At 41.1% G+C, this 121,545-nt stretch overlaps 2 protein-coding genes and 1 pseudogene across 5 annotated transcripts; all 3 read right to left on the bottom strand.

Moving 5' to 3' along the window:
- Positions 1–1,327: 1,327 nt before the first annotated feature.
- LOC309806611 (actin-related protein 3-like) lies at positions 1,328–2,627 on the bottom strand (annotated as a pseudogene). Its single transcript has one exon. The product of its transcript is annotated as an actin-related protein 3-like (transcript).
- A 6,767-nt stretch (positions 2,628–9,394) lies between these two features.
- On the bottom strand, positions 9,395–80,591 carry MCCC1 (methylcrotonyl-CoA carboxylase subunit 1). Its single transcript, XM_082625839.1, has 19 exons — positions 79,438–80,591; positions 77,014–77,060; positions 73,900–74,036; positions 70,756–70,851; positions 58,023–58,144; positions 57,458–57,605; positions 57,248–57,369; positions 41,448–41,559; positions 39,791–39,872; positions 32,106–32,233; positions 28,885–29,068; positions 26,539–26,648; positions 24,880–25,096; positions 22,512–22,598; positions 17,756–17,805; positions 14,514–14,651; positions 13,108–13,215; positions 10,736–10,807; positions 9,395–9,948 (listed from the first exon to the last, which is right to left on the bottom strand). Exons 1-19 carry the CDS (start codon positions 79,524–79,526, stop codon positions 9,820–9,822), a joined length of 2,178 nt encoding a protein of 725 aa, XP_082481965.1. The 5' UTR covers positions 79,527–80,591; the 3' UTR covers positions 9,395–9,819.
- A 5,711-nt stretch (positions 80,592–86,302) lies between these two features.
- On the bottom strand, positions 86,303–121,105 carry LAMP3 (lysosomal associated membrane protein 3). Of its 3 annotated transcripts, none has more exons than XM_082625824.1 (6): positions 120,925–121,105; positions 113,507–114,237; positions 112,495–112,623; positions 102,945–103,002; positions 99,350–99,520; positions 86,303–88,029 (listed from the first exon to the last, which is right to left on the bottom strand). In XM_082625824.1, exons 1-6 carry the CDS (start codon positions 120,971–120,973, stop codon positions 87,896–87,898), a joined length of 1,272 nt encoding a protein of 423 aa, XP_082481950.1. In that variant the 5' UTR covers positions 120,974–121,105; the 3' UTR covers positions 86,303–87,895. The 3 variants fall into 3 exon arrangements, with proteins under 3 accessions (XP_082481950.1, XP_082481949.1, XP_082481951.1); XM_082625823.1 differs by lacking the exon at positions 86,303–88,029 and adding an exon at positions 88,041–96,965; XM_082625825.1 differs by lacking the exons at positions 86,303–88,029; positions 99,350–99,520; positions 102,945–103,002 and adding an exon at positions 110,403–112,288.
- Between the last annotated feature and the right edge of the window lie 440 nt (positions 121,106–121,545).

The following is a 121,545-nucleotide window of genomic DNA, read 5'->3' as shown; positions in this document are numbered from 1 at the left end:
TAACTTATAAAGAGATTAAAGAGCTTGAAACAAGTATTGAAAAGAAATTCATGGGCTTCCCTGACGGCGTAGTGGTTAAGAATCCGCCTGCCAATGCAGGGGACATGGGTTCGAGCCCTCGTCCGCGAAGATCCCACATGCTGCAGAGCAACTAAGCCCACGAGCCACAACTACTGAGCCTGAGCTCTAGAGCCCGTGAACCACAACTACTGAAGTCCTCATGCCTAGAGTCAGTGCTCCGCAACAAGAGAAGCCATCACAATAAGCCCGCACACCGCAACGAAGAGTAGCCCCCACTCGCCGCAACTAGAGAGAGCCCGTGCGCAGCAACGAAGACCCAACTCAGCCAAAAATAAATAAATAAATTAATTAATTAATAAAAAAAGAAATTTGTGCCTTTATTAGAATGGTGTTAGGCTTTAAATATACCAATTTGGGTAATCAAACTATTCATTTTTTAATAAGAAATGACACAGCAGAACTGCAATACTGGTCCAACAGTCTTGTCTTTACTGTTCCTTTAAAGTGAGAAACAGAATGCGAGGAATCAGGAAGCACTAGCAGGCATCAGTTAATCCAAGATACTAGCTTCTTAGTTCCAAAAGCCCTTGCAAAGAAAACCATTGGGGGCACAGGGTATGGAAGCACTTCATAATAACTGGAATCCCATGATTGTGTGTGTAAGCCAAGTCTCATAGGCTATTTTTTGTATTTATCCTTTACTTGGTCACTTTTTTTTCCCTCAAATACTAGTTTTTCTTTGACTTTTTTTCCTCAAAGTATAAAAAGTATGAAATATAAACAAGCTCTTGCATTGCACACTTCAGAGTGTACAATTCAAGCATTATAGAGCTATCTACCTACTGATAAATCCCATCAAATCTTGGATAATTCAATAATATACAAAATACCAGGGAACAGAAAGAACTAAAACGCACTTCTTTTTGTTACACATAAGATTCAAATATTCAATCTAAAGAAAATCACTTAATCATTTTGGCTCTTCTCTACATTTGCATGTTGATATACTTATTAAAATATTCTGTATAATTATGTTTGGTCTTATTATTTCATGTCAGGTTTACAACCTCAAAACCAGCCATCCAGGGCCTCCCTGGTGGCGCAGTGGTTGAGAGTCCGCCTGCCGATGCAGGGGATGCGGGTTCGTGCCCCGGTCTGGGAGGATCCCATATGCCGCGGAGCGGCTGGGCCCGTGAGCCATGGCCGCTGGGCCTGCGCGTCCGGAGCCTGTGCTCCGCAACGGGAGAGGCCACAACAGTGAGAGGCCCGCCTACCGCAAAAAGAAAAAAAAAAAAAAACCAGCCATCCAGACAAAACAGGTAATAAGATTATTTCTTCCCCACCTCCCTAACCCCAATAACTATGAAGCCAATTTTATAACATGACTCCAAACACTGGATTGTGACAACAAATGCTAGGTCCAATTTCTTCATAATCCTTTTTGGTGTGGCATACTTGGTAGAACTCAGGTGTGGAAGCCAGCATGGATCCTCCAAACCAAACTGCATATCGCTGCATGTGGTATGTAATGACTTATACATCAGTAGGTTTTGCCTTCAATCTACCACCACTCAATTCTCACTTAATTTCAGCCTGGCATCTATAGTTCTTTTCAAATCTCTTTGCAAGCGACATCTGAAGACCCTGAACATGGTTGAACCTCCAGGGAGGACAATATTCTTGTAGAGAGGATGTCTGACATCAATAGGACAATTCTGAATTACTTCATCTACAACTTCTGAGATAGGCTGAGTAAAGTCTGGATTAGCAAACTCTGGATGAAAAAAAATTTCAGGTCCCAAGAATCTCTCATATCCAACATCAATGGAAAATTCTTTCTTTGAGATAGCATTGACTCCAATATACTGTTTAATCCACTTTGATCCATCTGTATCATACTTGTTAATCTGGGCAGACATAACTATAGCGCTCCTTTACTGCCTTAGCAGTTTCCAAGGATTGCTGTGGAGGAATTCCTACTTCTCGGTCTCTCAGCAATTGCTGAATAAAATATGTTATATCTCGTCCTGCAATTGGAATGTGCTTAATACAGCTGCCAATCACATACCCTTCAGCCACAGGGATGACACAAGTGACACCATCTCCACTCTCTATTACTGTACCGGTCAACATCCGTTCTCCTACTTGTCTGGCAGTCCAGGATGCAGTTAAGGCAAGAACAGCCTGTACAGCAATGTCCAAGCCTGGAACATTGAAGGACTCAAACATTATTTCAGCAGTATATTCCCTGTTTTCTGAAGTATTCAGTGGAGGTTCAGTCAAAAGAAAATAATGGTCTTCAGGTTTCGCCCTTAAATATAAACCTTTCCATGAAGTGCCAGTCTTCAACTATACCATGGTGGATTGGCCACTTTGTTGCATATGTAGATTTTTCTATTGCTTCATCATCATTGAAGAAGTCTAGGTCATCAACACCTTTCATCATCCTCCTTTGAGTTTGATCACCCACTTTTGCTGACTCCTTAATAGCAATACAGGAAGGATGATAAACTGTGGTTCCGTATTTCCAGCATATCTTAGTTTTGTATACCCCATGCCACAGTCCCCCACACAGGCCGGCAGCCGTCCCACCATCTTCCTCTTCACCTACTGCTCTGTGCTGGTTGGGGCCAGGGGTGGGCGGCGAGAGGTAGAAGCTATCTGACCATCTACAGCTGGGCCGCCCTCTCCATCGGGGGTTGGGGGGAGCCGGGAAGCCAAAGAAGTAGTGAGAGAGCAGCAGGCTCGGTCAGCGGCTTAGCTTAATTTTTCAATACTTTATAATTGGTCTTTGACCCAGCAATTCACTTCTATGAATTTATCCTAACAGATATAACTGAGTATGTGCAAAATAAGGTATTGTCAAGTTATTCACTGCAGCATTTTTTTTATAATACCAAAATGTTAAAAACAGTCCAGATATCTACCAATAAGGGTCTGATTGAATAAATTATATCCATTTGGTGGAACAAATGGAATACCATGCAGCTGTGAAACAGAATAAGGAAACTCCCTATATATTGTTATGGAAGGATCTCTAACACACATTATTAAATAAAAAAGCAAAGTGCAGAGCTTGACTTTTACTGTAGAAGGGAGAAACAAAGGAAAAGCAGTCAAGAAACAAGAGTCAACAGAGTGCTCTTCAAGGGATATACCTAACAATCTGATACAAATCTTTGAGTTGTTTGCAGGAACTCAGATCCCCACACAGGTGTTAACTACAAGCTAAAATCCTAGACTGGTCAGAATTTGGGGAATGATGATGTTGACCTTTTCTGACCCACGTGACTTCAATCAACTAAAGCTTGGACTCTGCCAACCTTTGCTCCACTTCTACACTGAATTCTCCTCCGCTCCAGCCCCTTCATGAATATGCATTAACCACCCAAGTCCCTTTATGAATATGCACATACCCTTAGCTTAAAAGGTCCCCAGTTTTGCTGTTTGGGGAGACATGGCTTTGGGAAAGATCCCGGTGTTCTTACCTGCTGCGAGTAATAAACCCTTCCTTCTCCCAATCTTTGGCTTAGTTGTGTCTTTCGGCCCACCGAGGCGAGCTCAGTTTTTGGGTAACAGAAAGATACACAACAAACAATAGTGGTCAAATAGGGAATTCCCTGGTGGTCCAATGGTTAGAACTCCACGCTTTCACTGCCGAGGGCGCGGGTAAAGTCCCGCAAGCCGTGCAGTGCGGCCAAAAAAAAAAAAAAAGTGGTTAACTACTGGCAGAGGTGAGGGGGCTATGTGGGTGGGAGGGAGATTTTCACTGTGTATCTTTTAATGTACATTTTTGGATTTTGAACCACGGGAATATATTACCTATTCCAAAATTAAGTTAATACTTATTTGAGAAGAGACTAATAATATTTATGTGGCTAAGGAACTAAATAAAGATCTATGGTTTATCTTGTGTGTAAGAGCTCTTCAATAATTATTTGATGTGTTGTATTAGGGTGGACTGACTCCAGCGTTAAGGTGTGTGATGGGTCAGGCCTGGGAGAGGAGCAGGGAAGGTCGAGGGCAATTGAGGATGAGTCTGTTTAGACGGGCACTTCAAAAAGCAAAGCTCCGCATGGGGCCAGATGGGTAACGGGCCAGATGGGTAACGGGAACAAACTTAGGCGGGTGCCGGTCTGCATTTTAATTAACATGAAGCCTGCTTTCAGGAATGGAGAAAACCATGTGCTTTTTTTTTTTTTTTTTTGCGGTATACGGGCCTCTCACTGTTGTGGCCTCTCCCGTTGCGGAGCACAGGCTCCGGACGCGCAGGCTCAGCGGCCATGACTCACAGGCCCAGCCGCTCCGCGGCATGTGGGATCTTCCCGGACCGGGGGACGGACCGGGGGACGAACCCGTATACTCCGCATGGCAGGCAGACTCTCAACCACTGCGCCACCAGGGAAGCCCAACCATGTGATTTTATAATCTAGGTGGTAATGAGAAAGGAGTAAGAATAACTGGGAACACAGAGAAGTAACAGGTTACCTTTCTTTGTTGTTGTTAGCGTTTTTTAAAAATCTTTTTCTGGGGTGGGAGTGGTGTATTTGGAATGAGAGTTATTTCAGATCTCATCAAAGCGTTTAGCAAAATACTAACCAGCGGTGGTATGAACAGAGAATGTTAGCCATCTTAGGAGGGAGGGAGTTACATCCAGGCTGTGCTTGGAGGTTTAAGGGGAGCGCAGCTCACTGCGGAAGACTGAGCCAGTTAGAGGCACAAAGACATTCTGATTCCTAGGATCCAGCAGATGGGAGACAAATGTCAGGGTGACAGGGTCATCACTGGTATCAGGGCTATGATCTGCTAGTGGCCCAGGCACCCCCTGGTCCAGAAGAAATGGTGTCCCCAGGGTTACTCACAGGGAGTGGGGGTGGGTAGGCAAGACTTCTCCTACCCAGCTGGAGACTTGGAGAGAGCCCGGGCGGGGCTTCCTCGGACGCCCTATACTCAGAGTCTGGTGGAGAAGAACTGCTAACCCCACGGCTGCAACTCCCTGGGGCCAGCCCTCAGGGAGCAGTGTGTCATTAGCAGGAAGAGACTAATGACCCAAGACTCCCTGCTCTGGGCTTGGAGCAAAGCATTTGGGGACATCCATCTCCTCCCCTCTCACCACACAGTTTAAAATCACATTTTCCTCTTCCTGGGTATTTTGAAGCTTAGTGTGAATATCTAGGAGTGCTTTTTGAGATCCTCTGATGAAAGGTGCAACAGAAGTGCAAAGTATTACTATCAACACTGTAAATATTTTAACGACAACAGCAGAAGTGCCATGTGTAGGCAGAACACAGACGCACATTCCAACGTCCAATATTCCTAAGAGAACTACTGGAGAGTTAAGAATGGTACATGTGCAAGAGAAGCCAGTCACAGAAGAAAAAAAAGAGATAGTTGAGCTAAGTAAGAGACTTCCCTACAATGCTGCCCAGCGGAACGGTAATGCCCACTCGAACAGGCTTCAGCCAGATACCAAGGTCTCCCCTCCAAGTACCAGCTACACACATGCATGACAACTGATGTGGAAGATGGAGCAAGCCCAGGCCCAGCCTTTGTGCAAGAGGCGAGCTGCTGCTGGGAGTGCTTCTGTCCCATGTGCAGGCAGGCTCTGGAACATGCCAGCCTGGCAGCTGACTGTGGCTGACGGGGGGTGGGGGTGGGGGGGCTGATGGAGGCTTCCCCTGGCAGCACCACAGTCTGCCTGTGGTGGACAGGTGCCTGGCTGGCCCTGGAGCAGGCTAGAGCTGAGGGAGGGAGTGAAGAGAGGGGACAGGGTGATGCATGACCAGGCAGGATTTTTCACCCCCATGGGACCTGGGAATTTGGCTGACAAGGATGATCAGCTGGGCTTAATTTAGAGCAGTTTCTCAATTGCTCTCAAGCAATAACTGAAGTTAAGAAATTAATAACTATCAGGTGAGTATAAATGATGTTTCAAGCACAGTGCTAAAGTCAGCCTCTGCATTTTCTCATTTAATCTCCACAACAACTCTGTGAGGTAGTGCTACTACCCTCGTTCAGATAGAGCTCAGAGGAAGTAAAGGACGTGCCCAAGACACCACAGTAAGTGGCAAGGCTCAGATCTGCACGCAAGAATTGTAATTCCAAAGCTGTTTTGTCTACAATGCTATGTGGCTTCCTCAATGACTAAAAAGCAACCATCAGGGCTCTTAGATTTTGTTTTCTTGGTTATTACAGACCTAAACACACTGTATCCAGAATGCTATTTTCAAAGATAAGGTAACAAACGACTTTCTTCCAACAATATGGCTCAGGTTTTGATCCATGCCTATAAATGGATCTTATCCAAAAGAAGAGCTACTTTTAAGTCAAGGAGATGTATACCGAGGCCTGTCTTCTGGACCTGGGCCACCCAGGCCAGGCTTCCATATTTGGTGCCTCTTTTGGACACACTGTCTCCAGTCTCCCTCCACTTTCCAATCTGTATTCCAGACTGTGGACAGAAATAACTTTGAAAAACCTGTTTGCAAATCTGCAGGGCTCCCAACTGCCTCCAGAATAAAGTCCTTCCCCGGCTAGGCAGCCACGTCCCCCAGAATAAAGTCCTTCCCCGGCTAGGCAGCCGTGTCCCAGCCCTGCTCGGCCACACCCCGTGGTCCAGCCTCTGCTGGATCCCTCTGTGTCCCGAACAGTGTGCATTTTCACACCTCACTGTTATTATTAGCCCCGCTAGTCCCTCTCCCTGCAATGGCCTGGTCTTACCTTCTTTCTCCCTCTGGCAAATGGCTCTCTTCCAAAGCCCAGTTCAAATGTCACTGCGCTCCCTCAGCTTCCTGACCCAAAGTAGAATTTATTACTCCACTCATTTGAGCCCCTCCGTGGCACCTGGTGCCCAAGCATATTATACTACTTACCGTCAATTACAGTACTTTATTCTATACAGCTGGATCCTCTTTCCCTTTAATTGAGGCAAGGGCAAAAACCACTTCTTACCATCTTTATTTCCAGAGGCCCTGCTATACAGCAAATGCCCTGAATGTTTTAGAAGAAACAGATGCAGTCATGTGCAAAGGAACTCTGCTCACACAGTACCACAGCGATGATCTCAAAGAATTTCGCCAATATGTGGGTAACTGGGATGGCTGGCTTCAAATTCCTTCTCTACACATTATTACCTGTGATCTACATAGCCCCTTAACAATGAAATAGAGAGTAACTATCTTGTTCCCCTGAAGGATACGAAAGGGGGCACACAGCAACCCCAAATTTCCACCAGAGCACCTTTGCTTTTCCTCTTGTCAGCAGAGGGAGTTTAGTTTGGGCAGGACAGAAGGCTGTGCTGCTACAACATCACATTGGTTTAGGGAATTCCCTGGCGGTCCAGTGGTTAGGACTCCGTGCTTTCATTGCCCAGGGCCTCGTGGCGTGGCCAAAAAGGAAAAAAAAAGCACTGGTGTAGATGGCCTCTTCCTTTACTACCTCATGCCCAAATATCTATCTGTAAGCACCTCTTCCTAACTGGTTTTCAAGCCTCTAGTCTTCTCCATTCAACTTGCAAGTTACCGCCAGACGAAATTTTCTAAAACATTATTCGAATCATATGTAACATGTTAGTTTTGTAACATAATTGCATAATAAATATAACCAACCACTCAGCCCCACAACTAGAACATTAACAGTAACTTGCATCTACCTGTACATGCTTCACGCATGTCAACCCGTTGCTTAATACCTGCAGCTAATCACTGTCTTTAATTTTAAATTGTTTATTCTACTTTGTAAAGACTGTAGTTTTATTAAAGGGGAGAGGGAGGGGGTAGGGGTAAATTAGGAGTATGGGATTAACAGATACAAACTACTATGCATAAAATAGCAACAAGGGATTACTGTATAGCATAGGGGACTCTATTCAATATCTTGTAATAACCTATAATGGAAAAGAATCTGAAAAAGGATATATAAGTGAATCACTTTGCTGTACACCTGAAACTGACACCATATTGTAAATCAACCATACCTCAATCAAAAAAAAGAAAGAATATGGCTTTATTTTACATATATGAATATAACTGATTTTGCTGATTTTGGAAGACTGTAAAGATAGTACCATACTGTGTATATCTCCTGGTACATGCTATTTCACTACTATGAATCCAAGAGTCATCCACATTGATGCTCCTGTTTAGTTTGCTGTTACATAGTATTCCACCGTGCACCATACCAGTTATTTACTCCTCCTGCCAGCCAACTCTGGACTGTTTCCAGTGCTTTGCTATTATGGGTAATGTGGCTATCAACATTCTTGGTGCACAAGTGCATTTGTGCATTTCTGAACTGGGACGTTAAGTCATAGGGTATACAAATGTTCAACCTTGTGAAATAATGTCAAAGTTGTTTTTAAAGGGGCACTAACAGCCAGATAATTTTTTTTCAAAATCACTGCTTTCCCTGTTGAAAAATAAGTCAGTGTAACCACAACTTGCAAGATAAATCCAAACCTGCCATTCCATGCCAGTTAAAATCTGGTCCCAACCTAAATTTCCCACCTTTTCTCTTATTGTCCCTCCCTAACCCCCAAGCACCTCCCACTCCAAACTGGCAGATCTGTTCCCAGATATAGAACACAACTTACTCATTTTCAACAGCTCCTTCCTTTCTAGTCTGCAACCCCCCTGCACCCCTGCTACTGCCCTTGGGTTCTCCTTCCTAATGAAACCTACCCTGAGCACACCTGCCCACAGGACTCTCTTCCCCCCAGCTCCTAGAAGACATGTCCTGCCCCAGTCATATGCCATCAGCCTTCATCCCCATCCACGTCTTAGTGTGCTAGGTTTCATGATGCCTTGTTGGAAAAATAGACATTCTAACTAAGCTGTGTGATCAGATTTACTTGAGAACTCAGCGTTTCCAAATTTAGTATTTGGTACCTTTCTCACCACTCTTTGGACAATGCAATTGCTTAATTGTGGATCTGATTGTTTTCCCACATAACTTTCGACATGATTATGTCTTATTTTCCCAATTAAATCATCAGTATCTTAAAAGTACAGAGACCGTATTTTAAAATTTCTTTGTATTCCCTACAACATTTAACATAATCTCATGTGTGCAGTAAGAACTCAGTTCAACAAATATTTAACACTTCAGTGGATACCTGAAAATGCAGGGGACTGAAAGTGCATTTCTAGAAAAAATATGTTCTAGCATACAATTTAAATATATAATATGTAGGTGTATAAAATACATATACACAAAAGCATAAGTGTGTGTATATATATTTATACAAGCTTAGAAAGTACAATAAAGACAGAGGCAGTCTAGACAGAAATTTTCCAATCACAAAAACAAGAAAAAAATAGCATCCATGTGTTTAAACTACCTAAGAAGTTACTCTTTGGCAAAAAAACTCTTAGGTTTAGTGCTATGGCATCTGTCTCAGAAATACATTACTGTCCATTTTCGTCATGACTGTGACTAGGAAATAATTCATTTAGTTAAATGACCTTTTCTCTTTCAGTTGTTCTCCTTTGATCAAGTTGCTGCTCACCTTCCTAAAAACACTACACTGTATAAAATTTGAGGCAGAAACAAACTATATTGTCTCCCAATAAAAAAGTATAATTTAATTTTATTAGTATGAAATATTTTGAGATAATTTATTATATTTGTGACCCGAGTACATGATTCTTAAATACGAAACGGTTTTAAGCGCAATCATACAATCATTTAGTAAAAGTGCTGGTCATCAGACCCCTAGAAAAGCAGGAAGGCACTTTCCCATTTTGGTGTAGAGATACTACACTTAAGAGGCTGCTTAATTGGCTGCTTATTTAATGGAGTTTATTCTGCTTCCCTTTTGTCAGATTCTTCCTCCTCAAACTCGACTAAAGGAGCGTGTCTGTTGGCCTGAGAACCTTCTTTGTAGAACACTTTCTTGATAGTGCCATCCTTTGGAGCCTTTATGGTATGCTGCAAAGACAAAAGGCATGACAAACAATGGCTGTGACGCTAATGAGGGTTGAGCACACACCAAGTCAAGAAACACGAAAAGTGAAAAATGAAGCCAATTATTTTGATGTTTTGTCATGTATCAGTGCTTCCTGACCTTTCTCATATCACAGCACACAGAGAAAATAATAACAGTTTTATGGTGCGCTTGGGGATTGAGAGGAATCACTACCTTGATGCACCTGGTCAGTAATTGGGAAGCTCTGAATTAGCGAGTAATTCTCAGCTCAAGCTTCACAGTAGACACTCACCTGGGAAGCTTTTAAAAACTACTGATCCTTGGGCTCCCCTACAGGAAATCCCAGTTCAACTGGTCTGGGAGGTACTTTTGCAAAAAGCTTCCCCAGTGCAATTTGTGACCAGGGCTCAGAACCAATGGCCTACAATTTCTAACCATCTAAAAATCTAAACAGCTAATTTAACTTGACTGAGGTTTTCACTTTGATACTGATATTTGGCATCCTAGTTATGGCCTTAGAAAATACCAGTAGCTAATATTCTGTTGGGTCACTGCCTGAATCTAAGCTATTGATAATTTCAGAATCACAAATGACAGGTACGATCTCACAAAATTAAAATGAAAATGTAAGAGAAGGATGGTTTGGTTTTGTTTCCTACAGTTAATGCTTCATCAATCCATGGTTCTTAATATTTAAAATGGTCTTAATTTACAAAATAAGACAAAAGAATGATTGGGACTGATAGCTCCCAAAGTTTATTTGGCAAGTGAACACGTGATTTCACTTACCTCCATCTTCATGGCGATCATAACCATCAAAGAATCTCCAGCTTTTACTTCGTCTCCAGCTTTCACAAACACCTAGAGAGTCAGAGTGACAGGTTAATATTTAAACACAGAGGTTCTTTGTGGTCCACAGAGTTGGTATATAAATGTACACAGCAGAAGTATGTGTCTATGTGGTTGTCTTGTCCGCCAAAGACAAACATACTGGCACAAATCAGAGACCCATAGATCAGTCTGGCATTGCGGGCACTGTTGTCAGTGGGGGGCACTCCTAAGCTACCCATCCCTGCCCCCCAACCCATTGAGTTTTCCTTGAATCAGATGAATACACTTAATGTATTTCAAGATCCTTTTGTGTTTTCATGAATATACAGACAAGACATATCACCAATGGGGAAGGACTGACTACAGGCACACCTCGTTTTATTGCTCTTCACTTTTATTGTGCCTCACAGATATTGCTCTTTTTTTTTCTTTTTAAGAAATTGAAGGTTTGTGGCAACTCTTCATCAAGCAAGTCTATGGGCGCCATTTTTCCAACAGCATTTGCTCACTTTGTGCCTCTGTGTCACATTTTGGTAATTCTTGCAAAATTTCAAGCCCTTTACCAGTAAAAAGATTATGACTCACTGAGGGTTCTGATGATGGTTAGCATTTCTTAGCAATACAGTTTTGTTTTTAATTTTTATTTTATATTGGAGTATAGTTGATTACAATGTTGTGTTAGTTTCAGGCGTACAGCAAAGTGATTCGGTTATACATATATCTAAGTATTTTTTAATCAAGGTATGTCCATTTTTTTAAAGACATACTGCTATTGCACACTTAACAGGCTACAGTGTAGTATAAACATAACTTCTGTATGCACTGGGAAACCAAGAAATTCATGTGACTTGCTGTACTGTGGTAGTCTGGAACCAAACCTGCAATCTCTCTGCTGTATGCCTGTACTACACTTAAATGTTTTCACGACAGGCAGGGTGGAGGGTCTTGCCCAGTTTTCTAGTTTTTAGGTTATTTAGGATAGTGTTTCGAGTTTTTAGGACCTTGTGTAGTAAATGCATAGACAATCTTCGTGTGAAAGAATTAAACTTACTGGCAACACAGAAAAATATCTCTGTTTTCCTTTTTTCAAGTATAAATGAACACATATATCCCATATGGTTTTACTGTCTTCTTGGTTAACATGGTTATCAAGTAGTTTTCAGAAACATCACACAGTAGAGTTAGGTTCTGAAGTCAATGTGTACAGTCAAAACTGTGAAAAATGAGAAACATGTCTGAGAGCCCCACAATCACCCAATGCTGGGTGATAACTTTAGTAGCATTCAATGAAATCAATGATCTGGGTTTAGGTCAGTTATGGGGGAAAAAAGTGCATGTTTAAAAGTACACCCTGAGTAGGGATGCCCATATTACAAGAGGCCTGTGGGAACTGAGACTGAATGAGCAAAAGGCAGGTCCAAGTCCCTCAAGTCTATTGCCCTTCTGGGACAAACATTTCCAGACAGGAATGGTGGGTGAAATCCCTCACACTATTTAAATAGTTGTTTTCTTCTTTTATTTATGGGTACCAAGAACATACAGTTGAACATCAGTATGGATCTCAACTCTGAATATATGTGGCATTCAACACCAAACCACATTGTTCTTCACCAATACCTTTCAAATTTTGGATAATGCTTGGTGAATGTGTCATTTTAATCATATAAAGACAACCTTGATTATCTGTACTTTGATGGAAATTCCCACTTCAAAGAAGAGTCTTTACCATAAATTAGGTAAATGGAGACTTCCCTTGTGGCGCAGTGGTTAAGAATCCGCCTGCCAATGCAGGGGACACGGTTAGATCCCTGGTCCGGGAAGATCCCACTTGCCGCGGAGCAACTAAGCCTGTGCGCCACAACTACTGAGCCTGCGCTCTACAGCCCGGGAGTCACAACTACCAAGCCCGCGGGCATCATCTAGTGAAGCCCGCACGCTCTAGGGCCCGCATGCCGCAACTACTGAGCCCTTGTGCTGCAACTACTGAAGCCCACGTGTCTAGAGCCTGTGCTCTGTAACAAGAGAAGCCACTGCAATGAGAAGCCCACGCACCGCAACAAACAGTAGCCCCTGCTCGCTGCAACTAGAGAAAGCCTGCGTGCAGCAACAAAGACACGACATAGCCATTAAAAAAAAAAAAAATTAGGTAAATGGTATTTTCACTGTAATATAGAACTTGAACCTATAATAGATCCTCTTGTTTTCTTGAAATGCATGTTTTCCTATGAGCAAGATTTAGAGAGGGGGAAAAAGAATATATACAACAAAGTTCAACAAAGACATTTATTAGGACTTATTGTACATCATTCTACATACGTTCACATCATTACCTTTTCAACAGTTCCAGTCATAGGAGCTATGGCACCTCCTTGGGTTCCTTCTGAGCTCACTGAAGACAAGTATCTGGGGACTGGAATGCCAATCTGGATACTTCCATCCTATAAATAGAAATGATATTTATGGGATATATATTTATAACATAAATCAGAAATGAAATTAAGATCACTGTAGTTTTACTAATAGACCTGAGGTGATGATTATTTTCAAACTATTTGTTAACTATCAGTCATCTTTAATACCAGGGTTCTAATTTAGCTTTGTACCTTGAGCAAATTACGAAACCCCTCAGTCTTGGTTTCCCACTGTAAAGAAGTAATGGCATACATAACTCACAGGGGATTAAAAGAATTAAAGTATATAACTGTTGGTAAAAGACAGCCACTGTCTGGAAGCCATTTTTAGTAGCAACCCCACTATAAGGTGCTTAGTCTACGCCAGGAACTCTTCTTAACAACTATATGAATATATAATGTCATTGATGGTCCCAACAACCTTATGAGTTGGGTACTGTTATTTATTTATTTCTGTTCATAGATGGGAGAACTGAAGCCTAGAGAGTTTAACTTGCTCAAGGTCGAGCAGATGCTGGTAGGGCCAGGATTTGAACTCAAGTAGCTTCATACTCCAGAACTCATGCTCTTCACCACTCCACTCTATGGCCTCTGCCATCATATTGTTCTAGCACATTGACTATGGCAAGAAATGACTGGTAAAATGAGATCAACCTTGACTCCAAATATGTAGTTTAATTACTGGAATACTAAAGGCATCTCATCACAAAGGACTGTGGTCTGGAAGATGGTTCCCAAATGTGAGAAGACTCTGAAGAGGCCACAGTATATTTGATAATCCATTCCCTTTCTTCGCCCATGCAGAACACCAAGGTCTCCTAACAAGCTCCTAACCAAATCCATGCCAAGCCTACCCCAACCATCCTTTGACTGCCACGAGACCACCACTAACCCCACCCACCTCCCCCATAAGGAGTATCCGGTCCACAGACTCCTCCCGCAATGGTCACCCTCCCAAGTCCCCAGGATTCCCAGTGCTAGGAGGATGGTGATTGGGGGAAGTTTTCAGGCCTCAAATCCCTGAGAGTACACTGCCCCCTAAGCAGGGAGATTCACTCTGACAAGAAGGGGGTAAGGGTGTTTGAGAATTAAAGGAAGAAATGGATATGTGTCTGTCAGTGAGAATCTGTGAGAACAAAAGGGATGAATGGAGAAATACAGAAGGTGGAAATGTGACAAAGAAAGAGACTGAAAGGGAGACAGAGCAAAGGTCACAGCGGTGAGAGAAGGAAGCAGGATCTTTCTACTATCTCAGTGGAATACCTCTGGTCAAGCAATTTTCTCCTAAACTCCACAACAGTGTTATTATAAAGAAAAGACACTACCATGGAAAATAGGTAAATAGTGTTTTCCAGGATAATCAGCTTAGTTTTACTAGCAACTCCATTAACAGAAGATTTCAGGTAAGTGCAGTCTCCCTCACTGCAAAGATCACCAAGGACATGGAAAGTTTCATCTTCAATCTGAAAAAACAGAAAAATAAGATCCTTAAAATAAAATAAATGAACAACCCAACAGAATTAAAATCAAAATCAATTCTTTACTAGTAAGTTTCAAAAGGTAATAGGTAAAATGTTTTTTTTAAAAGTCATGTAGGAAATTTCCTCCTAAGATTCATAAACAAAATACTCTAGAAAGAAACAGCAGTAAGATAATTAAAAGGAAAAAAAAAGTTATAGAACATATCTATAGCACGATACTGCTACAGATAAAGGTTCATTTAAGAATAGCAATAAAAAAGTGAAATAGGGGCTTCCCTGGTGGTGCAGTGGTTGAGAGTCCACCTGCCGATGCAGGGGACATGGGTTTGTGCCCTGGTCGGGGAGGATCCCACATGCTGCGGAGCGGCTGGGTCCGTGAGCCATGGCCGCTGAGCCTGCACGTCCGGAGCCTGTGCTCCGCAATGGGAGAGGCCACAACAGTGAGAGGCCCGTGTACCGCAAAAAAAAAAAAAAAAGTGAAATAGAAATACAGATCAAAGTAAGCAAAATTATTAAAATTCAGTTGAGTATATTACATGTTAGTACTCATTTCTGAGTACCCAAAGTCAATTTTAGTTTTACTGTGCCAAAGTTAGTAACGAAAAAAGCCAGAACCCCATAATTAGATAGATTTCACCAACATGTAGATCCAATTCATGGGTTTCAGTTATGATTTAAGAAGATAAATTAGCTGGAGATTGACCACAATTTTCTTACTCTGAGAGAGAGAGTACCGAAGAACAGATTTCACACTTAATCTTCCAAGGAAGCTGACAAAAGGACATGAAACCTTTCTGTTTAAAAGGACGTTTTCTCCTATACACACTCAAGAAAAAGATTTCCCTTACACACAGAAAATTCATTTAAATCTTCTTTCTTTATTTTTCATTTCAATTCCCATGTTAGTGTCAGAGTCCTGTGGCTATTCTTTTCAAAAATATTATGTAGACTAAAGTGAAATAGGTCACACTGCAGTATTTACACATGGTTCTCATCTATCCTAAGTTAAAAAATATGACATTTTACTCTGTTTTGTAACCTACTTAAACAGCCATTTGAATGTTTGTGGAATTCTCAGGACATAAAGGTTAGATTGGGAACAGTTTTGTTTAAAGATCTACAGAAGCACATTCTAAGTTCGTGAATGTAGTTCCATGAGCAGATTAGAACAAATCTGCAATTTAATTTACCATTTACCAAGGGATAAGAAGAGGTTCCTAAACCAGAGGTACCAATATGAATTGCAACTCTCACATACTAAAGTAAGTAGATTTCCCATCATTTGTCTGAATCTCAGAGAAAGAAAACCAATGTGCCTCAAAGCGTTGGGTAATCTAAAGCGCATCATTGATAAATTCATTTTGCAGGATTTGAAATCTCTTAGCTCGTACTAAAAATGATTTATTCTATTCTCTGAATATGTACTTACTATAGGAATTTGGTTGAGTTCTCATATTGTTTTTTAACCCTTTTAGCATTTCATTTTGCCAGTATAATGGACTTTTAAAAATTGAGGTCTATCATAAAAATTTTGACTAGAGATTCTGAAAGTATGACCTGTGGATCCCTTGGGGTCCCCCAAACCCCTTTAGGAGTTCCACAAAGTCAAACAATTTCATAATAACATAATGTTATTTGTCTTTTTTTACCCTCATTCTCTCAAGTAAACAGTGGAATTTTCTAGAGATTGCAGGACACGTGATAATGTTATTGCTCTGATGTCTAATGGAATGTGTGCTTGTAATAATCTTTTCTCCATTTATCCTGCAACTCAACAAAAAACAAATCAGCATATGAAAAGATGCTTAACATCATTAGTCATTATGGAAATGCAAATCAAAACCACAGTCAAATACTACTTCCACACCTGAGGATGGTTTCTTTAATAAAAAGAAAAACAACAACAAAACAAAAAAACCCACCAGAATATAACTGTTGGCAAGGAAGGATGTGGAGAAATTGGATCCTTTGTGCACTGTTGGTGGGAATGTAAAATGGTACAGACACTATGGAAAAGAGTATGGTAGTCCCCCCCCAAAATTAAAAAGAGAATTAGCATATGACCCAGCAATTCTACTTCTTTGGGTATACGCCTAAAAGAATTGAAATCAGGGTCTCGAAGAGATATTTGTATACCGATGTTCATAGCAGCATTATTCACGATAGGCAAAAGGTGGAAGCAACCCAAGTGTCCACTGAAATACGATAAATAAAGTGTGGTATATACATACAATGGAATATTATTCAGCCTTAAAAAGGAAGGGAATTTGGACATATGCTACAACAACAGAAGGACCTCAAAGACATGCTAAGTGAAATAAGCCAATTACAAAAGGAGGAATGCTGAATGATTCCACTTATATGAGGTACCTAGAGTAGTTAAATCCACAGAGACAGAAAGTAGAATGGTGACTGCTAGAGGAGGGGTGGGTGGAGAAGTGGGAGTGGGCTCTTACTGTTTAATGGGTACAGAGTTTCAGTTTTGGAAGAGGAGAAAAGTTCTGCAGATGGATGGTGGTGATGGTTGCACAACAATGTAAATGTATTTAATGCCACTAAACTGTACACTTAAAAATGGTTAAAATGGTAAATTATATATTATATATATGTTAAAAACATACATTAAAAGAATAATAATTTTTTTCTCAGTGTAATTTTCTAAATGGTAAATATTAATAGATGTAACTAATACAAACAAAAGCTCTTAGGGGAGTCTCAATAACTTTTAAGAGTGTACAGAGGTCTTGAGACCAAAAAATTTGAGTACTAGTACTTTAGATATAAATATATTCACATAATTTAGGGGCTTGTTATGTGTCTGATTCAAAACTATCATTATTATTATATATTTTTTTACCAATCGTTTATTCTTAAGGAACCCCACAGCCAAACTGAATAAATAATCAGAAACTGTATAGGGGGTAATTTCTCCAAATTAGTCTGAAATAAAAGCTCATGACATTCTCCTAATTATAGTCATAATAATCAATGGCTTTAGAGAAAGTAGAGAGTTAAAAAATACTCTACTTAGTATGACAGAGATCAGATTCAGCTCTGAGCTGTAGAACAAAACCAAAAAGGCTTACCTGCATGCTATGTGACCCATCACGGTTATATGTTACAGCTATGGCTACATCTTTATGGAGAAAGGGGGGAAATGGAAGAAAAATTAGAATACATTCATTTATTCAGTAACTGAGATTCTGAAAACCTCACTTTCAGCCTAAGGATAACTAGTTGTTAGGGATATCAACATCTTTTAACTCCCTGACAATAAAGATTTAAAAATTTTAAAAATCAGACAGATTTCAATAAAGGTGAATTTCAAACTTTTCTTTTTTAAAACTGGAGTTTTAGCTCTTTTAAATTTATAGGATATTTCAGATACTTTCCCCTCAACAAGAAAGGCTGTAGTGTCATAGTAGAAAATGTAAGTAATTGGGAAAGAGAAGTTCTGGCTTAAGACCCAAATCTGCCATCTGTGGCATGATCACCTCTGTGATCTTGACCAAGTCATTTAAAATCTTGCTTTTCTGATCCATTCTGACCCATCAACTGGGTATGAGAATGTAAATGATTAAATAAATGTGAGGGCTTCCCTGGTGGCTCAGTGGTTGGGAGTCCGCCTGCCGATGCAGGGGACACGGGTTCGTGCCCCGGTCCGGGAAGATCCCATATGCCGCGGAGCGGCTAGGCCCCTGAGCCATGGCTGCTGAGCGTGCGCGTCCGGAGCCTGTGCTCCGCAACAGGAGAGGCCACAGCGGTGAGAGGCCAGTGTACCGCAAAATAAATAAATAAATAAATAAATAAATAAATGTGAAAGTGCAGACTATACAAATATAATATACAATATATTTATATCATTATGTGAATACAGAATAGGTTAAAGACTATCCTAGGAGATGGAAATTTTGTGGGGTAGAGAATGCAGACCAAAGTCATTTCATCTACTCCTGACAACATCAACCAGCATCTTGATGCTGCCAGCTCAAATCTGTTTCCAGCCTTGACCTTCCTTCTCCAGAACTCTAGTTAGTCACTCCTAGCAGGATCCTCCATTGGCACTTTAAAATAAACATGGTGGAGCCAACAAATCACCTCCTCACTCCGCCTGCCTTCCCTCTTGACCTGTGAGCTCTATGACTGACACCATTTTCCTTGTCATCCAGGTTTATAACCTATCATTCTTGCCTTCTCCTTCTCCTTTGCTTTCCACCTCCAAGAGTCACCACAAAGCTGCCAAATTCTTCCCCTGGAGGAAGCCTGGAGCCCGTGCTCCGCAACAAGAGAAGTCACCGCAATGAGAAGCCCACTCACCACAAGTAGAGAAAAGCTCGTGTGCAGCAATGAAGACCCAATGCAGCCAAAAATAATAAATAAAATATAAAATATTTTTTAAAAATTGCAAAAATAAAAATATTCACAAAAGTTAAATACTGAAGTTCATAAACTAAAAAGTCCCCTCTACTGCCCAGATGTATTACTATTAAACATTTAATGTGTGAATCCTTTTAGATTTTTTCAAATGCACAAATTTATATTTTTCTTTTATAAAAATAGGATATTGTTATAATATTGTTCTGCAACCAACTTTTAAAAATTAACATGTGACATACATATCTATTTTGTTCTTTTCATAGTAGCAAGGGGATAATTTAATAATAATGATGATGATGATGATAGCTACTGTTTATTGACTGCTTGCTGTAGGTCATTCAATGAGCTAAATGCTAATGAGCTAAATGCTTTATAGGTGTTGCCGCATTTAATACACTCAAAAACCCAAGGAAGTAACTGCCATCACCGTCCCCATTTACGGCTGAGGACACTAGATGCTTAGAGAGTGTGACTTGCCCAAGGGTCACAGACAAGAGGGGAGCGGAATTCAACCCATACAGTCTGACTCCAGGGCCTGCATTATTAACCACTACACCATCCGTCTTGCCAACATATACACTTCTCCTTTGCCAAATGGTAAATTTCTTACACCTTTTTTTCTCTTCTTTACTTTACTCAGAATATCTGTTTTTTCAAAAACTTTGTACTGAATGTATGAATGAATGAAACTTTCCCCATATATCTTACCAATATCTTTAAACTTTCTTATAAGAAAATAAATCCAATTATGCCAGATCAGTTTTCTTTCAATTTATAAGATATGAAAAGTATTTAACTGACATGAATGCCAAATGAATCATAGTAAAGGACTTCCCTGGTGGCTCAGTGGTTAAGAATCCGCCTGCCAATGCAGGGGACACGGGTTTGATTGCTGGTCCGGGAAGATCCCACATGCTGAGGAGCACCTAAGCCTGTGCGCCACAACTACTGAGCCTGTGCTCTAGAGCCCAGGAGCCACAATTACTGAGCCCACGCACCGTAAAGTCTGCGTGCTGCAACTACTGAGTCCACGCACCACAACTACCGAAGCCTCTGCGCTCTAGGGCCCAAGTGCCGCAAATACTGAGTCCACATGCTGCAACTACTGAAGCCCGCGCACCTAGGGCCCATGCTCTGCAACAAGAGAAGTCACCGCAATGAGAAGCCCACGCACCACAACGAAGAGTAGCCCCTGCTCGCCGCAACTAGAGAAAGCCTGTGTGTAGCAACAAAGACCCAATGCAGCCAAAAATAAAAAAATAAAATAAATAAAAATTTTGAAAATTAAAAAAAAGAATCATAGTAAAGACATTGCCAGGAAAACTCTAAATTCTTTTATATATTATAGTGTAACTGAATTTGTTCCTCCTTCCTCTAGGTATCTCTTGACCCCCACAAAAGAACCTTAAACATCCTCTTATAAATTTAATATATGTTTAATATCCTCTTACATACTTAATAAAGTATATAAGTTTAGCATGGTGCAGTGTTAGGTAAGCACATGTACCCTGGAGCATGGGTTCAAATTCTGCTCCACCAATTAGTTTTGGTGCGACTTCAAGAAAACTATTAATCTCTCTAAGACTTGGTTCTCAAGTTATAAAGTTGACACTAATAATATTCTGAAAATGCAAGTGAAATAATCCATGGAACGTGCTTAACAAAGTGTCTGATATATACCAAACACTCAATAAATCTTAGCCATTATTATTGAGGGTAGGGCAGGGTTCTGTGAAACATGGCCATAGTAACAAAGGAAGATTATTTTTCAAGCCCTGAATATTTAAAATGTTGGGTCGTTCTTACTGAGATCATTAGGATTTGGTTCTACTTTAGATTCACAAATGCTTCTGGGCCCTTAGACTTCCTGTTTGGAGCACTCTCTTATTCAACCATGGTCACTACTGATTATATTAGAGACTCACCATAACATTCTGAAAGCTATTATATTCAGACCTGGATTATTGTTGAAAAATACTACCAAAAGGATGTAGTGAACAGCATGCATATTGGCTTTTCAGTTATATATTTATTTACTTTAAAAATTAAAAAAACAAAATCCCAAAAAATGCAGCATAATTCAAAACACTGCTCAGAGCCTTAGTGAAGATCCATGCCAAATAACACAGCTGGCTCATCTGAATTACAATCACACGTGTGATTTTTCTGTTTAATTTAGATTGAAGAGGTCACTGAAACTTTGCTGCTGATACTTGTGTTCAGCATATAGGAGTCTAGAGTAAGATATTCCCAGATTTTGGAGGCTGTTTTTTAGGACGAAATGAATAAATACACCAGTATAAAATAGATAGGTTAACCATTTGCAGAATGCTACTTTATAAGGGATGTTTGCAAACTTTCCATGTACTCAAGGCACTTAGGGCAATGACCATCTAGGTTCAGAATGAAAAACTAGCTAAAGAGCTATAACCCAATCAACTTCTGTGAACAAGGAATCTTTTAGTAAGTGACTGGATATCTCCACAGAGTTGAGGTACAGAAAATCCCACTCTGTCTGGGGCAGAGGGTGCTTTGATGAACTGGCAGGAGCATTCTGTTCTACCTGGTAGGCACATTCTGATAATGGAGTTATCACAGTTCATCGACACCTCACATTTAAGGTCATCCAGTCCTCCCAGCCCTGACTCTGCACATCTGGCTTGCCAGGCAAACTGTCCTGCAGCAAGAGGGATACAGCCACCTGCTATCACAGGATTCTGGTTCCTCTGGTACATTGTTCCAGCCATAAGTTTATAAATCACCTTCTGGCTTAGGTGTCAGCCCTTCCTGACTTAAGTTACCATAAATCAGGCCCCCTCCTGAGCCTATTCAAATTAGTTTGCAATCAAAACTCAATTTTCCACTGGAAAAGTGGTGGAAATAGCACAGGGGCCAAGGTCAGAAAGACTGGGTATCAATCTTGGCTCTGCCACTTACTAGCCTTGAGTAAGTTTTACTGCACCTCCCACGCCTAAGTTTCACCACCAATAGGTGGGTAAAACAGTGACTCCCCTTCATTAATGCTGCCTGAGCACTGGGCAATCCTTCTTCCCTGGAGTAGCTTTGGTTATTGTTTTTCTTCTTTAAAAGTCATACATGCTCACTGAAGAAAAACTTCAAAGCAAAGAAAGTACAAAGAAGAGGCGGAAAAAAGACTGCTTCAAATCCCACCATCCAACAGTAATCTCACTAATGTTTTGTCATATTTCATTTGTCATTCTGCTATGTACATTTTATGACATATTTTAAAAGTATTTACCAAATATAGAAAAAGTGTAAAAAAAAAATCATTAACTCTACTACCCAGAGCCAATCAATTCTATTATTTTAGCATGCTTCCTTCCAATGTTTAGGCTAGGGATCTTAAAAAATGTAATTGATAGTGGCCAGACTGAATCCTTTTTTTCAGGTAAATATGCTATATTTCTATGAAGCACATTCCTCTTTTAATAAAATATTACTTACTGTTTTTACCATCCCTAAGAGTCATGCTTCTGGTATAACAGATATTCAGTCTTCTTCCACTGCTGGATACAAAAGGAGAGTATTGATCTAGAAAAAATTTAAAATTCAACAACAAATTAATGAACATCAAGCTTACTAACAAAAGAAAACATAAGAGGTCCTATATTGGCAGCTCAAATGTGTTTTCTTTGTTCTATTCATTGCTTCAAATTTATTTAAAAAAAATTTTTAAAGCTATTTTTTTCTTTTTTTAATATTTATTTATTTATTTTTGCCTGCCTTGGGTCTTAGTGGTGGCACGTGGGATCCTTCGTTGTGGCACGCGGGCTTTTCTCTAGCTGTGGCATGTGGGCTCCAGAGCGCACGGGCTCAGTATTTGTGGCTCGTGGGCTCCAGAGTGCTTAGGTTCTGTAGTTGTAGTATGCGGGCTCTCTAGTTGTGGAACGTGGGCTCAGTAGTTGCAGCGCGTGGGCTTAGTTGCCCTGTGGCATGTGGGATCTTAGTCCCCTGACCAGGGATCGAACCCACGTCCCCGAATTGGAAGGCAGATTCTTAACCACTGGACCACCAGGGAAGCCCCCTCATTGCTTTAAATTTAAATTAGACACTTTCATTTACGATTCAGGAAATTTTATATGAAAAAAATCCCAGTTTCTCTTGAAAATCAGAATATTTGCAGCCTCAACTCTCATTCTCTGGTGATGTAAACTGCACAGTGGTCACCTTTCTGAAAGGACAAATGCATTCCAGGTCACCCAAATCCTCACCACTCGCTATCTTTCTTTTACCTGGCCTCTTTTACTCTTCTCTGTTACTGGTCCGCCCCAGACATCTGTGTGTTCACTCTCTGTTAGACAATATCCAGGAGCTACAGAGTAGCTAAATTGAAGCAATTTATTCTGAAACTCCTCACTGTGCTGGTTATAAATTTTAAAAAGGAAAGTGAGAGTAAGAGGACACTCCATTCTAAAAATGCTAAGTCCAGGCTTAGGAATACCAGATGGGGGTATAGTTAGCTGCATTTATTTAATGTAAAAGGACCAAATGAGGACAGAGCACAAATCTCCAAATATAGTTATTATATATTATAAGCTTTCAGTGTAACTTTCTTAAGTGAATCTAGAAATTAAAGATCCCAATAACAGGATCCTATGATAATATAATAATCCTAATAATAATGAAGGGATAAATGGATTCAAATTTTTTTTCTGTTTGCTCCAAAGATCAGAGATAGCCTGAGGAAACATTATGGAGCAAATTTGGGAGAGCTCAGATTTTGCCAATTTAGAGGGAAGAACTTCTTAACGGAGAACTGACTGAAACTGTAATTAACTAATGAATTTTCATTATGAATTTCCAGCTTCCTGACGTGTTAGGAGGCTGGGCAACAACTCAGCAGGGATGCTGAAGCAGGGATGCACGCGTGTGGCAGCCAGGATGAATCGGTCATAGTCCCCCCCCGTGCCCAGATTCTATGATACAATGAAGTACCTAGGTGTCTGGCTAGTCAGAAATTTGATCACAGAATAGAAAAAGAGAGGAGGAACTAACTCAACAATAAATCATGGGTAACCCAAGGGAATCTGAGCATCTCTGGCGCTCTGTCTTTAGTCTCCAGGACCAAGGAAGTTGCTGCAGGTACGGAGGATACAACAAAGTAGGCCACAAGGAGTGGTGAATAAAAGAAGTTGGAAAAAAAAAAAAAAAAAGAAGTTGGAAGGAAATGAAAAAAAAAAAAAAAAGGTTGGAAGGGATATCAGCATGGGATGCGGGGAGAACTGGTGTTTGCTTGAAAATAATTCCTTCTTTACATTACGCTGTTAGGTGATGAGTTAAGTTATACTTAATGGGTTAAAGAGTGTTGATGGGGGCTTCCCTGGTGGCGCAGTGGTTGGGAGTCCGCCTGCCGATGCAGGGGACACGGGTTCGTGCCCCGATCCCGGAAGATCCCACATGCCGTGGAGCAGCTGGGCCCGCGAGCCATGGCCGCAGGGCCTGTGTGTCCGGAGCCTGTGCTCCGCAACGGGAGAGGCCACAGCAGTGAGAGGCCCGCGTACAGCAAAAAAAAAAAAAAAAAAAAAAGAGTGTTGATGGACGCATCCATGTTATGTGAGGAGCTCTACTTCACACTAAAAAACACTTTAGCAGAGGAAGGTGTCAATCACTGACAGAAGAAAAGGGAGGTAGGAGTGGCATAAAGAAAGAAAGGTGGGAGTTCCCTGGTGGCCTAGTGGTTAGGATTCTGGGCGTTCACTACTGTGGCCTGGGTTCAATCCCTGGTTGGGAACTGAGATCCCATAAGCAGAAGAAAGAGAAAAGCATTCCATACCTTCTTGATAAGCAGAAGAAAGAGAAAAGCATTCCATACCTTGTGTCTGGATTTTGAAAACATCAGTCATAGCTTTCTCCTTGAGGATGAGCCCCAGAGCTGCCTGGCATAAAAATTCTTTGGCTGTGGGCTTCCGATGGGGAAACAGTTCTTTGCGGTGCTGAGGGATGAAATCAGTGTGCACGTTCCCAGCTTCAAACTCTGGGTGGCCAGACAGTTTGAGGAGGAAGTCAATGTTGGTGTTCAGCCCAACAATCTAGGGGGAAAAAAAGCCGATGTCCCCAGTGAGTGGGGAAAACAACATATTCAGAAAAACATTTCTATGGCATCTGCTCTTTCTACTAAGTATTTTCTACTATGAATAACCCTCAGGAAAAACAAAAAAAAAATGAAAAAACCCACTTCACCATGACTATACATCTGCACACAACACTATGTAATTTACTATGATAAAGACAATGTAGGAAATGGTGTTGGGTAGGTAGTGTGGAGACGTTTAATTGACTCAGGTTAGAAAAGCAAGTAAACGTTAAGGAACTTAAATGAGATTTACTTGCAAGATTGCTGCTCAGAACACACCCACGAAATAGGAAAACCGCAAACAGAGTAAGATTGCTGCACTGGGGATGGGTAGGATTATACGACCTGAAAAGAGCTTCCTTCCAACACTAAAATCCAACTTTGACACAATGATATAAAAATTTAAAAAGGTATAAAATTAACCCAAATCCACCCAATAAATGGGATCCCGGGCAAAACTGCTATCTGAGCCTTGGGTTCATTCATTCATTCACTCATTCATCCATTCATTCATTTATTTTATAGCCATTTACTAAGTGCCTTTTAGGTGCCAGGCCCTGACCTGGATACTGTGGACACAGTGAGGAACAAAACACAGTCCTTGCCTCCACAGAGCTTACATTCAAGGGACAGATGACAGCAATATCTATAAACAAATATCTAATATAATGTCAGGTGATATGAAGAAAAAGAAGGCTGGCTAAAGGAAGAGAGAACAGCAAAGGGTTCTGTGGGGTGGCCTGGAAGGACTCTGAGGGTCACAGTGAGCAGGGCTCAGGATGGTGAGGAGGGAGTCATGTGGGGGAAGAATATTCTGGAAGGGAGAACGGGAACACATGGCTCCATGCTGGGTGTGTCTAAGGAGTAGCAAAGAGGCCAGTGTGGGTGGAGCCACAGAAAAAGGAGGTTTGATCAAATTCACGATATATAATAATTTGAATATCACGGGTTAATAAGAAGTCCTTCCATGAAGCTAAATCAATGTGGTATGGGACTTACTGCACCAAGGAAATGAATGGCTACAGAAAAGCAACAAACTCTTTCAAATGGATAAGACTGAACATAATTATCTTCCTTCACAGAAAATAACGCCAGACTATAGGCCACACGCATGTCGTGGCCTCATCTACAGGATGAATAGAAATTTCATACTGAGGTTAACACTGATGCTAATAGTTTTAGTCTTGCAATCTTTCTTTTCTAGCTGAAATTAAGAAGTCCTCAAACTCTATTCTGACCTATGGGAAATTCTCCCATGTGAAATTATTCTGTTCCTGACATATGGGTAATTGGGGGAAATAAGTTGACAAGGACAAAGTTGACCAATCGTGACAGTCACACTTGGCTGTAGAGATGCAGAGAACAACAGGGCCACTGACACAGCCCCAGGTCACTCACACTGTACTGTCGAAGGCTGTACCTCAGTTTCGTCAAGGCTGCCTGGCGATCTGCAGCCCACACAACCAGCTTTGCAATCATGGGGTCATAATGCACTGAAACTTCATCTCCTGAAATTGAAAAACCACAGTAACCAAAGTTAAAACTTAAAGAGAGAAAATATGATAAGTAAGACATTCTCCTGGGGCTTTATGTACATTTCACACTGAATCCTCACAAACTCCTGCACCACAGATATCCTTACCACCATTTTATTCATTAGGAACTGAGGCTCATGGGGGTTTAAAAACAGAAGTTGTTAAGGAGGGTGTGGCCATCCAAGAGCATCACGCCCCAAATAGTCATTCAATGACACACAGGCTGGTTTTCCTCATCTTATCTTCGTCTGAACCTTCTTTTCCCTTCTCATTTTAGGAAGTCAGTACAAACTCCCTCCACCCTCTCATATCACAATCACTTCTGTCCTTGACATTCCCTTCCCTCCACCCCCTCAGTTTCCTCATCAGAAAAAAAAGGACAATAATTCCTCTATCCTATATGCTTCTTGGGAGGATTGACAATCAAGTGCCAAATGCCATACCTGGCAGAGCTGATAAACAAATAGCAGCTGTCATTACTGTGACCAGAGTCTCAGAGAACAAGAATGTGAACCATGCACATCTTACTGGTTAGAATGGTTCAAGACAAAAGGATGTGGTGTATTACATAGAATACTGTTCTAGGACCATTCTGTGATTTTGACAGGCCACTGGACCCCTCTGAACCCCAGTCTTCATCTGTAGAATCAAGGGGTTAGAGCACACTCCCTTATCCACTCATCTATCCACCCACCCACCTACCAACACATATTGAACACCTTCTAGGCCTAGGCTTGAGCAAAGTCCTGCAAATATAACATAGAAGACATAGTCCCTCTCTTAAGACTCTTATAGTCTAATGGAGAAGCTAGACAACAAGTAAAAGATCATCATCAGATAATATAAAAGGGCAATGCCCAAGGAATACACAAGGGACTCAGGGAACACAAAAGAGGAGGGTTGGGGGAAGCTTTATAGACTAGATTATCCTCCTCAGTGCCAGGATGTGAATCTGGGAGTCTGTTTTAGAATTATATCTCTGTTATCCTTTGAGCACCTTTATTAAAGTGTATTGCAAGCTTTGCTTGCCTCACAGATTCCTTTTTTTTCTATTGCAAGTTCCCTCTTCTCTCTATGATGTGCCGCTGATATGAAAAAATTTACTGACTACCAAATCTTGCTGTGGGTTAGCCAGAACTCTCAAAATGCTGCCAGTTTATCATTAAGAAGTCCTCATTCATTTTGGCTTTATAGACCCTATACAATTTGCTTTCATTCTGTATCTCCAGCCATATCTCCAACTACTCACTGTCCTGAACCCTTTTCTCCAGCCACATATTTTCTCACAGTTCTTCAAACACATCTTTAGTTAAATCCTCTTTTCTTTACTTTTCTGTATGCTGTTAAATCTGCCTATTCAAATCCACTCCAGACTTCCTCTTAGAAACATGTCCTGATTATACCAGCCTAACATAACCTGTTATACCTGAGAATTGCTGTATTTTATCACTCACCATCTGTATAACTTCTCTGGCAACTAAAGTTAAGGTGGCAGTAGACAGTGGTGGCTCAGAGCATAAAACCTGGAGCCAGAATGCCTAGGTCTGAATCTTGGCTCCAAGGGTGACCTTGGACAAGTCACTTCTCTGTGCCCTGGCTTCCTCATCTGGAAAATGGGAGTGATAATAACATCTATTCATAGGGTAGTTCTCATAGTTAAAGGAGCCCAGGTAGAAAAATCACCTAGAACAGTGCCTGTACATAGTAAGTGCTAAATAACTGTCATGACCATAGTTACTAATCATACGTGAATCATGATAGTTCTTGCACTGTCATTTTTTAAACTTTTCTTTCTTTTATTTATTACTGTTTAGCTTGCACTAAATTTATTTATTAATTTTTCAGCTTGACTTTCAGTACCTCGAAGGCAGAGTGCCTTGGACATAGCAGTTATCAGTCACCTCAAATTATATTTGGAACTAGGCAAAGTAAAAAATATAAAACAGTACCTACAAAATATTTGTTGCTTAGGCTTGACCAAGTGCTGCTGCATTTCAAAAAAGAGAGTAGTACTGCTTGAAAATACTAGTTATTCTTTAAAAATGACTATTCCAGAAGGAAAAGTAAAGATTACAGAGAAATCAATTAAATCCTTTATTTTAAAGCACACTAGATATATCCACAAGACATAGGGAAAAGACCTCATACAAAACCAATAATGCACTAACAATTTTTAAACACTGAGACTTTTTGCTTTATTTCACTTTACCTTGCCGTACTCCAGTTTCAATCCTAGTGGCAAGGTCTGCTCGAGGGGTGGAGAGATGCACTAACGGTCCAGCCCCTGGCATGAAGTTATTGTTAGGATCTTCTGCATATATTCTAGCTTCAAAGGCATGGCCCCGCAGAGTTATCTCTTCCTGGCTCAAAGGAATCTTCTCTCCTGCTGCAATCTGGTAAAAGAAGAGTATGTGCTTCTTATGAATATCCACCTTCTAGCAGCTATGAGACTTAGTCGATGGTCTTATCCTTTTCTACGTAAGATGTACATCAGGACTTTATAATGAAGCCAAATAAAGACTCTTATTTTATCCACCCACTCGAGTATTGGGCAAAAGCAAAAGTAGATTAAAAAACAGATGCAGCTTGAAAATACTGTACTAATTACAATGGGTATCTAGAATTTTTAAACAGAGAAAACAGGCAAACCAGTGACTAAATCACAAATATAAATATCAGTGCTTTTTCAATATAATGAACACTGAAATTTCTTACTGGCAAGATATTCTGTTTTCATTTAAAACATTAGCACTCAGTTACCAAGTCAAGCTTTTTTATAGTAAATTATTAGTTGGTGTTTAGGACTATTTTCACAGCTATGCCTAAAGCGTGGCATTAGTCATCTTTGTCATCTTCATCACCAAGTGATCAAGCAAAACAAACAGGGGAACATGATGTTTTTAAAATTTTGTTATGTTTATTGCAAGATACCAGATTATAAACAGGATGATCAGCACTGTTTATCACTACTGTAATTATTATTATTTTGTTGATTTTTTTTTTTTTTGCGGTACGCGGGCCTCTCACTGCTGCAGCCTCTCCCGTTGCGGAGCACAGGCTCCGGACACGCAGGCTCAGCGGCCATGGCTCACGGGCCCAGCCGCTCCGCAGCATTTGGGATCTTCCCGGACTGGGGCACGAACCCGTGTCCCCTGCATCGGCAGGTGGACTCTCAACCACTGCACCACCAAGGGAAGCCCTATTATTTTGGCTCTTATATACTAATACAACAAATCTCTCTCTTTAACTAATATAACTTGGAAAAGGCTATTGGAGGGCACACTGTCACTCTCTTCTCTCTCCCCTTAAGCTTTCCTCCAAGATGAGAAAATGACAAACTGAGATGGCAAAAGATACAGGGAAAAACTCTAACTTAGCAGCACACTGAACTAGACAGGTAAGTGTAAAATAAGCAAAGGTTTCATCTCTTTAAATCTGTATATAAGAAAAATCAGGAACCACAACAGTGAAAATGAAAGGAAAATGGACTAAATTGAATGGCTTTATGCCATGGTGTTTGGAACCAAAGACTCTGTAGCCGTATTGCCTGGGTTCAAATTCTGTCTCTATACTTATTCTGTTCTGGGCATACTCATATTCTGGGTAAGTTTCTGTAACCTCTTAATGCTCCAGAGAAAAATGCCTGGCATAAAGTAAGCACTATGTAAGTGTTAGCTATTATCATTTCATTCTTATCCTTTATAATAAAACACTCTTTAATGTTCTAATAAAGAATTCTATTTCCAAAAAAAAATTCTATTTGTTTTAGTATAAAAAAGGAAAAGAATGACCATATGTCCATATTCTAAGATGTGATCTTATTGCTGACTATATAGCGCAATTTCAACCTGGCTATCTTTGCCTATCTGTTTTCCTCGGAAGTTGGCTTCTATCTGGGCCCAGAGGAGACTGACCCAACCATGCCTCTGGGTACTTAGAAATTTGTACCATCTGAGTTCTCTGGGGCTTAGACATTGACTCTTTGGAAGCCCTGGACCTTGGATATTTCACCAGCCTCTCCTGAAACCACTAACCATCTGAACCTGCAGCCTGGGTGCTCACATCATTGCACCCTTGCTCTAGGAAGCTGGTGACTCCAGAGACAGGTCCTGGAGCTTGAACTCTTGCCTCACCACATGGAGAGACCCCTTGTTTTACCCCTGTTTGGAAGCCAGACTCCAAAGTACCTTGAACACTGTAAACAAGGTCCAATGGCATCCCTAAGTTCTAGAAACCTTCCCCAGATGATAAAAGCCTATTTCTCTTTCTAAAGCTCTTACAGTTTCTTGACTTGCAGAAATAAATGTCTGCTGGTCCCTCTAATGCCCAAAAGCTTTCTCCTCTTTAATCCTTGGAAACCCTTTATCCTTCATGATTTCAAAATTCTGGACTCTTGTGGTTACCGCTTCAGAAAAAAATATTCTTTTCCTTGAATTCTGGAAACATAAGCACTCTTTCCAAAAGTTTCTAAACCCGCTACAATTTTCCTGACACTTACTAACACTTACTAGCCTGATGTGCCTGGTTTTCATTAGCTCCCAATGCCCAGAAGGCCCAGAAGAATCTTATGGCTCAATTAAAACCACCAATCATCCCCAAGGAACCAGCAAAAGGAATGTTATATTATTGTCCACAGAAGTTCTGCAAAGACAAAATTATCAAAATAATCAAGACTTTAGCATCACAACGTGAAAAAAATAATTTCGTTTCAGGATATATAAAGAACCAAGAATCCTACAGAGATCAAGAATATTCATACTACTTAAAAACATTTTTTATATTAAACAACAGGTTGTAAAAATCTACCGTTTTCAATAAAGAGAACAAAACAGACTAAGTTATTATCATTAATATTTGAAGGAATAAGCTTGTAGGACTCAGATTCAGGCCAGTGAAGAACAGCTGTAGACTTAAGACTTCAGTAAAATTCAGTAGGTGTGTCACAGAAATGTTAAAGTGCTTTAAAATTTCCTAAACATTTACTCTGAATGGCTACATTTATCCCTTCATGGGCCATCAACAGTCTGTCAGCACTTGCACGTGGACCCCTGTTAATCTAGACCCTTCCCTTGGCTCTTCATTCCCATCTTTTCCTTAGCTTATTTCACCTTGGCTAGCATCTGTCCTGCCTCTAAAATCTCATGATGGCCTGGACCTGAGTGATGTGGTCTCAGAGCACAAGGCTTTGTGTTGAGACAGTGTGGTCTGATGGCTGCCCCATGTCTAAGGGGGAAAGATGGTAAGTGACAGGTTAGGGATCTGAGTCCATAAAGTGCATCAAATGTAATGCCACCTTTAACCTCCCATTTTCCTATCCTCATGACAGCCACTAAGAATTGAACCCTTGTCCAAAGCGATGCCTCCTTTTAAGAGGTTTTAAGAAGGGAATGTATTCTCGACACTGATTTTTAACAGAAAAAATACTCCCACCCTAAGCTGCCATTCCACCAAGTCAGTTCCTGTGATCATCTCAGTAACAGGATGTTCCACTTGCAGCCTTGTATTCATCTCCATGAAGTAGAAATTGTGCTTTGAGTCCATAATAAACTCCACGGTTCCTAAATAAAAAATACAGTGGTCACACTTCAACAGTATATAATCAGTAGGAATCAAAATCTTTCTTGATAGATCATATCAAGTTTTACAGCTGCCTTCATTCAACGGTAAACATTTTGCATTTCATGAAGAAAACATCTCATATTTTGCAGCAGCAAATGATTCTCAATCAAAAATACGAAGCCACATGAAATTTAACAATAGAAAAGTATATGTGGGGTTTCAAGCAAATGGTAAGCCCAAGTTATAAATCAGTCTCAGCTGTTGTAGCAGTTAGAACATGGTTGGACCATGTGTTACTGCTTCTGTGTACCAAGATCCCTGGAAACCTCACTGTGACATCCCATCTCACTCTAACTCTGTGGAGGAAAACACAACATTTTTTTCTCCTGACTGTGCGCTTTGGAAGTGTCTTTAAAAGTCCTTTTGCTAGTGACCCACTGGGAGATTACTTAGTAACTAAACACTATGTTAATGTCTTATCTACTGACATTCTATTAAGTACTACACTTCCCCCAACTTTATTAAGGTATCATTTCAGACAGTAAAATTTATCTATTTTAAATATAGTGTGCTGAGTTTCAGCAACTGAATACAGTCATATAACCACCACCACAATGAAAATACAACATACTTCCATCATTCAAAACATTCCCTTGTTCCCTTTGCAGTCAATCCCTTCCCCAGGCCCCAGCTCCAGGCAATCACCGGTCTGCTTTCTATCACAGTTTTTTTCTAGAATGTCATATAAATGAAATCATATAGTATACAGTATTTTGTGTTTGAATTTTTTTCACTTAGCCTAAGGCTAATTCCATATAATTTAAAACTTGCTTTTCAAACTGTGGATCACAACCTGTTAGTGGATTGTAAAAATTTAGTGAAGACTTCCAGTTTTTGGCCAAGCATGGAAGGAACTTAGAAGTTGCCATTCCATTCTGACAATAAGAAAAAGCTGAATAAGATGAAAAATCAACAAGTCTTCTTAGATGCATCACAGACATGAGGTTACAAGGCAAACCGCTGCTCCCCAAATTAGAGAGACAGAAAGGTGAAAACAGAGATTCACAACTTATTGGAACAGAAACCCATGAGCAAAAACCTCTGTGGGAACAAGTACTGGAGAAGGAAAACCTGGACTGTAATTGACAAATTGCTGGAGGCTCAGTGTGGACAGTTCCAAGAGTTAAAAACCCCAGTGGGGACCAAGTTATAGGGAGCTCCCAACACTTTTACAAGTTTTACCTCCAGAAGCTCTACCAGGTCCTCACAGTGAACACTGGAGAAAAAAACCCCTTGAGTTTCTAGCAGTGGGAGGGGAAAACGAACCATATGAAGTATGCCAGAGTTCTGTTCTTCTGAACAAGATCTGTCCTTAAGAGAAACTATTTTATTAGAGCCTAAACTATTGGGATTTTATCAGGGCCTACTATGTAATTGAGGGAAGAGAAATACACAACTCCAGCCATTCTGTCCCACATAAGGGAATAAATAAAAAACAAATAAACAAAAACCAACTGAAAAACACTGATGAAGTTCACAGTTCAGAGCGCAAGCTCACCAAAAGACTTAGACTGAATCATAGGCTCATAGAACATTTCACCTCCCCTGTACCTAACCACTACACTACTAAAGACCTATTTACCACAGTTCCTTTTACCAGGTACATCAACATCTGGCTATCAAGAACAAATTACATGGCATTCTAAGAGGCAAAAAACACAGTTTAGAGAGACTGAAAAAGCATCATAACCAGACTCAGATATGATAGAATTATAATTATCATAATTATCTGATAGAATTATCAGAACAAGAACTTAAAAACCCTTTAATTAATATGTTAAGGGTTTTAATGGAAAAAGTACACAACATGTAAGAACAGTTAAATATAAGTAGACACGGAAATTTTAAGAAAGAAAAAAAAATTCTAAAGATCAAACATACCATAAGAGAAGTGAAGAATGCCTTTGATGGACTTATCAGTAGACTGCACACAGCCAAGGAAAGAATCTCTGAGCTTGAGGATATGACAACAGAAACTTCCAAAATTAAAATCAAAGAGAAAAAAGACTGAAAAAAACAGAACATAATATCCAAGAACTGTGGAGAACTAGAAAAGGTGTAACATATGCATAATGGGAATACCATAAGATAAATAAAGGAACAAAAGCAGTATCTGAAGCAATAATGACTAAAAATTAATGTTGGACACTGAATCACTGATCCAGGGAGGTCAGAGAACACAAAGCAGGATAAATGCCAGAAAAACTACACCTAGGCAAACTATACCTACAGTATCATTTTCAAAGTACAGAAAATCAAAAATCCTGAAAGAACCCAAGGAAAAAAAACACACCTTACTTATAAAGGAGAAAAGATAAGAATTACATCTGACTTCTCCTCAGAAACCATGCAACCAAGAACAGCAGAGTGAACTATTTAAAGTGTTGTCTAAAAAAATCATCAAGGGCTTTCCTGGTGGCGCAGTGGTTAAGAATCCACCTGCCAATGCAGGGGACAGAGATTCGAGCCCTGGTCCGGGAAGATCCCACATGCTGTGGAGCAACTAAGTCCATGCACCACAACTACTGAGTCTGCACTCTAGAGCCCGCAAGCCACAACTACTGAAGCCTGCGTGCTTAGAGCCCGTGCTCTGCAACGAGAAGCCACCACAGTGAGAAGCCTGCGCACTGCAACGAAGAGTAGCCCCTGCTCGCTGCAACTAGAGAAAGCCCATGTGCAGCAACGAAGACCTAACGCAGCCAAAAATAAATAAATAAATAAATAAATTTCAAAAATCTATAAAGAAAGTTAGCCAAGTATTAAAAAAAAACCCATCAACCTAGAATTCTGTACCTTGTTAAGTTATCCTTCCAAAGTGAAGGAGAAATAAAGACTATCTTAGATAAACAAAAATTGAGAGAATTTATTGGTAGTAGACTTGCCCTGCAAGAGATGTTAAAATAAGTTCTTCATAGAGAAGGAAATGAAATAGGGTCAATAATCCAAGACGTAACAATCTTTAATGCTTACGCATCTGAAAACAGGGTGTCAAAATACATCAGGTAAAAACTGAGAACTGCAAGAATAAATAGATGAATCCACTAATCAATTGGAGACTTTAATACCCTTCTATTAGAAATGGATAAACTCAGCAGGCAGAATATTAGTAAGGACATAGATGAACTCAATAGCACAGTCAATAAAATGGAATAGTTGACACCTATAGACTAATTCATATGACAACAGCAGATTACATATTGTCATACTTGCATGGAACAATCACCATGACAGACCACATTCAGGGTCATAAAAAAAGACCTTAACAAATTTAAAAGAATAGATAACATATAATGTCTGCTCTCAGACCACAATTAAACTAAAAATCAATAAATTGAACTAGAAATCATAACAGAAAGATAGCTGGAAAAAAATCCCCAAATACTTGCAGATTAAACAACACACTACTAAATAACACATGTGTCAAAGAAGAAATCTCAAAAGAAATCTAAAAATTGTTTAAACTAGATGAAAATGAGGATACAACTTTTCAAAATTTGTGAGATGCATAGAAAGCAGTACTTAGATGGCAAATTATAGCATTGAATCCATATATTTGAAGAGAAGAAAGATCTAAAATTAATCTAAGCTTCTATTTTAGGAAACTAAAAAAGGAAAAGCAAATTAATTCCAAGGTAAACAGAAGAAAAGAAATAATAGAGTAGAAATTCATGAAACTGAAGACAGAAAATAGAAAAAAAATCAACAAAACCAAAAGTTAGTTCTTTGAAAAGATCAATAAAAGTGATAAGCCTCTAGACAGGCTATCTAAGGAAAAAAGAGGACAGGGATTACTCATATCAGACATGAAGGAAGGAACATCACTACAGACCTTATGAACATTAAAAGGATAATAAAAGAATATTGTTAACAACATTATGCTCACAAATTTAATAACCTAGATGAAATGGGCCAATTCCTTGAAAGTCACAATCTGCCAAAACTCACACAAGCAAAAAACAGACAATTTAAATAGGCCTATATCTATTAAAGAAACTGAAACAATCATTAATAACCTTCAAAACAGAAAGCAGCAGGCCCAGATTGGTTCACTGGTAAATTCTACCAAACACTGAATGCAGAATTTATACCAATTTTCTACAGTCTCTTCCAGAAGACAGAATTTTTCCTAACTCGTTCTATGAAGCCAGCATTACCTTAATACCAAAACCAAAGATGTTACAAGAAAACTACAGACCAATATCTCTTAAGAACACTGATGAAGTAATCCTCAAGAAAATATTAGCAAATCAAATCCAACAATGTATAAAAATCCCACCATGACCAGGTAGGATTTATCCCAGGTATGCAAGGCTGGTTCAACATTAGAAAATCAATTAATGCAATCTATCACATCAACAGGCTAAAGAAAAACCATGTGATCATATCAATAAATGCAGAAAAAGCATTTGATGAAATCTAGTACCCAATTATAATAAAATCGCTCAACAAACTAGGAACAGAGGGGAACTTCCTCAATTTGATAAAGAAGATTTACAAAACCCTATAGCTACCATCATACTTAATGGTGAGAAACTAGAAGCCTTCCTACTAAGATCAGAAATAAGGCAAGGATGTCCACTCTCACCACTTCTTTTCAACATCATACCAGAAGTCCTATCTAATACAGTAAGACAAGAAAAGGAAATAAATGGTATATAGATTGGGAAAGAAGAAATAAAACTGACTGTTCACAGATGACTTGATCATCTTTATAAAAAAATCAAAAAAGTTGACAAAAAAACCTCCTGGAACTAATAAGTGACCATATCATGGTTGCAGGATACAAGGTTAATATACAAAAGTCAATTGTTTTCCAACATACAAGCAAACAAGTTGAATTTGAAATTAAAAACACAATACTATTTACATTAGCACCCTCCCCCATGAAATAGGTATAAACCTAACAGAATATGTATAAGATGTATATGAGGAAACTATAAAATTCTGGTAAAAGAAGTCAAAGAAGAATTAACTAAATGGAGAAATATTCCATGCTCATGGGTAGGAAGACTCAACATTGTCAAGACGTCAGTTCTTCCCAACTTGTTATGTAGAGTCAATGCAACCCCAATCAAAATCCCGGCAAGTTATTTTGTGGATATCAAAAAATTGATTCTAACAGTTATACGGAGATGCAAAAGACCCGAATAACCAACTCAGTCTGACAAAATGACAAAATGGGAAGACTGACACTATCTGAATTCAAGACTTACTATAAAGCTACAGTAATCAAAACAGTGAAGTACCGGTGAGAGAACAAATAGATCAGTGGAAAAGAATAGAGAGTCCAGAAATAGACCCACAGAAATATAGACAACTGAGCTTTGACAAAGGAGCAAAGGCAATACAATGGAGAAAAAACAGTCTTTTCAAGAAACGGTGCTGGAACAACTGGGCAACTACATGTAAAAAAAAAAAAAAGGAATCTCAACACAGACCTTACAAAAATTAACTCAAAATGGTTCAAAGACCTAAATGTAAAACACAAAACCATAAAACTCCTAGAAGACAACACAGGAAAAAACCTAGTTGACCTTGAGCATGGTGATGTCCTTCTAGATACAACAGCAAAGGCATGATCCATGAAAAAAATAACTGATAAACTGGACTTCACTAAAATTAAAAACTTCTGCTTGGCGAAAGACAATGTCAACAGAATGCAAAAACTAGCCACAGACTGAAAGAAAATATTTGCAAAAGGTACATCTGATGAAGGACTGTTATCTAATATATAAAGAACCCTTAAAGCTCAACAATAAGAAAGCAAACAACCCAATTAAAAAATGCGCAGGGCTTCCCTGGTGGCACAGTGGTTGAGAATCTGCCTGCCAATGCAGGGGACACGGGTTTGAGCCCTGGTCTGGGAAGATCCCACATGCCGCAGAGCAACTAGGCCCGTAAGCCACAACTACTGAGTCTGCACATCTGGAGCCTGTGCTCCACAACAAGAGAGGCCGTGACAATGAGAGGCCAGTGCACCGCGATGAAGAGTGGCCCCCGCTCGCCACAACTAGAGAAAGCCTTCGCACAGAAACAAAGACCCAACACAGCCAAAAAATAAATAAATAAATAAATAAATTTTTAAAAAATGGGCAAAAGACCTGAAGATACCTGAGATACACGTATTAGAATACCCATAATCTGGAACACTGACAATACCAAATGCTGGTGAGGATGTGGAGCAACAGGAACTCTCATACTCTGCTGGTGGAAATGCAAAATGGTACAGCCACTTTGGAACACTTCGGCAGTTTCTTATAAAACTAAACATACTCTTACCATGTGATCCAGCAATCATACTTCTTGGTATTTACCCAAATGAATTGAAGCTGTGTCTACACAAAACCCTGTACACAGATGTTTACAGTAGCTTTATTTATAATTACCAAACTTGGAGGCCCTTCAGTAGGTCAGAAGATAAGTAAACTGTGGTACATCCAGATAATGGAATATCATTCAACACTAAACAGAAATGAACTATCAAGCCATGAAAAGATATGGAGGAAACTTAAATACATATTACTAAGTGAAAGAAGCCATCCTGAAAAGGCTACATACTGTATGATTCCAACTATGTAACATTTTAGAAAAGACAAAACTAGAGAAGCAATAAAAAGATCAGTGGTTGTCAGGGGTTAGAGGCAGGGAGGAATGAAGAGCATATTTAGGGCACTGAGACTATTCTGTAAGATATTACAATGGTGGATATATGTTGGACACGTGTCATTATATATTTCTCCAAACTCACAGAATGTACAACATCAAGAGCGAACCCTAATGTAAACTATGGACTCTGGGTGATAATGATGTGTCCGTGTAGGTTCATCAGTTGTAACAAAAGCACTGCTCTGGTGCAGGATGTTGACAGTGGGGGAGGCTATGTTGCGGGGGGACAGGGGGTGTGAGAACTCTTTGAACTTGCTGCTCAGTTGTGCTGTGAACCTAAAACTGCTCTAAAACATTGAAGTTTACTAGTTTTGAAAAATGCAAAAAAATAATTTTAGCAATTTTATTTCAAAATAAGATAGAAAATATCAAATAGCATTATACAGAATTAGGCTAAGTACTGTTTAGTGACATTTTCCCCCCAATATACATGTATATAAACATAAACACGTTTACATACTGGTTCTCAACGTAAAATGTACTTCTTCTTTTTTTTTTTTTTTTTCCTGTACGCGGGCCTCTCACTGCTGTGGCCTCTCCCATTGCGGACCACAGGCTACGGATGTGCAGGCTCAGCGGCCATGGCTCACGGGCCCAGCCGTTCCGTGGCATGTGGGATCTTCCCGGACCGGGGCACGAACCCGTGTCCCCTGCATCAGCAGGCGGACTCTCAAACACCACGCCACCAGGGAAGCCCAAAATGTACTTCTTAATGTGGATATAGTCAAAAAAGTTTGAAAGCCAATGATTTCAAAGCTGTATGTTTCGTTTGCCTTTCAAAACACAAATGAATTTTCCTCTTTCTCTGTTAGAAGCCAATCTTGACATACCTGCGCCAACATAATTTACAGCTTTAGCAGCTCTGACTGCAGCTTCTCCAAGCTTTTTTCTTACTTCAGGTTTAATACCAGGCTATGAAAAAATATTTGAAATAAATTTCCATTAGTACTTTGTTCTACTAGAAGTTTCCATTAAGATTCAATAGTACATTTCTATGTATCAAATATTGCATTAAAGAGATAATAAGGATAAATATCTAATGTTATACATTTCATCATGAAATACTGTCTTATACCACAGTTCAACTGTCCCTATACCAAAGTTTAATGATTCTGTTAGTAATTTCTATGAATTGCAGATATTACTTAGCATAATGACATATCTCTGTCCCTTGTACCTACAAAATAGCTATCTTTTCTTTTGGTTTTTTTTTTTTGGCCATACTGTGCGGCTTGCAGGATCTTAGATTCCCAACCAGAGATGGAACCCAGGCCCACAACAGTGAAAGCACTTAGTCCTAACCACTGGACCACCACAGAATTCCCCAAAATAACTTTCATGATCATATGCCCACTTAAAATTACATATATTAATACAAAAACTTTGAATAACCTCTATTTGTTTCAAGATGATAAAGCAATCTGGGTCATATGCCCAATAATTATCTTGGAATAATGGTAAACGTTGAGATTGCAAGTTAATAAGAAAGGTCCAGGGACTTCCCTGGCGGTCCAGTGGTTAAGATTTCACACTTCCACTGCAGGGGGCGCAGGGAAATAGATCCTGCGTGCCGTGCATGGCACGGCCAAAAAAAAAAAAAAGTTCATAAAATGTATATCAATAAGTAGACAAAGCCTTTTAACATTGTTGAATGGCGCTCTACAGATTTTTATTTAAGCAATCGCTGCTTGAAAATAAGGCTTTATTGAAATTATTGTTGACATTTACTTCAGACGGTATAATATACTCTGCAACAGAAATTGAATTTTGAATACAGTATGAGAATAACTAACTGATTAATCAGAAACCTTAGATCTCTGATCTTTTAGAAATACATACTGAAAAAAACATGAATATAACTTTGGACAAGAGGCCTACGGCAGTAGCAGATTCCAAAGAAATGTAAATCTGAAAATAGGTAATCCTAGGAGTAGGCCTTGACCCGGGTGACAACCTGAGTCAATCAAGAGGTAGACTCAGAGGTAAACAATTATAAGGGGGCAAAAGGGGCCAAATAAGAGCAAATCCAAATCTCTCCTCTATACAACATAACCTTTAAGTTGGGAAGATGACTAATATATTTTAGGAACATCTGAAACACCAGTTAAAAGAATGTTCTTCATAAAAAAATACATTCAATTAACAAGACCATTCCATTTTTCAAACACGCTAGTTAATTACAATTTAAAATCTGCATGGAAACGGTAGCTGTTCACTGTAAGTCAGATACTACTTGGATCAGAGCAGATTTTCCCAGATACCATCCAGAAGGATCATGGTCTTAGTGCGCCCTCAGTATGGTAGCCCCAGAATATCAACCCTTCCTCATCCCCAACACTGCAGTGAGGCTGTATTACTACTGGGGAATGGTTGTTCAGCAGGACTTTGGGGGAATACTAGCTTCACAGATTTCTGACCCAAAAGTCAGAATTTAAACTGAGATTTACAATATAGAGAAGTTGACAAATTTCTTTACAAGATCCTTACCCCTGGGGCCTCCTCAATGATCTTCTGATGTCTCCTCTGTACACTACAGTCTCTTTCAAACAAGTACACAGCATTGCCATGGTGGTCACCAAACACCTGGACTTCCACATGCCTATTTAAAAACCCAACAAGAAGTTTCCATTTGTAGGTTGAACATTCAAGAAAAAAAATTATATATATGAAATGAGTGAGAGATAAGAAAAGACAGAAAACACTGGAGACCATATTTATGACCTCACAGTAGGGGCAAGTCACAAGTACAAACTGCCAAGGAAAAGACTGACAAATCTGAATACATCAGAATTACAAGTTATAGTCACAATTCATGTATCCTCAAAAAGTCAATGAAAACATATTTTTATGATCAGGGGATTTTAAAAAAGCAACTCTTACAGTCAGATTTGATAAACTAAGGCAGACTGGAAATTATAATGGCTCATCCATAGAAAAGTTAAGAAATAAATTTATATGGATCATTCATTTTTAAAGAATATACCAACATTAAATCATAAAAAACAAAATAAGGAACTTTAATGTTGAGTATAAAATAGTAAAATTATCAGAAATCATATTAAGAGTAAAGGCAGGACTTCCCTGGTGGCGCAGTGGTTAAGAATCCGCCTGCCAATGCAGGGGACATAGGTTCGAGCCCTGGTCCAGGAAGATCCCACATGCCGCGGAGCAACTAAGCCCGTTTGCCACAACTACTGAGCCTGCGCTCTAGAGCCCGTGCGCCACAACTACTGAGCCCTCACGCCACAACTACTGAAGCCTGCGTGCCTAGAGCCCGTGCTCCACAACAAGAGAAGCCACCGCAATGAGAAGCCTGCTCACTGCAACTAGAGAAAAGCCCGTGTGCAGCAACGAAGACCCAACACAGCCAAAATAAATAAATAAATAACTTTATTTTAAAAAAAGAGAGAAAAAGAGTAAATGCACGTAACACTTAAGAAAATAAGGGTAACACAGACCATTTGGTGAATATGAAAGCACTCTTCTCAGGAGATTCATTTTGATATGTTCACACTGTACTTCACCTCACACATTCACCACCATAATACAGAAATGAGTGACCAGCAAACATTTTTTTCTGTTGCGTTTAAAATAAAAATTGTCAAACATAGAAGAAATTTTTTAAAAACCCAGAAAGTCTTATAAACGTACTATTTCAGCACAGTGGCTCATTTCTCTTCCTTTCTGTTTACCTCATGAAACACTTCATTAAACCACTTGGAAGAATTTTTTTTCTTGATATATCATTTCTACTGAATGTTCCATTTAAAAATTTCCCAACTTGTCCAACATATTCTCTTGACAAAATAATAGGAGCTGATTTCTTCCTTTTGGATGTGCTTCCTTGATCTTTCCTCCTATTTTTATTTACCCTTAAGCTACTAACACCAAACACATTCTTGCTATTATTATTTTGAATAAACTTATCTGTGAGATCAATTAAGAATAAAAAACCAACAGATTTTATTTTGCCTTTGTTTATTCTTTCTCTATCACTCTTCCTTTCTTTGAAGAGATCCAAGTTTCTGACTTGCATCATTTTCCTTCTCCCTGAAGAACTTAACCATTTCTTGTAAAACAAGTCTACCAGTGACAAATTCCCTCAATTTTTGCTTGTCTTAGAAAGTCCTTATTTCTCCTTCAAGTGTGAAGGATAATTGCACTGGACACAGAATTTATAGGTTGATTTTTTTTCTTTCAACCCTTTATAAATATTTTACTCCACTCTATTCTTTTTTTTTCTTGAAAATATGTAGTGTTTATTTTAACAGTCCACTCTATTCTTAAGTCTGATGTGTTATTTTTTTAAATTTGTTCACGACCCACTATTCTTCTGTTTTTTTTTAACTTCTTTATTGGAGTATAATTGCTTTACAATGGTGTGTAGGTTTCTGTTGTATAACAAAGTGAATCAGCTATACATATACATATATCCCCATATCTCCTCCCTCTTGCTTCTCTGTCCCATGCTCCCTATCCCACCCCTCTAGGTGGTCACAAAGCACTGAGCTGATCTCCCTGTGCTATGTGGCTGCTTCCTACTAGCTATGTCTGATGTACTTCTTATCCTTGCTCCTCTGTAGATAAGGTGTTTTTCCTTTGTAGCTTTTTTCAAGACTTTTTTTGTCTTTGGTTTCCTGCAGTTTTAATATGATTCAAAAAATTTTTGACATTTATCCTGCTTTTGGTATACCCTGAACTTCCTGGTTCTATAATTTGGTGTATGTCATTAATTTTGGAAATATCTTGGCCATTATTACTTCAAATATTTCTCCCGCCTCTTTCTTTCTTCCCCTTGTAGTATTCAAATGATGCATATATTACACCTTTTAAAATTGTCCCACAATTCTCAGATATTCTGTTCTGTTTGTTTGTTTTCATTATTTCTCTTTGCATTTCAATTTGGGAAATTTCCACTGACATAAGTTCAAGGTCACTATTTCTTTTCTCAGCTGTGTCCAGTCTACGCTGAGTCCATCAAATGCATTCCTCCTTTCTGTTACAATGTTTTTGATTTCTGGCATTTTCTTTTGATTTTTTTTCTTAGAGTTTCCATCTCTCTGCTTACATTACCCATATGTTCTTGCATGTCACCTACTGCTCCATTAGGGCCCTTAACATATTAGTTACTTTAAATTCTACACCTGATAATTCCAAAATCTGTGTCATATTTCAGTCCAGTTCTGATGCTTGCTTTTTCTCTTCAGACCATGCTTTTCTTGTCTTTTAGCACGCCCTGTAATATTTTTTGGTTAAATGCCAGGCATAATATGTCACAGAACAGGAACTGAGGTGAATAAAACTTTCATGTGAGATTTTATGTTAGCCTGGCTAGGAGGCAGGCTGTGTTTAATGTCTGCAGTAGCTACAGGTGCCAGAGGCTTCAGTTCCCTCTAGTGTCCTTGTTTTGTTTTTTCTCCTTTTGTCCTTTTGTCTAAGAACTCCTTAATCAGAGTCTGTGTCTTGCAGCTCTTTTGGTTGTAATCTGGTTATTATACAGAGGCCCTGGTGACATGGCAGTAGGGTGTGGGCGAGGGAAAGCACTCTATAATCTTAGGATTAAATCTCGGTCTTTCAGTGGGTCTGTGTCCCTGTGTGCCTCAGAAGTGTTTCTTAGCTTTTTTTTTTTTTCTTCCCTTACGTGAAACAGGAAGACTAGAGTTGGCTAACTGCCCTTCCCCTGGGACAGAAAAGGCTCTGGCAAAGTTTCCCTTAGAGTGCTGGCCTTTGGTAGGGAGAACAGACAGCTCTGGGCCTATTTCAGAATGGTTTCTTTTTTCCTCCTCCTGCCCCAAAATGTGAGGGATTTTTTCTTGGATTTTCACTTTGAGAACTTGGTGGTGTCCTTGGAAGAAAAACCTATGAAAATTTGGGGTTCCCCCTAAAACTGGGCCCTCACCATCAAGCTAGTCCACACGCAGCCTCTAGTAATTTGTCAAAATTCCCATGTAAGTGTCCCTATCAGTTTATGGCTCCCGCAGCTTCTGCTCCAGGTTAGCTGATCTTGGTTGTGATTTGCTGTCTTCACTTGCTTGCCCAGATTTCAGGGTGGTGGTTTGCCTTGTGGCCTCAGTTCTCTGATGGGTCTAAAATTCATTGATTTTTATTTTGTTCAGATTTTTACTTGCTTTTTGGGTGTGAGTAACAACTTCTATGCTCTTTGCATGTTGGAGCTGAGCTGTTTGTTTTTCAAATTCCAATTGTAAAACTTTACCATGTCCACTGACTCTCCCTTATCCTTTAGCTGCTCCAGGGAAGGAGGCACTAGAGCAGGAACTCTAGGTTCTGAAGTGAACATACGGGGACCACACCAGGAGCACAACATAGCTCTTTTCTGACTTCTCAGAAGTTGGAAACACTTTTCCTTTGGTTGTTTACAAGGGAAGTTCATTGAGGATCTGTGCTCTGTTAGGATTTCTGCGGTTGTCAAATCACTCTTGTTATTTTCCTTTTTCTGATGATCCTTTTCTGTGTTGCTTTACCTAACTTAGAGATTCTGGAGCACAGTGTCTGAGAACCAAGAAGTACATCAAATCCCAGTCACTCCAATTCAGCCACTGCTGGGGTCTGGCTAGATAGACAGATGCAGCTGGTTTCTAGTAGGAATGCCTTGATATTTTCTAAGACTTCTAAAGTTTTTATTTTCCTATTCACAGTTTTTTTTAATAGATTTTATTTATTTATTTATTTATTTATTGGCTGCATTGGGTCTTCGTTGCTGTGCATGGGCTTTTCTCTAGTTGCGGTGAGCGGGGGCTACCATTTGTTGAGGTGCGTGGGCTTCTCATTGTGGTGGCTTCTCTTGTTGTGGAGCACGGGCTCTAGGCGTGCAGGCTTCAGTAGTTGTGGCACGTGGGCTCAGTAGTTGTGGCTCGTGGGCTCTAGAGTGCAGGCTCAGTAGTTGTGGCACACGGGCTTAGTTGCTCCGCGGCATGTGGGATCTTCCCGGACCAGGGCTTGAACCCATGTCCCGTGCATTGGCAGGCGGATTCTTCACCACTGTGCCACCAGGGAAGCCCTATGGCATTGGCTTTGACAAATATTTGCCTCCTAGAAGCTTTATGAGTAAGATGAAGAGACGTGCAGTAGCCAGTCTTCCACTGGACAGAGCAGGAGTGGCCTGCGTGGCTGCCAGGGTTTGGCCCAGAGGAGACTCCACAACCCTCTGGAAACATCTCCCCCTCTCTCAACTGTCTTTAAAAACCTTCACAAAACTTTCCCTCACCTGCTGTGTTACAAAGATCTAACTAAAATAGACCTCCCTATAGGTTCTACCCAAAGGTTAAAAAAAAAAAAAAGTCCCATTCGTTTTTCACATAAAAACAGTGCAATTGAGAAATGCAAATCAAAACTACAATGAGGCATCACTTCACCCCGGTCAGAACAGCCATCACCAAAAAATCCACAAACAGTAACTGCTAGAGAAGGTGTGGAGGAAAGGGAGCCCTCCCGCACTGTTGGTGGGAATGTAAACTGGCACAACCACTATGGAGAACAGCATGGAGGCTCCCCAAGAAGCTAAAAATGGAGCTACCATACAATCCAGCAATCCCACTCTTGGGCATATATCCAGAGAAAAACATGGTTCAAAAGGATACATGCACCCCAGTGTTCACTGTAGTGCTGTTTACAATAGCCAGGACATGGAAGCAACCCAAATGTCCATCAACAGACGAATGGACAAAGAAGATGCGGTACATGTATCAATGGAATATCACTCAGCCACCAAAAAGAACGAAACAATGCCATCCGCAGCAACATGGATGAAACCAGAGACCATCATACTAAGTGAAGTCAGACAGAGAAAGACAAATATCATATGATATGACTCATATGCAGAATCTGCTTGACCCAAAAGGCTGGGGAGGTGAAGCCTCTTAAGCAGGAGCCATTGTTTCCTTTCAAAGCAGGGGATGGAGGGATCCGCTGAGAACCGAGAAGAGAGGGCCCTCACAACCCCTGGCCTCTGCTTCCTCTGTGGCTGCCCCAGCCAGATTTCCTCATCTCATCTGTTCCTTTTCTCGTCCAAAGTCACATGCAGGACCCATTACATAATTTATGGATCCATTGCAAAGTGAAAATGCCGGGCCCCTTTTAAAATGTTATTAAGAATTTTAAGATGCCTCCACGGGGTATTAAACCAAATATGGACCCTTCTGAGCTCAGGGCCCTGTGAACTGCCCAGGTCACATGCCTGGGAAATGGGTCCTGGTCTCATGATTCATGTGTGTGTTAGGTCAGGAGCTGGATCTGAGTCTTCTGCTGATGAAGGTGCTATACAAGGTCAGTTACTGGAGGTCCTGGAGCAGCCAGAAAGGCAGCGGCAGGCAGACGTGATTCTGAGAACTGGTCGATACTTCACCTTCTGGCCCTGCTTCTCCATCTGTAACAGGGATCATGATACCCTCCCACATTTTTAATCCCTCTAGAATGTGCACTGAATATGAAGTGAGGAAGGAATCTGATTTTTTTTTAATTCTCTAAAATAGTACACTTTGAAGATTGTTATCTATCCCAACCTTTCAGATAAGCTCAATAGTTCTGATCAGATTTATTATATAATACCTCTTGATTTCTACTTTTCTCAGTTATCAGCACCACCTTGACAATCTTCTGGTACTCCATTAACTCAACAGATAATTATTTAGTAGAATATAAAATAGTGATTATCATGATATTGAAATGTTATTACTAGAAAACACAGAAGAGAAATATGTAGAAATGCTAATACTTATATCAGGAGAATGAGCTTATGACTGACTTGGTTTTCCAAGTTTGTAATGTATTCATATTATTTCTATATTTAAAAAAATATTACTGATGCCTATCATGAAGAAAATAATGCCAGGTAATATATATGGGAAAATAAAAAGAAAGAAACTACCAGGTCCTTGATTCCCAGAAGCTTCCCAGGTATTGAGAGTATAAATTACAATGTGAGGTAATATTTAGCTAGCATTTCGCAAGTAAAGAATCTACATCTTCAAAAATGTTGCAGGCATTGAGTTACAGTCACTGAAATAGCTAGCTGATGTCTCCATGACAATTTTAACTCAAGAGTACACCAATGTGGATAGTTAGCCTATCCTTTTCTGAAAGCTACTGTGGAAAGGAACCTTCAATTTACCTTAGAACTTCCTCCATTTTTGCCTTATTTCCCACTAACAGGTGGCATACGTTGTGCTCTCCTAATCAACTGGCCTATTTTGAGATTGACTTTTTTGTTTTTTTTTAACTATCACATTCTAAATGAATTTAATTACTGTGTCATGCTCAGGGACAGTTCTAAGTTTTGTAGGGCTTGAAACAAAAACAATTTGGGAGCCCAGTTTAAGATGAGTACAAAATTGGGTACAGGATCTTCAAAGAGGTTCATGCAAGAGAAGGGCCTGAAGCTTTAGTTCACTACCTTCAAGGTAAATCTCTCTCTGGTCATGGTCCCCAAATGAATTTTTCTCTATAAAGTCACTTGACTTACAGGTTTATATATATGTATGTGTGTGTGTGTGTGTGTGTGTGTCTGTATTTAACACAAAATCTATGAAACAAGAAGCTTTTATAATCAATATCTTATTTTAAGCAATACACATGAAAATAAAATTCCTGATAATAAAATAAATTAGAAATCCACATAGTATCTGCTATAGTGGTACCCAGAGAAGCAGTTCGGTGTGGTCACTTAGAGTGTGAATTCTGGAGTCAAACTGCCTGGATTCAAATCCCAGCTTCACCACTTCTCAGCTGGGAAACGTCAGGCAAGTCAGATGACCACTCTGTTGCTCAGTATTTTCACCTGAAAAATGGGAACAGGGTCTACCAAATGGGATTGTTGCAGGAATTAGACTAGAAATAGAAGGATATGGACCCGGAGGAAGATGGCGGAAGAGTAAGACGCGGAGATCACCTTCCTCCCCACAGATACATCAGAAATTCATCTACACGTGGAACAACTCCTACAGAACACCTACTGAATGCTGACAAAAGACCTCAGACCCCCCAAAAGGCAAGAAACTCCCCACATACCTGGGTAGGGCAAAAGAAAAAAAAGAATAAACAGAGACAATAGGATAGGGACGGGACCTGCACCAGTGGGAGGGAGCCGTGAAGGAGGGAAGGTTTCTACACACTACAAGCCCCTTTGCAGGCGGAGACTGCAGGTGGCGGAGGGGGAAAGCTTCGGGGAGTAGCGGAGGGGAGCACAGCAACAGGGGTGCGGAGGGCAAAGCGGAGAGATTCTGGCACAGAGGATCGGTGCCCTCAGGCACACACCAGCCCGAGAGGCTTGTCTGCTCGGCCGCAGGGGCGGGCGGGGCTGGGAGCTGAGGCTCGGGTATCGGCTTTCAGTCGGAGCGCAGGGAGAGGACTGGGGCTGGCGGCAGGAAGAGAGCCTGAAGGGGTTAGTGCACCACGGCTAGCCCGGAGGGAGTCCGGGGAAAGGGTCTGGAGCTGCCGAAGAGGCAAGAGACTTTTTTCCCTTTTGTTTCCTGGTGCGCGAGGAGAGGGCATTAAGAGGGCTGCTTGGGGAAGCGCCGGAGAGAGGCGCGAGCCGCGGGTAAGGCGCGGACCTCGGAGACGGGCGTGGGACGCTGGGGCTGCTGCTGCCGCCGCCGCCGCGGGGCCTGGGTGCGAGCGCGGGTCACTGTCCGCCCCGCCTTCCGGGGGGCCTGTGCACCCCGCCACTGCCGGGGTCCCGGGACCCGGGGACGGCTTTCCCGGGAAAGCGCACGGAGCGCCTCGGGCTGCTGCAACGTCACGCCGGCCTCTGCTGCCGCAGGCCCGCCCCACACTGCGCACCCCTCCCTCCCCTCTGCCTGAGTGAGCCAGAGCCCCCGAATCAGCGGCTCCTTTAAACCCGTCCTGTCTGAGCGAAGAACGGACGCCCTCCGGCGACCTACGCGCAGAGGCGGGGCCAGGTCCAAGGCTGAGACCCGGGAGCTGTGAGAGCAGAGACAGGGAAATCTCTCTGTACAGCCTCGGAGGCAGCGGATTAAAGCACCACGGTCCATTTGATGTGCCCTGCGTCTGTGGAGTGCATGAATGGACAGCGAATCATCCCAGATTGAGGAAGTGGACTTTGAGGACAAGATTTAAGACTTTCCCCCCTTTTCCTCTTTCTACAACGAATTATCCCAAATTAAGGAGGTGGACTTAGAGAGCAAGATTTCAGACTTCTCGCCCTTTTCCTCTTTTTACAACGAATTATCCCAAATTGAGGAGGTGGACTTGGAGAGCAAGATTTTTGATTTTTCCCCCTGCTCTCTTTTTGTGAATGTGTATGTGTAATCTTCTGTGTAAGATTCTCTCTGTATAGCTTTGCTTCCACCATATGTCCCAGGGTTCTATCGGTCCGTTTTTTTTTTCAATAATTACTTTTTAATTTTAATAACGCTACTATATTTCATACTTTATTCTATTTTACTTTACCTGCTTTTTCTTTTTTTCCTACCTTCCCTTCCTCCCTCCCTCCGCTCCTCCTTTCCTTCTTTCTTTTTCTTTCCTCCCTCCCTCCCTCCCACCCTTCTTCTTTCCAATTTCTTTTTCTTTCCTTCCTCCCTCCCTCCCTCCTGTCTTTCTTTCTTTCTTTCCTTCCTCCCTCCCTCCCTCCCTTCTTCCATTCACTCTTCCTTTTGCTTTCATTCCTCCCTCCCTCCCTCCTTTCTTTCTTTCTTTCTTTCCATCCTTCCTCCCTCCCTCCCTCCTTTCTTCCTTCCTTCCTTCCTTCCTTTCTTCCTTTCTTTCCCTCTCTCTTTCTTTCTTCTACTAATTCTTTCTTTCTACTTTTTCTCCCTGTTATTCTGAGCCGGGTGGATGAAAGGCTCTTGGTGCTGCAGCCAGGAGTCAGTGCTGTGCCTCTGAAGTGGGAGAGCCAACTTCAGGACATGGGTCCACAAGAGACCTCCCAGCTCCACATAATATCAAGCAGCGAAAATCTCCCAGAGATCTCCATCTCAACACCAGCACCCAGCTTCAGTCAACGGCCAGCAAGCTACAGTGCTGGTCACCCTATGCCAAGCAACTAGCAAGGCAGGAACACAACCCCACCCATTAGCAGAGAGGCTACCTAAAAACATAATAAGGCCATAGGCACCCCAAAACACACCACCAGACATGGACCTGTCCACCAGAAAGACAAGATCGAGCCACAACCACCAGAACACAGGCATTAGTCCCCCCCACCAGGAAGCCTACACAACCTACTGAAGCAACCTTAGCCACTGGGGACAGACACCAAAAACAACGGGAACTACGAATCTGCAGCCTGCAAAAAGGAGACCCCAAACACATTAACATAAGCAAAATGAGAAGACAGAAAAACACACAGCAGGTGAAGGAGCAAGATAAAAACCTACCAGACCTAACAAATGAAGAGGTAATAGGCAGTCTACCTGAAAAAGAATTCAGAATAATGATAGTAAAGCTGATCCAAGATTCTATTTCCAAGATCCATAATCTTGGAAATAGAATAGACAAAATGCAAGAAACAGTTAACAAGGACCTAGAAGAACTAAAGATGAATCAAGCATCGATTAAAAACACAATACATGAAATAAAAAATACTCTAGATGGGATCAATAGCAGAATAACTGAGGCAGAAGAACGGATAAGTGAGGTGGAAGATAAAATAGTGGAAATAACTGCTGCAGAGCAAAATAAAGAAAAAAGAATGAAAAGAACAGAGGACAGTCTCAGAGACCTCTGGGACAACATTAAACGCACCAACATTCGAATTATAGGGGTTCCAGAAGAAGAAGAGAAAAAGAAAGGGACTGAGAAAATATTTGAAGAGATTATAGTTGAAAACTTCCCTAATATGGGAAAGGAAATAGTTAATCAAGTCCAGGAGGCACAGAGAGTCCCATACAGAATAAATCCAAGGAGAAATACACCAAGACACATATTAATCAAACTGTGAAAAATTAAACACAAAGAAATCATATTAAAAGCAGCAAGGGAAAAACAACAAATAACACACAAGGGAATCCCCATCAGGTTAACAGCTGATCTCTCAGCAGAAACTCTACAAGCCAGAAGGGAGTGGCAGGACATAATTAAAGTGATGAAGGAGAGAAATCTGCAACCAAGATTACTCTACCCAGCAAGGATCTCATTCAGATTTGATGGAGAAATTAAAACCTTTACAGACAAGCAAAAGCTGAGAGAGTTCAGCACCACCAAACCAGCTTTACAACAAATGCTAAAGGAACTTCTCTAGGCAAGAAACACAACAGAAGGAATATACCTACAATAACGAACCCAAAGCAATTAAGGAAATGGGAATAGGAACATACGTATCAATAATTACCTTAAATGTAAATGGACTAAATGCTCCCACCAAAAGACACAGATTGGCTGAATGGATACAAAAACAAGACCCATATATATGCTGTCTACAAGAGACCCACTTCAGACCTAGAGACACATACAGCTTGAAAGCAAGGGGATGGAAAAAGATATTCCATGCAAATGGAAATCAAAAGAAAGCTGGAGTAGCAATTCTTATATCAGACAAAATAGACTTTAAAATAAAGACTATTAGAAGAGACAAAGAAGGACACTACATAACGATAAAGAGATCGATCCAAGAAGAAGATATAACAATTGTAAATATTTATGCACCCAACATAGGAGCACCTCAATACATAAGGCAAATACTAACAGCCATAAAAGGGGAAATCGACAGTAACACAATCATAGTAGGGGACTTTAACACCCCACTTAACCAATGGACAGATCATCCAAAATGAAAACAAATAAGGAAACACAAGCTTTAAATGATACATTAAACAAGATGGACTTAGTTGATATTTATAGGACATTCCATCCAAAAACAACAGAATACACATTTTTCTCAAGTGCTCATGGAACATTCTCCAGGATAGATCATATCTTGGGTCACAAATCAAGCCTTGGTAAATTTAAGAAAATTGAAATTGTATCAAGTATCTTTTCCGACCACAATGCTATGAGACTAGACATCAATTACAGGAAAAGATCTGTAAAAAATACAAACACATGGAGGCTAAACAATACACTACTCAATAACGAAGTGATCACTGAAGAAATCAAAGAGGAAATTAAAAAATACCTAGAAACAAATGACAATGGAGACACGACAACCCAAAACCTATGGGATGCAGCAAAAGAGGTTCTAAGGGGGAAGTTTATAGCAATACAATCCCACCTTAAGAAACAGGAAACATTTCGAGTAAACAACCTGACCCTGCACCTAAAGCAATTAGAGAAAGAAGAACAGAAAAACCCCAAAGTTAGCAGAAGGAAAGAAATCATAAAGATCAGATCAGAAATAAATGAAAAAGAAATGAAGGAAATGATAGCAAAGATCAACCAAACTAAAAGCTGGTTCTTTGAGAAGATAAACAAAATTGACAAACCATTAGCCAGACTCATCAAGAAAAGAAGGGAGAAGACTCAAATCAATAGAAGTAGAAATGTAAAAGGAGAAGTAACAACTGACACTGCAGAAATACAAAAGATCATGAGAGATTACTATAAGCAACTCTATGCCAATAAAATGGACAACCTGGAAGAAATGGACAAATTCTTAGAAATGCACAACCTGCCAAGACTGAATCAGGAAGAAATAGAAAATATGAATAGACCAATCACAAGCACTGAAATTGAAACTGTGATTAAAAATCTTCCATCAAACAAAAGCCCAGGACCAGATTGCTTCACAGGCGAATTCTATCAAACATTTAGAGAAGAGCTAACACCCATCCTTCTCAAACTCTTCCAAACAATATCAAGGAACGAACACTCCCAAACTCATTCTACAAGGCCACCATCACCTTGATACCAAAACCAGGCAAGGATGTCACAAAGAAAGAAAACTACAGGCCAATATCACTGATGAACATAGATGCAAAAATCCTCAACAAAATACTAGCAAACAGAATCCAACAGCACATTAAAAGGATCATACACCATGATCAAGTGGGGTTTATTCCAGGAATGCAAGGATTCTTCAATATACGCAAATCAATCAATGTGATACACCATATTAACAAGTTGAAGGAGAAAAACCATGATCATCTCAATAGATGCAGAGAAAGCTTTCGACAAAATTCAACACCCATTTATGATAAAAACCCTGCAGAAAGTAGGCATAGAGGGAACTTTCCTCAACATAATAAAGGCCATATATGACAAACCCACAGCCAACATTGTCCTCAATGGTGAAAAACTGAAACCATTTCCACTAAGATCAGGAACAAGACAAGGCTGCCCACTCTCACCACTCTTATTCAACATAGTTTTGGAAGTTTTAGCCACAGCAATCAGAGAAGAAAAGGAAATAAAAGGAATCCAAATTGGAAAAGAAGAAGTAAAGCTGTCACTGTTTGAAGATGACATGATACTATACATAGAGAATCCTAAAGATGCTACCGAAAAACTACTAGAGCTAATCAATGAATTTGGTAAAGTAGCAGGATACAAAATTAATGTACAGAAATCTCTGGCATTCCTGTACACTAATGATGAAAAATCTGAAAATGAAATCAAGAAAACACTCCCATTTACCATTGCAACAAAAAGAATAAAATATCTAGGAATAAACCTACCTAAGGAGACAAAAGACCTGTATGCAGAAAATTATAAGACACTGATGAAAGAAATTAAAGATGATACAAATAGATGGAGAGATATACCATACTCCAGGATTGGAAGAATCAGTATTGTGAAAATGACTCTACTACCCAAAGCAATCTACAAATTCAATGCAATCCCTATCAAACTACCACTGGCATTTTTCACAGAACTAGAACAAAAAATTTCACAATTGTTTGGAAAAACAAAAGACCCCGAATAGCCAAAGCAATCTTGAGAACGAAAAACGGAGCTGGAGGAATCAGGCTCCCTGACTTCAGACTATACTACAAAGCTACAGTAATCAAGACAGTGTGGTACTGGCACAAAAACAGAAAGATAGATCAGTGGATCAGGATAGAAAGCCCAGAGATAAACCCACACACATATGGCCAACTTATCTTTGATAAAGGAGGCAGGAATGTACAGTGGAGAAAGGACAGCCTCTTCAATAAGTGGTGCTGGGAAAACTGGACAGGGACATGTAAAAGTTTGAGATTAGATCATTCCCTAACACCATACACAAAAATAAGCTCAAAATGGATTAAAGACCTAAATGTAAGGCCAGAAACTATCAAACTCTTAGAGGAAAACATAGGTAGAACACTCTATGACATAAATCACAGCAAGATCCTTTTGGACCCACCTCCTAGAGAAATGGAAATAAAAACACAGATAAACAAATGGGACCTAATGAAACTTCAAAGCTTTTGCACAGCAAAGGAAACCATAAAAAAGACCAAAAGACAACCCTCAGAATGGGAGAAAATATTTGCAAATGAAGCAACTGACAAAGGATTAATCTCCAAAATTTATAAACAGCTCATGCAGCTCAATAGCAAAAAAACAAACAACCCAATCCAAAAATGGGCAGAAGACTTAAATAGGCATTTCTCCAAAGAAGATATACAGACTGCCAACAAACACATGAAAGAATGCTCAACATCATTAATCATTAGAGAAATGCAAATCAAAACTACAATGAGGGCTTCCCTGGTGGCGCAGTGGTTGAGAGTCCGCCTGCCAATGCAGGGGGTACGGGTTCGTGCCCCGGTCCGGGAGGATCCCACATGCCGCGGAGCGGCTGGGCCCGTGAGCCATGGCCGCTGAGCCTGCGCGTCCGGAGCCTGTGCTCCACAACGGGAGAGGCCATAGCAGTGAGAGGCCCGCGTACCGGAAAGAAAGAAAAAAAAAAAAAAAAAAAACTACAATGAGATATCATCTCACACCAGTCAGAATGGCCATCATCAAGAAATCTAGAAACAATAAATGCTGGAGAGGGTGTGGAGAAAAGGGAACACTCTTGCACTGCTGGTGGGAATGTGAATTGGTACAGCCACTATGGAGAACAGTATGGAGGTTCCTTAAAAAACTAAAAATAGAACTACCATATGACCCAGCAATCCCACTACTAGGCATATACCCTGAGAAAACCATAATTCAAAAAGAGACATGTACCAAAATGTTCATTGCAGCTCTATTCACAATAGCCCAGAGCTGGAAGCAACCAAAGCATCCATCATCGGATGAATGGATAAAGAAGATGTGGCACATATATACAATGGAATATTACTCAGCCATAAAAAGAAACGAAACTGAGCTATTTGTAATGAGGTGGATAGACCTAGAGTCTGTCATACAGAGTGAAGTAAGTCAGAAAGAGAAAGACAAATACCGTATTCTAACACATATATATGGAATTAAAAAAAAAAAGTCATGAAGAACCTAGGGGTAAAACGGGAATAAAGACACAGACCTACTTGAGAATGGACTTGAGGATATGGGGAGGGGGAAGGGTAAGCTGTGACAAAGCGAAAGAGAGGCATGGACATATATACACTACCAAACGTAAGGTAGATAGATAGTGGGAAGCAGCCGCAGAGCACAGGGAGATCAGCTCGGTGCTCTGTGACCGCCTGGAGGGGTGGGATGGGGAGGGTGGGAGGGAGGGAGATGCATGAGGGAAGGGATGTGGGAACAGATGTATATGTATGACTGATTCACTTTGTTATAAAGCAGAAACTAAAAAAAAAAAAAAAAAAAAGAAATAGAAGGATAGCAAGATTATTACTTAGTATATGTAAAATACTTAGAACCTGGCACATGGTTAAGTGCAATATAAGGGTGAGCTATTAGTATATTTGTTAACATATCACTTACAATTCAATTTGGCTAACTATTACCATTTTCTGAGCATCTCAAATGATGCTTTATCTGTAAGATAAAGCTAGTTTCTTACAATAATTTTTTTTTTATTTTGAAAAGACTCTAAATTGCATCAACAAGAAATGAACTGAGGACTTCCTTGGTGGCGCAGCGGTTAAGAATCTGCCTGCTGGTGCAGGGGACACGGGTTCGATCGCTGGTCCGGGAAGATCTCACATGCCACAGAGCAACTATGCCCATGCGCCACAACTACTGAGCCTGAGCTCTGGAGCCCGCAAGCCACAACTACTGAGCCCACGTGCCACAACTACTGAAGCCCAGATGCCTAGAGCCCGTGCTCCGCAACAAGAGAAGCCACTGCAACGAGAAGCCCGCGCACCGCAACGAAGAATAGCCCCCGCTCGCTGCAACTAGAGAAAGCCCACGCACAGCAACGAAGACCCAACGCAGACAAAAATTAATTAATTAATTAATTTAAAAAAATTTGAGTCAGAAAAAAAGGCTGAACCCACCTTGGTGTGTCCACAAACTTCTCAATCAGCATCGCATCATCATTGAAAGACTTCTTAGCTTCTCTCCGCGCTGATTCTAACTGCTCTTGAAATTCTTTTTCGGATCTAATGATCCTCATACCCTAAAATGGAAAGATAGTTATGACTACAACATAAGTAAAACAAATTAGACTAGCCCAAAATGGAAAACACGAGCATGCACAATCTTACTTTTCCTCCTCCACCACGGATGGCTTTAATCATGACGGGGTAACCGATTCTCCTAGCATGCTCTTTCAGGCATTGGTCTGATTGGTCCTCACCGTGATAACCTTCCACAACAGGCACTCCAGCAGCAGCCATGATGGATTTGGCTGTGCTTTAGAATAAAAAAACCAAGATGCCCTAAATCTATGAATTATTTCATACAAGAGAAACACAAATACTTCCTAGTCTATAAAATACAATGGAACTTTAAAAATAAAACATTCCATAGGTAAAAGGACTATAGTCTGAGACAACAAATATTAATACAAATGTTAAAATATCTATTAGTTTTCTCAATCCAGTTTTCATGTGGTAGCTCATCCCACCTTGTTTTTAATCCCCCAAAACTGATTAACATATTGATTAGAAACACTAATTAGTTGAATATTTTCTGTAACTCACTGTAGTGGCAAATAAATAACTTTTGCCTATGATGACAAAAGGGTATAATCAACATGTCTATTATAGTTAAAACAAACCATTTCAATTAGTCTTCCTATGGCTGTATTTAAAAGATGTAAACTCATACCTCTTTATACCCATGTCTCTAATTGCTGATGAAGGAGGACCTATAAAAATAATTCCTTCTTGCTTACACAGTTCGGCAAATTCCATGTTTTCTGAGAGAAAACCATATCCCGGATGGATAGCCTAGAAAGGAGAAATGAAAGGATAAACCTTCTAGTGCTCCACTGGCAGACTCTGATGCAGGTGATGGAATCTTCCTCTGGGGAGGCCTCTCCCTATACTGGTGATAGTTATACTATGGTCTCTATCAGAATATGTTTCTAAAGAGAGGTTTCTTTAGAACTTTAATACTAAAGTTCTAAAGCCTTACCCAAACCAGAAATATCTATATTTCTTTTCATTATGGTAATACACACATCAAATTTACCATTTTAACCACTGTTCAGTGTATAGTTCAGTGGCATTAAGTACATTCACAATGTTGTGCAACCATTACCATCATCCATCATGCCCCAAAGAAACTCTATACCTATTAAATAGTAATTCCCCATTCCCTGATAACCTCTATTTTACTTTCCATCTCTATCAATCTGCCTATTCTCCATACCTGATAAAAGTGGAATCATACAATATTTGTCCATTTGCCTCTGGCTTATTTTATTTAGTATGATGTTTTTCAAGGTTGATCCATGTATCAGAATTTCATTCCTTTCTACGGCTGAATAATGATCCACTGCAGGTATATTCCACATTTTGTTCATCCATTCATCTGTTGATGGACGTGTGGATTGTTTCCATCTTTTGGCTATTGTGAATAATGCCACTATGAACACTGGTGTTCAAATACCTGTTTGAGTTCCTGCTTTAAATTATTTTAGGTATTGGGTTGGCCAAAAAGTGCCTTTGGTTTTTAAGTAAAAATAAAAGACACATTTTTCATTTTCACCATGAACTTCATTGAACAACGTATTCACCCTTTTGTTCCACTACCTTCTGCCATTTTTCAGACAACTTCATAATTCCATCTTCCCAAAACTTTTTATCTTTTTGAGCAAAGAACTGTTCCAGGTGTCTTTTACAGTCTTCCAGGGAATTGAAATTTTCTCCATTAAGAGAATTTTGTAAAGACTAAAATAAATGGAAATCCGAAGGTGCAATGTCTGGTGAATATGGTGGATAAATCAGAACTTCCCAGCCAAGCTGTAACAGTTCTTGCCTGGTCAACAAAGAAACATGCGGTCTTGCGTTATTCTGACGGAAGATTATGCATTTTCTGTTGACTAATTCTGGAAGCTTTTCATCAAGCGCTGCTTTTAGTTGGTCTAATTGGGAGCAGTACTTGTTGGAATTACTCGTTTGTTTTTCCAGAAGGAGCTCATAATAGAGGACTCTCTTCCAACCCCACCATATATATAACATCACCTTCTTTGGATGAAGACCAGCCTTTGGCGTGGTTGGTGGTGGTTCATTTCACTTGCCCCACGATCTCTTCCATTCCACATTATTGTACAGTATCCACTTTTCATCACCCATCACAATTTGTTTTAAAAACTGAACATTTTCGTTACATTTAGGTAGAGAATCACATGCGAAAATATGGTCAGGAAGGTTTTTTTTGCTTCACTTATGTGGAACCCAAACATCAAAGCGATTAACATAAGCAAGCTGGTGCAAATGATTTTCAACGCTTGATTAGGATATTTTGAGTATGTCGGCTATCTCCTGCGTGGTATAATGTTGATTGTTCTCAATTAATGTCTCAATTTGATCGCTATCAACTTCAACTGGTCTACCCGATAGTGGAGCATCGTCCAGCGAGAAATCTCCAGCACAAAGTTTCGCAAATCACTTTTGACATGTTCGATCAGTCACAGCACCTTCTCCATACACTGCACAAATCTTTTTTTGCGTTTCAGTTGCGTTTTTACCTTTCTTGAAATAATAAAGCATAATATGCCGAAAATGTTGCTTTTTTTCTTCCATCGTCAGTATTAAAATGGCTACACAAAAATTCACCAATTTTGATGTCTTTTTAATTTATTTATTATTTATTTATTTATTTTGCGGTATGCGGGCCTCTCACTGTTGTGGCCTCTCCCGTTGCAGAGCACAGGCTCTGGACACGCAGGCCCAGCAGCCATGGCTCACGGGCCCAGCTGCTCTGCGGCATATGGGATCTTCCCGGACTGGGGCACGAACCCGTGTCCCCTGCATTGGCAAGCGGACTCTCAACCACTGTGCTACCAGGGAAGCCCGATAAGTCTTTTTTAAATGCACGCTGATATGACAGCTGTCACATACAATCTAACAAAATTGTTTCAAATGAAGTTAAAGACAACTAAGTGCTACTAGAGCCACCTTACAGAAAAAACCGAATGAAACTTTTGGCCAGCCCAATATACATGAAATGTCAAGTAATATCAGCAAGCAGGAGTAAAGGGCTTCAGAGTGGTAAGGGGAGTGGGCGGTTGTTTGCAGTATCTCCATATAAAGCTGGCCTACAACTGAAACCACGTATCCAAAAGCTGAAAAGAGCACCCTAGCATAATATTAACTCATTTAGCTTTAGGTCACTATCTGCCGATGTTACCTTTCCAGAAAAAAAGCTAAGAAGCAAACAAAAGTTCATAGAGTACTAAAGTCTATATATACTTCAGTGAAAGTGGACCCCCCTCATACTTTAACCTAATCACTTGCAACTTACTCAGAGTTTTAAGAAATTTATTTACTTGGCTTTCTAGGCCACAGAAGAGGAAAAACAGTAACTGAATGACAGCAAGACTGATAAGAAGAAACATGCTGACAGTGAAAAGGGAGGAAACAGAGGAAAGCAAAAAGGCTTAAATGGTTTAGTGAGGAATAAAGCAACTCTCCAAATTCAATAGTTCTGAGGGAAGTTTTGTTCTTTTAAAATAATAATTAAGTATGTTTAATTATAACCAAGAGAATGTAAAAATGAAAAGCTTATCCAACCCTATTTCAAAATAGTTATGTCCAAAGAACGTTTCAAAATAAAAGCAGTGGGGCTTCCTTGGTGGCACAGTGGTTGAGAGTCCGCCTGCCGATGCAGGGGACACGGGTTCGTGCCCTGGTCCGGGAAGATCCCGCATGCCGCGGAGCGGCTGGGCCCGTGAGCCATGGCCGCAGAGCCTGCGCATCCAGAGCCTGTGCTCCGCAACGGGAGAGGCCACAACAGTGAGAGGCCCGTGTACCGCAAAAAAAAAAAATTAATAAAAATAAATAAACAAAATAAATAAATAAATAAATAAATAAATAAATAAAAGCAGTAAGCTTCAGATGTCTGGGAAAATCATGTGAATAGAAAAACCCATAGCTTAGTGACAGCAAACAGCAAAATTCTAGATAGTGAATAAAATGCTAAACAATCACATTTTGATGTCAGCCTGGAGTTTTGCTCCTTTTAAACAAAAGTTTAATTTTAGTCATTTTTCATGAAATGTCAAATACTATTTATATTAGGCGAAGTAAAACAGGTCTACATCCCAGTCTTCCCTGGTTTTTTAACAGCTTTTTAAAAGGTATGCTTTACAATGCATAACATTCAATCATTTCCAGTTTGATGAATTTAGCAAATTTATACAACTGTGCTATAACTGGACTATAAATATAATCCGGTTTTAGAACACTTCTACCAGAAGTTCCTATGTACCCATGTGCATAATGATTAATCCTTGCTCACAGAACCAGGCAACTACTGACCTGCTTTTTCTCTCTATAATTTCGCCTCTTTTAGAAGTCTCACACAATGGAACCATATAGTACATAGCCTTATATGTATGGCTTCTTAAACTTAGCATAGTATTCTGTGGCTCACCCACAAATGAAAAATGAAATACTGATGCATGCCACAACATGGATGAATATAGCACATTTGTTTACAGATTGTATGGATATATCATATTTTGTTTTTTATTAATTTGGATTTTTCCCAGTTTTTGGCTATTATGAGTAATGCTGTTATAAACATGCATGTACAAGTCTTCATTAATTTTTCTCAGCAATGTTTTATAGTTTTCAGTACATAGGTCTTGAACTGCTTTTGCTAACTTTATTACTAAGTATTTGATTTTCTTTAATGTTATTACAAATGTAACTGTTTCCTTAATTTCATTTTCAAAGTGTTGGTTGCTAGCCTCCTTTCTTTTGGAACAGATACTTAATTTGACAGAACCCTGATTAACTAGATAAATACTCTCCCTTCATAACTAAGAAGAAAAGCAGCTGTCTCCTTGCAAAAAATAATATTCAAACACATTATGGGAATGGCCTCAAGAAGTTTAACTAATTTCTCTTAGGGTGAACACTTTAATATATCCAAACCATAGTATCCTTGAGCATTTGAAAGGATTAAAAAGGAAATCTAGGGCTTCCCTGGTGGCGCAGTGGTTGAGAGTCCGCCTGCCGATGCAGGGGACACAGGTTTGTGCCCGGGTCCAGGAGGATCCCACATGCCGTGGAGCGGCTAGGCCCATGAGCCATGGCTGCTGAGCCTGCGCATCCAGAGCCTGTGCTCCACAACGGGAGAGGCCACAACAGTGAGAGGCCTGTGTACCGCAAAAAAAAAAAAAAAAAGGAAATCTAACAATACTACTATTAACCAGCGGGCTAATTCCAAGCCATCAGGCATGTATCTAGCTGCCAATTCACCCTGGTGGATCACAGGATTGTAAGCCTGTTTAGATTGTTCATCCCATAGGACTAATATGCCTTTAACAATAAAGACAGAAAACTGGCATTATCTCCTACCCTTAAATCTCTGCCAAAATAATTTCTTCCATGTTTTTAGTTTGTGCCTATTCTGCTCTGTGCTTGTTCAAGCATATGCACAGGTCCAAAGTTGTTGTTGTTGTTATTAGCTCTGTCCTCAGCAAAAACGAGATGTGTCCTTTCCGTGGTGGAGGGGACAAGCCATACTCTTCAAATTCTTTTCTTTTTTTTTTTTTAACATTTTTTTTATTTTTGGCCGCATTGCGTGGCTTGCAAGATCTTAGTTCCCCGACCAGGGATCAAACCTGGGCCCCCGGCAGTTTAAGTTTGGAATCCTAACCACTGGACCACCAGGGAACTCCCTCAAAAATTCTTTTTTTTTTTTTCAAATTCTTATGACCAAGAATTTCCTACCCCAATCTGTGATTCTTAGGACATTTGGATTTCCTTAGGACATTGGATTACCACATAGACGACCAGTATTTAGTTAAATAACTTGCTGTATTCATTAAAGTTACTTGTCAGTGATTTTGAAACATCTCGAACAAAGTAATTCATTCCTGGTGGCACATTAAAAGAAACTGGAGCACTTTTACAAAACATTCATGTTCAGAAGCTAATCCAGATAACTAAGGGAATAAGTGAGGTCTGACAAAAGCTTTTCACTAAAGAATAATATACTTACAAAAAAGTTCACATTATAAGTATACAGCTTTTATAAACATAGTTTTCATAAACTGAATACACCTGTGTAGACAACACTCAGCTCAAAAAATAATCACTAGCTTTCCACCAGAGCATAAAGCTCCCTTCCAGGTGACTTTAGGCCCCTCCCACAGTACTGTATCAACATTCTCTTTAAAAGGCTCCTCAGTGATTCTAATCTTCAGCCAGCACTTACTACTACTACCTCTTTCCCAGCCAGAGAAGGCCTGAGAAAACTGACTGTCAAGAGGACTAGCCTAATGAGCGTGCTTACTATTACATCTTTTAGATTCTTGCAATACAGCCATGTTACCAGGCAAATCACCAGAAATTTAGCTCAAGTGTAAATTTTACTGTAGCATCTATAAAAATGCCTATGTTAAAATGGTCACATTTAGAAGTCTACATGGAAACACAAAAGACCCCAAATAGCCAAAACAAACTTGAGAAAGAACAGAGCTGGAGGAATCATGCTCCCTGACTTCAGACTATACTACAGAGCTACAGTAGTCAAAGCAGTATGGTACTGGCACAAAAAGAGACACAAAGATCAATGGAACAGGATAGAGAGCCCAGAAAAAAACCCCACACACTTGTCAATCAATCTATGACAAAAAGGCAAGAATATACAATGGAGAAAAGACAGCCTCTTCAATAATTGGTAGGAAAACTGGACACCTACATGTAAAAGAATAAAATTAGAACATTCTCTAACACCATATACAAAAATAAACTCAAAACGGATTAAAGACCTAAATGTAAGACTGGATACTATAAAACTCCTAGAGGAAAACACAGGCAGAACACTCTTTGACATAAATTGCAGCAATATTTTTTTTGATTCATTTCCTAAAGTAAAGGAAATAAAAGCAAAAATAAACAAATGGAACCAAATTAAACTTAAAAGCTCTTGCACAGCAAAGGAAACCATTGCCAAAACTAAAAGACAACCTACTGAATGGGAGAAAATGTTTGTAAATGATATGACTGATAAGCGATTAATATCCAACATATATAAACAGCTCATACAACTCAACATCAAAAAAACAAACAACCCGATTAAAAAATGGGCAGAAGAACTGAATAGACATTTTTCCAAAGAGGAAATGCAGATGGCCAACAGGCACATGAAGAGATGCTCAACATCACTAATCATCAGGGAAATGCAAATCAAAACCACAATGAGATATCACCTCACAACTGTCAGAATGGCTACCATCAAAAAGAACAGGGACTTCCGTGGTGGCGCAGTGGTTGAGAGTCCGACTGCCGATGCCGGGGACATGGGTTCGTGCCCCGGTCGGGGAAGATCCCACATGCCGCGGAGTGGCTGGGTCTGTGAGCCATGGCCACTGAGCCTGAGTGTCCGGAGCCTGTGCTCCTGTGCGTCCAGAGCCTGTGCTCCGCAACGGGAGAGGCCACAGCAGTGAGAGGCCCACGTACCGCAAAAAAAAAAAAAAAAGAACAGAAATAACAAATGTTGGCGAGGATATGGAGAAAAGGGAACACTTGTACACTGTTGGTGGGAATGTAAATTGGTGCAGCCACTGTGGAAAACAGTATGGAGGTTTCTCAAAAAAACTAAAAATTGAACTACCATATGACCCAGCAATTCCACTCCCAGGTATATATCTGAAAAAAATAATGACACTAATTTGAAAAGATACATGCACCCCAATGTTCATAGCAGCATTATTTACAATTGCCAAGATCTGGAAGCAACGTAAGTGCCCATCAATAGATGACTGGATACAGAAGATGTGGTATATGTATACAATGGAATACTACCCGGCCATAAAAAATAATGAAATTTTGCCATCTGCAGCAACGTGGATGGACTTGGAGAGCGTTATGTTAAGTGAAATAAGTCAGACAGAGAAAGACAAATATTTTATGATATCACTTATATGAGGAAATCTAAAAAATACAACAAACTAGCAAATATAACAAAAAAGAAGCAGGGAATTCCCTGGTGGTCCAGTGGTTAGGACTTGGTGCTCTCACTGCCAGGAGCCTGGGTTTGATCCCTGATTGGACAACTAAGATCCCATAAGCCGTGCTGCGCAGCCCCCCCAAAAAACAAGCAGACTCACAGATATAGATAACAAACCAGTGGTTACCAGTGGGGAGAGGGAAAACAGAAGGGGCAAAATTGGGGTAGGAGATTAAGAGGTATAAACTATTATGTATAAAATAAGCTACAAGAATATATTGTACAACATGGAGAATATAGCCAATATTTTGTAATAACTGTAAATGGAACATACCCTTTAAAAATTGTATTTGTATAAAAAAAAAGAATTCTACATTTTTGGCAAACTTCTTTCAAAATCACTATGCACATGTCATTCAATGTCCTTTGTTACAGGGGTCCCCAACCCCTGGGCCACAGACTGGTACCAGTCCATGGCCTGTTAGGAACCAGGCTGCACAGCAGGAGGTGAGTGGGGGGCCAGCGAGCAAACCTTCATCTGTATTTACAGCCACTCCCCATTGCTCGTGTTACTGCCTGAGTTCCACCTCCTGTCAGATCAGCGCCGGCATTAGAGTCTCATGGGAGTGCGAACCCTACTGTGAACTGCGCATGCGAGGGATCTAGCTGGGGAGTGGCTGCAAATACAGATTATCATCAGCAGAGAGGTTTGACTGTACAGAGACCATAATAAATCAATTGCTTGCAGACTCATATTAAAACCCTATCAGTGGGCTTCCCTTGTGGCACAGTGGTTAAGAATCCACCTGCCAATTCAGGGGACGCAGGTTCGAGCCCTGGTCCGGGAAGATCCCACATGCGTGGATTAACTAAGCCCATGCGCCACAACTACTGAGCCTGTGCTCTAGAGCCCACGAGCCACAACTACTGAGCCCGTGTGCCACAACTACTGAAGCCCTTGCACCTAGAGCCTGTGCTCTGCAACAAGAGAAGCCACTGCAATGAAAGAGTAGCCCCCGTTCACCGCAACTAGAGAAAGCCCACACAGCAACTAAGACCCAACACAGCCAAAACTAACTAACTAAATAAATAAAAATTTAAAACCCCCCAAAAACCGAAAAACCCCTATCGGTGAGTGGCAAGTGAAAACAAGCTCAGGACTCCCACTGATTTTGCATTATGGTGAGTTGTATAATTATTTTATTATATATTACAATGTAATAATAATAGAAATAAAGTACACAATAAATGTAATGTGCTTCAATCATCCCCAAACCATCCCCCTACCCTGCACCCAGTCTGTGGAAAAATTGTCTTCCACGAAACCAGTCCCTGGTGTCAAAAAAGGCTGGGGACTGCTGCTTTATCAGAAGGATCAATATGATTCTTCTTCCAAGTCAAAGTGAGGGCAAGGTTTGCTCCCTTAATTGGTAAACATCCTCTTATTAAAGAGCCCTGTAAATTGTAACCCACCAAATTTCTTTTTTCATCAGGGCTGCCAGGAAGAACTTAAAGAAGCTTTCCTTGGCCTAAGTTTTCTGACTTAATTCCAACCACTATGCCCCAATAATAGTCCCATATTACTTATTTTTTGCTTTTATCTTAGTCTTAACCACTATCCGTAATGTTGCAAGTCACCTCAAATCTTGAATATCCAGGCAAAATGTGTGAAAATTATTTACTCTTTTCTCATTGTTTGTGTTATTAACATAACATCTAACATAATACTAATCCAGATAGAGTTCAGAAATTCTCCAGAATTAACATATCATAAATTTGCTATAGAGTCGTTACTTAAAGAAATAGGTAATAGGGCTGAGAGTCAGGATACTTTTGTTTAATTCTTTTTCTTTCAATGATGAGACGAGTTTTGCTTTCAAAGCACCTGAGGACCTTGAAAAAATGCAAATTATGCATAAAAATGTAAATTAAAGTGGGCTTGGAGTGTGGCCTAAAAAGCTGCATTTCTACCAAATGATGCCATGGACAACACTTTGAGTAGTGAGACTAGATGATTTTGGGTATCACATATCCTGTGCATTTTATATTTGTAAAATGGCGGTAATAATACTGTCTAATGTAAGCTCAAACATGCAATAAGTACAAAGTGACAATTATGTTAAAGTCCCTGGATTCCTAAGGGCCTTTTACTCCAAATGATAACTAAAAAGCTTTAGAAACAAGCATATTTTAAATACCTGTGTGTATAAATTACTGCCTACATTGTTCAGTCTAGAAACTCTGATTTTAAAGAAGAGAACATAGATGCAGAAACACATAAATACAAAACAACCACATATATTCATTAATTCAAATTAATGACCCTCTGTGCCAGGTCATGGGAATGTTAGGAGGTACAGAAAATAAGTCTCAGTTGTGGGTTCTTCTCTTAAACGGAGCACAATTGAGTTGAGGAGTCATGATATGCATTAAAATTGCTAAACAAGAAAATAGCTAATTAAGTATAAAGATGACTGGAACAGGAAAGCAAATGCTAAAGGAAAAGGGAGACATCAGTGTGACTAGAGTCAAGAAAGTAATTGTAAGAGGCAGGAATTCCAGTGCCAGTGAAGGGCAAGACTACTGCAATTGACTCCTAATTATTCTGCCGGCTGTGTCTGTTATCACCCCACCTTTGCCCCATCCCACTAGCCTATTCCCCACGGGCAGCCACATGATCTTATTAAAATATAAATCAGATCATCTCCCTCCCCTGCTTAAAATCCTCCAATAGCTACTTAGAATGAAATGCAACTCCTTACTAAGGCCTATAATGCTCTAAATGATGCTGCCTCTACCACTCTCAGCTTCATCTACCACTTTCCTCCTGTGTCAGTTGGTTTTCCAGCTCCAAACCCAACCTTCCATACTGAGTTTGGCGACAGGGCCCTGCAAATTACTGTTCTTGCCAGTTGGTTTCCTATCAGGTTCCACCAGCAGGGGTCACTGTAGGGAAACTGGAAGCCAGGGAAGCTTCCTGTTCTTCCACCCTGGGCAGCAGCAGTTCCCATGTTTAGTCTCTCTTGGAACTTCCAGAACCAGCCTCATTATGCTCCCTGCAGCCAGGTAGGGCCCCTCCATAGAGAACTGAGCAAGAGCTGCAGAAGGTCCTTCCTCCAACCTCTTCCCCAGCCCAAGGGGTCGTTATCAGTATCTGTAGTTTTATCATTAGGTAATTTCAACATACTTTTTTCTCTTCTAGTCCTCTAACACTGGTGGAACTAATCCCTAAATTAATCTCCCTCTGTTGAAATATCTAATGGAATTTCAGTTTTACTAACTGGATCCTGAATGACACAGCCCCTCATTGCCTTCACTCCATCCACACTGAATATTTTTGTCCCTTGAACACAAGCTTATACTCATCTCAGCATCCTGGCAGTCCTATGTGACTGAACCTTTCTCGTCAAGTGCTTCATGTGGCTGGCTCCTTCTCATCAGGCAGGTCCCTGTTCAAGTGTCACCTCTTCAAAGAGGCCTCCACTGATCACTCTATTTAAAAGCATTTCCTAACCAGTCTTTACCCCCTTATCTGGGTTTACTTTCTTCCTACCACTTATAACATTCCTAGTTATATCTGTTCTTTACTCATTTAAATATTGGGTTGGCCCAAAAGTTCGTTCAGGTTTTTCTGTAACATCTTATGAACAAACTTTTGGGCCAACCCAATATTTATTTTCTGCCTCACCTATAAGAGTGTAGCTTCAGACAGAGGGTATAAACTGTGTTAGTCACTGCTGCATACATGCTTTTTTAAAAAATATTTATTTATTTGGCTGCATCGGGTCTTAGTTACGGCATGCGGGATCTTTCGTTGCGGTGCTCAGGCTTCTCTCTAGTTGTGGTGTGCAGGCTCCAGAGTGTGCGGACTCAGTAGTTGCGCCCCATGGGCTCTAGAGCGCAGTTGCCCCATAGCATGTGGTATCTTAGTTCCCCAACCAGGGATCGAACCCGTGTCCCCTGCATTTGAAGGCGGATCCTTTACCACTGGAAGTCCCTGCATACATGCTTAAAAGCTGGCACAAAGGAGGAGACCAAGTAACGTTTGCTGAGTGAATAAATGCATGAATGATTTGAGAAGGAGGAAAAGAGCATTTCCGGCACACGGAACAATATAAGCAGATGCCTAGAGAAATAAGCATGATGTGTAAAGACAGAGAAAAGTTCACTGCAACCATAATGAACAAGTGGCGATGAGAAACAAGTTTTGAGAAATACTGGAAACTCTTAAATGCTAGGCTGAAGAGTTTGAACTTTACCTTGTAACCACAAAAGATTTACTCACTGGGGAATAGGATGAGAAAGGGGTGAAGTTATTGAGGAAAAAAAAAGAGCAGGTGGTAATAATGAAACAAGGGTTTAAGAAACATCTGTCTTACATCTGTCTTGCAGTAAAAACAACTGCTAACAGTTATCTATCTAGCACAACTCATTGGATGGGCAAGGGATTTAGAAGTAGGGAAACCAGCTGAGAATCAGAAATCCAGATAAGAGATCATAAGGCCTGGTTGTGTGATTAAAAAGAACAACTTCTGGAGACATTTCAAAGAAAGATTCAACACAAGTTGGTTCCTATTTTACTTTGAAGGATGACAGATACAATAACAGCAAACTTTTGAGTCTGGGATATTGGAAAAACAGGGAGCGGGGCCTTAGAATGAGACTGGGAAGTCAAGAGGGAAAAGGATTTCTTTCTTGATTCTATTTTTCCTTGTAATTTAGAGCACCGTCTATTTCTCCCAAAGAATCCGATGTTCCTAGGATCTGGCTTTGAAGGTAGAAGAGCTGAATTCCCTCTTAATTTAAATTTGTAATTAAACCCTCCCTCCACCTGTTTCCCCAAGATCTAAAGTGCACAGGACTCAGTAAGACGGTAGAGTGGCTGAGGAGTGAGAAGCGACACGCCTACTTTACAGTAACAATCCCATAATCAAATGTAAAAATTTTGGGAACAGCTAAACATAGAGAACGAGTCCTGTAAATAATAAGCAATTTTGTGTAACCTGTACAGAACGTATTCCTTGGGGCTTCCCTGGTGGCGCAGTGGTTGAGAGTCCGCCTGCCGATGCAGGGGACGCGGGTTTGTGCCCCGGTCCGGGAGGATCTCACATGCCGCGGAGCGGCTGGGCTCGTGAGCCATGGCCGCTGAGCCTGCGCGTCCAGAGCCTGTGCTCCGCGGCGGGAGGGACCACAACAGCGAGAGGTCCGTGTACCGCAAAAAAACCCAAAAAACAAAAAACAAACAAAAAAACTTATTCCTTTTGCAATGCAAATTTCTTCTTTTTTTTGGCCACACCACGTGGCACGTGGGATCCTAGCTCCCCAACCAGGGATGGAATCTGCGACCCCTGCATTAGAAGCACAGAATCCTAACCAACGGACCGCTAGGGAAGTCCCTGCAATGCAAATTTCTTCATGACTCTTTTACCTGTGCAGCGGAGATCTTGGCCACTTGAATGATTTTCTCCATAGAAAGGTAGCTCTGCTGTGAGGGAGCGGGGCCGATGGCATGTGCTTCATCTGCCTGTTGAAGGAATATTAATTACATGCTTAAAAGACCACACAGCTGGTACACACTAGTACACTATACAGAACTGCGGCTGGGTCATCTTATTATTATAAATAAAAATGCTGGCTCCTAAGAACAATGCAAGAATTGAGGAACAGAAGCAGCAGCTCATGTCTATGTTATAAAAATAAGCCAGTTTGGAATCTTTCACAGGAGGAGGGTACCAAAACTTAACTTTTATGTATAAAACACACAGAGTGAAAATTAAAGTGCCTTGGGTTAGAAGGCAAGAGGCATTAGTCACAGTATTATTATTAGCAACAATAGTAACCTTAAATGTAGTTAATGCCAACAATGTACAATTTGACAACAGAGACAAAATATACAAGATGTATACAGTAAGAAATAAAATTACAAAGTTTCCTTAAGTTTATATAATTATTAGAGTATGATAATACCCATTCTATACATTTATGAACTATTTTTATATTGTCCCTTAAAACTTTCATATAATCATAGCACCCCTTGAAGCAGACCAGATACACAATATCATTCATTCATTCAAAGACTTACTGAATACCCACTATGTGCCATGCTTTGAGGTGAAGCTGCCTATACATCAGTAAACAGGACAAGTGTCTCTGTCTAGAGGAAGAGACAAACATCAAACATACATTCACACACTCAATGACAGCTGTGATAAAGGCCAAGAAGGAAAAACAGAGGACACAATGCAGGTAAGAGGAAGAGGATCAGGTTTAGTCTGGTCAGGGAAAGGCTGGGAGGGAAGGTCAAGGGGCTCCTTGACCTGGGACCTGGCCAGGCAAACAGGAGGAGGGGAGTTCGGAACAGGAATGGAGATGGGGGCAAGCCTCACCGGCAGAGAAAACAACACATACGAAGGTCCTGGGGTGGGAAGAAATCTGGCCCATTTGAGGGACTGAAGGAGGCTTGTGTGGCTGGAGCAATGAATAAGGGGTCAGGGACCAGACATGTGACTGGAAGACAGGGGGATGCAGATCTTAGAGGGCCTTGTGGGAGGTTAAAGCTTTGGACTGTCTCCCAAGGGGACACATGATGAGACTTTTTAAAGTGTGTGTTTTTAATTTAAACTTTTAATTCCACAATATACAAATCCATTCTCATTCTAAAGACTGTGAACAGTAATACAGAAGCAAAGGAGTCCTTTGGCATTGCCCCTCTCCCTCATTCTAAACTCCTTCCAGATATAACCTCTATGATCAATGTGGGACATACCTTTCCATATCCACATTCCTATTTATTTGAATATATTTATATAAACATACAACAGTTTTAGTTTTTGTTTTTACACCAATAGGATCAAACTCTAGAGTCATCTTCTGCAATTGCTTTTTTCACTAACAGTATGTCGAGAGCTCTTTTCTTGCTAGTACACACGTCTACCTCATTTTTTTTATAACAATTGCATAATGTGCCACAGTATGAAGGTACTATAGTTCATTTAATCAGGTACCTCTAAATGGACATTTAAGCTGTAATGGCAAACGGATGCCGGCAGCATCTTGTGCATGCCTCTAGGTGCACATATGTGTGAGTATGTCTCTGGACAGAGACCTAGAGGAGTGTTTCTAGGGCTGGGTGAAAGATATGACATTTTAATCGCTCCTGGTTAATCATCCCTTGAAATGGTGTCACTAATATACATTTCCATCAATAACCTGATTTCTAACCACATTAACCAACACTGAATACTATCCATCTTTTAAATTATTGATAATCTAGAGGATGATAAAAAGGTTTAAAGCATTTAAAGCACAGGAGTAACATGAAAAATCTGATTTTTAAGCTATCAGTCTGGCTGAAGTGTAGAAAATATTGTGGGAGGGGGTCAAGGGTAAAGTAGGGAGACCACATACAAGGCTACAGCATTTGACCAGGCGAAGATGATAGCGGCTTTGACTTAAGGTGTAGGTGGTAGAGGGCAGAAAGAAGTGGAAAGAAATGTTTGAGAAGCAGAATTAACAGCAATTGGAGATTGTCTAGGTGGGGAAGGGGGAAGGATGTAGAGAGGGGAGGAAGATGGGAGATATTCAAACACTCCCAGATCTCTGGCATTATTATTTTTATGAGCGATGGTGTTGCCACCTACTGGGTTAGGGAAGTCTGCAAGAAAAGCATGCTCAGTACAGATGAAAGGTGATGAGTTTAATTTCAGACATATTGATTTGGTGCCCATCCAGGTGGAGGTGTTGAGTGGGAGGCTGGATAGACATGTATCATGTTCAAAAGAAAGTCTGGGCTAGAAATAGACATTTGGAAGTTTTTAGCAAAGCCACAGGACTTGATGATATGATCTAGAGTGACAGTATACAGTGAGAAAAGAAGAAAATGGAAGATTCTTAACAGGGGAGAGGAGAAGGACTCCACAGCACAGGAAGAAAACTAGCCTTGGATGGGAAGAGGACAGATGCAGATGCAGCGAGCAGATTCTGCGGCAGGAAGCTCAATTCTACGTCCTCTGTGACTCAAGATCATCTGCTGAGAATAGGTGGTAGAGGGAGAGTCAGAGGTGGGAATAGAGCAAAACTGGTTTGAGATAGTCCCTGCACAGAATTCAGGGGGAAAGTGGCAGTGTGGAAAGCCCAGGTGAAGCTGGTCATAATTTTACAGTTAAGTCAAGGCTCAGAAACATTAAATGACTTGTCTAAGATCCCTTGGCCAGTAACTGGCAGTTGCTAAGACTGACCTCGATCCTTCTCCTGGTACATCAGGGATCTGGATGTGCGCCACTGACAGTATGATCTATGGGTCAGCCACATTCTCTGAACCGTTTTAACCAATCCTTGATGAGACAGGACCTTGCCTAGAAGTCAACTACACCACTAGGCACACAGTGTAGTTCCACTGGTGTTACGTTTGGAAAAGGTTCCCAAGATAAATTTTTAGTGAGCAGTTTGAACTTACCTACTTAGACACTGTTAATACTAGCAAATATAAACTGTCAACAAAGAAGTAAAATACTGACACAGTAAACAAATACGATCACTTACAAAATTTGACTTCCAGTTTTTAACAACGTACCATGTCAACATGCATGGAATTCCTGTCGGCCTCACTATAAACAGCCACAGACTGTACACCCATTTTTTTGGCTGTTCGTATCACCCTGCAGGCAATTTCTCCTCTGTTTGCAATGAGGACTTTGGTAATGTTTCGTCCTGTTTAAAATACCATGAAAACCATACACAAATGTTACTGGGGAATTAAGGAATGAGAATGCAAAATATAGTTGTCCCTCAGTATCCATGGGGGACTGGTTCCAGGAACCCTGCAGACACCAAAACCCGCAGATGCATAAATACTAATACTATATAAAATGGGGTAGTATTTGCATATAACCTACCCACACCCTCCAGTTTACTTCAAATCATCTCTAGATTACTTATAATACCTAATATAATATAAATGCTACAGGGACTTCCCTGATGGCACAGTGGTTAAGAATCTCCCTGCCAATGCAGGGGACATGGGTTCGAGCCCTGGTCTGGGAAGATCCCACATGCCGCAGAGCAACTAAGTCCATGCACCACAACTACTGAGCCTGTGCTCTAGAGCTCGCAAGCCACAACTACTCAGCCTATGTGCCACAACTACTGAAGCCTGTATGCCTAGAGCCCATGCTCCGCAACAAAGAGAAGCCACTGCAATGAGAAGCCCGTGCACCGCAAGGAAGAGTAGCCCCTGCTCGCCGCAACTGGAGAAAGCCCGCGCACAGCAATGAAGACCCAACGCAGCCAAAAATAAAAAAATAAAAAAGCTACATAAATAGTTGTAAGTACAATGTAAATGCTATATAAATAGTTGCCAGTGCACAGCAAATTCAAGATTTGCTTGGAAACTTCCTGGAATTTTCAAATATTTTTGATCCTTGGCTCCTTGAACCTGCAGATGTGGGACCTATGGATACTAAAGGGCCAAATGTAAATATTCTATGATGATATTAACTAGGTTATAAACATTTGTTTTGGTAAAATCAGCATAACAAAGCCTCAAATAACCATTTTAGCTAATATCAGTGCATTTCTTTTCAATGTCCAATATTTGTAGATGTTGCTACTTGTGTAGGGTAAAGTTAGACCTTTGCAGAGATAGGGTCACTTTAACTTATAATGTCTCTATTGTCTTTATTGCCGATTGTCTCTCTGGGTACACCAAGTTATCTTCTTTGCCTTTCCTTTTTTGTTGTTGTTTGTTTGTTTTGGCTGCACCAGGTTTAGCTGCGGGACTCAGGATTTTCGTTGTGGCATGCGGGATCCTTTGTTGCAATGTGCGAGATCTGTGCACTCTTAGCTGTGGCATGCATGCAGGATCTAGCTCCCGGACCAGGGATCGAACCCAGGCCCCCTGCATCGGGAGTGTGGAGTCTTAACCACTGGACCACCAGGGAAGTACCCCCTCATTGTGGGTTTTTTTTTTGGTACGCGGGCCTCTCACTGTTGTGGCCTCTCCCGTTGCAGAGCACAGGCTCCGGACGCGCAGGCTCCGTGGCGTGTGGGATCTTCCCGGACCGGGGCACGAACCCGTGTCCCCTGCATCGGCAGGCGGACTCACAACCACTGCGCCACCAGGGAAACCCCTGTTTTTTTTTTTTAACATCTTTATTGGAGTATAATTGCTTTACAGTGGTGTGTTAGTTTCTGCTGCCTTTCCATTTTGACCTCGATTAGAATCAATGCCAGTGTGATCAGATAAGGGAGAGCTGTTAATAAGCCTTTAGAAGTCATGAAATTCAAGATACTCTTATTAACATAAATTCTTACTCAGCTTTTTCAATTTAAAATAAAATTAAAAGATGCTTTGTTATGTCAAAGATCAAATTACAATAGCTAAAAAAAAAAGCACAGTTAATAATAACTAAACTTTAATACCTATTTTCTATGCCCCAGGTCCTCTGCTAAACACTCAACTTGGACTTAAATCCTCACAATCATCCTATGAAGTAGAGGCTATTATTATTATCTTAATTTTAAAAATGAAGATATTAAGATTGAAAGAGATACTGATTTCCTGAAATCATAGAGCTAAAAAAAATGGTAGTTCCAGGATTTGAACCCCGGTTAGCTTCACTCCAGAATGTGAGCTCTTCATCACTCTGTTCCACTGCCTCTATCTCTCTGTACACAGGGGTGTGTGGTTCTTGCAATATAAATGAATACTGCACCAGTTCACTGGCATTAGTGTCATATGACATGTTATTGTATTAATAAATAAAATACACTTCCATCATCACACATGAAATAAATGTTTTTGACAGTTTATAATATTTATTTTACTCAAAAAATAAAGCTTTATATAATTTCAAAGTATGTTTTTTGGGACTTCCCTTGTGGGTCCAGTGGTTAAGAATCGGTCTTACAATGCAGAGGACGCCAGTTCAATCCCTGGTCGGGGAACTAAGATCCCACATGTCACGGGGCAACTAAGCCCACGCGCCACAACTGCTGAGCCTGTGTGCTCTGCAGCCCGTGCGACACAACTAGAGAGAAGCCTGTGCACAACAAAAAAGAGCCCACGCGCCGCAATGAAGGATCCTGCGTGCCGCAACTAAGACCCCACACAGCCAAAAAATAAATATTTTTTTAAAAAAGAAAAAAAGCTCAGCATCATTATAAAAAACAAACAAACAACAAACTATGTTTTTCAACAGGGATCTATAGAGCCCAAGCTGTCACAGGGGTGCTAGGGTGAAGCATGCATGTATATGTTGGAGGAGGGGGCTACACTCAGTCAACCGGAAGTTACACTTTTAAATGTTTACAGTTGGGAACTCCACGTAACATTTTTTTTGAAAAAAAAAAAAAATTCCTGCTACTGGAAAGAACTGTTTTCAAGCACTGATTTAGACCATCATATGTATGCTTTTTCAATTCAATACACTAAAGAGGGTCAAATAAATAACAACATAAACATAAAATGTCCTTAACTATTTACCTATATATTTTAGACTCAAAAGCAAGAGAGATTTAACATAAGAGGTGAAAACCATTGACTCAATACTAAGAAAGTAATCATGAAAATCCAAAACTTCAAAAGTATATAAAAACTAATTCTATTATGCACACATTAAATAATTAAGCATTTCCCTTTCTTACTTCATAACCTGAAACAAGGCCAAATAGAAGAGGGTATCAGTACCTGTGGTAGTTGCATACCTCATGGCTTTTTGCTTCCAAGTCCATCCCCTATAAAATGAATCCAAATGGAATTATAATTAAACAGGATATGTAAGATCTGTCATTGTTCTCTCAAAAGAATCTCAATTTTTAAAAACTTGCAACCAAATCTAGATATGACTTTAGTTACATTTAAACCTTAAGCCTACAGAGTGATTCAATAAGATTTACTTTGTGGGAAGAAAACGAATCTAGAAATCAAAAGTTACAGTTCTGGCTGTTCTCCCTGGTACTAAGTGTCCTTGACCAGATCACCTAACCGGCTCATTCCTGAGGCTGGCAAATGACCATGGAGTCAGAAACAATTAGAAAGCCAAGGTACTTCAAGATCATCTAGTTCAGCTTGTTTTCAAACTTTTTTCACCAGAACCCAAAGTAAAAACTATGTTTGACTTCACAAGCCAGTACACACACAGAAGTTTTATGAAAGAAAATTTCCCCGATGTTTCGATAGTTCCTGTTCTATTCCATTTTATTAAATAAAATGTCCTGGGAAGACCCACAGCTTTGGTACTTGAGTTCCACAAGATGGTTTTCTCAGGAGGCCACTGCTTTCCCACATCTTTCCAATCAACTGAACTCGCTTTCTTGATCTTCAATGGGGAGGTGGGGAATCACAGCATCTTCCCATCACAATCTTCAGATACGCTTACCAATAAGATTCAAGGCCTGTCCTGGGCAATGTGTCTATAAAATGACTGCTTCTTGGTAAATCCAGCTTAAGACTCTGAGTCAGTTTTAAGGACACGGCTGAACTAAAGTTTTCTTCTGCCATTTTCCAGTGAAAACCAAGAGACAACCACCTCCCACACACACACCACTTAACTATAATCTTCTATTCCAGCAATGTTCTGATTGGTCTATTCCATTTTTCACCATTATCTACACTACAATTTAAAATGGCTTAAAAAACATTAAGAAGTTGCTTCCATGCGATTAATCCATCCTGATTCAAGAATTTCTATACCAGTTTCTCCTCGTTTTTAAAATTCCACCACTAGACTAGATTTCTTTCCTGAGTTACTACAAAATCATGACATAAAAAAACATGTAAACACCCTATATACTGATAAGATTTTAATTCTACATGCCATTAACAATTCTAACATTTTCCAGGGTGACACCCACTTGAGAATGGTTCTATAAATAATAGCTAAGATTTGAGAGGGAGAGGGAAGTGAGAGAAAATGGGTCTGTGTAATATCCTGAAGAGCCCTGGAAACCTAAGAAAAGAAAAATCAGGAGAAAAAGAAGAGCACTAACATTGCTTTCATCAACTGTCATATTTTGCTCTGGGGCTAGTCCTACAATTAAGTAACTGAAAATCTACATCCATACAGTAACTTTTGGACAATAAAAGCAATAAAAAAAACTTAAGACAAATCATGAAGTCTGCAAAGGCTACATCTATGGATTGATTCATATGCATCAGATTCTGTTTAAGCCTCTTTACATTAATATTAATTCATTTAATTCGCACAGTCTAAGGCACTAGTATTATCTCTTCTAGGGATAGTATCATCACCTCCTCCTAGGTAAAGAAATTGAAGCACTGAGGATAATAAGTAACTTTCTCAAGGTTACTCACACACCCAGAGTAGCAAAGCTGAGACCCCTGCCTTCTGAGTGCAGAGTCTGTGCCCTTCAGCACTAAGCTATACTGTGTTTCCAGAATGATGGAGGAGGAGGGAAGAGAAGGCAAAGGAAGCTAAAGAAGCTTGCTACCTGGAAACCTCAGAGTGTCTTCACTGCCAGTAATTGTCTCCGAAGCTTAAAATCAGAAACTGATCTGGAGTCAGGTTAGTTAGAGTGAGTCATCAGATAGCTTTGTTCAAATGTGTGTACAAAGCTGCTGACAAAACCTCTCAGCTCGCCGGAGACAAATTTGCTTTTGTTAACTTGATTCATTTCAGCAAAGGGAAAGAACTCCAAGAGTCTTTGGCATCCTGGCGCCATTTCTTACCACTAGTGTAAACTAGGGCAAGTCTTTGACCCCTTCGGACTTCACCAGAAGCAGGATCATAACAACGCTCCCCAAAGAGGGAATGCAGTGAAAACACAGTGTTAATGGTTAGAAGCTGTACAGCGTTGTTCTTGGCCCTATGGCGAGGGGCGCATGGAGACGGCAGGCTCAGCTCCACCACTCCCCCACTCCACAAAAATGGGCAGAATGCTGAAGGTTGGATGTGTGGAAGGGAGAAGAAAGCGTGTCTCCCTCCCGATGCCGAGACTGAAAGCAGAACCTCCCCCGGACTGGGCTGGAGTTTTTCTTCCGTCCTCCCCTCCTCCCTCTCTACCCTCGGTCCCTCCGCGCCTCTCACATGCCGCACGAGTCCATTCACCCCCAGCCCCGACACTGATCCACCGCCCCTCCACCCGCCGTTACCTCGGCGGCAGCAGCAAACTCGGGACTCGCTGCCATCGGTTCCTCTCCGCCGCCACCAGCAGGACCGACAACGCAGAGGCCGCCGCCATGTCCCTGCAGCCCCGTCACTCTCCGACGCTTAGACACAGCAGCTGTGTCCCACTCACTGCAAAACCTTGCCTCCGCTCTGCGAGCCTCTTGTCCTCCGCCGGCCACCGTCCAGGTCAGAGCCAAGCAATAGGTGAACCGAAGGGTGGTGGGGGCGTATCCACCAAAACCAATCAAAGAACAGAGCAGGGCTTGGGTGGCGGCGATTGGCCAGTCGGTCCGCGTGCCGCGGGGGTGCGGTCCCCGCTCCCTCCGCCCCTTGCGCCAACCGGAGGAGGGGTCGGCTTTGTCCTCAGCCTTCCTTGGACTCGGATCACTGTTTCTCCCCTTGGCCCTCAGCGTTCCTTCGTTCTGGAACACTGCTCCTGACCATTATTATTAAAGCCGCAAGGAAGTGGGCGAGGCAGAGTCATGGGGAAAAAGTCAAATGGAGTGGAGAGCAAGATAAAATTCTCTAATGATCTCAAGAATGGAAAAAATAAAATGAATAACTAAAATTAAATTTAAAACCACCCTGAGCTTTTTAAAAAGTGTTTTAACGGACTGTTGAGGAAAAGAGGAAGTCAAAACCGAACTGCAGAATATCTAGAAAACAAAAGTACTGAAAACAGTGCATATAGATGCTTATTTGATATAACTAAAGCCGGGCTTATAGGAAAATTATAGTGAACGTAAATTAATCATCCAATTTAAGGGTTAGAAAAAAATACATAAATAAAGCATAATAAAGTAGTAAAGATTTTTAAAAAAGAAATAAATGAATTAAGAAAACTAATATAGAAGCACTAATAAGTTCAGAAAATAAATAAATAAATAAATAGTAACTAATCTAATCAGAAGGGGAGAAATGCACACTTGCCATGATTAAAAAGAAAAAAAAAAGGTAAGTGGGGAAAAGGTGCAGGTATAGGAAAAAATTATAAATTTGTAAGAGGCTATTTTGCTCAACTTTAAGCAAATAAACTTTGAAAGCCTGGATGAAATGGATGCTGTTCAAGATAAGAAAATACAGTTTACCCAAATAGATCCTGAGATAGAAAATCTAATTAAACCATTACCACAGAAGAACAAGAGAATATTATCAAAGACCTATCATTCCTACTGCCTTCATTTCCACCTTCACCTCCATCCCCAAAACACATGACTCACCTTGTTTCACAAGGAAACTCCACCAAAATGGTAAATAGTAGTTGACCACAATGCTATTAATTCTGACCCAGAGCACAGAAAAAATTGGAAGTCCTCCAAAATCTTATGAGGTGAGATAACATTGGTACCAAAATCTAACAAAGATAGCACACACACACACACACACACACAAAACTATAGTCCAATTTCTTCACTTATGAATATTAATGGGAAAATCTCAAGTATATTACTAACTAAAGTATCTGGTAGCATATGGAAAGAGTAATACACCATGATTAAGGGTTATTACAGAAATGTAAGAAGATTCAATATTAATATAATTAATCTTATTAATAATTTAAAAGAGAAAAAATTGTATCATGTTCATAGATGCTTAATAGGTCTTTGATAAAATTCAACATTCATTCTAGATTTTAAGACTCAATAATTCAAGAGTGGTATTGGGACAAGTGGCAAGCCCTCTGGGGGGGGAAAAGTTGAATCCCTACTCACTCCTCATACCTAACACCAAAGTAAGTTCCAAATGGATAAAAGATTAAATATAAAAGATAAAATCATAACAGTGCTAGAATATATCATAGGATATCTTAAAGAAGGAAAGGTTTTTCTAAGTGTAACACAATACTCAGAAACTATAACAGAAAAAGAATTGATAAATTCAACTACATAATTTTTTTTGAAAATCTGCACAACTAAACATATATATAGAAAAAAGTAAACTAGGAATAATTTTATAACTCTTATCACAGATGAAGGCCTACTTTCCTTAATATATAAATAACTCCTACAAATCAATAAGAAAAAAGATCTATAATGCAAGAGAAAAGCTTCAAAGAATATGAAGAGACCAAGGGAACAGAATAGAGAGCCCAGAAGTAAACCCACGCATATATGATCAACTAAGCTTTGACAAGGGCGCCAAGTGCACCCAATGGGGAAAAAATAGTCCCTTCAATAAGTACTGTTGGGAAAACTGGACATCCTCATATGAAAGAATGAAACTGGACCCTGCCTTACACCACTAGAAGAAAACATAGGGAAAATGCTTCTTGACATTGGTTTTTTATTTTTTAGATATGACACCAAAAGCAAAGGCAAAAAAAGCAAAAATAAAGTAGGGACAACATCGAGCTAAAAAGTTTCATCAGCAAAGGAAACAATCAACAAATGAAAAGGGCATCTGCTGAATAGGAGAAAATATTTACAAACCATATGTCTGACAAGGGGTTAATATCTAAAATGTAGAGAGACTTTATACAACTCAGTAGCAAAAAACAAATAATCCAATTAAAAATGGGCAAAGGACCCAAATAGACATTTTCCCAAAGAAGACATACAAACAACTAACACCTACATGAAAAGGTGCTCAACACCACTAGTCATCAGGGAAATGCAAATCAAAACCACAATGAGATGTCACCTGTTAGGATGGCTATTATCAAAAAGACAAAAGATAACAAGTGTTGGTGAGGATGTGGAGAAAAGGGAACCCTTGTACACTGTTGGTGGGAATGTAAATTGGACAGTCATTATGGAAAACATCATTATTCAGAGTCCTCAGAAAATTAAAAATAGAACTACCATATGATTCAGCAATCCCACTTCTGGACATATATCTGAAGGAAACAAAATCAGTATCTTGAAGAGATATATGCATTACCACCTTTATTGCAGCATTATTCACAGGAGCCAAGATATAGTAACAACATAAGTATCTGTTGACTGAATGAACCATGAGAAAGAAATCCTGCCATTTGCAACAAAGTGGATGAACCTGGAGGACATTATGCTAAGTGAAATGAGCCAGATAAAGATAAATACTGTATGATCTCACTTATATTTGGAATTAAAAAAAAAAGTCAAACATATAGAAACAGAGAGTAAAATGGTGGTTACCAGGAGCTGAGGGGTGGGGGAAAAAGGGGAGATACTGATCAAAGGGAACAAACTTTCAGTTATAAGATGAATAACTTCTGGGGAATCTAATGTATAGCATGGTGACTCTAATTATGATACGGTATTGTATATTTGACATTTATTAAGAGAGTAGATCTTAAGTATTCTCATCACCTGACTGTGGTAATAATTTTACAATGTATACATATACCAACTCATCACATTGTACATGTTAAATATATACAATTTTGTTTGTCACTTATACCTCAATAAAGCTAAGGGGGAAACTAACAAGTATAAAGAAAAAAAAGAATATGAGGAGTTCACAGAATAGGAAATGTAAATAAATGTAAAAGGCACTTGACCTTATTACAAATCAAAGAAATACAAATTAAAACTATAGGGCTTCCCTGGTGGCGCAGTGGTTAAGAATCCGCCTGCCAATGCAGGGGACACGGGTTCGAGCCCTGGTCCGGGAAGATCCCACATGCCGCGGAGCAACTAAGCCCGTGTGCCACAACTACTGAGCCTGCGCTCTAGAGCCCGTGAGCCACAACTACTGAAGCCCGCGTGCCTAGAGCCCGTGCTCTGCAACAAGAGAAGCCACCGCAATGAGAAGCCTGCGCACCGCAACGAAGAGTAGCCCCCGCTTGCCGCAACTAGAGAAAGCCCGCGCGCAGCAATGAAGACCCAATGCAGCCAAAAATAAATAAATAAAAAAAATAAATTTATAAGAAATATAAAAAATAAAACTATAATGATATACCACATTTCACCTGTCACATTAGCATATATCAAACGTTTAATAACACTGTAATTAGGGACATGAGAGTGTTATCATTATTGAGTGAAAATTGGTACAACCATTATGCAGAGTACTTTGGTAATAGTTATCAAAATTGCAAATTCATGGGCTTTCCTGGTGGCGCAGTGGTTGAGAGTCTGCCTGCTGATGCAGGGGACACGGGTTCGTGCCCTGGTCCGGGAAGATCCCACATGCTGCAGAGCGGCTGGGCCCGTGAGCCATGGCCGCTGAGCCTGCGCGTCCGGAGCCTGTGCTCCACAACGAGAGAGGCCACAACAGTGAGAGGCCCGCGTACCGCAAAAAAAAAAAAAAAAAAGCAAATTCACAAACTTTTGAAACTAGCAAAGCTATTTCTTAGAAATCACTCAAGATATACTCACAGATATTTGAAATGGTGTCTGATTAAGGAAACTTATTGTTTCATTGTTGGAAGTAAACTAATTAAAAGAGACTGGTTAAATAAATGTACGGATATACATTTAATGGATTACTATGCAGCCACTAAAAAAAGAATGAGACAGCACTATATGTACTCATGTATTAAGATTCATTGATGAGTGAAAAAAGCAATGTGCAGAACTGTGGTTATTATTCTATCATTTGTGTAAAAATAGGACAAAGAAAAAACATACATGCTTATGTATGTAGCAATAGCCTCTGGGAAAGAAAAGTTGTTGGCTCCAAGACAGGGACAGGATAGCAGGATAGTGACAGCTTTTTATTATACACGCTTTTACATACTTTGGATTTGTTTTGACATAACTTCAGACTTAGAGAAAAGCTACAAGAATAGTACCCTTCACCTATAAATCCCAAGTGTTTATATTTTACCACATTTACTTTATCTTTTGCTCTCCGTGTACCTACACACACACACACACACACTCACACACACACACACACTCATATACTCATACTTTTTTTTCTGAACCATTTGCAAGTAAGTTGCAGACATGATGCCCTTTTTTACTCCTAACTACTTTAATGTGTATTTCCTAAAACAAAGAGATTCTCTTACCTATACATGCTCTCTGAACCTGCTTGGGCTTGATCCTGGATGTACCATTTCCATCTTGCAATTGATTACTGTTAGACCCATCCAGCTTCATTACTTAGTGGATTTGACAGAATCCAGCTCAAAAATGGTCAATTCTGGATATATGGTCACTTAGTGTCCCAAGGTCAAGTGTTCCAGGACCCAGTAACATGCCAAGAGCTGTTTCTCAAAGGGTATATATTTCTCTGCTGCAAATGGCATGGCCGTGGTCTTGCTCCAGAATGCCCAGGGCCTGTTATGATTCTCCCACTAGAGTTTGCCAAAAATTTCATGCTGTACCTTTGCCCACTGCTGAAACCTCCAACACCGTAAGGTCTGTCTGAGTCTCTGGCTCAAGCAGCAGGGCTGATTGCATCATGGCCTGGAGTTGCTGTACTGCCCTTTCCTGATCTGGCCCCACTCAAAACTGATTGCTTTCTATGTCACCTGGTAAATGGACCAGAGGAATTTTCCTAGCTGTAGAATGTTGTCACCAGAACCCAAAGAGGCCTACCTAACTGGCTCTGTGTTTCCTTCTTTGTGGAAAGGATGCAAGACAAGAAACATCTGTATTTTATTTTGGAGGGGATATTCTGGCATGTCCTTGATCCTCTGTGTCCTTAAATACTTCAATGAAGTAGTCAGTCCCTGAATCTTCATACCTCCTGGAACACATGTGTTTAACCAAGGCGTCCAGCATAATAATTGCTCCATGCTTGTCCTGTATAATTAGCATGATGTCATCAATGTAGTGGTTCAATGATATTCCATGGGATGTCTGTGCAGTCCAGATCACTTTGGATTACATTATGACAGAGGACAGGAGAGTTGACAAATTCCTGGGGCAAAGCTATAAATGAATATTACAGAGCATGGGCCAACAACTAGCCTTCGTAGAAAGGCAAGTCAGCCCGAGCAGTGGCTGGTCCATAGACTGTCAGTGCCAGGGCTTGAGAGGCTGTTTTCCTGGGGGTGTGCTACATCTGGGGCAGAGTTGGAAGCAGGCTGGAATCAGCCCTGCTCCTATTACCTTTTGTATAGGTTCCTATTAAACCACTTTTCTTTGTGTATGCACTGGAATTTCTATACCCGAGTTTCCCTGCAGAAGTAAACCAGTAATTCTACCTTGACAGTGGACGTGGGGTAGACAGCATCCAAGACAGCCTCCCTTGATTTCTACCTCTCCTGGTCTTCACTCCTACATTGTACCAGGGATGGTCAATGTGACCAAGAGGATACAGCAGAAGTGATGGCATGTAACTTCTGTGATTAGGTGGTCGTCTCTCTCTCTTGGATCACTTGCTCTGGGGAAAGCCAGTTGCCGTGTTGTGAGCAACCCTTTAGATATGCCACATGGTGTGAACTTGGAAGTAGATCCTTCAGCCCCATTTGAGCCTTCAGATGACTGCAGCTCTGGCTAACAGCCGAACTGCCACCTGGTGAGAGACCCTGAGCCAGAGCCACCCAGCTAAGCTGCTCCCAGATTTCTGACCCTCAGAGACTGTGTGAGATAATAAACGTTGTTTTAAGCTGCTAGGTTTCAGGGCAATTTGTTACACAGCTATAGATAACTAACACAGGACCTCTTCTGATTTATCTCAGCCCCTACCAGACTGTCTGGCGTTTAGGAAGTCCTTAATTGATGTTGGTTGGATGAATGAATGAATGGGTAATTGTGGCAGCACTTAAATAAACCAGTAATCCAGTCAGGTAGTCTGGACTGAGAGTTGAGAAATTTAATTTATAACTTTAATATGGTTTATCTTCTCAGAAATTCAGTTTCTCTCAAATAGGTCTTCGCACCTAGTAATAATGTGGCAGTGGAGAATAGAACAAAATAAATTATTTCTAGGAAGACGATTTAACTTACTGATTCAAGCAACAACCTCCACTAAGGTTGTAAACAAAATTTTTAATAGCACAAAAACCGAATTATAAGGAACGAATGACATAAATCTCCAAGGTAAGTTTTTATTACAAAAACTTTTAATACAATTCAATATTCTATTAAGACTAAAGGCAGGTCCTTCCCAAACCTACTGAGCCATAAGAGAACAAGTCAGGAAAGTGAATATGTTCTCCAGGGTGACTTGAATTATTCCTTTACTAACGAATGCTAGGGGTGTGTGGTCTTTTCTGTTAACATTTCTTTGGAAGTAAAAACAAGGAGGAATAAAATTCTTGGCTGCTCTACAGAAAAACGTGAACTAGAGTGAAAATGTGGCCATAAAACTGCAGAAGAAGCAAGTTACCACAAGAGGGGGATCTACATTCAAGAAAGAAAAGTTGGTTAGCAGTTCAATTTCTCTTTCAAAGAAATAAAAAATGCCTTGAGAAATTTACTCCATTCCTTTATCCTTAGACTCACAGCTTAACAATCCCATAAAAATGAGAAACGAATGTTTTACAGAGCCTCTCAGTTTTCTTCGAGGGAGTAGAGAACTTCATTAAAGATAGGCTATTTTATTTCCCATTAAGCCCTCCTTTCATGTGCCATAATCTCTCGTGATTCTGGACAAAATAATTTCCTCTGTAAAAGTGAGCATATGCCAGTATGAGGCTTCAGGCAGCACTTATTGTCATTGTTCTTGTAGGCAATTTGGTGTAGTGAAAAGACCAGAGACCTTGGTACCAGACCAACAGGAAATCAAATTCAGGCTCTGCCACTTGTTAGCTGGGTGACATTTAAGTGATTAATTTCTTTAAGTCTGAGTTTACTCACATGTAAGTTGTGAAAATTAAATGAGATGTATATAAACTGCTTAGCCTAGTGTCTGACACATATGTGTTCAATAGTGAAAGGCCATTATTATTGTTTCTTGCTTATTATTTAATTATGTTGTCTGTAGCCACCTAATTCTTAGTTTTAGTGATTCTGGAGGAGTCATCAAGATAAAAATATAAGCTGATCTATTCCTCTTGGTGTCACATCAAGTATCTAGACAACCTATGATATGTTGTTCTTTTTGACGATTTTTAGAAAACATTTAAAGTGGAAAAGGAGGTAAGTCAATTGACAGACACATACATCTTACAAAACATGGATAGTAAAAGCACTGAAAATACATTTTACAGGCAAAGCAGAAGCATTTTTAAAAGTGGAAAAGATCAAGGATAAAATTAAGTCCCCAATGTGAACACAGGTAATATTAATTACAATTGATGCTTTGGTTTATAATATGGAGCATATACCACTTTACATACATTATGTTAGTTTAATGTATCTCAAATGTTGACTCTGGTTAAAATATTTTCAAGGAAACTAGAAAATATTCTTAAACAGCTCACTCGATCTTTCATAAAATGAACAAAAATTATTTTGAAATTGATGTACTGCTTGAACTTACGTCAGAAATTTGGTTTTTGTGAAAGATAGTGGTTTACACGGTTGGAAGGACCCACACTCCAAGGGAAGTCTTCAATATCCTGGAAACAATGAAAGAATTCTCTAAACTGCACCTTTTTCTTTTCCCTCGGGGCACCAGTTAGATTCTCTGGTATCCAGAAGATTCACGCCTTAAGCGGATTCCATAGACAATCAAACCCACTGCGAAGAGACCAAGCACAATGGCCCCAATCACAGGAAGCACAATTGTGTAGTCAGATGAACATTCGTCCACTAAGAGAAAAAACAAATACGGCCACTAAGGTTTAGTGAGGACAGACCAGAAAGCAGGCTAGAGTGGGGAGAATATGAGCTTTGGAGTCAGACCTGTGCTTGACTTTTGCTTCCACCACTAACTGTGTGAACCTGGGAGGGTTATTTAACCCTGCAATTTACTCATTTACAAAGGAAGCAAATAATATATAAAATTGTTGGAGGATGAAATAAGATAACTTTCTCTTCTCAGAAATTAATAAATATTTAATAATTGTTAGTCCTGTTTTCTTCCAGGTGTTGCTCTCTGCAAAGTGGGACGTGCTTACGTAAAACAGACTGCGTCACCGTAAACCTTATCTCTTGAAGACATGTGATGTTTCTCCACTTTTTAAAACATTCATTTTTGTCACACTTACAGTTCTGTTTTATTGCTTTTAGTTAGCCAAAAATATTAGAAAATAGACCTAATTATTTATGAGGGCTTAAAAGTGAAAGTTTGCAAATTTGTCAAAATTCTTTTTTCTTTATTCTGTTAGAGACTATTTATTCAGTTCATTTAAAATGTAATCAGTCTTGACTGGAGAAAGATGGAAGGCCCTGGGAATAAAAGGGAACTTAGTTGAATACAAATAAATGGAGAACTATATCTATATCTTATTCCAGAACAGATGAGAGGATATGCCCTTGAGGTCTTCCATGAACCAATATTGAAATTATGTCCTGAACCAAGAATCACCATTAACCCAATTCTCACCTGAGGTCCAAGTAAAAAGAATCAGGAGGGGCCAGGGAAGAGGGAATGGTAATTAGAGACTCCTGGGAAAAAAACTAAATCTATACAAGACAGGAACTGTGCTTGTAGTACACTATTTGATTTGGCAGTGGACAATATTTACATTATAATGATGCATACTTTATTGATTTAACAAAAAAACAGTGATATAACCATAAAAAGGATGGTGTAAGAAGTATTAAATCCTTATCTTCCATAGCAAGAGGTTTAAAGCTGATAAATTAGGAAATAGTAGGATAAGCTTTTTATTATTTTTTAGAGAACTATGGAGATAGTTACCATAAGAAACTGTTCAAACTAGTTAAAGTGCTTTGTCTCTTAGAGGAGGGACAGGGAAATGTTGCTTTTCATGAATCCTTTTAGAGTATATGATAATTTTGTTATTTACATATTTGTTAAAATTATATATAATATTGTTATATTAAATATAACATTGTACATGTAAATATTTATATATATTTCTTAGGAAAGAACATAATCTAAGAAGTTAAAATAATTTGGAAAAAAAATACAGAATTGTCAAAACAAAATGTAAAGCACATACCTATCGATCCAGCAGTTCCACCACTAGGAATTTATACTGAAGATATATTCATAAAGTACACAAAAATATGTAATAATAATCTCCTTTGATGAGAGGAAAATTGACAATCTAAATATCCATCAAAAATTTACAATTGTACATTCATACAATAGACTATGACGTAGCCATCAAAAGGAATGTGGTAGATTTCCATGTGCTGACAGGGAAGTTACCTAAGATCTGTGAAGCACTGCATGGGTGCCTAGAGCAAAAAAATACACAAGAAGCTGGGGGAAGACTGGGATGGCAATAGAGGCAACTTTTACTTTCTATGTAGTTTTATACTATTTAATATGACATTGTTTAAACATCTTCAAAATGAAAAAAAGTAAACAAAGAAAATAGTTATCCAATCACCATGTTTCTTCTACTTGAATTAATCACCATAAATCTTCGAGGCATTTGTTTCCTCTGTACATATATGTGTGTATGCGTGTGTGTGTGCTCATGTGTATGCTTAAAGAAAATCATTGTATTTTTTAAAATGATATATGCTCATTATAAATCTCCTAAAAACCACCTACCCAGCATTTATCATTGGTAAAACATGGACAAACATTATTTCAGGCGTCTTTCTTTACAACTGTAAGAATAGATGGGTAGAAAAATAAATAGAAGTGGTTTTATCAAAATGGGATCATACAAATGCTATTTTAACCAAAATTGTCCATTTTAATGTTACTTGAATTTCACAGAAGAAAAAAACTAAAACAAAACTAGAGGAATTACTGCACTTCAAATAAACGTGTCTTTGCCATGGGAAATACTGTTGCATAAAAGATCTTTTTAAGATTCAAAGAAGAGACAAAAATACACAAGTAGAAAATAAATAAATGATTATGAAATGCATTAAGAGGTTATAAAATAAATTAGAGACGTGTTTTCTAAACTCTGTGTTTCCAGTTAGACATTATCTATTGATTCTGTTTTGAAAGATTAGCACTAACAGATTCCCTTCTATTTCTGGTCTTCCCAACTCAAATTCTGAATAGCTATACATATTTTTAGAAACATTGTTCAGGTTTACAATATTTCAGTTCTATTTGATAAGTATAATTCCTATAATTTCTAAAAATTCGCTTCAAATTTAGAACACATTCACTATTTAAAGTCAAAATAATACAAAATGCTGTACATTGAGAAGTTTCATTTCTACCCTTGTGCCATCTTCTTAGTTCTTCCTGCCAATATTAGACAACTATTTAATTTCTTATATATTTCCAATGTTTCAGATATAAGCAAAAGTGAAAATATACTTTATTTCCCATTTTCCTCACTATTATGCATTATACATTTTTAAACAATGTATTTTGGATAACTTTCCTTATACATACACAAACATGTATGTTCTCATTCTTTTCTTATAACTGTATAGTATTCTGTTGTGGAATGTATCTGTCCCAGATTGATGGACCCTTGTTTTGTTTTTAATCTTTTGATATTACAAATAATTCTGTGATGAATAAGCATGCACATATATCATTTTATATATGAGAAGGAATGATAAAATCTCAGATCCATAATTGTTTACTGCTTTTTATATTTAACTCTTCAAATAGATTAAATGCCTTAAAAAACAAAACAAAACTGTGCTTTCTCTATTCCTGAAAGATGTTTGCTGATATCCTTGCTTGTAATGTGGCTTCTCTCTGATCAAATTTCATTGTCAAGCTGTATCTTTAAGAAGAGCTCATTTGTGCTGTATCCCTTGAATTATTTCATGTTTGAGGATACCGGTTTATTACCTTTTTACTCAGATTATATTTTGGGGCCACACTTTCCCTTAGGATTTTGTAGACAATGGTCTATTTTCTGGCTTTAAATGTTATTGTAAAGAAATCTGAGGCCAATTTTAACCTTCCCCCTTTATAGGTGATTTGCTTTTTTTAGGGGAAGGGGGAGTTTGTATGTCTAAAGAATTCTTTAGCTTTAAAGTTCTATGGCTTAGGGCTTCCCTGGTGGCACAGTGGTTGAGGGTCTGCCTGCCGATGCTGGGGACACGGGTTCGTGCCCCGGTCCGGGAAGATCCCACATGCCGTGGAGCGGCTGGGCCCGTGAGCCATGGCCGCTGAGCCTGCACGTCCGGAGCCTGTGCTCCGCAACGGGAGAGGCCACAACAGTGAGAGGCCCGCGTACCGCAAAAAAAAAAAAGTTCTATGGCTTACTTTGGATATATCTTAATGTTAAGCTTTCGGTGTCAGGTTTTTTTTTCCTCCCACCCTGGGATAGGTACACTGTGCACTTTCAATCTGCAACTTCAATTATTTATTTTAAGGAAAACTTCTTAAATCATCAAATTTATCTTTTTATTTTTTAACTCTGTACTTCAGAGGCACCAGTTATCCTCATTTTAGATGATCTGAATAGCTTTCATACCTAGCAGCTTACCTATAATATTATAATCTTATTTTTTATTAACTGGTTAACTCAGTCTTTTTCTCTACAAAGATAATGCAGTTTTCAGCTCTATCTGTTCTGCCTTTTATTTCCATTTATTATGGAAGTGTGTTGCTTTGATGCTCAATTTGTTTTCTTAGGAGTGAAATGTCCTATTTACCTCACTCTTTCATTATAACTTCTCCTCTATGAGCTCTGGTTATATGGAATTCACATTCTTATTAATTGTCAAAAAAACAATTGGCAGGTATTTCTCTCTGTTCCTTGAGTTAGGTTTTCTTTGTATTTTATCAACTATATTCCTTTCTAACCCTCCCTCCTTTAATTTTTAAAAATTGTGGTCAAATATACACAACATAAAATTTACCATTTTAATTGTTTTAAAGTGTACACTTCAGTGACATTAAGTACATTCACATTTTTGTGTGACCATCACCACTATCCATCTCCAGAACTTTTTTCATCTTGCAAAATGAAAACTCTGAATCTATAATTTAGTTTAATCTTATATTATTTTTCCCTGCAGTAATTTTGCACTGTAGTCTTGTAGTTTGTTTTCATCTTACTCGTTTCCCATTGAGCTAACTAATTGGATTCTATTTTCTTTTCTATACCTTGGGAACTAGCTACAGACTGGGGTGTCCTCTGGTTTGGGGCTGGCTCCCCAGTTCATTTCCAGCAGTCTGTGTTTATTCTGCTTTGTCTCCGCAGTAGCCATTTTCACTACTCCTACCTAGCTTGAAGAGATGCGGGATCCTAGTTCCCCAACCAGGGATCGAACCTGGGCCCCCTGCATTGGGAGCGTAGAGTTTTAATCATGGACTGCCAGGGAAGTCCCAAGTGGCTGTTCTTTTTCTCTCCAGTTTTAGGAAGAGTAGTCAGCATTCACAGGATGTTTTTCTTTCACAGTATGGCTCCTTGGGGTAGGTGTACTGGGGAGGTTAGAAAGGTTAGAAGCCCACTCAGAAGGGTTAGAAGCCCACTCAGCTGCGCCTCTCCACTCTTCCTCTCAGTCTTGTATCTTTGTTGTTCATCAGTTTAAAATGTTTATTGCATTAGGTTATGTCTTTTTGATTGCTACTGGTGACTTTTTTTTTTTTTTTTTTTTTTTTTTTTGCAGCACGCGGGCCTCTCACTGTTGTGGCCTCTCCTGTTGCAGAGCACAGGCTCCGGACACGCAGGCTCAGCGGCCATGGCTCACGGGCCCAGCCGCTCTGCGGCATGTGGGATCTTCCTGGACCGGGGTACGAACCCGTGTCCCCTGCATCGGCAGGTGGACTCTCAACCACTGCGCCACCAGGGAAGCCCCTGCTACTGGTGATTTAAAAAAAAAAATTCCCCCCCCTCAGTCTATTAGACAATGAGGGAGAAAAGTTCTGTAAGGAATATTCTAGTCACTATTTTTTTTTTTTTTTTTTTTTTTTTTTGTGGTACGCGGGTCTCTCACCGTTGTGGCCTCTCCCATTGCGGAGCACAGGCTCCGGACGCACAGGCTCAGCGGCTGTGGCTCACGAGCCCAGCCGCTCCGCGGCATGTGGGATCTTCCCGGACTGGGGCACGAACCCGTGTCCCCTGCATCGGCAGGCGGACTCTCAACCACTGCGCCACCAGGGAAGCCCCTCTAGTTACTATTTTAACTCCAATTTTTCATTTCATATATTTCTGTAGTGCTTAAAATTTTTTTCACAACCTACGTGTTTTTGCTCCCATTTGTTTCTTAAAAATTAAGAATTAGTAGTGAAGTATAAATTATAACCATTTTAAACAGTTTATGAAGCAAACCCAAAATTTAGGCACACATTGATACACATTTGTTAATCAATGTGTGTTTTGTATGTAATTCATACATAATTCTTTATTCACGTTATCGTTGTGAGAACCTAGAAACAATAAAAATTCCCAATAATAACAGAATAGTTAAGTAAATTATTGTGTAATGTTGATAGCATATTCAGGATAGCAGCCGTAGTAATGACACTTTGTACCTCTAGCAGCATAGAGAAATGCTTATGGAACAAGGATACCAAACTGTGTCTTCTGTGTGCTTTCAGTTTGTAAAACAATATTCTTGAGAAGGAAATACAGTTGACCCTTGAAGGACACCAGTTTGAACTGCACAGATCTATTTATAGGCAGATATTTTTCAACATTAAATACTACAGTACTACTTTATCTGCAGGTGGTTGAGGAACGCAGGTACAGAGGGAACCACCTAAACAGAAGGCCAACTCTGTTATACACACAGATTTTCAACCGTGGGAGGGTGGGTGCCCTGACCCCCAGCATCGTTCAAGGGCCAACTGTACACCAAAATGAACAATGGATAGGTTACCTCCATGTGGGCATTAGTGAAGGTTTCTACTGTCTCTAGGTAGGTTGCAGAGAGAGGGGTAAATTCAGGCGTTCTACCGTCAGCAGGAGGGAGAAACTGAGTTGAAACCAGCTGGAAGGGCAAGCAGCAGGAGAGCCAAAGGTCAGGGGCCAGTGCCGCCAGAGAGGATCAGAGGCTCCTTGTGAGGCTTCCCGGAGTCCTACACAGCAGCCTCCTGCCCCAACCTCAGAAAGGGACAAGCAGCACTCTGCAGTAAGCCTTGCAGCCCTAAGAGACGACTTGGAGGCAGCACGGTGCGGGGCTGGAGGGGGGCGGGGGGAACCCCGGGACACGGAGGAGGCCACTTCCAGATGCCCAGTCTACCACAATCCCAATCCCAGCACTTTCCCCTCTAGGACCCTCCTGGGACATCACTGCAACAGTGGGCAGACCTGTGAGGCAATAATGCATCCAGGCATTTATTTACTAATAATTCCAAGGAAACCTGTGTTCTTTTCGGTTACTAGAATGTTAATTCAAAGCAATTTTAAAGATAATTGGAGTGTATGGGGAGGGGTAGATCACAGGAGTCTAAGCAGCAGCCTTCACTCCAAAGAACTCATTGAAGATGGTAGAAAGGAAAATTAAACTCAAGCGAACTGCCTTATCCCTCTCTTCTTGATTTTAATTAAACTTCATTTTCCTCTGCTGTAGGAGAAATTTCTATACTAGAACCTTTAGTCATTCTACAGGGTGGTTAGTGGCACGGTGAATAAACAACCCATGCTCTGTGGTATAGAACCTAACAAGCACACTTGAGGTTGAACTGGAAATGGGAGTCTAGTGTGGGTACTGGCTGACACCCACTGGAGGAAGGAGATGAAGACAGATGGCATCTCTACGAGGCCACGCCCTTGCTGCTCAACCCGAGTCACTTTGGGGAACACTGGGTCCTCACATCCCAGATTTGCATTAACACCTCCTGGTGTAAGGAGGAAACAGGAATGTCCTCACCCTCCTGCCATCTTCAAGGGCTCTTGAAGCTCTCTTGAAGTTGCTGTGTGCCCTCCCCACCCCCTCACTTCTGAGAAAGTGGAGAGAGCTAAAATACCTCAAAGGAAAGCAGTACACATTCTAGATAAGCAGTGGTTATAGAGTGGTTGCCAACTTTCATAAACTTCCTCTTAAAAATAATGAATAACACCTCTGGACAATACAGAAACACAAGAACAGTTTCTGTTAGTAAAAACAGTTAAAAACATCCAGAAGTCCATTACTCTCCCCTTTCTCTGAAAGACCAATCCCAGTTCTGCTATTTAAACAGTCAACGTAGTAGAAAACCATGAATAACATTCTAAGCCATATTTTAATAGAACTTTCCCTCCAGACACCAATCACTCCCAATCAGGAATTTCCTGGTTTACGTTTGTTTTGTTTTGTTTTGTTGTTTTGTTTTTGGTAAATGTTTGCTAAAAAGGGAAAGTGGATAAGAATCTGGGTAGATCTACCTCTTCTCTTTGCCATTTCTGACTGTTTAAATGCTTTACCTACCTCCGCCCCCCACTATGGCCCAAGTTAACAAATCTACAAGGATACACTAAAATCAAAGAAAAGTAGAGACAGAGCAGAAAAAGGGTATTAAGAAGGCAGACAACAAATTAAGGTGAAGGACTGGAGAACTAACATTTATGAAGCCTCTTTTGTTTGCCAAGATCTTTGGTATATCCTTTACATTAAAAAATGGAATGTTGGGAAGTTTTCTAGTTTTTTTTTTTTTTTTTTTTTTTTTTTTTTTTTACTAATAATACATTAGAACAGTGTAGAATATGTCCTTTTAAAAATGATAGTCTAAAAAGGCCTCCAGGGCTTCCCTGGTGGCCCAGTGATTGAGAGCCCCCCTGCCATTGCAGGGGACAAGCCCTGGTCCGGGAAGATCCCACATGCTGCGGAACAGCTGGGTCTGTGTGCCACAACTACTGAGCCTTCATTCTAGAACCCGCCAGCCACAACTACTGAGCCCACGCACCTAGAACCCGTGCTCCACAACAAGAGAAGCCACCGCAATGAGAAGCCTGTGCACCGCAAGGAAGAGTAGGCCCCGCTCGCCACAACTAGAGAAAGCCCACATGCAGCAACAGACCCAATGCAGCCAAGAATAAATAAATAAAATAAATAAATTTATTAAAAAAAATAAAAAGACCTTCAGTCAACCTAAAAAAAAAAAGATAGTCTATCAAGACTATCATTTAAGTAAATCAGGAGTTGGGCAAAATCCAGGAGTTTAAAATCACTTTAGAATTTATTTTGAAATGGATAGGTGTTTTCAAAGTAAAAAAGTTTTTTAAAAAAACTAGATATTGAGACTCTTAAAAATGTATACGAAAAAGCAGTGTAGTTTGAAAATGTCTTTCACACAATCTTCCCTTTGGGTGTTTGCTTTCTCCTTCACACAGGACCCTGCTCACATCCCTGCCCCTTGTCCCTAATTCTCACAGCCAGGCCTGTATTATCAGGTGTGGATGGTGGAACTCAAGCCCATATGACCCAGGAAGAAGTGGGGTGGGAGCTGTCTTGTAGCTAGCCTGATGGCCTTTGGTGGAATGCTGATTTCCTAATCGGATTTGGAGGGTGGGGTTGGCAACTAGAAAAGTTGATCCCTTCACTTCAGGCTAAATATACAGCCAGCATTCCCAAGGCCTTAACCTTGCACATTTTGAGGAAGGTGGGGCTTTACATGCGTTCATATCCTCTCCTGGGCCTCTTTCTGGTCACCAGGCATGCTGTTAGCAAAACGCCAAGCAATGCTGCGATACTCAGGCCCACGGCCACAGGGATTTCTCTCCTGTTTCTGTCACTGAAGCATTCGTCCGCTGTAATTGAAGTCAGAGTAACAGGTGTTACAGGCTGGCCACAATGCTGGGAAGTGATACTGCCCCTGCCCGCCTCAGCTTCACAGAGAAGGAAACTGAGCGAGAGATGGAGCTGTGGGGCCTGTCCCTGCTGCCTCAGACGTATGGACAGGTGACGATGAGCAGGGAAGGGGTCACTACAGTGGGCTGAAACTTGTAGCGCCCGTGATCCCTTAAGGGGTGTCTTAAACTGCAGATCCCCGGGCCCCGCACCCAAGCAGTTTTGATTCAGCGGGTCGGAGGTGGGACCCAGGTGATTGTGATACGGCTGGGAGGCAGATCCAACTTTGAGGAGCACTGGTTAGGTCCAGAGGGTCAGGATCAGAATTGTGTCTTGACTCTCAAGCCAGGGTAAGCACGGGAGACTTGTTTCCCAACGTTGGAAACACAGACCTGGACCATATCACCTGGCCAAAGTTTTCTATTTAAACTCTGTGCTTCTTGAAGGGACTGCTGGACACCCCGGGCTCCCGGTACCGGAGAGACCTTTTGCAGGCTCCGAGATTTTAGAGAGAAGGGGTTGAGAAAGGGGGTCAGGGGCCTACTGTTTGGGATGACCGTTCTCTTTGACAAGGCTGAGCGTTACACTTGCTGGATTCCTCTCCAGTTCTCCGAGCCCCTGTTGAAGGGTCACCCATCTGTCAGGACTTCTCTGAGCCCCTTCCTGCAACGCTGTGTTCCTCATGCCTTCCTCTGCACTCCCACGGCCTCTGTACTTATGCCTTTTATAATGCCATATTGTATGGTAACTTCTATTTTTTAACTTGCTCCTTTTTCTCTCCTCTCTTACTCTCTGGTAGAAAATATGATTTACAGGGTGACATACAACTTCACATTTGAGCACCTTTAGTGAAATTTGAGGTGCAAAGACTGGGAATAAGGAGCTGGGCTGAAGCGGGGACAGTGGAATGAACAAGAGAAATATTTTGGAGGTAGAATTGATAGGGTTTTGTGACTATTTATATGAGAGGGTGAAGGAGGGAGAGGAAAAAATGAAAAGATAGCTTTCTACATCTCCTCGTGAGCACTGCTTAATAGCGGCCAGGTGTGCTGCTAAAAGGTTTTTATTTCTCATCTCTGCCACCAAGAGGTTTCCCAGACCTGCTTACTTCCTTCTATACACAGGTTCTGAGGGGGAGGAAGAGAAAGTGTGTGCCTTATTTTTAAGACCACATGATTAAATACAGAGGTTTTTCAAGCCTTCATAATAAATGTTTAAAAGAGTTTCCCAAATTGGATATTTTGAGACAAGATGACAGAGTGGGGGAAATACCTACTAGCAAATTTTAATATTTAATCTTAGGACTCTGGTAAACATCCAAAATTAAGATAGAGATTGTAGGACTCAGACCAAACCTACAGATATCAGGAGATCCAAGGCAAGTGACACTTAATACTGCCTTTGCTGAATGCTTTCCACCAGGTATATCAGAAGTTTTCTGCCAGACACATTTTCAGCTTTACAGTGGAATTCAAGTAGAAATCAGACTCATGTTATAGAAATTTAACTTACAGCTACACCTCTAGCTAAATCTAATTTTGATAGCTGAGAACTATTCATAATGTCATTGACTTATTGTGAGAGAGATGTTTTAGAAACTGAAGTTCAATTCTTGCCCATATGTAGAAACCCTTGTAATACTGTTTTCCTGGTGGGGAGAAAAGGGCTTTTTTGGAAAGTCACCCTGGGCTGCCCCTGGCCTTCTTGCTAGAATCTGCTTCCCTCTGTGGTGGTAAAAACCCAAAGTAGAAGTTGCACGGGAACTAAGACTAACTATGAGGAAGCACTAGTTGGGTGGAACAGCTTGGATTTGAGAAGAGGGGATCCAACAGAGTGTATTTCTGTCTAGAATGATCACAACTTTCTCTTTTCCCTCCATAAGTGGGAAAGAATCTATTCTGAAATCTTGAAGTTTAGACATCACTAAATACTCAGGATTTTTAAGGTGTTCTCCAAAGACACCTGGGTTTACCAGTATTCAACAGCTTGCTCAGGGGAGGTTACTGATGGCGTTTTCTGACTCTTTGATTGACTATGACTGTGTGTGTGTGTTTAAATGAGTCAGAATGTGTATTTTGGTCAGACAAGAAGAATGTATTCTGCTGTGGGAGGGCAGTGGACATGAGTGGGTGTAAGTGTCTGATTTTGAGGCTGGTATTGACTCATACAATGGTGGGAGGGAGGGTTGGGCAGAGAAACTTGACCCTGAGAGCTTAGTGGAATCATACTCTTCTAGGAAGTTCATGTGATTCTTGTCCCTTTGAAAGCTTCAAACAAAAACAACTTGAAACTACTCCTGGGTCTCAGAAGTTTATGTTTGTGACATCATGATCCCTTAACTTACCATTTCCAAAGTGGTTGCCTTCAAAATCAAAGGCTTGAAGTTGGATATTCATTGTTTTCAGCTGAAGGTGGGGTGAGAGCTGGATGCTCTGTTCACTCACACACTTGAAGGAATGCCCGACCACAGTCTCAAACATCACCATTGCACTTTTCATTCCTTGGTAAACTTTCTCTGAAAACACAAAGGTGAAATATCAACATGTAAGAATCCTGGCAAATATCCATTGAGCCCCACCTGTTGCTGGGTGGCCCATGTGCAGTTAAATGGCCTTCCTTAGATGTGGCTCTCCAGAGTTCTGACACCTTCGCCTCATGAAACATCACCCTGGTGCTGTCTGGGAACTTTTTCCTGATGCTCTGTTCACCATATATGGGGGCAATCTCACATAAATTAGAATATGATAACATTGAAATAAAAACTCTTCGGAATCTTTTCTTCAGTTATTTTAAGTCATTGGGGGCAGAGTCAATGGGGACTATTGTCAGTGCTTGCGCACAAAAAAAGTGCCCACAAAAACTTCAGAAATAAAAGAAGTAAGATTGTTCTCTGAGCCAAAAATCACATGAACTCATAATGAATCAGAGCAGAGACATGCAAAGTTACCAAGCAGAGTATTTGCATGTCACCACACTGAATACATTAATATAGCAAAAGGAACGACGAAGCCCATCATTGGGAGGGGTTGTTGCATCATTCATGGAAGCATAGAGAAGGGAGAGGCCCATCTCCATCCATCTGAGTGCTGCTGGGAGAGAAGAACCTGCTCAAGGACTGGCCCTGTCTCGTGAGAGGCAGACGCGTTTCAAGGAGGTGAGTGCTTCAAGGCCCATGGGGTTAAACATTTAAAATATTTACACCATTGTAAAGCAATTATACTCCAATAAAGATGTTAAAAAATTTTAATAACTCCATTTGCTCTAATTCCACCTCCACCAGGCACCCTTCTGAATATAGTTTGGTTTCCCAAATGGGAGAAAGTTCATTGGCAGAGTACCCAACTGTCTTGGTCCCCTTGCAGTTACAGTAAGAAACAGTAGCATGATGAATGAACAAACTGGCATTCTGATTTTATACATCAGTTTTATGACCTTGGTTTAAGGTCAGGTTCCTTGAAGAAACAGCCGCTGATGGCTTCCGGGGCTGAGGACCAGACTATGGACCTCAGTGAATTCATCCACGGGCTGTTTTTGAGGGAGTCCGGAAGTTCCCTCCTCTCCTGCTGCTGCGGGTGTGTTCACTCGCATCTGACATAACATCTCACACGGAGGGTCGGCTCACTGTGTTTCAGGTGCTGTGCAAGGACTTGACGTGCATTTTCCTGTTTAATTCCCACAAACATTTTTTGAGATAGGTACTACCGTCACCATTTTACAGATGAGAAGACGGAGTTGAAAACATAAATCTAAGAACATACATCTAGTAAGTGGTGTTTGGACTCAAGCCATCTGATCCTAGAGCTTGTTATCTTAACTGCTGTGCGGTTGTGTCTCCTGCCCGTTACTGCCATATTTACTGCAGACTCCTGCATTTATACATGCAAACGTCCTACATGATGTACTGAATTATCCATGTGCACTGCTGTATCTTGTGGTATATCCTGGGGTAGTCTACTATCACTGCTCGTGCTAATGTCACCACGGTCACTACCCCTGTAACTACAACTAATTACTGTGCTAACACCACCACCACTGCCACCACTGACATGGAAATGATCATCACGAGGAGTAGGACGATTCCTGCTGCCACTGCTGAGCCTTGAGCATGGGGACCTAGACCTAGAGTTGTTTTTTCCCCTCCCTCAGCCTCTCAATTAGTTTCTGGTCTGACTTTCCCTTCTCCTGCCCCTTGAGACATTACTACCCTATTAGTAGCTAAATTTGGTCCTTATCCAGTGATAACGTTAGCTGCTTTAAGTTAGCATGCACAATATTTATTCCCCAGTCGATATGAGGAGACTCATTTGAGATAATGCATATGAAAAGGTCAACTGTGACATCTTACTTATATTTAACCGATAATCATTGACAACAACTTTTTGAGCAATACCAACGTAATATTGCTAATATTTAAAAAGATATATCGGGGCTTCGTTGGTGGCGCAGTGGTTGAGAATCTTCCTGCTAATGCAGGGGACATGGGTTCAAGCCCTGGTCTGGGAAGATCCCACATGCCGCGGAGCAACTAGGCCCGTGAGCCACAACTACTGAGCCTGTGCGTCTGGAGCCTGTGCTCCGCAAAAAGAGAGGCCACGATAGTGAGAGGCCCGCGCACCGCGATGAAGAGTGGCCCCCGCTTGCCACAATTAGAGAAAGCCCTCGCACAGAAACAAAGACCCAACACAGCATAAATAAATTAATAAAACTCCTATCCCAACATTATCTAAAAAAAAAAAAAAGTTTAAAATAGATATATCTTCACATTTTCATTTCTCAGCAAGTTTCTTTAGTATAAGTTCCTTAATTAATAAAAGAATAAGTTTAAGCCAGTCAAAAGAATTTTGAAGAGGAGAAAAGAGACATGAAAACTCTTAGTACACGACCTGGCACGAAGGAGGTGCTCACTAACAGTGTGTTATCTAAGTCTAGGCTTTCTGGAGAAACATCTGAGGCCTCTGAGAAACTCCCTCAACTTGACTGGGAGCATTACTTTCCTAGAAGTGAACACTGTAGGAGTTCTTTCAACTTGCTCTACTTTGGGTAATTTTTCACATAGCAACCAAAGTGAACCTTTATAAATATAAATCTGATATATCATTTCCCTACGCCAAGCCCTCCAATGGCATCTTTTCACACTTTAGAATAAAATCCAAAGTCCTCACCCTGTCTTACCCACAGGCTCTCTGTGCTCTGGCCTGGCTGCCCCTCAGACCTCATTGGCTGCTTTGCTTGCTCTCTTGGACACACTGGTTCCTGCTGGTCCTTGAGTGCCCCAGCAAGCTCACTCCTTAGAGCCTGGGCACCTGTAGTTCCTGCCGCCTGGAAAGAGTTTCCCCAGACCCAGATGTCCTCAAATGGGGACAGCTCTCTGCTCAAACCTCACCTCTTCAGAGAGGGCTTTCTCCTCAGAGGGCTTCCCTACTACTCCTTCCAGTCCTCTCCATCCTCATCCTGCTTTTTTTGCTCATAGAATTTAGCACTATTTAACTATATATTGTAATTTAATACATCTGTTTATGGTCCTCTTCCCACTTCTATAATGTAAGCTCCATGAGGGCAGGGACTATATGTTTAGATAATTAGGGATACCGAGTACATACTATAGGGCTTGGAACCTAGCAGGCACTAGCTACACTTTCGTAGAATGAATGCATGATTCCGAGAGTGTAAAATAAACCTCACCATTAACAGCAAATCTGTCGAAAAGTCACTCAACTCTATTGTTGCTGATTTGACACAATGTAGCCAACTTGCTGCGTGAGCAGACAAGCAGACTGAAGCACACAGAGATGTATCAATAATAAGTTCCCTCAAAGTTACATTGCTGGCTGCTCTCTCAGTCTGTTTCTCAAAGGCAGCATCACATATTAGCAAGGTGAAAACTGAGCTAACCAGAAACAGCATCATCGCTGATAGAACAGGCTTCTCCAATTACTTACCTGGATTTGAGACGGTCAAATAGGCTTCCACCTCACTGATATAATACGAGTTTTCATCCTGTAAAACAGCAGTGTGTCAACTTTTGGGTAATCTCTGTTTTTATGTTTATGATCCTAGTTTACAGACTGTTTAGGCAGGATTCCAGCTATTAAATCATTGATATGGGGGTTTGGGGTATGTTGGTATGGAGCCACAACTGTGTTTGAAATTTTCCAAAGAAGTAAATACATCATACAATAAATAGATAATAAGTAATGGCTTGCCCCTGGCTGAAAATTTCTCTATTGCATACTTGTTGCTAGAGCCTGAAATTCCAATTCCACTGGTACGATCTGAGTCCCTTCAGCTGGGCCAAGTTTCCCCCTGTTATAATGCAAATACATCTGGAAGGTGGATGGGTTTGGGGGGGCATACATTAAGCCTTTATTAGTAATTAATATCTTAGGGTAGGGATTCAAGCTGAGACCACTCATCCTTAAGGCTACCGTGGGTGGATTTGATGGGGTCCATAAACCCCCCTGGGAAAAACAGTGTATGCAAAATTATGTGTGGATTTTCCTGGATAGGGTATCAATTATTTTAAACAGATTAATGGGTTCATGTCTCCAAAATGGTTACATGGGGCCATGAAGGATTCTGGAAAGAAAAGGTTAACCCTGAGATTACTGGCTGTTCTCTAGAAGAAGACCCCAGGTTGTTGTGTTCAGAATTATAAAGCAGTGCTCCACGTTTTATCCAGGGACTGTCCTTTTGGAAAACAAACAAACAAACCAAAAAACCCTACAAAACAGCCCTATAACTTCCTGAGAGAATCAGGGTATGGAACATTAAAACGAACTGAATTGAGATATGAAAGTTAAGCTGGAAAAGGAGTTTTTATTTTTTAAAGTAGGTGATTTACAGTGTTATTGCTTTTAAACATTCATTAGAAAACTATCTGCAAGTAAGTTGCCAAAAACGGTACAGCAACCAAAATCAGAATCTGAAATTGAATTACTTTTAGTAGTCATTAAAGGAACTTAGCAATAATAATCTTGACCACATTCTAGTCCATTTATATATTGTTTGTAGATGAAATGATGATTGCTTACACAGTAAGGGTTCCTGAAATACAAACTGTTCCAGTGAGGTGACTGCTATCGATGCACTGAACTCTAGATCCTACAGTTCATTGAAGCAGCTCCACACACTGGCTTCTCACCTCGTGCCAGGTACTTCTCCTGTGTGGCAGGCACCTCTGTGCCTCACCTTATTTAATCCCCACAACCACTAGGAGAAGAAATGGAGGCTCAGTGACTTGCCCAAGGTCACAGTCTTAATAGTTGGCAGGTGAAGATATGACCCCAAGCCACCTGGCTAGCCTTTAACTTCTCTTATATCCACTCCAGACCAGGCATTGCTCTAGGTCCTGGGGGAAGAATAAGACCCAGATGCCTCATTCAAGGTGCTCAGTCTTGGGTCTCAAAGGCAAGTTGGATAATGTGGATGATGTGCTTGGACCATCCAATTTTTTTAGAGAAAAACAACTGTGACCCAGGCCCTTGGGTTGCTTTTACATACAGTTTATTCAGGTTATTCTATTTTTTTTTTTTTTTTTTTTTGCCACGCCTTGCAGCTTGTGGGATCTTAGTTCCCCGACCAGTAACCCAGGCCCTTAGCAGTGAAAGTGCAGTCCTAACCACTGGACGGCTAGGGAATTCCCAGGGTATTCTTTACTTGGGATCCCTTTTAGCATAAGAGAGACCTGTATGTCAGGGCCCACAGTCACTGTTATAAAATCCCTGCCCCATCCTAAGGGCAGAGAGAATCCATTGAAGGGTTTTAAGCAGGGCTGTGATATGAGGGCTTTGTTTTTGGAAATTGCTTGGGCTGCAGCAAGAGATTGATTAAAGAGCAGCAGGAGAACAGTGATGGGGCCAGCTCTGAGCTCCATGGGATACCTCCTGAAGACTTCCCTTTCCTGTGGCATCTCCTAGAGCTATCCTCGCTGTAAGGAATGGGTGCTTTGTATTTCTTTAATTGTTTTACAGTTTACTAAGTGCATTTTTCTGCCTTCTTTGATCCTCACAACCCCCTTGAGGCAGAATAAATGTTCTCAGCCCATTTTACAGCTTAGAACAAAGAGCTCAGAGAAGATAGGCCTCTACCTCTGATTCATATTGTTTGTAGGTGAGACAAAGCAAGATCTTGTCTATGGGATCTTGCTCTACACTTTCTTCATGGGATGTGTGGTTATAGAGAAAAAATTTGTTGTGCAAGAACTTTCTTTCATATTCCCTGGAATATATTTGCCTATATATAATAATCTATAGGAAGCAAGACCAGCTACATAATTTGTGGACCTAGTTCAAAATAAAAATGCAAGATCAAAAATTATTAAGAATTCCAAGAGGGGAGGTAAAGCATTAAAGCAAGCATGGGCCCTCCCAGCTGCATGCCCTGACAGGAAGGGCTGTTCCTGCTCTACCAGAACCGGTGCTTTATAGGGCTAATGCCCAAGGTGAGGCCTTCCAAAGCAGATGGCAGTGCTCATACTCACTGCAAGTTTATCTCATAATGTAACAGGACTGAGTCCGGAGCCTGTATCCAGGTTTCCTTCTGTTTTGACTGAGTGAAAATTAGCCAGACGTTGACTGGGACTGAGCTGCTGTCTATCTTCATGGTGAAGGAAGAGCATTTGTTAGGTGAACTTTTGTAAACAAGAGGTCAGTGGAATGTTTAGTTTCCTTGAGATTCCAAGTTTTACATAATGTATGCTGCTGATATCAAATGAGTCTTATTTAGACCATGGTACCCACTTTTTCTGTGGAGTTGTGTTAAAGAAAATAAAGTTGTCTTTTATTTAAACTAGAGCAAAGCATTTTTTTTTTAGACTCAGAAATTCAGAATTTGGCCTAATTTGAATGGTAACAGGGCTGAAGTTTATTCTACAGGAGGGGTTGGCAAGTTTTTTGCTGTAAAGAGCCATATGGTAAATATTTTAGGCTTTGTGGATCTCTGTAGCAACCACTCAACTCCACCATTCTAGCACAAAAGCAGCCACAGATGACACATATGCAAATAAGTGTGACCATATTCCAAAAGAACTTCATTTATGAACACTGAAATGTGAATTTATATGATTTCCTGTGTCACAGAATATTCTTTCTTTTTTTTTTCCAAGCATTAAAAAATGTAAAAGCCATTCTTAGCTTATAGACTGTACATTTTTTGGTGGCGGGCTGGATTTGGTTGGGGGTTGGGGGGCATAGCTTGTTGACTCCTGGGCTACACCGTCCATAAAGAACAAAGTTGCTGAGCAAATCAGTTGGTTATGCAATGTTATAAAGAGAGTGGTTAACCTCCTATTTGGGAGAATAAAGTGTTGCTAAGAATTTTTAAACACTATTTTAAAAATATGTCTCTGTTCCCATGTAACCTAGGTTAAGTTGTTGAATCTTGGTGAACATTGCAAAAATTTAATTTTTTTTCTTATTCAGTAGCAGAATGGGGACAATAGTAACAGGACTTACCTCTTAGGTTGATGTGAGTATTAAATAAAGCAATCATGTAAAAAACTTATCACAAAGTCTTTGCTCAAATTTTAACTAGTGTTGTTAACAACAGTAATAAAAAGATTTCCCCTCCCCAGTAAACCTCTCTCACTGAGCTCAAATGATAATTTTTAATCTATCTCCTAGAGCTCAGATCCACCACAAACAGAAAGAAAGATAGAACAAGCCAGTGAGCTGAGCTTAGCTAGCCCTATGGATTAAAGAACCAGGCTGAAACCTTAGCTCTCAGGAATGGGAATGGGGTGGATACAGAGGAGGGCAGTGGTGGGGAGGTTGAGAGCTTCAAGCAGGTGTCAGATTTAACCCAAAGCCCAAGGGAAATTACATGCCACACATTCTGCAATTTATAGTGCCTGCTTTCTCCTTTGACACCCACGGGGTTATTCTCTGCCAGGTGTTCTTCTCATCTGGGGTTGAGGTTGGAGAGTGACAAAAGGGGGCCAAGGACTCCTAATAGCTGAATATGGTACTTGAGCACTTATAGCATGTGCACGTGAAGGGACCATTTGCAGAAGTACCATCTCACTACTGAACCAACGGCTGCTGACAACGTGGCTCCTCACCGCCAGTGTCTAAAGAGAACTCTGCAATATCTCATCAAAAGGTCTTAATTCAAGGAACTTAAACACTCTCCTTAGCAAAGGACAGGGTCCAGAGCAAGCCAGCCAGTCAAGCCTGCCCAGGAATGCAGCTTGCCAATGACTGTGAGGCCCAGGGTCCTCTCCTCAACTTCTGCAAAATGTATCGTGGGAGTTTCACAGTCACAGATGTTCAGGATGTGGACATCAATCAGGCCTTTTTTGTTCAATGTTGTCGACTTCATCAAGAAACCTCTGCTCTGGAAACAGACTCACAGACTTAGAGAATGAACTCTAAGTGTGTTGGGGGGGTGGGAAGGATAGCTAGGGAGATTGGGATTAACATACACACACTACTATATTAAAAACGGATCACAAACAAGGACCTACTGTATAGCACAGGGAACTCTGCTCAATGTTATGTAACAACCTAGATGGGAAAAGAATTTGAAAAAGAATAGACACAGGTATATGTATAACTGAATCTCTTCGCTGTACACCTGAAACTAATATAACATTGTTAATCAACTATACTCCAATATAAAATAAAAAGTAAAAAGGAAAGAAGGAAAGAAAGAAAGAAAGAAAGAAAGAAAGAAACCTCAGCTCTGAATGTCACAAAAAGAGGCCAAAGAGGCTATTTCCTTAGAGCTACTGGTCTACTTTTTGGCCACTTGCCCCAGAGTTCTCTGTGAAATTTAGATTCACTCCTTTATGGATTCATCTGCTAAAGATATACTATGTATAAAGTCAGGGCTGGGCACTAGAGAGAGGAATGTGAATAAGTCAAAGACTTGCCTTCAAGATGGCAAAATGTGTGGTAAGTGCATTTATGGAGGTTGGGGAATATGTGGAGGGTCAGGAAACCAAGAGAAGAAAGTGTCCCAGTTTTATCTGGGATGGAGGTGGGGATTGGGGTGGGGAGACTTCACAGAGTGAAGATGAATTGATAATTCATCTCAAAGGATGAATGAGGGGTGGGAGGGGCATTCCAGGCAGAGGGAACCCCACAAGGGAAAACAGGGCAGGAAATGGTGCTGCACTCTTGGCAAGTTCTAAACAGCGCACTCTTGAGTGTGTTAACATTTGAACACTGATAACAGTTCTCAGGAGTCTATAAGCTAAGAGGGCTCCGAATGCCCCTGAAAGGCTCTGGAGAAACACCAGGTGGGTGGGCACTATTCGACTTCCAGACCTCGTCGACTGGCCAGCTCACTGCCTCGCCCTGGTGCTCCTCTCTCCTGGTGACTGATTTCTCCCAGGTCCCAGAGCCGGCGCTGGAGGCTTGCACTGCCCTTCCAACCAGGTGGATGAGAAAGGGATAGTGTGGAGAACAGAAACATGAACTCTACACAAAGTTACTGAAAGATGTTTTTAAAACAAACTATCCTTTAAAACAAGGAAGTTGTGGGGAGTAGGGGGAAAGGAGATATATTTATCTTGCAGCTGAAGGGTCTGAACAGCTTTCAGCACTGTCACCTTAATCAAATGAGACATTGACATGGAAATGATTTTGGTTCTTTAAAAAATGAAACTGAGAGAAATGAGACAGGAAACACACCTCTCCAGACGCTGTGCTCAGCACTTTCACATACGCCAGCCCAGTTCACCCTCACAGTGGCCCAACAAAATAGGTCCTGGTTGGTCCCATCTTATAGTGGAGGAAACTAAGGCTCAGAGAGAGAGCTAGTGACTTGTCCATGGTCACACAGTAATAATACGGATAAGTTAAGTCTTGACTGACAACAACATCAAGTGACAGTTTAGGAGGCAAGTTTTTCTTTACGTTTCTGTCATTGGCAGTATTTCAATATTAAAAATGGCAAATTGGGGGCTTCCCTGGTGGCGCAGTGGTTGAGAGTCCGCCTGCTGATACAGGGGACACAGGTTCGTGCCCCGGTCCGGGAAGATCCCACATGCCGTGGAGCGGCTGGGCCCGTGAGCCATGGTCGCTGGGCCTGTGCGTCCGGAGCCTGTGCTCCGCAACAGGAGAGGCCACAACAGTGAGAGGCCCGCGTACCGCAAAAAAAAAAAAAAAAAAAAGACAAATTATTGTACATGATTTGAAACCTAAAACTATAGCCTATATTTCTTTTATTTCTCCCATTATGTCTAGCTCAGTGTTGGCGACAAAGTAGGTGCTCGGTAAATTCTTATTGGTAAATTGGCTGACAAATCAGTCTTGCTAATCTGCATCCACTTATCATTCTACAACTTGGTTCTCTTTATAACATCTATAATGTTATAACTAACATGTATTCCTATTTTCTAAGGCTCTCTTTTTCCTCTAGAGCACTGGTTCTCAACCGAGGGTGATTTTGCCCCTCAGGGGACATTTAGCAATGTCTGGAGACATTTGGGGTTGTCACAGCTGAGGTTGGGTGTTGCTACTGGCATCTAGTAGGCAGCAGCCAGGGATGCTGCTCAACATCCCACAAGGCTCAGGGCAGCCCCTGCCACAAAGACTTATCTGTTTAAACCCAAGTGTTAATACTGTTGCTGTTGAGAAGCACTGGTGTAGAAGGTAGCAACATGTGAAAAGTGGTTGACTGAATTGTTGAGCCCACTTCTCTTGTGGAAGAATCTAGACATCTTTCCTGCCTAAATGCATTTCACATAGTTCCCCGTTAGGGCAGAAGGCACAGTGCTGGGATCCACAGGCCAAAGCGGGCCTACAGCTGTGTTTTGTTTTGTTTGACCAATGGAGTGTTCAAATGTCTAAAAATGTGTTGCCAACACTAAAAATCATGTGCTTTCAGAAAAAGATTGGGATTTCTACCTTCTCTTGAACAATAAGGGTTGACAAACACTGGTCTCTTATTACCACCTGATAGAGGTGATGTGTAAATATTTAATGGGCACAGCAGGGCAGTGGCCATGCAGGACACCCCACCATCCAGAATGAACACCTACCATAAAGGACAGTGACAGTCCCCAGGGCTAGATGCCAGCCCCACCACCAACCCTGACAGCTGGAGCTGAGGAGTGGCTGGTAGGGAGGATGGGCACTACCAACCCCTCCCTCTTGTCCCGTCACTACTGAGGCTGCCGCTTTTCACCTCACACTTACTCTAACACTTTTCTTATGCAGATTTAATGGGGAAATAAAGTCTTCCCCAAAGGTGTCAAAATAAAAAATAAGGGCTGCCTGTTTCAAGGAAAAAGACATTTTTACTTTTTCACTACGTCACTCATTAAGTTCTATGCTTAGCCCCTGTAATCTTTGGATTTGTGGCCACTGCTCTGGCTTAAACAACTTCTCTTTTAAAATGCATAAATTCCCCAGAAGGGCTAAGGCTGGTGGGAACTTTTACTTTCTATGAGCCTTTTTGCTTTCTCTTGGGGCATAGCTAAGGTTGCCTGCTCCGGGTTTTGGCGCTGGCAGTGGAATGAATCAGGTGAGTTTGGTTGGTGAGACTCAGGCAAAGCAGCTGTTGCAACACCTGGGGCCGTGGACTGAGAGCGGCTCACCTTGCTCCTTCCCGAAGGTGTCGGGGGCAGGGAGCCCTGCTGGTCCTTCCAGCTCTACTGGACACTCATTTCCTGTCCACCCTCTGGAGGCACAGAGGATTTCCAGAACGGCTGGGATTCGGCACTTGGGTGGAGCTTGGTCAAACAGAGCCCAGCCTGAAGGCATCGTTACAGGAGACGGAGGAAAGGAGCAAAGAAAGACATCGAAAGGTGCCAAGACACTCCTGCCTGCAGTTCTGCCTACAGCCTGGCAGCAGTGGCCACTGTGTGCCCCACACAGACACTGGAGGTTCCTGACGCCTTTCTGTAGGCAATTATTCACAGGGCCAGTGGGCTGGGTGGGATCAAGCCCTAGACTAAAGCATAAATGCTTATGCCTATCCTCTGCCATTTTGCCAAAGTGACTTTCAAAAAATCCCTGACACCTTTTTAGATTAACTTCAGTTGTGCAGGAATAGAGCGTTTATTCTGCCCTGAATGTTCTTCTGGTGAAGGACTATGCTTGTTTCCATTTGGTACTGAAAGGAAACCACCAACTTCTCAGGGGCATTTCTACCTTAAGGAGAAAAGTATCCTGAGAAGGATAAAGCCTATGAGACCAGGAAGCTCAGTTCAGTGTTCTGTGACGACCTAGATGGGATGGGATGGGGGTGTGGGGTGGGAGGGAGGTCCAAGAGGGAGGGGATATAGGTATACATAGAGCTGATTCACTTCACTGTACAGCAGAAACTAACACAACATTGTAAAGCAATTATACTCCAGTTAAAAAAAAAAAAGCTTATGAGACCAAGTCAATAACATTAACAATAACAATAATAATAACTCCATGCAATAAAGACCATCGCATGTACCACGCACTGTGCTAGATGGTTTACATATACCATTTCTAATTCTCCCAAGGGTCCCACTAAGTAGCTATAACTAGTTCCTTTTTGTAGATGAGAAAACATGCCCCAACTAGTCCAAGGTCATGCAGCTAGTAAGTATTATAGCTGTGAGTCAATCTTGATTTGTCTGATCCCAAAGTCTGTGCTCATTGCTCTCCAAGATCTGCTAACCAAGACCCTCTAACTTCAGGGGTCACGTTAGACAGGTAAGAAGGAGGCCCACACCGAGTCCCAGCTGCAAGGGTCCTCTTGGCTTATTTGAAAGACACTTTGGGCCAAGCAGGGGCAAGCCTCCTTTGAGAGGGGGTTGACCATCACTGTGTTCCCAAGACATTTGTCCTTTTCGGTCACTGTAATCACAGCTACTGGCTATTGAGCATCCACTTTCCATGTATTCAACAAAGCTCTTTACAGGAGTGATCTTTCATTCTTTTCCCCATTTTTCAAATGATAAACAAACAAATAAACAAACCTCAAACAGATTAAGTTGCCTGCCTGATGTCAAAAGGAGAACAAGTGACAGAGTCAAATTTGTAGCCAAGACTCTGATCTCATGACCATGCTTTTCCACTCTACTCAGTTGCCTACCCCCTTCCAGGATATGGCCTGGAAAACCCAGCCCCTGGTTAGTCCCTGAATTTTGCCTTCTGTGGTTGGAAAGAACCTATAGTGACATTTGACTTTGGTCTCAGAGTAATCCTGTTTCTTTTTGCCCACGAGGTATTTCTATGGGTCTGTTCATCGGTACAGCTTCCTCCTTGGGGTGGTTTGCAAATGGCACTTCGGCCAGGTTCCCAAAGGCCACATCTCTCCCAAGAGGCATCAAAGCCCTTCTTGGGCTGCAGAGAGGAGGCTGAAGAGGGAAGAAAGCAAACAGAAGATGTCGACACTTGCCTCCTCTCCATCTCCATGACCCTCATTCTTATCAGAGAATATCTCAAAAGGCTCTGAGGTCTGTTTCCCCTGGAACTTAAAGTGTGGGATTGCACCACCGGGCCCCAGGGTGAGGGACAGGGAAAGCGATGCTAGAGCAGGTTAGTGTAAGGAGTCCAGCCTCACCTTGGTAAATGTCAGATTCACAAATCCACCCTGGAAATTCAAGAGAAGGTTGGATTTTCGGAAGCCACAGTTCCCAGAGGATTGGGTTGCATTGGGGTCGATGTTGAAGTATTTCTGAGGTGAAAAAACCTAAACCAAATAAAATAGATTGGCTCAATGGAATGTCGAAGAAAACTCTAGCCGGGAGACCAGAAGCACAGGCTGCTAATTGAGCCTGAAACTCCAGGCTAGTGGGTGTTCACTGGAGAATTTCAAAGTCCCTGGAAGACACCTCTCATTTCCAAACTGTTATGTTTAAAAGATTTTTTTTTAAAGAAGGAGTGCTCTCAGAGAGAGGAGTTCCTTGATAGATAATTCATGGCAGGTATATTCTTGAAAAACCGTGTAGAATTTAATTTTTGTTCAAGTGAACATGTTGGGCGCTACAGGAAAGGTTTTGCTATCTAATGTACTTCTGTTTCAAATAAAAACCAAATGTGGAAGTTTTACTTGAAATCATAAAAACTGTGCAAAAAAAAAGGAAGAATTTTTATAGTGATTCTTTCAGTAAATCAAATAATCTAAGCCCCACTCCCACCCCCTCCAATCTTCTCATTAACCTGGATTTTTCATATTAATGTCACAGCTGGCTGGAACCACGAAGACCATCTAATGCAAACCTCTCATTTCACAGGAAAGTTGCTGAGGCTTGGGAGTCATCCAGAGGAGCAGGGCCAGGCTGGGGTCAATGTTGGCCACACCCAACACTCTGCCCATGATGACTAAAAGTGGAGGGTGTGCATATTTAAAATTTTGGTGTGTGCCTTTCTTCATTCATACAGTCGCTATCAGTGTCTATTTTTGTATGTGTTCTAAAACAAATCCACCTCGTAATGGAGCACCTTGGAGAAAGAGGAGCCCGCAGATACCTATTTCATTCCAAGATACAGGATGCAGGGGAACGTTCATTTTCAGCAAGGCACTCCCCACTCAAACTTTTTGAAGCAGTGCTATAGTCCTGTGCCGGACTTACCGACTCCGTGTCTTGAACCGTCAGCTCTATCCCCATCTCTGCTTTGATACAGAGCTTGCTTCCGTTCAGAACTTGATAAATTCCAGTCTTGGCTGACGATGGCTGGGGTGCGAGGGTAGGCCTGGGAGCTATGGTGGCAGGCGAGGCTCTGTGGGTTGTGCTGGTGGGCCCTGGGGTGTGGGTGAGTTGAGTAGGCTTCTGACTGGTTGTGCTGTTGTGTGGTGTGGTGGACAATGTTGCTGGAAGGGTGGTCTGGTTACTGGGTTGGGTGGCTTTCCCAGGTGTGTGGCCGAAAGTCGACAGCCTGGCTCCAGTTCTGTGGGCTGGCGGGGTGACGGTGGATGGTGGTGGACTGGGACCTGTGCTGGGGCTGATTGTAGCCTCAGTGACTGGAGCAGCCGTGTGTGACTTGTTGGGTGTGGCCAGGGCTGTGACTAGGGTGTGGGCTGTCGGGCTGGTGGAGGGTGTGCTGTCTGCAGTTACCAGGGAAGTTGTTGCTAGAATTTTTATGGTTGTGTGTGTGGTTAGGGTCTCAGAGGTGGATGTTGTGACAGCTATCTGAGAGGCGACATGCCCATCTGTTGACCTTGCTGCTAAAGTTTTCTGAGGCACATGGTTCGTTGGCTGCAGGAGAGAGGGTTTTGCTGTGGCCTGTACTGTTGCAGGTGGAGAATAGCCTGTGATTTCCGGAAATGCTTTTGCTCTCATATGACCGCCATAATGCAAAATCACTGCAAATTAGGAAACAAAAATGTTAATACACCAACCAATGGCTCACATGAGTGAAGCCCTCCCCCACTCCCACTTTAAGGTTTCTTCATTAAAAATTAACATGTGTTTTTCAGATTTGGGGGAAATTTACAAGGAAATAACAGTGAAGTGAAGGTCACTCAAAATTCTACCACAAGGCCACAATTTTTTTTTTTTTTTTTGCAGTACGCGGGCCTCTCACTGTTGTGGCCTCTCCCGTTGCGGAGCACAGGCTCCAGACGCGCAGGCTCAGCGGCCATGGCTCACGGGCCCAGCCGCTCTGCAGCATGTGGGATTTTCCCGGACCGGGGCATGAACCTGTGTCCCCTGCATCGGCAGGCGGACTTTCAACCACTGCGCCACCAGGGAAGCCCCACACAAGGCCACAATTTAACGTTTTGGTTGCACCCATGTTTTTACCGGGTTGTGAGCATACTGGAGATATTCTTCCCCTTTCTCTGTGTGGGGTGTGGTACTATCACCCCAGCGAGCGTGCTCAGCTAGATGTCTAAGTGCCAATGTCTTTTCATTTTCCATCTTCAAATGTGAATCCAGACAGTTCCTGGGTAGAGTGTGCTCCTGGGTAGGGTGCTGCTGTGATGACCTGACAGAGCTGGGGCAGCATGAATAACAGTAATAAAGATTTACACAGACTTATATAGTTTTCAGAGAATCATGTAATCCCAGGCTCGAAAGGGACCTTAAAGATTATCTAGTACAGGGCTTCCCTGGTGGCGCAGTGGTTGAGAGTCCGCCTGCTGATGCAGGGGACACGGGTTCGTGCCCCGGTCTGGGAAGATCCCACATGCCGCGGAGCGGCTGGGCCCGTGAGCCATGGCTGCTGAGCCTCTGCGTCCGGAGCCTGTGCTCCTCAACGGGAGAGGCCACAACAGTGAGAGGCCCAAGTACCGCAAAAAAAAAAAAAAAAAAAAGATTATCTAGTACAAACCCTAATCTGATGTGTGAATTGTACTGTTGGATATTTGCCATGTGTTCTGCCAATCTATGCACAATTAGGTCCAATGACAAGAGATTCAGTTCCCTTCCATTTTTTATTTCACCATCAGTTTTCTTTTCTTTTAATAAATGTATTTATTCATTGCTGCATCGGGTCTTTGTTGCTGTGTGCGGGCTTTCTCTAGTTGCGGCGAGCAGGGGCTACTCTTCCTTGTGATGCGCGGGCTTCTCGTTGTGGTGGCTTCTCTTGTTGTGGAGCACAGGCTCTAGGTGCTTGGGCTTCAGTAGTTGTGGTGTATGAGCTCAGTACTTGTGGCTCACAGGCTCTAGAGCGCAGGCTCAGTGGTTGTGGCGCATAGGCTTAGTTGCTCCGTGGCATGTGGGATCTTCCTGGACCAGGGCTCGAACCCATGTCCCCTGCATTGGCAAGCGGATTCTTAACCACTGAGCCACCAGGGAAGCCCTGCCATCAGTTTTCAAAATGTACCCCAGTTTCTGTCATTCCCTTACTTAACCTTTAGAGTGGCGCAGACTTTTCCAACTAAGGAATTAAATTAATCCATAAGTGCTCTGATACATCTGGTGTGCCATCCTTCATGGTTTGGCTTAAATGTCAGCTCCTCAAAGAGTCTTCCCCATCCTCCCCACATGAAACAGCTCCCCATCCCCACAATTCTCCATCACAGTATTATATTCATTGCCTTCACTGCACTAATCACAGCTTGTAATTATATAAGGGGATGGTATTCAAATATTTAACAATAAGCCTGTCCAGACAGTGTGTACCAGCAGAATATCAGCCCTGATTATATGTTTATTTATTAATTGTGCCTCTCTCCCACTAGATGAAAAGCAACCTCAAGGTGGGAACTGTGGGTAATTTTTTTCAACACCAGTGCCTGTGCATAGAAGGTATTCAGTGGATACGGAATGAATGAATAAATAACTGAATGTGTAAATGGTGGCTATAGCATTGTAGACCTCCTAGGGTTATTAACAGGTTCAAACAAGGTGGTTTGAGTGAAAGCCTTCCTGGACTATTAAGCATACCTAGAGTATGTATTATTGTCATAGGTTCTCTCCTGGGTCATCCCTTCAGGGCCGAAGGCCTCTGAATCTTTTTCAACCAGAATAGTTCTATCCTTGTCTCCTTCCAAGCACAGAGCAAGCCAGAAAGTAGACAACTGCAGATGATGTCCCTTGGGAGCTTATGATCAGGTACACAGAGATGGCACTGTCTCTTCAATGCTATGGTTTCACTGTGTTTATGCATTGTATTTTCACTCATTGGAGTTGTTACTGCCCGGTGCTGGGCAGTGACTTGGAAAAACATGGGAAAAAGGGAAAGAAGATCACTCTATGCTGGTGTTTATAGAGTCCTGAATTTCATATCTAATTAAAGTCATCCATAAACACCTTTACTATCTTTTCCTTTCATCCAATACATTTCTAGGTGGGTACTTTCCCCATAGCAATAAAAATGCCAAGTTACCGAACACCTACTACATGGCAGGCCTCAGGTCAAGGGTCTTCTTTCACCAGCTCTTCTCAAAAACTCTCTGACGGGTACTAATCTTTATCTGTCTTTCAGATGAGGAAACTCAGGTTTAGAAAATTCTATTAACTTGACCATAATCACACAACTAGTAAATTTTGAAGCTGAGACTCAAGCCCCTGTCTGAACCAAAGCCTGCCCTTGGATCTGGGCATGGGGGGAGGTGGTGCATGTCACTGGGAAGAATGGTAAGAGAAGAGACAAAAGCAGAGGAGAGACGAGTAGGGTGCCCCTCCAGTGACCCCAGTTCACTAAACCCTCATAATGGTGGTCCTCAGTGAGTCTTTCAAAGGCCCACATGCTAAAACAGTGATTATTTTCCAGAAGAAAAGGCTAACTTTAAGCCCAGTAGTAACACTTATAAATTATTTCTGCACAGCTGGTTTGCAAAATGGGAAAGACAAAAGTATCAGTTCAAAATGCCTTTGATAACCTTTAAAGAAAACATTATTAATGACATTAAGTTACTTGAGACTATTACTAAAGAGTCTTTTCTTGTATCTAAAATGTTTACTTGGACAATTGAAATGTATGATATTTGAGAGTTGCAGATTTTATGGGCTATAGATTTACTTTACAAATCTTTGTAAAATCATACGTGGAATCTTTATGCCCATACTGTAGAGCTTGGAACAAGATTTTTCCTTTCAAGATTGTTATGAAGGTTGACAGTTGTGGAAGATTTATTTGCATAATTCATTTGGGCTGAACCTGAGTTGCTGTTTCCTGGGTCAAGAACCCAACGGGAACCCAGTTAGGGTCATAGTATTACTATGAAGAAATAGAATTCACTCCCAGATGTGGTATCTAGGAATATCTTGTAGTAAAAAGCAAAGATTGCTGCAGAGGACTCTGGGAGACTGGGAACCACCTGACTTTTGTTCTCCTGGAAGATTAGGTCCTTGATAAAATCCCACTGTGTACAGCTTATGCTTATGAACTAAAGCAAATCTCAACTGAGTAGAATTTCCTCAACTGAGTAGCACACCCTTTCAAAGGGGGAGCCGTCCTCATAATGCAATTAGAACTCCTCTCTCGGCAGTGATGAATGAACTCAAGTAAGGGAAAAAAGCACATTGGCCATTCGTGAATGCACAGCACCCCAAACAGGACAAGAAGACTCATGGTACACTGTCAAGTGTGCTTCGTATATAGGAGGTCTTTGTGAGGTGCCTGGAGGTGATGGTGTCTCCATATGTATGTGACCTTGTGACAGACAGGAGCCTGGGCTGGTAGGTGGCAGGACCAAAAGTGACTGAAAGTAACAGAGTGTGTTACAATTAAACAAGTCTGGGGAATACTGTTCTAATATTCTTCTCCTTCTCCACTCTGGTCCCTCCCTTCCTCTCCTCATCTCCCTGTAGGAGTGTGGGGTATAAAAGATGGGCAGGCAGTTAGATGTAAAGTTGACAGAGGTAGCTATGCTGTGCATTGAAATACATCCCAGAAAGTTCGTATGTTTGTTAGGTACTCAATGGAAACAATGCTCTGAAAAATACTCTGTTTTACAAAATTTTTGTTTATGACCACACATATATGACCAATCTTGGTCAAAATTGGGTCATAGCTTTTAAATGGGATCTTTGGCCTAGAGGTTTAGTCAAGTTCACTGGTCTGTCTGAAAACCACAAAGAGGGCAGTGGGCAGAAGCAAGGGCAGAGGGCATAGCTCAGATTCTCTCAGTTCTCCTTCTACTCTGAAGACACAGCCTGAAGTCCACACACTGATTTGCGAAGCTCCCACTCCCAGAACCTCAGCATCTCCTCTCCAGGATGCAAGAGGCTCAGCAAATGAGTACCCCAGAGCCTTAACCCCTTGTTTGTATTCCTCTAGACGGTGAACTGCAGGAAGGGGCGTGAGAAGGTTTTGGTTTCCCTACAACTCGCAGGAGGAATGAGAGATAACCCATCGGCCAGACCCTGGGAAAGCCAGTGACCACACAAGGACTGCGTCTTTAGGTATTTCCCAGACAGTCGGGCCTTCCCAGAGAGGCTTAGTTTGGTTTCCCCGCCACACCCAATTCAGCAGATACAAAGGCGCCTCCTCTGAGCCAAGCTCCAGGCCAGGCTCTGAGGTTAGGTCTTTGTTCTCAGGGGCGCAAAGCCTTGTGAGGCAGACACAGAAGTGGACTACACTCCTCAGTGTGACAGGTGTTATTATTATTATTACTATTTTAATAAATTTATTTATTTATTTATTTTTGGCTGCATTGGGTCTTTGTTGCTGTGTGCAGGTTTTCTCTAGTTGCGGTGAGCAAGGCCACTCTTTGTTGCGGTGCGCGGGCTTCTCATTGCGGTGGTTTCTCTTGTTGCGGAGCACGGTCTCTAGGCATGGACTTCAATAGTTGTGGCACGTGGGCTCAGTAGTTGTGGTACACGGCCTCAGTAGTTGTGGCTCATGGGCTCTAGAGCTCAGGCTCAGTAGTTGTGGCTCATGGGCTTACTTGCTCTGCGGCATGTGGGATCTTCCCGGACCAGGGCTTGAACCCGGAACCCCTGCACTGGCAGGCGGATTCTCAACCACTGTGCCACCAGGGGAGCTCAGGTGTTATTATTGAAGCAGGCCCCGAGTGCTATGGGGTGAGGTGGGGAATCCATCACAAGGAGAAATTCTTCAGGCAGACAGACAGACCTGGTCTGAATTCCTCTGGACTTGTTTTCACTCGAGACAGAAACAAACACTTATCTTGTTTAATTCACTATTTGGCGCTAGTCTCTTATGTGCAGCTGAACCTAAACTTAACTGATACAAACTTAAATCTCCTCATTTTATGGGTTTCGAATTTGAGATCAGGGAAGCAAAGTGACTGGATAAAGATTACATAGTTAGCTTACCTAAAAGCTATGTCTCTCCAAGCAAAATGTCGAATGGTTTTTGCTCACATGCAATTCAACAAGTATTTCTTGAACATATGCATGCAGAAGTGTAGTGCAGAAGTGCAGAGCATGGACCCCGAAGCTGAACTTCCTGGGTGCAAATCTCAGGGCTGCCATTTGTTAGCTGAGCGCCCACGTTCACCTCTCAGAATGTACGGCTCAGAGATGAAAGGGCAACGTGGGCATTTCCTTTCCACCTGCCTGTGCATTTATCACACGTTCATTGCCCTCCTGAATCCACCAGTCGTCTGCCAGCCATTGAATTGGCGCCCACAGACAGATCACTGAGGGTTACTGCTACATTGAGATCTTCTGCTTTTTTATTGGCTTGCTCTGCTAAATATAATGATTACTTTTCATTTTGCCTCCAAAAGAATGTGAAACTCTAATTCTGAACGTGTGGCACAAAGAAAAACAGCCTGGATTAGGGGAGCTGGTCTGACCTTTCACCCAACTTTCATGACAATTCATGTTACACTCAAGTGCAGCTGTGTCTCCCATTTGAGCATGTTAGTGAGGCCATGTGGAAAGAGTTAGTTCCCTCACATGTTCAAGTCAGTGGTAGTAGAAGGCATTGTGAATCAACCAGCAAACTTGATAAAGCACATAAGAGGACTCAACGTCCTAGGGAGAAAATGTTCTTGGTGAAAGCAGGGGGCACAGACATAAAAGAATCATTAAAATCTCAGCTTCCCAGACAGTCTCTTTGATCTGACCTATACTGGTAATGAAACAAGAAATCTTTGATGCCCTGGCTTACATCTTTCTGAGATGGCACAGTTTGTCAGACCACATCTCGTTCATCTTCACAACTCAATGTTACATAATATACACATAGCACTCCATTTAAGAAAAGCAGAAAAAGAAAGGCATAACATGATTTCCCCAGACTCTTGGCAAGAGCCCCATTTCTAAGCCCTGGCTCAGTTCTCCATCTCTTAAATTGAAGAGATTTGTACAAACTCTCCCTAATCAGGTGCCTAGAGACCATTTGGGAACCAGGGGCAGTGTCACTGTCTTCCAGGGTTGACACCTCCTCTGCCTGACTCATGGAAAACAAGTCCAAACTGTGAAAGCCTCTGGAAAAAAAAAATGAAGGCGTGCTCCACATGTAAGGTAATAAAGAGGCATTCCCAAGTCAAATACCCACAGTAGCTGAAGCCACTACAGCTATCTCCAATCTGTCCTGTCCCACCTTGGTCACTGGCACTAGAATGCATTTACATTTAATAGGACCGGATGCAGCAGGGTCACCATGGAAAGTCATGTGTGTCACTCACCGGCCAGGGACACGAAGAGCACCACCACTGCAGAGAGCTGCCAGGACATGACTGGGGAACCAGGGAGTATCGCTGCCTCGCCGAGGGGCTGCTAGGCTCAGCGCTCAGCACGGCTGGGTCTTCCGAATGGTGCAAGGCTAATTCCAGGGCAGGCTCTGGCAACAAAGTAGACACCTCTTTCTGCCCCTTATTACTTGTGTCAGAGAAAACAAAGTCACCTGAGTTATGAGAAGTAACTGAAAGGCCCTCCCAAGTGGTGCGCTGAGCGGGGAGGGAAACCACAAGTGGCTTTTGTGTGAAGGCAGGCACTTTCATCTCTGCCTTTAGTGTTTGTGAGCGACGGGATGGGGGATGGGGCATGTCCCCCAGCCAAGGTGAAGGGCATCTGAGATCATTTTCCACAAGAGGTGGTGGATCTGTGGCAGGGCCTGCTTCTTTCTCTCATAAGTTGGGTCTCCATTTTTCTCTAAGATCTTGAGTACATTTCTGTAAACCCAGAGACCCTTCTCAGCCAGGAGAAAACCAGTCCCTCAGTCCTGAGGGTGAGCAGGAGTCAAAACTCCATGGGTAGAGTGCTGTCTGTCTCTGTGTGTTTTCACAAGAAGTCTGAGGCAGCCCTGT

The sequence above is a fragment of the Mesoplodon mirus genome (assembly GCF_964341445.2).
Source record: "Mesoplodon mirus genome assembly, chromosome: 6".
Lineage (NCBI taxonomy): Eukaryota > Metazoa > Chordata > Mammalia > Artiodactyla > Ziphiidae > Mesoplodon > Mesoplodon mirus.
This window is presented reverse-complemented; position numbering and strand designations above follow the sequence as displayed.

Coding starts and splice junctions, on each gene's coding strand:
- MCCC1 (XM_082625839.1), bottom strand. CDS start 79,526: ATGGCGGCGGCCTCTGCGTTGTCGGTCCTGCTGGTGGCGGCGGAGAGG. Junction 70,852..73,899: donor ATTCCATGCATGTTGACATG/GTACGTTGTTAA, acceptor TTCCTTCAACAG/GCAGATGAAGCACATGCCAT. Junction 57,606..58,022: donor AGAGACATGGGTATAAAGAG/GTATGAGTTTAC, acceptor TTTATTCTAAAG/CACAGCCAAATCCATCATGG.
- LAMP3 (XM_082625823.1), bottom strand. CDS start 120,973: ATGTCCTGGCAGCTCTCTGCAGTGGTGGTGCTCTTCGTGTCCCTGGCC. Junction 114,238..120,924: donor GCTCTTCGTGTCCCTGGCCG/GTGAGTGACACA, acceptor CCTAATTTGCAG/TGATTTTGCATTATGGCGGT. Junction 96,966..99,349: donor AGGCAACCACTTTGGAAATG/GTAAGTTAAGGG, acceptor CTTCAATTACAG/CGGACGAATGCTTCAGTGAC.